Source organism: Sycon ciliatum, chromosome 3 (assembly GCF_964019385.1).
Source record: "Sycon ciliatum chromosome 3, ocSycCili1.1, whole genome shotgun sequence".
NCBI lineage: Eukaryota > Metazoa > Porifera > Calcarea > Leucosolenida > Sycettidae > Sycon > Sycon ciliatum.
In genome coordinates, this window is record NC_088645.1 from 12,710,956 (window position 1) to 12,833,154 (window position 122,199).

The 122,199-nt window shown below is 47.9% G+C and overlaps 3 protein-coding genes across 3 annotated transcripts; 2 read left to right on the forward strand and 1 right to left on the reverse strand.

Moving 5' to 3' along the window:
- The first annotated feature begins 28,685 nt into the window (after nucleotides 1-28,685).
- Nucleotides 28,686-41,379, forward strand: LOC135811475 (thiopurine S-methyltransferase-like). The gene is made up of 8 exons (XM_065324716.1): nucleotides 28,686-28,874; nucleotides 30,227-30,328; nucleotides 32,467-32,605; nucleotides 33,269-33,324; nucleotides 38,428-38,502; nucleotides 39,268-39,353; nucleotides 39,641-39,685; nucleotides 40,558-41,379. The coding sequence occupies exons 1-8, from the start codon at nucleotides 28,726-28,728 to the stop codon at nucleotides 40,677-40,679; spliced, it is 774 nt and encodes a 257-aa protein (XP_065180788.1). The 5' UTR covers nucleotides 28,686-28,725; the 3' UTR covers nucleotides 40,680-41,379.
- Nucleotides 41,380-46,149: 4,770 nt separating this feature from the next.
- LOC135811476 (thiopurine S-methyltransferase-like) lies at nucleotides 46,150-71,776 on the forward strand. Its single transcript, XM_065324717.1, has 8 exons — nucleotides 46,150-46,253; nucleotides 63,759-63,863; nucleotides 64,108-64,246; nucleotides 68,173-68,228; nucleotides 68,869-68,943; nucleotides 69,547-69,632; nucleotides 70,625-70,669; nucleotides 70,939-71,776. Exons 1-8 carry the CDS (start codon nucleotides 46,165-46,167, stop codon nucleotides 71,085-71,087), a joined length of 744 nt encoding a protein of 247 aa, XP_065180789.1. The 5' UTR covers nucleotides 46,150-46,164; the 3' UTR covers nucleotides 71,088-71,776.
- An 18,933-nt stretch (nucleotides 71,777-90,709) lies between these two features.
- Nucleotides 90,710-121,323, reverse strand: LOC135811478 (protein O-mannosyl-transferase 2-like). Its single transcript, XM_065324719.1, has 23 exons — nucleotides 121,194-121,323; nucleotides 119,662-119,867; nucleotides 116,939-117,023; nucleotides 115,683-115,787; nucleotides 114,856-114,964; nucleotides 113,511-113,625; nucleotides 113,114-113,179; nucleotides 112,310-112,403; nucleotides 111,582-111,688; nucleotides 110,980-111,062; nucleotides 110,531-110,640; nucleotides 101,740-101,815; nucleotides 100,942-100,999; nucleotides 100,512-100,590; nucleotides 99,433-99,611; nucleotides 98,523-98,614; nucleotides 97,039-97,115; nucleotides 95,910-95,981; nucleotides 95,006-95,065; nucleotides 94,326-94,431; nucleotides 93,029-93,169; nucleotides 91,993-92,119; nucleotides 90,710-91,438 (listed from the first exon to the last, which is right to left on the reverse strand). Exons 2-23 carry the CDS (start codon nucleotides 119,769-119,771, stop codon nucleotides 91,333-91,335), a joined length of 2,157 nt encoding a protein of 718 aa, XP_065180791.1. The 5' UTR covers nucleotides 119,772-119,867; nucleotides 121,194-121,323; the 3' UTR covers nucleotides 90,710-91,332.
- Between the last annotated feature and the right edge of the window lie 876 nt (nucleotides 121,324-122,199).

Genomic DNA, 122,199 nt, shown 5'->3' on the forward strand with positions numbered 1-122,199 from the left:
GTGCTTGGAAGTTCATGGAGAATACTTCAGTACAATCATACTAGTTAACACCTGTACATTTGGATATGTTGCACCTGCTGAAAATGTCTTGGTTCATGATCGCGAGGCATTCCCATCGCTATGGAGACAGGTTGCTTCTCAAGATAACCAACCACAAATAAATTTGACCGAGTCAAATACAGTCATGCACAGCAGAAGCAGCCATGAGTACTGTACCGGGTCAGTATGATTGTAGTCTTGCTATTACCAGTGGCGTGTCCAGGATTAGGCTGGGGGGGGGGGGGTTGCGGCCGGGATGGGGTGGGGGTAGATGACATCATGCTACTGTCCCAGGTCAGCCATTTTGAAAACCGCTGTCAAGGAGCTATAATAAAATAATGTAGTAGTGCAAAGTGCGCACTGGCACGTGATTGTACATGTAGCTGCTAGTTACCGTATGTTTTGTGGACTCACAGGCTTTGCCCGAGAGCTGTGATGAAGGAAGAAAAGTGCGTGCATGTGTGCATCATTGTGGTTGATATTCGGTGCACACTGACTGAGTCTAGCTTTCTTTTAAAAGCCTTGAAAAATGGTAAAGACACCCAAGGACGATGTATTCGATAATCATTGTGCCACACTGACAGTTAGGGTGCTAAAAGCTAATCACTCCAAGCCGCCACTATATGTTTGTCAGAGCTAGAGCAAAAAGGACGCTGAGGAGATCACTTACATGTCATGTACATTGTATATTTTAACTTAATAAATCCTTGAATCATTGGTACTACTTTCCTGCCATATAGTAAAGTGATATACTAGTACTTTGAAGTACATTTTATGAAGGCTGCAGATTTTGCCATTACTGGCATTAGAGGCTGCTAATCGCTCCAACTCCAAGCTGCCACTACCGTGCACTAGGCACTAGGCTGGTCTGAACTAGAGCAAAAGGACGCGGAGGTGTTACTTATGTTACTTTCCTGTCATTCATGAAGCCATTGAAGGCTGTGATAAAGCAGGCATGGCCAGGCAGACTTTGTCATTTTACATCGGCCCATGGCATTGAAGCACGTCCCAGTTGATCGCTCTATGTCCACCTGCATGCCCGTGGATCCTTTGCTTAGGCTAGCTATGGTCCTAGGCCTAGATGTTCATGGTAACTAATAACTGGTAACTCTCCCATTTCATAACACAACAGGCGTAGAGTACTGTACCCAGCCAGATTATGTAGTATTGTAGTATTCGGGAGTAACTCTTCGTGATGGCGTTACATGAATTGATGTATGGTAAATCCGGGTGGCTGATTGTATTCGACGACCTCACCCAAAGACTGTAGGTACATGTAAAAGCAGAGGACAATGGGTACTCGTAATAATCGCAGGCGAAGTACAAGTACATAGTGTGACATTCACAAACAACAGGGCGAAAGGCCTTGTACAAGTAGCTGTAACCAAGACTAGCAAGAGTCCATAAACATGTTTAATTATTTAATAATATTATTATTGTTTATGTGACATCAGTGATCGCGGACTAGCCGTGCAGCAGGACATAATAAAATTAATTTTAAAACCTTTTTTTACATTGTATCCAATACACCACACCACCACATTGCGCTCTTGGTGGATCGAGGAGCGAAACAGCTGTCTGGAGGGTCATTGTCAATATCAATCTACAGGGTATATACCGGAATTGTCCTCGCTGTGGTGATGGTGATGTGAATGCAGAGTTTGGATCGGCCAAGAGCGGAGTGTATTGGATTCCATAATGGCCGGGTCGTCGCTACTTCTTCTCAATGTCATTGTATTATTATACATCAAAGTAGCACTATAGTTTATGCAAGGCCAAGTAAGTTGGTGGTTGTGGCAAAACGTTCCCATTCATATCAAACGATGGGCCGATGCTGATGGGTGCAGGTGTCCATCTCTAGCATTGGTTTAATATCATTATACAAGTTAGTTTTCGTTTCTCCGGCGTTGTCCCGGTCTGCCAGGCGTTCTTCCATCCGCAGTTCCAGTTGCTTTGTGAGCTGGTCAAACTGTCTTTCCTGATTCATCTATTCAGCATCGGTGACATGGTTCTCTCAGCAACACTCAGCAATCACTTTAGTCGTTACTGCTCCTGCTGTTCCGGAAAGCACTGCGTGTACACGTACAATCTGCATGTGTGGACGACACGTGCGCATGAAGGTCTGAATATTTGACACCACCGTTTCAAAACACAGTGACACTATCCGATAATCTAATGGATTTCAGTTCCGGCCACTTCCTTCTATGAATAGCACGCGCTAGCATGATCTCAACGTTAATATTAGCTACTCGTGGCCAAGGTCCCATCCATTGCGGGTATGCACTCATTTATACGCAACAACAACAGTTGAGAGCTACAGTGCCCATTGGAATAGCACACTGAAATTAATCTCGTAGAGTCGAGACACGAGACTGTTTGGTTCACTGCTTGCGTCCTATTCTCCTGAATGTATAATAGTATGAGTGTAACGGATAGTTGTGGAGTTCTGCGAAGTGCTATGGATGTGCAATGCACATGTAAAATGTGATGGGGGTAACGTAGGAATGAGTCTTACTAGCCTTACATGTACATGTACATATATATCACACTCCTGGATATTTTGCAATACATGTACAAACAGTCAAATACGCCTGTTGTAAGTTTGCCACGGATACGGGCAGTACAGAGCATCATCGGCTGACTGACACTCCGTACTAGGCAATCGTTTCTGCTCCTCTCCACTCTCGTAATCCGTGTGATAGCCAGGCTGGAAACTCATTTTTGGGCATTTTGTACAGTATGACTTGGTGTTACTTCGAAGTACATGTAAATAAAAGGGCCTACGATACCCAATAGGCCTACCGTAGGAGGCGTGGTAACTGACAGCCGCTCGCGCTCTATTCGGTTCCTGCTCACGCTGACTTAGTCAAAGCGATCATTATACTTCAGTTAATTAACTTTATTAATTGGGTGATAAAATTATCCCAGGTGATAACTTAAAAAATGCCTCTCATGGTTCCGATCGCAAGCTCTGCCTCTGTGAACCCGCTCACCCAGTCATCCCCTTCGACAGTCAACAATTTAGGCTTTAATCATGGTTCATGACCTGGAAGCGCAGGGCTAGGGGTCCACAGCTACATTGTACACACATTTACATGACTGTACATAGTCATTGGACATGTAGAAACTTCCGAAGGCACATAATCATTGCACTACACGTCTGTTTCATGTGCAGGTGTGGCAAACCATAGCACAGTTTTCAAACTTAAAGGGGAAGTGCATCGATTTTTCAAGTAGGGCTCAGATGAAAGACAATTGGATATCGGTTCCGATGGTATATCTCTCGCTTGCGTACGGCAAGGGAAACTTGCCATATCGCCGATTTCCTGATCCCGTTTCCATGGCGACTACAGGTGATGACGCACATTCTGCTTAGCTCCGTGAGAGAGAAGGTCGATCACTGAAGAATTGTGTCATTTTCAGTTGTCTTCTTGTATTCACGAAGTGAAAGAAGTACTGTGTTCAAGGCTGTTAGTGCCGTGAACTGTTTATTAGTAGTCCTCTCCGTTGTGTACTGGGACGTGACACCGACAGGGGAAAGCTGGAGTGCGGAGACGTTAGCTGGCAAGCGAAAATCGTGACGAACCAAGCGCTGAAATCTTGGTTGGGACAAATCAAACGTTCAGTATTTACCTCAACCAAGGACTATGCCGTTTGCTCTTTCCACTTCCTGAAGATGGATGCGCTGCCTGCTGGAGACTCTCCTATCTCTCGTAACATCTTCTGAAGCCAGGTGAGACGACGAGTAGCGGAGATTAGCGAACGAAATAATGTCGTATGTTTTGAAATTTTTGCTGAACATATCTCAGGAGAGATGGCATGTATGAACTTAGTCCACGTGAACTCAATCAGCCCATGAACCGTAACCCATGAACAAATGCTTTCCTTGCAGACGTGCATGTGTCTATCCAATCTACACGTAGAGATCATTCCATGCCCTCAGTGAATGGCCTATTATTATTTGTCCATACACTTCATCTGCATGTTGTCTGTATGGAGAAGGGTATTGTTCATTTCAAATGAAGTTCGGGCAATAGATGCTTTCCTCTGGTACAATTATGTTGACCTGATGTTCTTTCTAGCTTCATGGGTAGCTTACGTGAGGTACCATCACCATCATGTTTACATGAGGGTCAAACACTGCACCGTTCTTTGTCGTGACATGACATAAGTTATTGTAAGTGCTCGCAGACTCCATACGTTCCAGCAACACCTAGCATGGTTTTCCGTGAACGTTGTGGGTGAACAAATTCCTGTCCAACATATTTATACAGACATGCCAGCACACAAAATGCACCATACACACACTTGCCCTGCCCTGTCGAGTCACTGCCACGTGGGCCCGGAGGGGCAGTGGAGAGAGAATGGGAGAACGCCGCCCCATGGCACCCGGGACACAAAAACAAGAGTTTGTCTACGTAGGGAGCAACACACATACATTATACATACACCACACACACACACACACACACACACACACACACACACACACACACACACACACACACACACACACACACACACAAAATGAGAGTTCGGGTCATCTGCCACGAGACTGACGTACGGCCGGGGAGAGCTTCAGCAGCGGTGTCTATTCCTGCCCTGGACCGAACGGAAGCAGCGGTCGCAGGACACACAGTATTCACCACAACACGGCTCCACTGTCGTTGGGGGCTGAGCCACACAATTGTGACGAGCAAGAACGCCACAGCTAAGAAAGCAACGGCCACAGCGATCACACTGGCATGCTCCCCGCTGCTCCTGCACACACACACACTCTCTCTCTCTCTCTCACACACACACACACACACACACACACACACGTGCGCACATACTGCAAGAAAGAAAGAGAGCATGAGTGTCAGATTCTTGCATAGGAAGTGATTATCAGCACACACTTATACATGCACATGCAGGCACTCAACGACCAACTATGCACCATGCCGTATGTTCGTCAAACATAAGATTGCAATACCAAAGAACAACATAAACAAGATCACTTACTTCGTTCTCCTCCAAGTGTGTCCTCCCCAGCCAGGCCATCTCCTGCATTTCCCTAGGCGGAATGTAGCCTACGAAATGGTTTCTCTAGACTTGGAGAAGATGCTTGGTATTCGTCATCTCTCCTGAGAAATATTCAGCAAAAATTTCAAAACATACGACATTATTTCGTTCGCTAATCTCCGCTACTCGTCGTCTCACCTGGCTTCAGAAGATGTTACGAGAGATAGGAGAGTCTCCAGCAGGCAGCGCATCCATCTTCAGGAAGTGGAAAGAGCAAACGGCATGGTCCTTGGTTGAGGTAAATGCTGAACGTTTGATTTGTCCCAACCAAGATTTCAGCACTTGGTTCGTCACGATTTTCGCTTGCCAGCTAACGTCTCCGCACTCCAGCTTTCCCCTGTCGGTGTCACGTCCCAGTACACAACGGAGAGGACTACTAATAAACAGTTCACGGCACTAACAGCCTTGAACACAGTACTTCTTTCACTTCGTGAATACAAGAAGACAACTGAAAATGACACAATTCTTCAGTGATCGACCTTCTCTCTCACGGAGCTAAGCAGAATGTGCGTCATCACCTGTAGTCGCCATGGAAACGGGATCAGGAAATCGGCGATATGGCAAGTTTCCCTTGCCGTACGCAAGCGAGAGATATACCATCGGAACCGATATCCAATTGTCTTTCATCTGAGCCCTACTTGAAAAATCGATGCACTTCCCCTTTAACTTGTACTAAAACTATGTTTTAGAACTGTTGCAACCAGCAGTTCCGTGACCCTGGCTGCTAATGCGGTCACTTGGCCCCCACCCCCAGTGCAGTACCATGAGTACGACTCGTACAGTACAACAGTACGTACAGCACTTTCCAGAGAGCTGTGTCTCGCTCTCAGCCCATCACAACGGCCAACGCATCGTCAGTGCTAGTGTGAACCTGTCTACGTGCAGCTAGTACATGTAATATGTACTGACCTATTTTGGGCACCTAAAGGTTTCCTCTCCGTATCGGTGCTTCGTGGTACATGCGTATCTGCATGATGTGCCCTGTGTTTCTACTTACAGCATAAAAATAATACTTGTGTTACTTGACAGTGTCCGTACACGCTACAGCTGTAATGCTGCTATTATGGTAGCACATACATCTAGGAAAATCAAGTGACTCTCTTTTCGCCAGTCACTATTTCTATTCGTGCCCCTGTTTGCCCGCTCTGGCTGAGTCTGAGCGTCAAGCGACATTGCGCAAACACGATGTATCTCCGCTCGTCCGCCGGAAAGCGAAGCACTTGGTAGGCCGGTCGGCAGAAGGTGCTGTCCTGCGGGCGAACAAAGCAGTCAACTTCCCGTGCCGGCGGCGCCCAGGTGTAGAATGTGTGTAAGGTGTGATGGTGTAACCAAGATAGTGACGACGGGACGAACTGCTGCACAACGTCCTAGTGAACCAGTCAGGAAGTAACTAGCCAGAAAACGTGGTATATCACCCGCAGTGGCTGCAGTGAGTAGGTGTAGACGACACGGTAACTACAGAAGACAGGAATTGTAGGTGGTGAACCTACTTAGTTGAACTGGAATCGCGAGAAGAAGAACGCGATAGCACCGTGCTTTCAGCGCTTACCGCTAGCCTACATGAAATCCAGCTGAGGCTGATATCAAGACGTTTAAGGTTTTACTTTAAACGACCGGGACATGATAGGTGAGATCAACTGGTCAGTTGGCAGTAACACCTCTTTCAGAGCCCAAGTGTGTCCAATTATTATTTTCCAAACAAGAACGGTCAAATGCAGCGACATGCGTACTACTGTCAAGCCTGCGTTCCAGAAGATTCCCTGCTGCTTGGCAACTAATTACTTATTCAGATACAGCACGGGTCTAATTATATGTACCTGCCTCATGTAAAACCATCGGCGAAACGATCATTCCATCTTCCCATTACTCCTAGCAACTACTATTACATCGTGCTGTGCAGCACAAAACTCGTCTTTAGTTGCCAGATGATTATTACAAGAGGATTATTATTCAGATAACTGAGAACCTTCCAAGTAAATTAGTTGCAAGGGTTGTGGGAGTGCGCGCCCAAGACGTGCTAGAGCTGATAGCCAGTTAGTTGTGGAACGTCAGTACTGTCGTCGGTCAGTTTTGTGCAATGTTATCGCATGAGCTGATTGTCAAGTAACTGGTGGTGTCAGTGGACATTATAGCGTAACTTGGGTTTTCCCTGGTCCTGTTTACGTGGTTTTCTACCTAGTCTGGACACAGGACAGGCCCTATCTTGAGATTATTATTCAATGTTGTTTTTAAATACATGTATATGTATACCACGATGGCGAGACACCAATACGGCAGATTGATAGTTATGATAGAGCTGATACTAGCCAGAAACAGCTAGATGGAAATTAACCCTGGGAGGCAATGAACAATGGAACACAATGTATGCAAAAAATACGCGGGGATAGTTAACACACGTTCGATATTATCAGGAACCGATGGGGTGCGCGGAGCAGGAACAGGCACTGTTCAAAAGAAGGCTGGATGCATTGTGTTGTAAAGAATTTCTACAACTACAAGGTTGGGCTGTGCTGTCGATAGGGAGTGGAGTTGTAACGGTTGAGGGCACTGTTGGTGGGAGAGTCTCGGTGCCTGTGTGCATGTGTGTGCGAGTCCGATGGAGTACTAGTAGGTCCGTGTCGTCGAGAGAGTGAAGTACAATGTAATGCATAACTGAGCTAGCACTAGCAGCAGGAGTTGCCGGGTGTCATGTACGTTGTAATTCAAAATACATGCACCATGCATTGTTTTGGAAGCACAAAATGAACACCGTGAAAACAGCTGAACACTGACTTTGAAGCCATTTTCAAGATATTGTTCGGCATCATTTGCGCTCATTTGTCGCTGTGTCTCAATTTTGACTCTGCGTTTCTTCCGCTCAGCTTGCTCCTTGTCGCCAATCACTGGCACTGTGCGTACATGCATGGTTATTGCGGGTTACTGAACGGAATGATGCCTGATGGTCAAGCATGATGGCCTAATGTCAGTGGAGTTATTGCCATGCACACGGAAGGAAGTTGACAGCACCATGTCAGCCATTGTGTTGTGTTTACTGCATTGCGTTTATTCACTTTATTGTGCTAGACACGCAGTGGGTAGTGTTTTGCTGGGGTGAAGTTCCGGCGAGCACTCCTGACCACAGCGTTCCACCGGAGTTCATTGTAGATCTACTAGGAGTTCATTGCATAACCATTGTGGTAGAATCGAAATCACCACATTGACTTCCTCGGGGCTCTTATTTTGCACTGCCAGGTACTGTAGTCTATGCAGCGACTATAATACTAGTGCAATCACTCTGATTCATCCAGCAGGAGCATTGTAAACTACTTCCACGACTGCACGTAGCCTCGAACAGAAAGAATCTGAAATGCACATGCCGCGACTGTAGTCCACCCGATTCATTCACTAGTACCTTCTCTGCAGCCCAAGGTGGAACGTGCTTCGATGCTTTTACCTTTTAGGAGTCGACTCGTTGCCACCCGGCTTGACGCAAAAGCGCTCGTGTCGCTAGCGGCATCTCACACACATGTACACGGAGACACGCTCAACATTCAATTAATTTTCGGTATGTTTATTGCATTATCTATTGATAACTTATCACAATGGGAAATGGATGGCAGCAACGCTGACAAGGGCAAGGGATTACTAGTCGCTCTACTATATTTTTGTGGGACTGCGTGGATAGCTGCCTGAACGGACTCTTTTGCAGTTTTGGCAGTTGAACCTTTGGCCGTTTTGCCATCTCAAACAGCGCGGATCAGTGACTCACACTCACAGATCGAGTTTGTGATTGCAGTGTTTTCTGTCACCGTAGGCGTAGGCTCTTCAAAGCTACCGTTACTGTACCACTGGCTACTACGAGTGCGTGTTCCAAAGTCCATAAGTCCGTATTTAAATAATTATTGTTTTTTATAGTTGAGAAGAAGTAGCGACGACCCGGCCATTATGGAATCCAATACACCACACCACCACATTGCGCTCTTGGCCGATCCAAACTCTGCACTCACATCACCATAACCACAGCGAGGACAATTCCGGTACAGATTGATATTGACAATGAACCTCTAGACAGCTGTTTCGCTCCTCCTGAGCTCATCGGTGGAGGCATAATTATGATGTTGAATGAAAGAATAATAAGAATAGACTGATCTTTATACATTTTGCCCGTACGACTCGTACACGGTACACGGTACTACTGTACTAGTACCCAACTCCCAACGCCAGTGTGCCACTAGTAGTGGCCCTTTGGATCGCAACGATAAGGAAAAAATTGCTGCCTGTGACTGAGAGAGTGTGACTGGTTCCTGCAGCCATCGCACCGAGGTGCAGCTTCAGAAAGTCAGATGTAGAGTGAGAGTGAGGTCAGCCATCAATGCCCCCAAGGACTGGCGTTCGCACTTATCAATAGCTAGACTGGGTAGTCCGTATCGCGACAAAGCTGGCAAGTAACACTTTAGTTAGCTGCTTGCCAGGCACACGAATGGCCAGGGGATGATCGCCGGGGTCCTTTCCAGCTTCAAGCACGCGAGTCATTGATAAGATTCGTTGCTGTTGGTCTGGAGTGACTTCATGAATGTAGATTGTAGGAAAGAGAACTAGAACTAGTAGAAGAACTAGAAAGGGAGCCTGAAAGCCTGAAGCCTGTCCATTTTCACTGGACCTCCTGTCCTGCGACGCTCGGATCAATGATCTGATCAGTGTGACTTGATTGAAGTGCGATGCGCGTGCGCAGGTCGGGATATTGACCTGTGCCGCGTGTGTGGCTGTGCGTGCATGCAGCGCAAGCGCTCTCTCGCGTACCGCGAGGTTTGCTCGCGAGTCTGGGCGTCTCGCCCGCTCACCGTCTTCCCAGCCAGACGGCATCTTGTAGACTAGGCTAGAGGCCAGAGCTAGAGCCGCGTGTTGAGTGGCTATCGGTTTACGTATCATCGCCCTGTTACAAATGTGTACCTCGATATCTGCAGTCTGCCATTACTGTCCCAGCCACAGTAGCTAGCTGGATGGAAAATTCCTCATCTAGCGGAGATTATACTATAGATGTTGACTTGGTTGCATCCTGGCTACAGAATCAACTAAACATCTTCTTCCCTTCCGTCTCTTAGCTGCAAGGCACAGCTTCCAGTATCCTCTCTGTTTAATCCTACACAGTAGATCTACGTAGCGAACAGCTAGCAGGAACTGACGCAGTGACGGACAAGACGTGTTGTTGTGGAGGCTCAAAAGTGTTCCTCGCCAGTTCGTGCACTGGTTTGCGGTGTTTGTGGTTGGAATGCACGCGCAAGTCTGTGGTACATGATACTGGAGAATACACTCCTTAGAAGCTGGACAAGCAGGCCACTGCCCTATCGTTGGGTGCGAACTGCCTGCAACTAGACAGATGAACCCTGCTGGTCTTACGAGAGCTCAGCGAAACAAGACAGTTCTGGCCCGATCAGTTGGACGTGCAAGTCCCTGGCTGGAACTGAAAGGGACCGCGTGTGCGCGTGCACTGCTGAACACCAACCTTGGCCCATGACAAGTATTGTTCAGCGTTTGTTGACGTGTTCTTCGACTTCAGGTTGAATAACTACTTGAAAGCTCCCAGATCACCGCTCACCGCAAACTCAACTCAGAACTGCTCGCGTGGGTGAGACACTGACAACTGATCAGATATCTACCTTCATTTCAGTGTCAGCGCGCGCACTGTCAGCTTCTGAATGAGCAGAGCTAGACCGGAGTGCTGACTGAGGTCCACATGCTCGATCGAGTCAAGATAACGCACTGCCAGCACGCGGACACTGGTGAGATATCGATGCACAACCCGGGATATATGACAAGGCTTGCTGTTCTGGAAAATCCCGCACTGTCATCCGTGTAGGGTAGAGACCGAGTGTTTATTTATTTCTGGCAAGGACAGTGCGAGCTGCAGTTACCGGAGAAGGAGTTCTTCGAGAATCGAGTATTGTTCGTTGCAAGTGGAGTGCTGGCGGCGGATTTTGACGTCGTGTTTCCTTGCCTTGCCTTTGGAAGATAGAGAGAGAGGAGAGGTTGCGAGAGACCGATTTGCTCCTGTACTGTGGCTGTAGTAGGCAAGCCCTTCTCTGCACTGCGGTACCGTCCCTTCAACGTGTGTGCTCCAAGAAGAAGTTACTTCTGTGTATTTCGAAGTATTTTCTATCCATTCGGAAGCTGCAAGGATGCCTGCAGTGAGCGAGCCAGAACCGTCTCCGGCCGCTGAAGCGGAGCCAGAATACGAGCCGACAGTCAATCCCGAGGCTGAGGCAGAGTACACATCGACACTGCTCGCGGAACCTGAAGCGGAGGCGGAGGCACCCAGCTGGAACGAAACGACAGTTGCCCGAGGCGCAGCTGAACCCGTTCCCGACTGGGACGCTGCCATTCCGGAGTGGGGCGCCGGCTGGCCGTTGCATATCTATGTGTTTGGTGCACTATTCGCGATTCTGGCCGTGGTGGCGCTGTGCCTACTCGTACAGGTAGCCAGGCGTAAGATCGCAGCCACTCGCATGGTGACGCCAGTGCTTGCACTAATGGTCGCGCTGGGCACATCGCGAGCTATATTCCTGTTTGGTGATGCGTACGGACACACGGGTGTGTACCCGACCGTATTCATGCAGCTCATGTTTGGCCTGACCATGCCATGCATCACATCAGCATACGGACTGCAGCTGTTCAGCATAGTACAGGCCTTCCATCCGCAGCAGCCCGGCTCCAGGGGGAGGTGGATGAAAGGACTGACCGTCGCTATCCTCGTGCACTTTGCGCTCAGCATCCTGTTCGACGTTCTGATCGGCGTGAACTGCACCGTTGCACGCGAGCTGTCCATCGTGTGCGTCGCCTTCTTCATCGCCTGGGGAATGGTGCTGTTCGTGGCATTTGCCTGCATCGGCGTGCGTGTGAACTCGACGATGAGGACCCGCAACAACCTGGCTGCCAAGACCAGCGGTGGCAGGAAGAAGACGCAGCACGCACGGTCACTGCTGTGTTCGTCGTACTCCCGTCCCCTAGTCATCGTTGGCCTGGCAACCAGCTGTGGCCTCTGTATAATGTGCGTGTACGTGTACGGACTGACGGCCGTGTACCACATGTACGAGCATGACGACATACACCCCCGGCCGTGGCCATGGTATACGTTTCAGACACTGGCCCGTGCTCTGGAGCTGTTCATGGCCGGTCTCATGATCTACGCCACCGCGCTGACCCGAGAGAATCAGGAGAAGCTCAAGGACACGCTGTTCATACAGCCCGCGCGCCACCTCAGCACCTCGGTCGGAAAAGCGCACAGCTCCTTCCGTCGCCTCGGCAGCAAGAGCAACAGCCTCACCAGCCCAAAGCACTTGTGGCTGAGTCAGCCGATCCGCGAGCAGGACATGACGATGAGCAGTGTGCGCGATGGACCGATATTCAGCAGCTCCAGCAGTGGTGGCGCTGGTGGTCCACTGGAGAGCAGTCAGGACACCGACAGAGAGGAAGACGAAACGATGCGCGTTACCATCCGTGCCACTGCTGCAGTGGAGACGAACAGTCCCGATTCGAGCGGCAAGTCCAGAGCCACCGTGTCGTCACCCTCCAGCCGAGACACTCATGTATCGGACTCGCTAATTGCAGACAAGCGGTCTGAAGGTGATGATCATGTATTTGTGCAGGACAGAAGCACCCAGCATAGTGATGCACCATCCTCAGCTCAGGCTGATCCATTGGCAATAGCATGCACTACCCAGGATGCTGGCCCTGGCGTCGTCTGCCCCACATCGCCGGCTGCTGCGAAACCTGCGCGCAGCTCCAAGCGGGACCATCGGCACAGCGTGGAATCACAAGATGTCTGATGCTGCAGGAGTGCAGGGCACATTGGAGTGCAAACTTAGTTACTATGCACTCAGTATACCAAAATATAGCTTACTTTGAATACTTGCCAGTGTGCGCTTGACTCTATAACACTTAGAGTGTGTATAGTTCAGTATTATGATTCTTTATTATCATTTTACCTTGAAACAAACGGATATGTTGCCAGCATCAACAACAACAACACTTCGAATAGACTGGCTTCTCTGATCTTGACTGTGTTTCGTACTTTTGAAGTAAGTTCTACCTTGATTGCAGCAAGAACGTTTTTAACTGACGTCCTCCAGATTTAGAGTGGTATACATGTGTCTATTTCTTTTTACTCTGCCGTTCTTCTCCCTTGAGCTTTGCCGATCAAATTAAACTTTCCGGAAAACAGAATCATTCTATTTTGAATAGTTGTTTATGTGACTACTCCATCATTTTGAGATGCTTTGCACTTAGTAGTGTGTGTGTGTGTGTGTGTGTGTGTGTGTGTGTGTGTGTGTGTGTGTGTGTGTGTGTGTGTGTGTGTGTGTGTGTGTATTCTAACTTGACATTGAGAATGTATTTGTAATGCTCTGTAGTCTATAGCTCTTCATTAATTTTGTTGTTGGTGATGGTTTCTGCACTGTGACTTCAATGCAACTACCATGCTTAGTAGAGCTTTTTATGAAGAGGCCATGTATTAAATATCACACTTTTAAAACATGATTATGTCCATCTGTGTGTGCTGCGTGCGCGCGCGCGCGCGCGCGTGTGTGTGTGTGTGTGCGTGAAAGAGAGAAAGAAAAAAGCAGGAAAGAGAGACAGAGAGAAAAGAAAGAGAGACAGAGACAGGGAGAAAGAGAGAGGCAACCAGATAGCTGGAGAATAATTAATGAATCGCTGTCTTTGCGTCCTCCATGGGTGAGTGATAGGAGAGTGACTGCACCCTGAATGTAGCCCGTCGTTTGGTTCCGGTGCCATCCTTATCCCATGCCACGAGATAACCATTGAAAGACCACTCTGCAAGCGCGCATTGTACTTCAGTACGACCAATCATGTCAAACCAACTGGATTTTGCAAATCCGCCACGTAGGGAAGTCAGCAATTGTGGTACAGAACGCATTGTGCACGTTTTTCAGGCAAAGTTAAAACTACTTAATCCCAGCGAAAAAGGGAGAGTAATTGCTCTCGGCTCAAAGCAAAGTGTCTGAGCCGAATATTCTGGTATCTATCGGAATTGTATGCAATTCTGCACCATGGTGCAGGGGTCGACGACTTTAGTTAGTTGTGTTCTACTTGCTCTTTTCTTTGCGTTGTTGTTTTCATCACTATTGATTTCACGATCTATTTATTTTTGCCCGTACAAGAGGCTTTAGTAGTTAGTTGGTGGCGGAGAGTCTCACTCCCTCCTGTATATCACTTCCGCAGTGAGCCAGGTTTGCAGACGGCTACGGCAGTACGGGTCAGACTGGTCCACACATTCCAGTTCCGGATGTCTATTTTTTGTTTGCTGGGCCACTGGCCCACTGCCCATACCAGTGCGATGTGCCAGTTGTAGCAGCTGAAATGCCGCAACAGAGGTGCAGCATCACACCTTGGATTCGCACGGCAGAGGTTGGACCTCCATGTCGGTCTTTGCTGGAGTCCAATGATAATTGCATGCCATTCCGTCGCTTCGTGTGGTTGCCAAGTTCACTGAAGACACCGTGTGGCAATGGGTTCTGTTATCGATCCTTGCGGGAGTACCATGCCAAGTCTCGAGGATAGATTTGATGATGCTTTCTTTAGAATAGTATGTCTAAAACAGAGGGGTTCCAGGCTCAATACGGAGAGGCAGAGCTGGTTCAAACAATAAGAGGACAGAGAAAGTGTTTAACTCCGAGTTTCATGCACTATTAAAGCGATCATTTCTGTTTTCTGATGATTAGGCCTTTGCGGATAATGCCGGCAGAAAAATTGGCGGAATTCGGTACTTTTCTAATAAGTTTCATGCATGTTTAGTATGTGGATAAAGAAATGGAGCAGAATTCGAGGAATTGCCCACCATAAGGTTTGTATGGTTCTGCCAATTTCACTGCTATTCGAGCAGAATCTGCCACCTTTTCGAGCATTATCCGCCAATGCCTACTGATGATCGCTTGAATAGTGCGTGAAACTCGAGTTTCACGCACTATTAGCTGCAACCACACTACTCACTAGGTACAAAACTGCGTAAACGCAACTTTTCTGCTTTCTTTCTCTCTCTCTATAGCCTAAGCGATCATCTGTTTTCTGATGATCGCTTTTAATAGTGCGTGAAACTCCGAGTTTCACGCACTAAAGCGATCATCTGTTTTCTGTTTTCTGATGATCGCTTAGTGCGTGAAACTCTAAACACTTTCTCTGTCCTCTTATTGTTTGAATAGTATGTCTATGTCCGTGGATAGTTTGAAGAGTCAGCGTGGAGAATGCAATTTTATAAATACAATAAAGAAAATAAGAGATGCAGACATGGCCAGACAACATCGAGTTTTAAAAGAATTTTAAAATCGATTTTCGCGTTCCGCTCGTCAGTGGATTGTATCGTAACTGAGGTAAGGTACATGTATACGAAAAGAACATTTTAACAGTAACTGCATAATTAAAAGTTTGAACAAAGGAAGTGCTAACGCATTACATACATGTATTAGCAGTCAGATATAGTGCTAAAAATATAATTATGTTTACTAACTGAGTGCAAACACAAAGCATTGGGTGATACAGGGCCAAATAACACTAAGTTCACATCTGATAACCAGCTACGAGAACAACTTGAACGCGGCGACTACATGCTTCTTTTGTTTACAAAGAACAGGAATATGCAAACGAACACAGACAGCTTCCACAACCTTCAACTGCTTAACATAACTTAATCGCGCGGCACGAAACAGAAAGTGAGAAAGTGAGAATCATCAAAGAAGCAACTCTCCACTATCATTCCGTAACATGTCAGTTTTGTACCCTGTTATCGCACTTTCCGGTTAAACCCTAGCGGTAGGTGCAGCGCCTAACGGTGGGGGTGAGGGGATACTAGTAAGTCTCAGAACCACTGGCACAAGTGCCGAGAAACCCCATTAGCTGCATCCATGTACCTCTTGTGCCTGACCACAAGTTCCCACTTGACTGTGGGAGTGTGGGTAGCAGCTCGGCTGGAAAAACCGTTCCCAGGCAGGACGTGAACGCGATAACAAGTGACAAAATACAACTGACGTGTTGATCACATCGGTCTCCTCCGCCGCATCCTGCTCCATCCATCTCCTCCGCCTCATCCTCGTCATCCGTTTCATCTTCATCCTCATCATCAGTCACGTCCACATCCGTCTGGTGCTGAGTCTCATTGCACTCCTCATCATCTTCCATCACGGTTCCATCCTCTCCGCCAGCACCACTTGTCGTCTCATCATTCATCAGCCTCATCATTGCTAGGTTCTCTGCTACTGCACATCCATTTACATTGTCCATTTTGTGTGGGCCAAGTCCATTCCGTGCATAAAAATATCAAGTGAGTAGTTGGATGAGTTCACAAAGAACGAAACAGCATGCTGTCCAAGTGAGTAGTCAGTAACTTTCTTGGAAACAGGAAGCTTATCAGGGAAAGAAAAACCACAAATCTCAAGAAATGCTTCTATTTCCCTTTTTCTTATCACCCCTTGCGCATAAATTCTTCGCTAACTGTAGTTGTCGTGGTTACCACCCTTGTGATGCTACTTATCGCTATGTTTCATTGGTTCTGTGTGCTTGTGTTTCATTTGAAGAGAATGCTCAAAAACTGGTTCATGAATTTCGGAGTCCTTATTGATGATATGAAGAAGAGGTTGGTGCGACTTCGGTGATACTTGGGGAATTGTGTGTTGCTCCCTACATGGAAGCTCGCGCTTCTCCTGCTGACTTGAATTCTCACTTGACCGACTCAAGACTGCCATCCAGAGCACACGAGAAGTCCGTCTAACCGTCCACTCGGCAAACCTGCAAGAAAGCACCATTCCCTGCTCAATACACCGTGTTTCGGGGAATTCACCTCTCGTCAGTTGAGCTTGAGTAGGCTGAGAAGGATTGTGCCTGAAGAGCAATACTTACATGTATATAGTGCTCTCCCGGCACAAACATCACCAGGGATACAAACTTACAGAGACGCTACGTTTCCAGCGCGACAAACACCTCGTGAACACCATAATAGCAGCGTGAGTCAGTGTCGCTCATGGAGGTGCTGAGCAAGTGCTGAGGACCGTTGGCCATTCACAATGTTGTTGCCTCCAAACCATCCAATTCGCAAGCCCGCGCTGGGGACAACAATGTGAAGAAGAGGTTGGTGCGACTTCGGCGATACTTGGGGAAATGTGTGTTGCTCCCCACATGGGAGCTCGCGGTTTTCCTGCCGACTTGAATTCTCACTTGACACACACACACAATTCCCCTTATTGCTGACCAGGGTGAAGAGTAGCTTGAGATTTGTAGTTTTTCTTTCCCTGATTAGTTAGCTGTGCTTCTTCTGGGTCTCTGGGTAAGGACATTGGTTCCATTTTGTTTACTACATGTATTTTGGTTTGCCGATGACCTCCCTCTCTTTCCAGATAGAGTCGGCATCGTGGATCCCAGCACCGGAGCACCACCGTCTCGGTAGTCACCAAAGGTAAGAAAGGAAGTGGCTCAGGTGGAGGCAAGGGCAGCTGCCGAGGTGAGGATTCAGTGTCTCTCGGTTGCCCCTCCTCCATTCCAGGCCGATGATGCAGTGTTAGGGTAGGCTCCTCTGCTGTTCGCCGTGAGTCAGGAAGTGGTGGCCAGGTCACGGATGGCAAACCCACCCCAGCCCCAGCCACGGATAGTTCTGCATAGTTCCATGCATTTCCCGTTTTCAATTTGTGTAACCATGGTGATGGTATGGGCGAGTTTACACCGATATTGGCATTCACATTATTTTAAAAGTGATTGAGGTACTAGACAGAGCAAATAATAGTAAAGTCAGAGACACGATGGAGAACACCTGTTGCTGTTGCACGTTCGTTGTTGCAGTTCGGACTGTTCCGTCCATCTAGCACAGCTGAAGAGGAAATGAAAATGCAGTGTAGCAACTGTGAGGCTAGGTAATAGTATTAGGGAGCCACCTGTCACTGTCACTGTCGTGTTGCTCCCGGCAGTCGAAGACTCGAAGGAGAGTGGTCCGCTATTTCCGTCCGCACCGCCAGCTGAAATGAAGCACGTACCTGTGCGTGCTATGCGTACCATGGACATGCAGCCTGGGTAATCTCAATGTTTTCGTGAGCGCGGGCCTTTGACTGACTAGTGCTGGCGAAGCTGTGTCCATGGACTGATGCTTGTCATTGTCATGATTCTGAAGGTGTGCATCAATGCCAATAGTATTAATAGGTCACCGACACACGACTACATGTACTATAATGTATATCAAGGCGACGTAAAGGCTGCCTCGCCCTTTGCCTCGTCCGGGCTGTGTGTCGTATGGGAGATAGCTAGAGATAAGAGACGTTAGAAGTGGAAGACTTGCTGTGAGTCAGTTGTGTAGCGTTACTCTTCCCTAAAGCCACAAACTAGTGGGACGATCTGTGCCGTCGTCACGGAAAGGTGTAGAAATGCCGGTTGTTGGTGACCCAGTGCCTGAGCCAGAGGGTGACCCGGAGCCTGCACCACCGCAGCCTTCATTCGGACGCCCGTCGCCTCTTGGTAGTAGTAACGCTAACTTGCCTTGGAACGACACAGCACTGCCTGAAAAGGACTCGAGCGCCTTTGTCGATACCGCAGCTGATGCCGTTGCTGAGCGGCAGCCCAACTGGGACGAGGCCATACCTCGCTGGGGCGTGGGATGGCCTATGCATATCTACTGCTTCGGAATCCTGTTTACTATGCTCGCTCTGGTAGCTCTCTTTCTGCTCATGCAGATTGCTAGAGGCAAGGTCCATAGAACTAGAGTGGTGACGCCAGTTCTTGTGCTAATGGCGCTGCTGGGGGCGTCTCGCGCCGTCTTCTTGTTCGGAGATGCGTACGGTCATGCCGGTGTCTACCCTGTGGTGTTCATGCAGGTCGTGGGTGGGCTGGCAATGCCTTGCATGACGTCCGCATACGGCCTACTCCTGCACAGCATTGTGGAGGCGTTCCGACCCTGGCACGGTGCTGGGGTTAGAGGTCAGCAGAGGCTGATCCTGTTGACCATTGTCATTCTCGTCCACTTCGCCCTCTCCATCGTAGCTGACACACTCATCGGCTTAAACCTTCCATTCGCCCGTCAGCTGGTCATAGTGTGCGTTAGCACGTTCATTGGATGGGGCATGCTCTTGTTCTGCTTCTTCGCATACATCGGAAGAGAGCTGTACCGGCAGATCGAGGCGCGACAAAAGCTTTCGATGGCGCCCAGTGGCAGTGACACGGAGCGGCGTCCGAAGTTTCTGTGCTCTCAGCACGCCCGTCCGATGATCATTATAACAGGCGTTACTCTATGTTTACTGGGTACAGTGGCTATCTACTTCTACGGACTAACAGCTGTGTATCAGATGCACAAAGATGATAATCTCTTCCCGCAAGCGTGGCCATGGTTCACGTACCAGACCCTGGCCAGATCCCTGGAGCTGATCATGGCTGCACTTATGCTGTACGCCACGGCTTTAACAAAGGAGAATCAAGACAAGTTGAAGCGTACCATTGCTGAACCAGTCCGCTATTTCAATGTGTCCGTAGGCAAAGCACACAGTTCGCTGCAACGAGTGCTCATCGCCAACAAGAGTAGAGGCGTGTCTGGATTGCCTTCTTCCGCTTGTATGCAGTCCGTTTGCGATCATCGTTCCTCAGAAAGCATTTCAACCATTGGCATTTAGCTGACTCAGAACTAAAGACACTACATGAAAATCTGCAAAGATGGTGGACGGCTCACTCATCAGGCAACTGACAGGTAACATGACGGATACAGCGCTCCCTCCAGATGACTGTGAGGCCCGGAAATGATTTCACAATTTTAGCAGAGTGCTTCGGAGGATAAGTGACGGTCACATGTACAGATGACTCCAAACGCGCCTCTACTCGGAGAGTGAGTATTCAGTACTATTCACAGTAGTACCCTGTCTTAGTGGCCTTACGAAAGCTGGTCGATCTCGTTACAAAGTTCCAGCACATTCTACAGGGAGCGGGAAGGGCTAGTTTACTGAGGACCCATTGAAGTGAGAAAATCTTCAGAGCACTTTCCAATGTGGAAAAGATGCAGTTCACACCTCGCATTTCTTTTGCTCCAAATTACACACTTCCCCACTGTGATTCCAGTATTATTACCGGTAGATGTACATGCATACACTCACACTTCACAGTGCCTTTGCCGAACTTGGGTGTCGTATAATACAAGCATTTTCTTCCCTCCCGCACACCTATCAATACTTTAAATACTTATCCTTCTTGTTTCAAATTCCATCTCCTGAAAGCCTTTACTATTAATTTACGGACACTTCTTATGAGCCATTGCTTTAGGACCTCCATCTGGGCCGTGATATCCTTGAGGGCGGAAGCATTTGTGCATTGAACACTCTACCTCGAGCTGCCTAGACCCGCCTTCTTTGGTTTCATGTGATGTACACGCACACACGCACCTAATATACACACATCGGATGGTCCATGCTCGCGCACATGCACACACAGAGCACAGAGGCCGGAATACGAGGTTATGCGTACATGTACAATGTACAATGGGAGGAAATAGTGGAGGACAATACTAACAGCATTCATCCATGGATAAGGTCAGATTCCCAAAGCAAGGGAGTTGATGTGCTAAAAGCAACGAGAATCTTGTGTTGGAACTCAGCCTCAGCCTTGGAAGTAGAGAACACTCTCCTCTAACCGGACGCCATTGGTGCAGCGGAACCTGTCCTAATATGGCAGGAGTCCGCTTGATCTACTGGGCCCATGGGGATGTTCGAGTCCACAGCATCTTTGGTGCATGGAAATGTGTCCTGTCAATACAGGGTTCCGCATGGCACAGGGCCTGGCAAACATAGATTGTACTATCCAGGCACAGTACCAGTACATGTACCGGTTTCGAGCAGAATCTGCCACCTTTCGAGCATTATCAGCCAATGCCTACTGCTAGCACACGCTATGGTTTCGGTACAATTCCTTACGTAGGCGCTGGCCGGTGGAATGCACTGCCACGGTGTGCCACCTGCTTACCGCCTTTCTAATTCACCTGCTGAATTTCGATCATCCATCAACACTTTCTTAGGGTTCCCTGTGAGAAGGCGATGACGACTGTTGGGAATTCCCTAATAAAATAGGAATAAAAAACTAAAATGTAGAAAAGAAAAAGGACATGAAAACATACATGTATGGAAACGAGTTAAGAGTAACTCTCCACCACTGTAACTAGCTACTATACAGTCAGAAAATGCAACAACTAGGCACAAAACTGACAGAGTACTGAGACATTCGACGTACTGACACCTAGCTTCAACACACCTTCGTAGCGCTAACCGACAGCCTTCCAACTCGGAAGGTTCAAGGTTATGGAGAGACCAAAGAGGGGAAGGTAAGCGCAGCGAAAATGAGCACAAGCTACAGTCCCAACGAACAAAGAATATCGATTGTCTCAACTCGTTTCCATATGTCCTTTTTCTTTTCTACATTTATTATTGGCTCAATACCCGAGTTTAAAATTAATAAATAAATGATTTTGCCCGGGGGGGGGGGCGCAGGGAAATGCCGCTTGACGAGTTTCAAGTAGACTGCCCTAACATTGGTCTTGACGTTTTTGCTGTAGGGCGGGTTGAACCACAAGATGTTTCTGGTTCTCCTCGTTCTTTTCTTCTCCTCGGCCTGTGCCATGTCTTCACCATCATCGGCGTGGTACTGCATGGCCGGCAGGAATCCACTCTTGGAAAGTGCGGACGCATATTATTGGTTTTGCCTCTTCAAATATTTCCTCACTGGCATGGCTGAGATTGATGCCAGGCGCTTGTTGCTGGACTTTGGTAGGTTTTTGATGATTGTCGGCGGGTGGTTGGAGGCCATGTTGAGATACAGGGGAGTGTCGCTGGGTTTCCTGTATGGCTTGTATGTTCCGGTCGTTAGATCTAGCGTTACGTCCAGGAAGTTTGTTGTCTTGATGTGAGTGTCAATTGTGATTCTCAGGATTTGAACACGCTGACAATGTTCTTCCTTGTGCGGTCTGCGACGCTGCCGGATGCACCTTTCAGTGTGGCGAGACCATCGTCTCTGTACAGGCCGATAGACGCTGGATCCACAAAAGCAGCAAGCTTCGCGAGGAGGAATGCACCCACGAGCTGGCAGGCCTCAGCTCCATCAAAGGATCCCATCGTTACATCAAAAGCCCCCCCGGGCTGCTTCTCTTCACGGCTACGTGTTCTGTCCGTCGAACAGTAGAGACCTTCGCGCGTGCAGTATCATATCGACTTCTTGCTGGCTGATGTTGGAATACTGCCGAGTTCGCGAATTCGATGGCACTTGTCAAGAGCTGCTCCGTGGTTGATGGGTAGTATTCTACTACATGTATGTCGTATGTCGAAAACCACGAACTGGGTTCTTTGGTCCTTCGACTCCAGAGCAGGGAACCAGTCTAGAACTGAGACAGTGTTTTTCCATACATGTAGGTTGATTCGCGTCGCAGACTGCACATCCTTGGTCACGCGCTCCAGAATTGCCTTGCTGACTCTTCCCATCTCGGGCTTGGCAGGGTTGATCAAGCGGCATGGAAGGTCGTTTGCAAATCTTTGCTTATGATCTTTTAGGGTGATGAGCGCTTCGGACTTTCAAAGCGGCCATGACTTCCATTCGGTCGTCGAGCGGCGGTTCCATGCTCTGCGCAAGCTGCTTTGCGTCTTTATTGATGTCTTGATTTACCCCATCCTCTGCGATTCTGTAAATCTTCGTAATGTTGTCCCGCAGGAGCTTCGCTGAGTACTGATCCTTCGTGAGAGCGTACATGTTCCTCAGAGTCGTTTTTATCAGCCTTCACAACAATGTTATCATTCCGAAGATGTCAAAGATTTTATGTCGTTGGATAACTTTTTCTGGAATGGCTCCTTGACCTTCCGGAATGTCACATTATCCACCAGACTGGTCTTGCTTATTATGAGCTACATTGACATGGCATGCATAAAATAATCGAGAGTAGATCTACGCCGAGAAGTAAGTTAGAACTAACTAACTTGGGCCCTGACCCCTCAGTTGATAATAGGCCTTATAGTCCATCAGCCAAGAACTCAGAAGTCGTCAAATTCAAGCACCCTGTTGCACTTAGAAATCGAATACTTGATTTTGGCCTCAATGGGGAGTTTAGGTACCCTGTACACCGAATCCGCAAATAAAAAGAGTAAACGACTTGCACGCTCTGCAGGGGGAAGCCGACAAAGTGACCATTTTTGGCATTTCATCGACAGCCATTGTTGTGACCTAAACCCAATCTCCAATCAGTGCCATGCGCGTTTCAGGAATGAACTTTCAGATTTTTGTGAATTACGGGAAAAACCTTGCAAATCGAGAAGATTTGCAGTGTAAACCATTGCAGTTTCCGTATTACACGTGTGCCTGGATTCAAATTACAATAAAATTGTTGTTCGCCTACTTGTAGAGTGTTGTTCCATTACATATCTCTTTCACTGTTCTATTTAATTGAGCATCCGAATACATACCTTCAGGAAGATTACAATGAGCTAGTATTGAACATCATCCACCTTCGGGTTTCCGAAGTATGCACCCCGAGTCATGTCAAGCAGGTTTGAAGCGTAGTTTTTACTGTTTGGCAAAAGTGATCTACGCTTCCACCCTGAATGGAATCGTCCCGGGAAGGTCCTGATCCCTGGAAAAATAAGGAACGTGGAGAGCTAAAAGTAAGGAATCTGCGGCGATGCATGTTGTACATCGAGTGAATGCCCTGCAGTTCTCTTCTCCATTACGACCAACTAGCAAACGCCATGGCTCTGGATGCTGACAGCAAACAGTCGAAATAAAGGCAAGGCTGCTTTGAACATGTTGCAACCAGGTAGTAGTACAGTTACAGTTGTACTACTTGGAAGTACTATCTACCACACTCGAGATCACCCAAAGAATAAAGCGATTGAATTCAAAATCAAAATAATTGTTGGGGATCGTCTGAAGCATATTCAAGCGAGGTACAGTCGGGCTTGATGACTGATCAAAGCCCTCGGGCTGGTCCCTTGGGCTTTGATCAGCCATCAATCCCTCTGTAACGTTACCTCGCTTGATTATCTACTTGATACCATTGTAGTTGCAAACAAGTAACTACAACAATTGCAGTACAATAGTCATGTAGTTTTTTGAATTAGTTATTTGAAAATGGTGAGCATCTTCATCTTCTTCCCGGTGCACATGTACACATATTTTTTGAATCTGTACGTGCTCCAAGCCAACTCACCTCTGCTCAAATCGACGGCGATTTATTTCGCGAGTTTAGGTCGATCGCCACGGAAAACCACACCAAACGTTGACAAAACTCCACGTTTTTCACTGAAGACGCATTGGATATCCTGATAAAACGGATGGAAAACCTCGTAATGGCTGATGAAGAAGAAGAAATTTGTCGAACTTCCAAGGCGCACTGCAAAAGGAGTGCAAGAGTTTCGCCAGGGAAAGAAGGCAGGTCGGATTCAGTGATGCTTTTGCTGTCGATTGATGTCAGTTCCAGGTGTTCGATTTGTAAGTGCAACAGGGGACTCACTTTGGCACCACTGGCTGATGGACTATTATGCACATTGTACAGATGCACGAAATCCCGTATAATCTTGTAGAATCCCGTAGACCCGGTTGGGTGTTGAATGTGCAGGACCGTATTGTGTTTACTGCTATTTCCACTATGAATGGGCCATGAAAGCATTTCATACGAAATCTTTTTCCGGCAGAGATCTAGTTAGTCGTTAGTTCAATCCCAAAGTGAAGAAGGCTTCAAAAGTGATCGTTTGCCATGAATTGTGAGGCTAAATGGGTCAAACGCGCATGTATAGCACACAATGAACACCCAACCGGGTATGTACACACCTACGGCCATAGTACAGAACTTTTGTTACTTCGTACATCTGTACAATGTGCATAAGGACTTAAAGGGGAAGTATACCCTAAAATCAAATTTTCACCAGTTGTAGTCTTCGGGGTGCTGAGTCGAATGGTCTTGGTCCGAGGAAGCTGAGACGCTCCCTTCCTACTTGAATCCCAATCGAACTCGCGCACTTCCACCGAAACTGGGTGACTGCGCCCTACTAGATGGGGAATTGTATGCAAAATGTCACTAAAAGCGCCATTTCGTTCTTATAAAAGCACGGATGACCGCGATTGGCCCTTATGTTGTAGTCTTTTGGACGCTGAGTCGACTGGTTTTGGTCCGAAAAGGCTGCGATGTAGCGTTCCTCCTTTATTCCCAATCGAACATGGTTGAACAAGCGGTCACGTGCTCCTGCGTACACCAGTCACCTGGTCACCGTGCCTGCAGGGTACAACTTACTAGCCTGTTTGACCTTTTTTGGGTGCACTCCTGTCACTCGAGTTGAACTCGAGTTGAACCTTGGTGTGAAATTTGTCGCCTGCTGGCGTGGTGACCAGGTGATTTGGGCACCCAGGAGCACGTGACCGCTTGTTCAACCATGTTCGATTGGGAATAAAGGAGGAACGCTGCATCGCAGCCTTTTCGGACCAAAACCAGTCGACTCAGCGTCCAAAAGAGTACAACATATGGGCCAATCGCGGTCATCCGTGCTTTTATAAGAACGAAATGGCGCTTTTAGTGACATTTTGCATACAATTCCCCATCTAGTAGGGCGCAGTCACCCAGTTTCGGTGGAAGTGCGCGAGTTCGATTGGGATTCAAGTAGGAAGGGAGCGTCGCAGCTTCCTCGGACCAAGACCATTCGACTCAGCACCCAGAAGACTATAACTGGTGAAAATTTGATTTTAGGGTATATAGTACGGGGGCCAGGCATCAAAAAAGTGGCTGAAAAAAACTTTCGTTTCCACTTCGTCCGCACAACAATTTGACTGCAGATAATGAAAGCAGTGGCCTTCCTGACACGGAATCCACAAAAAAATGCTTCAAAATGCGAATGGAAGGCCTCCATCGAGTAACTTTTCTCGCACCTGTTCAGCCATTGCCGCTTGTCTCTTGCGCTGAGTTTCTTCTCCGCGCGAGCAGTCAGGCAACGGTAAGTTTTCCTCACGGGACTGTCCCGTCCATTTTACGGCGAACTGAGCATAGTCTGCGCTGCGCGAAACACGCGTACAGAGTCTAGTCTCACACCTCACGTGCTCAGCGGTCCACGTGGAGTGTCAAGTTTCAAAACTCGGATGTTTCGATTCACGTACCACTACTACCAAGAGTACATAAGTCATAACCCATGTACTCTTGCTACTACTATATTTGTAGTATACTTGCGCTTCTTCTCCGTTTTTGCCTTTTTGCACTCTCACGCATACTAGTAAGTAGTTTGTTTTCGGGTGGTGAGGTTCTGGAAAGTCGATGTCACAGGCAGACTGTCCCCAGCGGACAACTCGGCAAAGTCTATCTGTACCAGTTGTAGAGCCAGGGCGAAAGGAGTGCATATTCTGTCAGATATTTCAGCTGGGAAAGAAGCACAAGTATCAGAAAACTTCGCAGTGCCAGTCACACAACGCTACCCAGAAAGTGCTAGACGCAGCTAAGTTGCGGAAAGACGAGGCTGTTGTAATAGCTATTGGTTCTCTGTCTTGCCTCATAGCACGTGAAGTTCACTACCATCGGCACTGCTTCCGAGAGTACACAAGACTATTGGAGGTCGAGGATCCTGGTGACGACCCTCAGGGAATTGGTGGACAGGCTCCTTCGGAGGAACAAGTAGTTGCCCAGTTTCTTGAGGTCGTGCGTCAAGAATTGTTTGACAATTCTGCACTCCTGACCTCTGCTGATCTCCAGTCCATCTTCCAGACCTGCTGTAACAAGGAAAGTGGCAACTTCTGCACTCAGGTCAGAAATCGAAAACTGAAGAGCATCATTTTGATAGAGTTTGATGGCGTTGTTAAGTTTGTCAGGCCAGCTCGCTGCAACGCCCCTGAATTGTTGTATGCTGTTAGCTCGACTGACAACTTGATCAGTTTGCACTGCTGAAGGAGGAAGTTGCAGAAGATGAACCCCTAGTGCCCGCCGATCCTTATTGCAGTGAGTCTGGGGAGGAGTCTGAGGATGATTCTGAGGATGAGTCTGCCAAAGTGGAGAGTAGCCTTGTCTGGACCAATGAGTGTGAGGAATGGAGAGTCTTATATCATGCAGCAAATATCCTCCGCCAATCCATCGAGCACCATGTCAAGTCCACGAAGCAAGACCTGAGCGGTGCACGGCTGTCTCCTGAGGATAGCGCGCGATTGATTCCTGACAAGCTCTTTAATTTTCTTGCATGGACCCTGGACAAGGATGCCGAATTCTCGACGTGCCGCTTGCCGTCTCTTGAGAGTGTTCTGCAACGCCGTATTCATGCCATCTGCCAGGATCTTATGTTTTGCGGCACTGGTTACCGAACTCCGAAACACATTGTGCTGGGCATGGCAATCCATCACCTGTGTCGCAGTAAGCAGATAGTTACCATGTTGAATCGTCTTGGCTACTGCTGTAGCTACAGCCAGGTACTGGAGCTGGAGACTTGCTTGGCAGAGTCTTTTACACGCCATCAGCACAATCAGTCTTTCTTGCCTGCCGCCATCGACACTCGCAAGCCGTACCATTTCGTGTGAGATAACAATGACCTTTGCGAGGAGACACTGAGCGGACTTGCGACTACGCACTGTACAAATGGTATCGTTGTACAGCCTTCTCTGCAGGATGAATCGGTAGCAAGTGAAGCGACTTCCATCTCTCTGCCTACACTGTCAACGTCGAAGCGAAAGCGCTCATTGACAATGGTCTCGGCGACTCAGCCTGTGTTTGCAATGCCTGCAAACCGCTCTGTGGTTCTCCGGAGTCGACTTGAAGTCAAACTTGATGACAGCATCTGTAATGTCCATGCTCTTGTACACATTATTATCAATGAAATATATAATTATGTCATGTTCTTGTGAGCCATCGAAACTGGCCTTCTGTCTACTTTTATGCGCATGACTGCTGGAATCGTAACCAATGTGCATGTACATGTTTTGTACATACTTATGACTGACTTCCCGTGCTGGAAGTCATGATTGTATAAGTACCCTGCGGAATAAAGTATGCTTTATCTCTGCGTGTGGTGAAATAGTCAGCTGCTTCCTTCATGCCAGTACACTGTGTTCTGATTTGATACATATAATGTACACAATGCTGTAGTACATGTACATGTACATGACTATTCGCATTGATACAATAGAGTGCACGATGTGCATGATACTCCATGTACATGTATGTTTTACTAGTAGCAGTGCCAGTTGACACGAATACATACATAGTATGTACCTCTCAACAAATTTGGAGCTTCTGTGGAAGAAAATAACATGAAAAACACGCTGTTGCCATACTGTTGCTATGCGGTTGCTATGGCAACCCATGGGAAACTTTCAAATGCCAATTTCACACCGTTCCATCCCGATTCCAGTGGTGAAAAATATATCAGGCGACTCTACACGACTAGGGCTACAAGATAAAGTACATCTTTTGTTGTGCGCTCTCAGTGGAAACGAAACTTCACATTTCTCAACCCTGGCCCCCGTACTAATACTTCCCCTTTAAGTGTATGTCAATATTGAGCATGAGTCAGTCACGTCATGACGTCACGTCAGCGCAAAACTGTCTTTGTTTCGAATAATTTATTTTTTGCAAGATACGAAATTTCAAACAAAGCAGAAAGCACATGATCGATCCTGAAAACATCTTGGATGGGATTTATTCAGCGAGCTTCAAGACAGCTGGCTCAGTTGTTCTGTAAGGAAAGACTAGTGATGTCTTCGTCGCAAAAGCCTGATCTAGACTGGGAGTCTCGTTGGAAAGACGGCCGGACGGGATGGCATCGCGATGAAGTCAACGAGTAAGCTACAAAAATATTTTTCTGGCATGGAATGTTTCTGAAAAAAATGTCTACTCGATCAATCAGTCTCGGGTGAAGTGAGAGATGCACCGGTGACGGAAAGCTGGTCAAAATATCACGGTGTCATCTCACGCAAACTAACTATGCGGAGAAGTCAGAGCGTGAACAACAAACATGCTACTTTGTGCCAGAAGTTGATCGCGCGGTGGGACTAGCACATGGGAAAGGTTAATGTTTTGAGGGGGCCAGCCGATTCCCATGGCACTGTCAACTCCAGTCCATGGGGTTCGTGATGGCAGACGTTCACATCACGTGACAAGCCCCTGTACACTGTCTGCATTCTGTGCGTGATCACTGCAGTGCTATGAGCAAACCCAGCCTTGGCTAAAGCTCCATTTTCCACCATTTGCCGGCGCAACCTGTTGAAGCATGTCATGTGATGTGAAACTCTGTTGTTGCATTACTAGATAGAGACAATATGGAGGTTTAGCAAGACGAGTTTTGCGTTCGTGTTCGCACTCCAATAAAAGTCAAACTCGAAAATTGCGCTATGATGAGGATGAGCAAACAGAATTTGCACTTGAATGACGTTGACAGGTCGTACATGTGCACCGACAGTACAAAGTTGTAAATTTATGACTATCCCGACACGAATCTGCGATTTGTGTTTCGACAGCTTTTCCGAACGAAAAGTGCGAAAGTTCGCAGTCCAGTTCGCCAACTGAAAAATGTTAACGAACTCAAACGCGAAATTCGTGATGCTAAATCTCCGTAGTACAGTGTATAGGCAAGTGCATATTGTTGGGCTATGGACACTTACTTGAATGCACACGGACTTGACTTACCCGGGTAGCAAGTGGTTTTGTGTTCCAAGTCATGCCCGTTGCGTGCTCTGCAGCGTTCACAGCCCCCGGAGGTGGTGTCGGTGTGCGGGGGCGATTGTTTCAATGACCGTTTGAGTCCCGTAATGGCACATTCAAAAATCAAGACAGTGTTTGTGGCCAGGCTGACAGGTCTGTTTCCATTTTTCCACTACAGTGGAGGTGGTCACCTGCTGATAGTGCTATGGTATCCGTTCATACAAAACCATCGTGTATACAATCGAAATCATAAGTTCATCTTGACACACGTTTTGCGTGTTGTCGTACATGTACGCTGAGGTGCATCAACCCCCTTACAGGGAATTCCATCACCCAAATACTCTCTCTCTCTCTCTCTCTCTCTCTCTCTCTCTCTCTCTCTCTCTCTCTCTCTCTCTCTCTCTCTCTCTCTCTCTCTCTCTCTCTCTCTCTCTCTCTCTCTCTCTCTCTCCCTCTCTCCCTTGTATTTTTTTGTATTTCCATTTCCTGCAGTCGCCTAGTCCAGTATCATGGTCGACTGCTGGAAGGTGCGAATGCCGAGAAGAAATTGAATGTGTTTGTACCTCTATGTGGAAAAACGGTTGACATGCTGTGGTGAGTACTTTACACATATCTGCCATGATTTGTTTTCTTTCTAGATTTTCCCCCGGGCTGACCGTCACAGTAGCAACAGATCATGCTCTAGGTGGACCAACACGGGACCTCTGTTGCTTCCTGTGTTTAACGTCGTAATTTCTGAAACTTGTGGATTCTTACTCACTAGTTTATTTATAGGGTGGATCACACTGACTGATCTATTGCGTCCAGCGTTTGTGTGCCGTATTTCCCAGATTATAAGTTGCACTCGATTCTAAGTCGCACCCCCACTTTCAGGTCTGAGCCGTATTGTTTCAGTATGTTCACATCAGTAGGATGTCACACTCGATTGCAAATCACACCTCCTTCTTTGCCCTTTAAGTTTAGAGCAAAAAGGTGCGACTTATATCCGGGGAAATACCGTAAGTCTGTTTTGCTGTCAACCCAGCGACATGCTGTCCATAAGTGTGTGTTTGATCGCCATTTCACTTGAACAACACTCTGCCCATTTCACAGGGTCACATGTTCGAAGTATGGTGTGTTTTAACTACATTTTCTCCCGTATATACAGGTAGACTCCCTCTAATTTGAATACGGTATAATTCGAACATTCCGCGTAATTCGAACTTTTTCGTCGTACCAATCTTCTGCAAGTCACTTCAAGTCAAAATCGAATGCATAATTCGAAGTACGAAAAGTGCGCCGGTTGGATAATTCGAACCCAGTCTTCGTACAGAAGAGCTGTTTACAGTACATTCGCTATGTCCTTTGAACGCTTATTTCGAAGTGAGATTGAGTTGCTATCCTTGTAATTCGAAGTTCATTCTTTTCTCCTTCTCTAGCCAAGAGTAGCTCAAAAATCGATCGATGGTCCGCTGCAGGATCAACTAATAGCGTTCAAGAAACCCACCTTCTCTCGAAATTTGATTCAAGCCCGTGCGAGGCAAATTGCAAAGGTTTGATTGAAGACGACTTCTTCCAGGTGGCTGACTCTCTTCGCGGATTTCAGTGGCCTTTCTTGCCGCGCCAGCTCGTGCGCGGAGATGTTGGCGCACAACAACACTATTGTCGTAAATATTGTCTATGCCTATGCTCCACTTCCGTTCTTCAGAACGACGTGCTGCTGTCCGACGGTCTTTCATGACGCGGATTAGGCAGCGCAGTTCTTTTCTGTTGAAGTGTTTCAGGAAAGCTGCAGTGACTGACAACTTCTTCACTAGAAGATGAAGATAATGTCAAATGATTTTGTGTCGATCCAGTGTTTTGATGATCCGTTGTACATGACCGGTACGACCACCTATGTTTCGTTGATGCAACTAAAAAAGTGCAAAAAATATTCAGCATGCGATTTCAAGCATTTTGACATACACATCAGTGCATGGGGCTGCATTTGGATAATTAGAAGTTCCGGATAATTCGAAGTTAGGGCCTGGCAATTTGAGGTTCGAATTAAAGGGAGTCTACCTGTAATGATACTGCATTGATGGAGTCTTCGCACAGTTCAATAGATACAGCTAGATGTACCGTATTTCCCCGGATATAAGTCGAACCTTTTTACACTAAACTTCAAGGGTAAAGAAGGGGATGCGACGTACAATCGAGTGTGACATCATACTTATATGCATGGATTGAAGCAATGTGGTTCAAACCTCAAAGTGGCGGTGCGACTTATAAGTTATAATCGAGTGCGCCTTACAATCGGGGAAATACGGTATGCCCTCTTAGCTGTCCGTTCCAACTCCTCTGATGACATGGATTGTGTTTTTGTGGCATAGTATGGAGAATGACTTGGCTCCAGTGTCTCCTCTGGCGTGGGTTCGAATCCCACCATGTTGGGCCTGCAAGCCACACAGGAGTCCACTGCGGGACAGGACAAGGACTGATTTATTAGCAGAGCATGTGCATTATAATACGAACGAGAGAGGGAGAGAGAGAGAGAGAGAGAGAGAGAGAGAGAGAGAGAGAGAGAGAGAGAGAGTGAGAGAGAGAGAGAGAGAGAGAGAGAGAGAGAGAGAGAGAGAGTACGGAGAGAGACAATGCTGCGATGAACACTATAAACTACAATGACCATTAGGCACTTCCAGGGTGTCGATGCTGTGTCAGCGAAGAGTTCTGATGATGTGGTTTGTTCGCCTTGTTGTCTTTTTTGTTTGCAGGCTAAATGAGCAAGGTCATCACATTTCCGGTGTTGATCTTGTGAGACAAGCACTGGATGACTTCGTTTCCGAAAACAAGCTGACCTCGACAGTATCTTCCGTGAAAAATGGTGACGGAGAGGAGGTAACCCTTATCAAGGTGGGTTGTGTGCTGTTTTAAGAACAGTAAGCCCATTTTCACAATAGCATTGCAATGACATTATCATGATTGATTCATTCATTACATTTGCGAACACATCATCCCGACTCCCGAGTGAATCATGCTCATTGACCATGTCTTGATGACGGGGGGGGGGGGGGGGGTAATGTTTTGTGGCCCCGTAGCTTGTTTGTTCCTTCCATCTGGCTGTGGAGCAGTCTCTTGGAGAGACGTCTTCACAGCCGTGGGCAGAAGTGATCACTATGTCACCAATGCCGCTGTTGTAGCTTGGTCACTCTTACTTAAGTTCACGATCAGACTCGTGCCGCACTGCAGTCTCAGAACTCTTAAAAGTGCCTGATCAGTGGCCACACGTGTACGTCAGGTTTCTAGCCAGCTTGGAATTGAAGAGGGGCAGCTAGGTTAGTGCAAGGTTAGTGCAAGGTCAGTGCTTGGTTAGTGCTGGGTTAGTTTGTGCAAATCTGCAGCGCTTCACACTTGAAGTACAATGTAAGAATGTGTGTGTGTGTGTGTGTGTGTGTGTGTGTGTGTGTGTGTGCGCATGCATGTGTGTGTGTGTGTGTGTGTGTGTGTGTGTGTGTGTGTGTGTGTGTGTGCGCGTGTGCATGGTCTGTTTTGCACACACCCTGCTTTGTTGCACAGGCTGGTGAAAACGACTGCTTTTCTTTGTTTCCGTCGGACTTGTTCAAAGTAGATTGGTAAGAACTGTGCCAGCAAGCAATACAGTATACCTAGAGTACCTTACCCCAGGGCAAGAGTACCTTACCCCAGGGCAAGAGTACCTTACCCCAGGGCAAGAGTACCTTACCCCAGGGCAAGAGTACCTTACCCCAGGGCAAGAGTACCTTACCCCAGGGCAAGAGTACCTTACCCCAGGGCAAGAGTACCTTACCCCAGGGCAAGAGTACATCAACCCAAGGCAAGAGTACATCAACCCAAGGCAAGAGTACATAGCTCAAGGACAAGAGTACGAAACTACCAAGAGTGTGAAACTCCACTATTAGTGCCGTCCCATCAGAATTTCAAGATTGAAATAGTTTTGAACTGTTAGAGAGAGTCTGTGGCCCAAAGCCACTGGCTTCGGCAAAGGCGGTAGTCCTCCAGTGCAAGGCTAGCTAATGTTGTTTTACTACCTTTGAGCCAGGCGGAATTGTGGACATTAAAGTCCCCTGCAATGACTACATGATCACCGAGTTGCTGTGCTGCAGGTACTGCGCTGTCTAGGTAGTCGATGACGGAGCAATCCGACGGGCTGCTTGAACCAGAACGATACACAGCACAGACTACAACCTTGCCATGACAGCATGGATCTACTAGGAGCCATAGTACTTTAGGGTTTTACGTCGGGCCCAAGACGACGGCTACTTTGGCCAACCGGACAACGAAGAAGTTGTGACCAAAGAGAATGATTTTTTTTCTTGCGCATGCGTTTGTAGAATGACGTAATACTCAGTGAGTCAGGTCGCTACAGTACTCCCCCGCCAGTGGTGAGGTCGGGAGGAGCGAAGCACGATAAACAAGAAACAAGAAAGAGAAAGGAAGCGCAGCATGTACAAGGCGGAAAGGCAAAAAAAAAAATATGATACATATGTACAAGCGAGAGCGCTGCGTGTGTGAAATTTGTTAAACAACGTGGCACAAATGCCGAAACAAAAATCAGAAAAGCAGGAAAGAGAGAGATGCATGACAGAGGCGGGTTAACGTGTCAGAGGTGTGTTAACGTGACAGAGGTGGAGAGCATGTCAGAGGCAGAAAGAAAGAAAAGAGGAAACGTACGCATGACAGAGGAGTGTTATCGTGTCAGAGGCGGAAAGAAAGGAAATGTACGCGTGACAGAGGAGTATTATCATGTCAGAGGCGGCTGCATGTTGCAGGCTTGGCGGGGTACCAGCAGGAGCGCTGCACTGGGGCGAGGCGTGCCGAGTGAGGCGGGGGTGGATGGAGGCGAGCGCAGCTCCAAGGCCTGTGACGAGTGGTGGTGAGGCTCAAGTTTTACGTCAACAGCCGGCGATTGACGGGATCCCGAGAGTTGAGGCGAGCAGGAAACTGTGGCGGGCCGAGCTCAGGGATGGCATGCTCAAAACTCCGAAGAGCGCAGCGTCGGGGGTCACCAATTTAGGGTTTTACGTTGGGCCCTAGACGACGGCTACTTTGGCCAACTGGACAACGAAGAAGTTGTGACCAAAGAGCTTGATTTTATTTCTTGCGTATGCGTTTGTAGAATGACGTACTACTTAGTGAGTCAGGTCGCTACAGTACCACGAAACCTTTACAGTCAATGGTGTCAAGGTGTCGAGCATGCCGGTTGGACTTCACCCAGACAGCTACACCCCCGCCTAAAGCAGTTCTGTCTTGGCGAATGGGTGCTGCATAGCCAGGAATAGTTGAGATGGCTAGTGGAACCTTGTCTGGCGTGAATTCTGTTTCTGTGACGATCGCTATATCAGGTTTAGTTAATTTCAGATTGTTTTGGAACTTGCCGAGGTTGGACAGCAGCCCAAAGGCGTTTGTGACAAGCAGCCGGAGACTTGCAGTAGTGATTCTGCCAAGTCGGACTGTTCCGTGTTAACTCCCGAGCTGCGAGGCAAGTCGCCACCACGATCAGGCTCAACTGCACGTTGCGTAAACTTCCACGCTCTTGCATAGAGTGGCCTTGGCCAGAAGTTTGGTGAGGTGATGAGTGCGAGGGCAGTGGCATCCACTGTAATCCTTGCAGATATCTTGCCATTTTCAGCCTTGTGGATGCTGCAGTTATGTACAGTAGCTGGAGTCCCGGCTGTGCCTGACCTTTTCATCGTGAAGGCTTTGATGTCGTCGTCAGTGCATGACTCACTCAGGTTGCCAACATACAGGACAGATTTCTTGGGTCTGGGTGGTTCTGATGGCACTAGCTGCCAGCTATCATCGGAAATGACGTCCAGAGTCTGGAACTCCTCGCCTACTCCACAAGTTCCATGCTCGCGCTGTCCTGTCCATCATGCTGCGTGTCTTCCTCACTCGGGGCCTCTGGGTCACTGCCTGTGTCACCCACGCTACGGGGCTCACCGGTACTAGCAGTGCCTGGCCTGCGCGGGTATGGGTGCGGTTTCTAGATGATTTCGTACGCGTACGCTGGCTCTCCTGAGCAGCTTGAATTTTTTTTGAAAGCGCGAAAGAGCAGCAGCTTTTGTTATAGTGAATGAAGAACGTAAAATGTTTGGCACCTATGAAATCAGGGGATGGCCCACGCCTGGTAAAAAAATGCAACGATATATCGTGGCAGATAGTAAAAGATGGTGAAAGGATCATAGAGATCAAAGAGAAAAGAAGAACTAATGGGATAGAATAGCAGCCTCGGCAACAGCAACCTCGGTGGAAGAAGTGGGGATGTACAAGAACACACGCCTAGCACCACGCAGACACATTTGGCTGGCCCGCAGCAGAGCGAAACACAGGCGGCAGCAGAGCATAGCGATGACTGGAGAATAGCGCTCACCCGACTTTTCTGACAGCAGCGAGGCGATGCGCTTGTACAGGGTACAGTTGGCACATTTTCCCATACCACCGGTCGTTGAGAGAACGACAGGGACAAATGTGGAGTGTTCAACCTCCCTGATACGCTGCTCATATGCACGCTTCTTGGCTTTCTCATGCTTGGTGTAGCAAGCAGCAAGTGAGGAGGAACGATTCGACGGCACGAAGGGGTTAAACACCCTGACATCGAGATAAGTGCGCTCGAAGCAGCTTGAAAATTCGGGGGAACACTTGCCTTGGTAATGGCGGCGTCCTTGAGTGAGACAACTTCCTCGGTCAGGCCTGACACCTGCCGCGACAGCTCATCAATTCTGTTGTTGAGGCGAGCCTCGCGATTGGCCGACTCGGATGCTAGGTTTGCCAGGGTCTTGATTACTTCAAGCACAGACGACTCGATACCCGGAAGGGAGCACAAAGGTTTCGTCTCTGCCTCTGAGAGTCCCTTGAGGGCGGTCTTTGTAGCTGGGGGCATGGTGGCCAGAGCTAGGGGTGGGTGAGCCCTAATACTACTCAATACTTAGTATTAGTCGTCTTGGACTTGCCGAAGGGCCGCCAGAGAAACTGGAAACTAAAAACTGCGGAGCTCAAAAATTTGCTTCCACTTTGAAACCGTGACTTCTCTGGTGTCTGATGTGCTTGAAAAACCTGTCCACATATGCTGCCAGGATGCGGCATCCACTCCAGATGGACCAGCAGCTCCTTGTGTGTGCAGGGCAGCTTTACGGATGGCATCTCGGTAGAGCGAATCTGCGTCTGCATGAGCAGGCTGCTCCACAGGGGGCTTGCACTTGAGCAGATCCCGACCAGTGTGTCCATTGACCATGCCATCGAGGTTCAGCACTCCTCCTAGTCCACCCACCGTCTGCCAGCATATGAATGACGCAGCTCATCTTCCCATTCATTGCCCGGTTTGCAAATGCTCTGGCATCGCCTGTGCTGGTGTCCGGGCTTTTACTCTCAGAAGATGCTGGGTGCTGCGGCATTCATAGCGCAGCTGATCCAGTTCCTCACAGTTCCATGGGTCGAGATACTGTTGGAGGCGTTTGATAAATGACTGTGTAGCTAGGGATGACTGATAGAGGTTAGGGAATCGGGGGGGGGGGGGGGGGGGGGGGGAGATATTACCACAAAGTACCACATCGAGAGAGAAACATAGAGGATGCGACAGGCACACTTGGCCATGGCGTTGCACAACTGCTCTGATGTGTTGGAAAAACCTATACACAGAGTAGCATAGGTAAGGCCCAGTAGCGCTGAATGGGTTAAAAATACAGTGAAGTCTGCCGAAGCTGACCGTTCTTGAGACCTTACAAATGTGGTCCCCGTGTACAGGTGGTCTGCTTGGCCAGGGTCATGTGACTGAAGATGACATCCCTTGGACCAGGGTGTAATGGTCCTCTATATCAGAGTGGTCGCCATGACAGATTTTACTGTATATTCGTAAGTTTTACAAGTACAGTAAAACCTGTCAAGGAGACCACCTGTCCTAGAAGACCACTGAAACCAGGATCAAGGGATGCTATTTCCAGTCAAATGACCCTGGATAAAGAGACCACCTGGTAACAGAGACCTCGTTTTGAAGGTACATTGAGTGGTCGTTTTAGACAAGTTTCACTGTAAATCCAAACGTTTGAGGGAGTTGAAACGGGAAACCGTTTTACTGGGTAGAGCTGTGTGGTCTGAGGATTGAATAGCGTGAAACTGGAGTAGCCAGCAAAACCCCGTCCCGCCTTCGGTGTAAGGAAGCTCTGCCCCTTTGCGGTATAGAGCATTGTGTGGTATTGAACACTGTGTGGTATTGAACACCGTGTGGTATAAGCCCATTGCGCATTGCCGAATATGGAAGGTATGAGTAATGCATGTGAGCACACTGGGATCAGCAATGAACTGTTCAACACCCCAGACAACCATGCCCAGGTGGCTGTCTGGGGTGCTCATGGTGCAAATTACGTCATTGCGCAATGGGCTTACTGAATACCGTGTGGTATCGAACACTGTGTGGTATATTGAAAAGCGTATGGTATTGAACAGCGTATGGTATTGAGGTATCGGTGTCTGTGCAGACAGGGCGATAACTTTACTGGGTTATCATAGGAAATTTCAAGTCCACTCAACTGCAGCATCATTTGTACTGCGTTATCGAAGGCAGCGTGCCACGCACAGCATGCATTGCTTTGATACGTTTGCCTGTGCTGCAGGCTCTTGTGGTTATATGTTCTTGCTTGAACGTGTCTGAATCTTTCTCCTGGAACTGCTTTGTCTTTTCTTTTCTTTCTCTCTGCGTACAGCACTGCTCTTGGTCAGGTTGATGCTGCCTGGGATAGAGGTTCCTATGTAGCACTGAGTCCAGAGATTCGTCCACGGTGAGTGGCAGACTGGAACTATGCGTATTGTTGGCCACTGCGGGTTTTGTTTGGTGATCAAATCCGTCTTTTCTGCAGGCTGGACATGTATTTGTTAGCATGAAAAGAGGTGTTTTGAGAACTCGGAAGTCAATGTATATTCTGGTGGTGACGGTGGCGGCGTTGGTGGTGGTAGTGCTGCTGCTGCTACTGGTGCTGGTGGTTGTGTTGGTGGTGCTGTTGTTGTTGTTACTGCTGCTGGTGTTGCTGGTGGTTGTGCTGGTGGTTGTGTTGGTGTTGCTGGTGGTTGTGGTGCTGCTGCTACTGCTGCTAATGCTGTTGCTGGCGACGGTGGTGGTGGTGGTGCTGTGCTTTCTGCTCCTGTTGCTGAGGTTGTTTTCCAATCTTTATTCTCACGATGACCTGTGGCCAATAAGAGATTGTTGTTGCTGTTGTTGTTGTTGTTGTTGTTGTTGTTGTTGTTGTTGTTGTTGTTGTTGTTGTTGTTGTTGTTGTTGTTGTTGTTGTTGCTGTTGCTGTTGCTGTTGCTGTTGCTGTTGCTGTTGCTGTTGCTGTTGTTGTTGTTGTTGTTGTTGTTGTTGTTTCAAATCTTTATTCTCACGATATTGTTGTTGTTGTTGTTGTTGTTGTTGTTGTTGTTGTTGTTGTTGTTGTTGTTGTTGTTGTTGTTGTTTCAAATCTTTATTCTCACGATATTGTTGTTGTTGTTGTTGTTGTTGTTGTTGTTGTTGTTGTTGTTGTCATCGTCGTTGTTGTTTGTAACAGTTATGCAGAGAACATGGCGGCTGTGATCAAGCCAGGCGGTCGTGTGCTGATGGAGGTCTATGACTATGTGCAATCTGAACATGCTGGTAAGTATCTAGTCTCTGCATGTCTGTGTGCATATGCGCGCACGCGCGCATGTGTGTGTGTGTGTGTCTGTCTGTCTGCATCTTGTCTATGTGTCTTTCTGTGTATGTGTGGAGAGAGTGTGAGAGAGATAGAGAAAGACAGACAGACAGACATACAGACAGACAGACAGACCGAGATAGATAGAGAGAAGTGATTATCGTGCATTCAGTGATATCAGCAATGGTCCGAATGACCTGTGAGCGTATCTAACTTACCATTGTTTTTCTACTCTATTCCTTGCATCCAGGACCACCATTCTCTACTCCCAATGATGAAATCACCAGCGCCTTTGGTATGTGTAGTTGTTCCTTAGACGTAGTGTGTGTGTATGTATGTATATATATATATATGTGTGTGTGTGTGTGTGTGTGTGTGTGTGTGTGTGTGTGTGTGTGTGTGTGTGTGTGTGTGTGTATGTGTGTGTGTGTGTGTGTGTGTGTGTGTGTGTTTGTTTGTGTGTGCCATATGGTGCAGTGGTATGTGCAGCGATTTCCAATCGATAGGTTGCGGGTTCGATTCCCGACGATTATGGTCACACACATCTTTCTTCTCTTTCTCAGACTCTTCCTGACTTTTCTTTCATTCTCCTGGGTGGTTACCAACAGCCAGTGCATCTCGGAGTATGTGGTGTGATGTGTGTGCGAAAAAAATGAAAAGACCAAAAATAGGGATTCACTGGCCAGAAAAAATCACTTCAAATAGCTGTATGATGTAGACCAGGCTGAATAGTGACGGTCAAATCTTCAGCCTTGCAAGCTGTTGAATGGCGCAATCCCAGCACAAGTTGCTATGGCTTCTGCCGTAGCATTGCTATCATCGCCTCCGGCGATGGGCGTCAAAAGGTCAAAAGGTGTGTGTTTGTGTGTGCATCTGTGCGTGTGTGCCTGGCATTTCTAGAGTTGTTAGTTTGGATCCACTTTTTAGTTCGTTCTGTATGATTCAGATCTTGTCTGTTCTCCGTTCTAGAATTGAATTTCAGCGTGTGCATTGGTTGTGTGTGTGTGCCTCTTGTGGCCACCTTACAATAGCATACTGCGTGCGCGCGCGTGTGTGTGTGTGTGTGTGTGTGTGTGTGTGTGTGTATGTGTACGTGTGTGTGTGTGTGTGTTTGTGCATGTCTATGTGTCTCTGTGTGTCTGTGTGTCTTTGTGTGTGCCTATGCAGGCAAGAACTTTACCATTGAGATTATGCAAACTGAGGATGCTCTCGAGTACATTAAACTACGTTTCCCGATCACCACACGCTTTGATCGCAGCATGGTCTTGTTGGTACGCAAAGCAAACTAGGCTGGGATGGATCTGCTGATGCCCCACAAGCTCTGTGTCACGTACAGCTGAGCAAAGACATGTACACACGGTGGGCTTGATCATATGATTGTGTGTGTACATGTATTGCTGTCGTCAAGGGACGCGGTGTGTGCAGTTGGATCGTGCAGCTGATGCCCTGGTGCTGTTTGCATCGTACACTCGCACGTTCACCGCGGTGTGCTGAGAATGCAGAGACTGAACCATTGGGCATGCTGCCAAGCCACACTGGAGTGATTTGAAGGTACAGTACCATTGAGTGCTTGCTCAATGTACTACCATTGAGTGCTTGCTCAATGTACTACCATTGAGTGCTTGCTCAATGTACTACCATTGAGTGCTTGCTCAATGTACTACCATTGAGTGCTTGCTCAATGTACTACCATGGCCTAGCATGTCTTATACCAATCTTCTCTCTTCTGCCTGTTGTAATTTATTACCGGGTTGTGCCATTGCTTACAATTCTGCATCACTTTTTTTCGCTCACTTCATTATTTCCTTCTATGATTAGTTAGTGGCAGTTTCGTTTTTGCCCTTTTCTTGCAAGTATGACATTGTTCTTTCAGGACACGGCCTTTATTATGATCATGATTATTCGTAGTATTCACTTACCTGTCCGTGTCAGCGGCGATGGTTAGCTTTTAGTGCACATGCACTAGTACTTTAAGTATTTTCTACCGAGCGTTCCTGTTTGTATGGCCGGCTCTGGTTGTGTTGTGGGCAGTCTACGAGTCGTAGTTATGTGGTGCACTGCTGCTGCTACTGGCAGTACTGCTGCTGCTCAGGAGTATGTGTGTTTGAGTATGTGTGTTTGAGTATGTGTATTGGTATGGTATGGTATTTTTAATTTTTATTCACCAATTATGTGCATGTGTAATGTGTGTGCACATGACCATGGCTGTGTGCATGTGTAATGTGTGCATGAGCATGTGTGCACGGCTGTGTGTGCACGACTGTGTGCGCATGAGCATGTGTGCACGGCTGTGTGTGCACAACCCTGTGTGCATGAGCATGTGTGCACGGCTGTGTGTGCACGGCTGTGTGGGCATGAGCATGTGTGCACGGCTGTGTGTGCACGGCTGTGTGGGCATGAGCATGTTTGCATGAGCATGTGTGCACGGCTGTGTGTGCACGGCTGTGTGCGCATGAGCATGTGTGCACGGCTGTGTGTGCACGGCTGTGTGCGCATGAGCATGTGTGCACGGCTGTGTGCGCATGAGCATGTGTGCTGGACGGCAGCAGTGGTGGTGGTGGTGTGCACGGCCGGGTCGGTACGAGTCAGCTCGGTGCGTCGAAACTCGAAAGTCAGCCGCCGCTTGCCGTCACAAACTTACTTGCACGTTTCTGTGCGAATATGCTTTTCTGCCATTGGCTCTGAATCATTGTGCCACTTGAGAGCTTGACTCACACGATCGGATTTCATTGAGTAGTTTCTTGTGATCACAGTGCTGCTCAATGAAATCCGATCGTGTGAGTCAAGTACGCATCCCGCATCGGGTACTGCACAGCACGACCCGCGGGATTTTCTTTTGTGCTGAGTGGCGCAACGCTGACTCACTCGGTTGGATTTCATTGAGCACTAAACTGCTTCCTTGCACAGAAATTCTCTTCACCTTATTGATTCTAATCACTGCTGGTCTTGCCCCTCCTGCCTGGAGTACCTAAATAGGCTAAAACTACCTTATCCGCACGGTATGACATTGTCGCATACCACATGACATGTACCGCGTACCGGTACGGTGCATCATTGTTTTGTTATGGGGGGGGGGGGGGGGCATGTACATGACACTTCGGGACACTTCAACGAACAAAGCGCGACGTTTACCTAGTGTACCTGCTCGTGAAGTGGCATGTTTGTGTCAACCTTTGTTCTCGACTAGTCGACTAGCGCTTTGTTCTCCACCTTTGACTTTGTCAAAATAAAACTCAACACGTTTCGTCCGCTTTTTAGATAGTCAGTCGTTGTGTGCGGTGCTACTACTACTAGTACTAGTACATGTAGATCTACTAGCAAGAGGGTTGGGTAGATCTACTCACTGTCATGCCGCGGGTAGCTAGATCATTCATGGGAAATTCTTGCCCTGAGCTGACAGCTCAGTGTAGCAGCTCGCTTCTTCGCGTCACAGAATCTTGCTGGTAAAAGATTTAAAGGGGCACTCCGGCTTCATTTTCGACGCCGAGTTTTCGATGCCAAGACGAAGGTAGGTGAAAGAGAAGACCCCTCGAACAAGAACGAGTCTCCAGAAGCGATCGAGTCGAGCAGGAAGACGACTTTTGAATTTCGGCCGAGCGAGCGCTGATGACGTAATGAGGGATTAGCTTGCCAGTGGAAATGCATCTGCGCACATACATTTCACACACTTTTTGGCCAATTTTCAATCGAAGAAGAGGTTATTTGCTATGTTCTCCCAACGCCGTGAGCGATCCCGTCTTCTATACCCTTCCAGGTACCCTGAAGGTCCTCCAGAGGAGAATTTATCTCCACCAAAGCGTTGTTGATCCGCTAAATTCGTCTCGAGACATATTCACCCAGTGCAGTGCTGATAAATGTAGAATGTTGAATCTGTGATAATTGTCGACGATGGAGAGAGAGGCTGATAGCCACTGTCGCAGGGAGAGTGAAGCTGCTGGAAGTAACAACGGGGAGCCCGTTTGTATCACCTGAACAACCAGACTTCAAAGCAGCTTGACCAAATCGGAGGGTGCCTCGTTGCTTATCGTGAATACTAAGTTACACCGACATGAATTACTACAAGTATACTGGTGAGTTTTTATCTTGTTTTGTTCGTATGCTAGTACCCTGGCCTGGAGTTCTCGTTAGCAAATTCCTATTCCCTGGCGTTTTCTAAACATTCCGTGTAGGATTGAATACGTGATCAAGTATTCCGATTTGGGTAGATGTGGAATTTGGACATGTATTTTATAAAAAAAATTCCTAATAGAGCGTTTGTAAAGAAATGGTTGCCCAAATACAACAAAATTTATTCTGCAGTTCTACAACTAACTTGTACTGAAATCCAGTCAAAGTAAAAATGATTCTTCATGACTGTTGGGGTCAATGAAATCTGATCCAGGCATAACGAATGTTGACGCCTGCCACCCCGGGAACGAATGCCCATTTGGTTGGGGATACCAAAGTACTCGAAAGTAGTGCGTGTTTCAATGTGGCATGGAAGTTTTATATGATCTCTGGTCAATGCAACATACGATAACCAACCTCCGACCAGAATTGGCAGTTTCCTAAGCTAGATGCTTTATAATTCCATGGCCCCAGCTGTAGTTATAGAGGGTTTTTTTGCACATTATTCTTATAGTCGATAGGTTTATACTGATGGCCACAAACAACGGCAGTTCAAACTTCACTGATGTGTTCATGAGCTTAGAGATTTCTCTCCACTATTTCTGTTGTGCAGACAGGTCTGTCCAATATGCATTGACCGTATTGGGTATGGTACCTGCTCTGAGAAGGGAATCGCTGGAGCCACAGTCCAACTATACAGGCTTTCAAGAAACAGAGAGGAGCCATCTTTGCAAGCTGATACCTGATGTGTACCGACAGAATTCTCACGAGATACCTTACAGACTACGCCTGGTGTATACTTCATAGTACTCCTTCGACTACTGTCTAGAATCAAGTCGACTGAAACAAGTTCAAACAACTCTGGCTTCAAACGAGCCGTCGATTAGACGAACAAAACATTCTCTCATATACTAGAGCACTCTGACAACTCACGACCTATTCCTAACGATTGCCACCGCTTATAAATTTGTAGAGTACTGATTGGAATGTGCTCGCAATCTCAACTATTCAGTGCTATAATTATTTGAACTATGTGTTCCTTCCATAAATGTTGTATCCACATATAATCCACAGTGCTGCAAAGTTTCAGAGTTCTCAGGGTATCAAACAAAATTATTTCAAATACAGTGAAATTGTTCGTGGACATTATAGCGTAACTTGTAGTTCCCTGGTCCTTTTCTTAGCTATAAATTAATCCTTTGCTCTCTAGCCGCCGGCGAGTCCAACAGTGAAATTGTTAGTTCATATTTATGTGGGTATGTGTGTGTGTGGGGGGGGGGGGTTGAACATATTTCTATATAAGGGACCTGCAACTGTAATACCACAGTACAGTAGATAGCAAATATGTAGAAAACAGAAATGCATGTTCCCATCATTGTACATGGACGGGCGCAGCAGGCCGAAGCTATCAGCCAGAACAGGATTTACAATCGCCTAGAGATACTTGAGCTATTCCAGTATTCTCCGTGAGCTGTCCCATTCCACAATGGTTCATGCCACCATTATTTCTGGTAGTATCTGTGCATAATTCCAAGACCATCTCGGATTCTTCAGCAATTAATTTTTTGTGCCACTGTAAAAGACAGCGCTTGACTCGGTCACTGGGGCTGTCAAACTTCGCATCACAAATGAACTTCAAATTCTCATCTGTTTCAAGTATATGTACTGCCATGACTTGACCATGCTTCATCCACAGCTGGGCGAAGATTGTGGCGTTGAATTCCATAGCGCACCTTCTTGCTGCCATGCAGGAGCATGTTGAGAGAAGTGAACACATTTTTACTAAAAAAACAACAGCCACTGAAGAGGATAGCATTAGCAATAGCTTTGGGTGAATTTCCTGCAGGTACACGTTGTTGGTAGGTCTACTGGTCGGTCTCCATATCGTCAAGTTCAGAAATCACCTGTACTACACATCTTGTAGAAGGGATCCTGATCGAAACATTTTCTGATCATAAAATTCACTAAACTGAGGGCGAGACAAATAGTCAGTACTCCCCGAGTCCGTCTAGCTGCTTTGATCAAGTGATGCTAACAAGCTCCCCGTTGTTACTTCCAGCAGCTTCACTTTCCCTGCGACAGCGGCTATCAACCTTTCCGTCCATCGTCGACAATTATCACAGATTCAACATTCTACATTTGTCAGCCCTGCACTGGGTGAATATGTCTCGAGACCAATTTAGCGGATCAACAACGCTTTGCTGGAGATAAATTCTCCTCTGGAGGACCTTCAGGGTACCTGGAAGGGTATAGAAGACGGGATCGCTCACGACGTTGAGAGAACATAGAAAACAACCTCCTCTTCGATTGAAAATTGGCCAAAAAGTATGTGAAATGTATGTGCGCAGATGCATTTCCACTGGCAAGCTAATCCCTCATTACGTCATCAGCGCTCGCTCGGCCGAAATTCAAAAGTCGTCTTCCTGCTCGACTCGATCGCTTCTGGAGACTCGTTCTTGTTCGAGGGGTCTTCTCTTTCACCAACCTTCGTCTTGGCATCGAAAACTCGGCGTCGAAAATGAAGCCGGAGTGCCCCTTTAAGTAGCGGCTACTACAGTATCAATCTATCAAGCTGGGGTTATTATTGTTTTGAGGGTATACCGCGAGCCCAGGGCAAGAGCCTGGCATAGACCTTTGAGGGCAGCGCACTGAGCGCAGGCGGTGATCATGTCTTCACCAAGAAAGCCTGATACGGACTGGAATGCTCGATGGCATGATGCGGAGCGAACAACCTGGCACTGTGCAGCTGTGAATGAGTAAGTGTGTGTTGTTCTAACACAAAAAACTGAAAAAAGCCTGAAGTGATGCGGCGCTTACATGCATTCCAGACAGTGGGTAATAAAGACCTGCCCCAATTCCAGAAAATACGGTAGCCTGATCTACCACATGCGGAATTATCAGAAAGTGTGCGTAGTATACAGTAGGTGCAGATTTCTGTAATCCACCCGTGGTCCGAATCATGTCCATGCTAAACAAGTGTACAGTCTTATCAGAGAACCGTTATTTTCCGCAGTATAACTATAAGCCGCACTGGAGTGAAAGCCGCACCCAGATTTTTTGTCAGGAAACACAGGCATCTACCTTGTATATAACGGTTCATTTGACCATTGCACCTTGATCCTTGAAGGGTGGTGGCATTCCTACGGATGCGGAAAACTCGGCCTCTAGCCGAGTCTGACGCGAACCGTGAAGTATTTGTGAGCATCATAGTAAAAGCTTTGTGTGGGGTGGATTACGAGTGTTCAGCTTATACTCCGGACAATGCGGTATAGTACTTACTGTAAAAGCCATATATATAACGAAGTGCTAGCTCTAACGAGCTAACGAGGAGAAATCTGTCGTTAAAATAGAAATCGTTATACAGAAATCGATACATAATAATTATACTGTCCTATTGAGCGTTGAGAATAAGTGAGAATCGTTACCTTTGGTACACGTAAACCAGTCGATTTTGGGATATCGTTATATTATATGTGTCACGATCGGACATAAACGAGGGAAAATAAGGGGGTCTAAAATACTATTACTACTGCACTCCAGGGCAGTTCAACGGTGGCTGTGATCACAGTCCCTCGTCTCCGTCGTGAGAACATCAAAAACTCATCATATCAAGTGCTATTATCGAAAACACTGTAACGAGAAGAAGGTCTAACCGGACACAACTTCCATACCAAAAACCAGAAAACTAGACCAAGAAGAAAAACTGTTCTCCGCTCTAAAAACACGGTAAACGATTATGACGTAAGGCGTCCAAAAGGAGCGAGAGTTTGAACTCCCGTTTGAACTTACAACAGATATGGCTGTAACTAAGTGTAAGAGATAGTAGGGGTCAAAGCATGCATACGCGAAATGTGTACAATAATGCACGACGTGGGAAATAGTAAGTTCATGACTGCGCAGTCATGACACTCCCGAGGAACAAAAGAAACAAACTATTTTACTGTGACATTGAATATTAAAAGACAATGGAATAGATACTGTCTACATACATACATACGTAGAAACAAAGGTGAAAGCTACAGACACCAGCTCAGCCTGCATTTGTGCATTGAGCCTTTCCTTTGCCTTCTGGGCGGCCATGCGCTGAGGCCTGCTGCTAGCAACATCAGTGCTGCCGTTGTCGATGACATCAGTGTTCTCCTTCTCCTCCGTTGCGGTCACTTCTAGCGGGTAGAGGTGGTTGATCGGTCGGTTCAGGATGGAGTTGGTCGTCTGTACTGTCGCCGAACGAGTCTTGCCGTCCTGCGCGCTGTCATGCAGTTCACTGATTTTTCCCATCTTCCACATTCCACGTGGTAGCTGGTCGTTCTTGATCATGACCATGTCGCCAATCTTGGGATCAGTGGTTCGGCTCCTCCTGAGACGATGGTTGATTGGCTGTCGGCTGCGAAGTGCAAGGATATAGTCATCTCTCCACAACTTCCAGAACGTGTCCAGTGCAGCTTGCTGCTTCTTCTGCAGCGACGTAATAGTAGCGACTGGATCTCGTTGGGGCATGTAGTCATCTGACTGGATATCGTCAGGAAGTCCCAGTGAGCGAGTTGGGGCAATGAAGTGGTTTGGCGTGATGATTCCATCTGTCGACTCTGACGGTACATACGTCAATGGGCGTGTGTTGAGCATTGCCTCAACTTCCGTTGTGATTGTGTTGAACTGCTCGTAGGTGAATCGACTGCGGCCAATGGCTTTGTGGAAAGCTCGCTTCACCAGACCAACTAGTCGCTCATAGAAACCGCCTTGCCACGGTGCAAACTCAGTGGTGAAAACCCAGGTTACCTTGTGTTCTGCAAGGTAGCAGGCCAGCTCAGGGCAGGTTAGGATCTTTTTCCACTTCTGATCGAGGTACGTCTGTGCCAACTTGAACTGTGGCGCATTGTCTGAGATGATCTTGTCAGGTCGTCCTCGCCTGGCAATGAATCGTTTCAAACAGTTGACGAACTGGGCCGTTGTTAATCCCATCACTACTTCCAAATGAACCGCACGGGTTGCCATACAGGTGAAGAGGCACACCCATACCTTCTGTGTTGTACTGCTGATGTTGACGCTGAATGGGCCGAGATAGTCGAGGCCGATGTACTGAAATGGATGAGACTGCTGTACTCGTTCTGCTGGTAGCTGTGGCATCTGGGGTAGACGGAACGGTTGCCCTTCGTGTTTCTGGCAAATGACACATTTACTCAGAACGGCTTTCACAGCTGCTCGCCCTTGTGGAAGCCAGTACTTCTGTCGAATCTGGGCAAGTGTGTGAGACACTCCGGCATGAATGAGACGCGCATGAACTTCCCGGATGATCAGAGTACTTAGCTTACTGTGTCGGGATATCAGCATAGGGCGAGTCGCATCTTCAGGTAGCTGAGCATTGTCTAGCCTTCCATGGCATCTTAGCAGTCCTTCAGCATCCAGGCGAAGTCCGAGCTGGTCTTGAAGGGGGTGACGAGTACCGCTGTCTATAGCTTTGAACGCATCTGTGAAGTTCTGTCGTTGGTGTTGTCTGATGATGATCTTCTCTGCGATGCTGAGATCACTGGCTGCTACGTACTTGGTGCGCGAAGCATCATCAAAGACCATTGCTGCGAGGGGAATCTTTGGCCGTAGCTTCTCTCGTGTGCTGCTACTGACCTTGCTCCAGATCTTCTTGCCAATGAAACGGAGGCAGATTGCTGTAGTCCTCAAGAGCGATCTGAGGGATGAAACACGTTGTTCTGCTGCCTGAAGCGAATACGTTTCTGTGCTGTCGTTGATGACGGCAGCTGTGTTCCCAATTGTAATGAGAGGGGTGTGGTGTACCCGTGTACATCGTACATATTTGCACTCTCATGTTTCTTATTGTGCTACTGCATCTCCTTGCATGGACGTGCGTACAACCTTACAGCATACTACTCATACTATGCATGCATGTGTGTACTCCGTGCCCATAATCGACAGTGCATGTCTCTTGTTGCTGGTCAGTCTTTCCTTGGTAGTTTCCTGACGAGTCGTCCTCTCTCAGTCCTTCGTTGCATTATTCTATTTCAATATAACTAATCATCACATAGACTTGATGATACCACATGGCGCAGTGAACTTGTTTTAGTAGCAGTTTCCATTAGTCTTTCTCAGTCCTGGGTCTTGCTAGTACCTCTGGCGTTTCGTCTCTCAAATATAGTGAAATAATTATTTGAAATTTCCGTTTCGGCATGGCGGAATCAGACACACCAGTACTCAGCCCTGACATTGCTGCCCTCACCCAGCTCATGAGACAGCAGATGGAGACCGCCGCCACCCGCGAGCACCACCTGACACAGCTCGTGGAGCGAACTTTGAGGAGCATTTCTCAACCTCCACCACCGCAACGTCCACCCCCAGCCCCACCGGCACGAGATCATGTACCTGCGGCGAGACCAGTTTCGGTCGATCGCCCTATGTTACTTGCCTCTGCCTCTCTCGCAGAGTTTGCCGCATGGGAAGGTCTTTGGCGGGACTACGCCCGGTGCCAGCACCTGGATTCCCAGGACAATGCCACCAGAGTGGCAACGGTTCGTCAGTGCCTGGACGAGGACCTCCGGAGATTTCTTCGTGAGGGCACAATTCCTCTGGCTGACAACCACGACGACGACGATCTCATCAAGGCTGTACAGGCATACATTCGCGGCCAGCGTAACCCTCTGCTGGACCGGATCGCCTTCTATGCCCGCCAACAGCAGCATGGAGAGTCCTTCGATCAGTACCTGACTACCCTCAGGGAGATCCACAATTGCTGCGATTTCAGCGAAGCTGCACTCTGCAATTTCTGTTCAAGCCGAGTATGCCGCCAATGCCAGCAGGGACAGCGTACCAGGTACGACGAGACCATGCGTGATCGCCTGGTTACTGGCATTCTCGACACGGAGACACGCCATAAGCTCCTTGCCACTACCGATCTAACGTTGGAGAAAGTCATTAAATTGTGTCGAGCGGAGGAGGCAGCCTCTCGGACGAGCAGCAGTATCCCCGGCACTAGCTCCGTCAATGCTGCTCGGAAAACAAATTATCAGCGGTCAAAACACGGCAATAACCCGCGACAGCAACAGGCGTCCGCCACGCCATCGCAATGTCCGAATTGTGGTCGCACTCCCCATGCCAGCAAGTCGCAGTGTCCTGCACATGGCAAAAAGTGTAGCGGCTGCAAGATTATTGGACATTTCCAAGCGGTGTGCAGAAAATCCCGCAAACCGGCTGACCAGTCCTCGCAGCGCACGCTGGGACGACTACAGCTCCGCCGCGCTCAGTGTGATGCATCTCCTACGGTGCCAGTCGACACGCAATTGTGCACTGAAGCTGACGCTACCTCCCTGGAATGGATCCCCGATACGGGAAGTGACATTGACGCTATTGGCGTCGATCAGTTAGCGCATCTTGGTGGTTTTGTGGAGAATCTGGCCACAGACCATGATAATGTGCATGCTGCCAATGGTGAACGTCTCGTTTCAGCTGGCAAGATCTCTGCCACCCTCACCATTGGCTCGCTCAAGCATGATAGCACCATCCATGTGTACCGTGGACTGCGTGAACCCCTGTTGTCACGCCAATCGCTATACGCCTTAGGCCTCTTACCAGACGGCTGGCCCAAGCAAGTTGCGCGTGTTTGTACCAGCAGCACACCACCTCCAACGGCTCCCGTTGTGACGACCGGTCTCGTGAACAGACCTGACCCTAGCAAGCTGGCGCAGATCCGTGCTGACCTACTGCGAGAGTTCGCAGACGTCTTCGACGACACGACATTGAAACCCATGTGTGGCAAGCCAATGGACATCATTCTCGAAGATGATGCGAAACCTCACCGAGTCTACACAGCTCGTCCTATCGCACATGCCTACCGTGAGCAGGTGAAAACCCAGCTCGACAATATGGTTGAGGAAGGCATCATCGAGACAGTGTCAGAGCCGTGCGACTGGTGCCACCCCATTGTTGTAGTCGACAAGAAGAATTCTAGTGAGAAACGTCTGACTGTGGACCTTCAGTCTCTCAACCGACAAGTGAAGCGTCCCACCCACCCCATGCAGAACGCACGTGATGCTCTCTCTGGCATCGGCACAGCCCGGTGGTTCACCAAGTTTGACGCCCGTCATGGCTATTGGCAGGTGCCCCTGTCTGAGTCTGCCAAGTCTCTCACTACGTTCATCACGCCGTGGGGTAGATACCGATTCTGCCGGAATCCACAAGGTCTTGTGTCCGCCGGCGATGAGTACAACCGCCGCACCGACGCAGCTTTCGACCGTTTGACCCATCTCATCAAGGTGGTGGACGACGGCCTCGTTCACGATGAGTCATTCTCGGACCATGTCGCTCACGTCCGTGCCGTTCTGACCCGTGCACGCGAACACGGAATTACTCTCAGTCAAAAGAAGTTTGTCTTCGCCGCTGCTGAAGTCGAATTCTGTGGGTTTCATGTGTCGTCCAACGGATACACCGTGCCAGCTGACAAGACATCCGCTCTTCAGCACTTCAACCTACCCACCAATCGTACCGACCTCCGTTCCTTCCTCGGTCTGGTGAATCAGTGTGGAGAATTCACCCCACGGATATCCGAGCTCGCAGCTCCGCTACGTCCGTTATTGAAGACCACGAATGAGTTCATGTGGGATGATGTCCACACCGCGGCTTTCAACGCCACAAAGTCTGAACTGATATCGCCGCCGACTCTCTCGTACTACCGTGCTGGTGACGACCTTCGGCTAGAGACCGACGCCTCTGCCCTGAACGGACTTGGGTTCGTGTTATGGCAACGCCAAGATATCCAGTGGCGCATGCTGCAGTGTGGCAGCCGCTTTCTCACCGACGCAGAGACACGTTATGCCGTCATAGAACTGGAGTTACTTGCTGTGGTTTGGGCTGTCCACAAGTGCTCCCTCTTTCTGTCCGGCAGCCGATTCGATTTGTTCACTGACCACCGTTCATTGGTCCCGATTCTGAACAAGTACACCCTGGATCAGATAGAAAATCCACGTCTGCTACGCCTCGCACTGAAACTCCGGTCGTTTCAACTCGTCGCGCACTGGCGCAAGGGCAAAGAGAATGCGTTTGCTGATGCACTGTCCCGTAACCCGGTCGACAAGCCGACCAGTGAGGAAGAATTCGGTGAAAGCTCAACGCTCTCAGCACCAGCCATCAGAGCATGTCTCCGCCAGGACGAGGATGGCCGAATTGCAGACCTCCGGCACTGCGAGCTCTTGGACGCTGCCCGTGCCGATGATGACTATCAGGCCCTTCTCCAAGCCGTTCGTGAAGGTTTCCCTGATGATCAGCGCGCCGTCCACTCAGCTGTGAAACCGTACTTCACTATCCGCGAGCATCTTTCAGTCGACGGTGATCTTGTCCTGAAAGGCCAACGTGTTGTGGTCCCGCGTACCCTCCGCCCACGTGTGCTCCAGGATCTTCATGCCTCCCACCAAGGCCTCAACCGCACACAGCGTCGAGCTCGACAAGTCGTATACTGGCCACATTTGTCTAATGACATCGCCCAAGTCGTTCGCAGTTGCGAACAGTGTCGCTTGCACGCTCCGTCTCAGTGTAAGGAACCGATGCGTGTCACCGCTGACCGCCGTCCCACCCTGCCATTCCAGTCAACCAGTGCCGACTTATTTTCCTGTCAAGGCTGGGAATACCTGGTTTACGTCGACCGTCACACTGGCTGGCCTTGCATTGCCAAGATCGGCCGCACTGCATCTTCTGCCGATGTGATCCGTGTGTTCCGTGGCTGGTTCGCCGACGTCGGTGTCCCCAGCATCCTCACCACTGATGGTGGTCCGCAATTTTCATCACGTCGCTTTGCTGAATTTTGCACCCGATGGCAAGTTCAGCACTCCACGTCTTCACCTCATTATCCTCAATCTAATGGCCATGCCGAAGCCGCCGTGAAAGCGATGAAATCACTTGTGTTGAAGACCACGTCCGACGGTAACTTGGACGTCGATGAGTTCAGACGCGCATTGTTAGAATGGCGCAACACCCCCCGAGAAAATGGTCAGAGCCCAGCCCAAGCACTGTTTGGTCGACCATTGTCCTCCTTTGTGACAGCTCATCATCTCAGCTTTGCTCCTGATTGGCAAGCCAAAGCCACCGATGTTGACAAGCGCTCTGCCGCTCAGTCTGCCACCCAAGAACAGCATTATGATGAGTCTGCCCGATCACTGTCCCCACTTCGCATTGGCATGCGGGTTGACATCCAAGATCCGCGCACCAAACTCTGGCGCACCACCGGCGTGGTCGTCGCCATTGGTCGCAACCGGGACTATATGGTGAAGTTACCCAGCGGCCGTGTTTACTGGCGCAACCGTCGTCTTCTCAAGCCTGCCCCTGCCGTAGCCCCTCCCGCTCCGCCTGCAGACACCTCCCCGGCTGAGCCCGCAGCACCGCAGCAGCCTTGTGTGCAGCAGCCTCGTCGTAGCCAACGGTCTCGCCAGGCACCAGAGCGTTTGAACATTTCGTCCACAGCATCTAAGTCCTATGCTTGACTCTACATACCTGTACCTCACACTCTTGCTACAAGTAGTTGGTATTGGTATCACGCTTCATTAGTGTTTACTTTCTTTTCTGTCACTTCTGTTTTTTCCTTCTCGTTTATGTGAGATAAACAGCTCCGATTTTCCGCTTGTTTATCTCAGAAGGGGCGTGTGGTGTACCCGTGTACATCGTACATATTTGCACTCTCATGTTTCTTATTGTGCTACTGCATCTCCTTGCATGGACGTGCGTACAACCTTACAGCATACTACTCATACTATGCATGCATGTGTGTACTCCGTGCCCATAATCGACAGTGCATGTCTCTTGTTGCTGGTCAGTCTTTCCTTGGTAGTTTCCTGACGAGTCGTCCTCTCTCAGTCCTTCGTTGCATTATTCTATTTCAATATAACTAATCATCACATAGACTTGATGATACCACAAGGGGAGCGTCTCTCTTTGTCTGCTTCTGCAATGTCTTCTTGCGTGACGATCAGTTTTCCTGTTGGCCAGTCCTCTTTGTCTCCTGCTAGCCATGCAGGACCCTGCCACCAGAGAGAAGACGCCTTCAACTCCTCTGGCTGAAGACCGCGTGTTGCTATGTCTGCAGGGTTGTCCTGGGACTGAACGTGACGAAACTGTAGCTGCTGATTGGATTTCACTTCCTTCACACGATTGGCAACAAATGTTGAGAGATGATGGGGCGTTGTGAGCCAGTGGAGAACACACTTGGCATCAGTCCAGAGGTATGTTGGGATGTTGTTCTGAAGTTGAAGCTGGGATTGGATGAACTTGACCATCCTGAATCCGGTGACCACGCCGAGCAGTTCCATACGAGGAATGGTGACTGATTGCTTCTTGGACGGTTTGTTGGCTGACGGGGTCAGTCGGGATCTGGAGAAGATGAGATTCACCGTGTACTTGTTGGAATCCGGAATCTGCACTTGGAGGTAAGCTGCTGCTGCATATGCATCCTTGGATGCATCTGTGAAGATATGTAGACTCATCGGTTGACTTGCACTCGCAGGACCAATGAACCTTGGAATGGTGACGGTCGTCGTCTGCCGGAGTGCTGATTGGATGTTGTCCCACTCCAGGAGCATTGGTGCGGACAATGGGGCATCCCACTCCAGACCTTCCTCCCATAGCCGACGAAGGTACCGCTTCCCTTGCAGTGTAGATGGTGTCATCAATCCGAGTGGGTCAAACACGCTTGCCACTTTGTTCAGCACGCTGCGCTTTGTGACTGGACCGACTGATTTCTCATTGATGCTGTTGGACACGGCGATGTTATCTGCTTTGCTATCCCACTTGAGCCCAAGGACTTTGGTAGATGCTGATGGCAATCGGTCGATTTCCTGAATCTTGTCCAACACTTTGTCGGAGTTGGAGGTCCAGTCCCGTAGGTTCATGGATGCATCTGAGAACAGCTGCTTGGCTTCCTTGTAGAGATGAATACCTTCTTCTGGGGAGTAGACCGTGGTTATTAGGTTGTCCACATACAGATCACGTGCAATAGCACCAGACACATCGGTCTGGGCCTGTGTGAGGTGCAGCTGAATGGTAGCAGCGAGCAGAAATGGGCTCGAGACTACACCGAACGGCACTCGACAGAAACGGTACGCTGTGACATTGCCGTTAACCTTCTCAGGTGTGGTACAGTCCTTGTACCAGATGAATCGGGTGACGTCCCTGTCACTTGGCTGAATAGAAATTTGAAGAAATGCTTTCTCTACGTCAGCGCTAATCACAATTGGCTTGAGACGGAAACGCATTAGCAGGCCGCAGAGGTCAGGGAGTAGCACTGGGCCACGGTAGAGGCAGTCGTTCAGGCTTGGAGATGTTGCACTCGCTTTGGCTGATGCATCATACACTATCCTGACCTTTGTTGACTTCGCTGGTGTCACAACGGGGTGGTGTGGCAAATAGTGTTGTTTACCACTGGTTCCGGAAAGTTGAACTTCTTCAATGATTCCCTTAGCTAGCTGCTGTCGGATCACCTTGTCATAACTCTCGAGCAGCTGTCCGTCTGTAGCGAGTCGTTTGGCCAGTGATTTCATTCGGCCAAGGGCTAAGCCGTAGTTGCTAGGAAGTTGATCTTTGGTGTCATCAGGCTTCCATGGCCATTGGATGGAATACCTGCCATCGGAATATTCCGTTGTCTTGCGAAATTGCGCCAGTGCGATTTCGTCATCATTCGCGTAGGGTGAATCCTTGATTCCGATATTCTCCAGTTGCCAGAATTGAGACAGTACACTGTCCTCTGTGTTACGGTTGGAGACGCTTGCAGCTCCTGAGAAAATCGAACCGCTGCTGGTAACCACCAGGGAGGTCGTGTCATCATTGCTGCATTCATCCGGTAGTGAACTGCAGCCGGTGAGCAGGTATCCAAATTCGGAGGAGACTAGCTTGAGTCCTGATGGCAGTGTGATAACATTATTGCCCACCAGTTGCCAAAAGTAGTCAGCACCAATTAGAAAGTCGAGGTTGACAGTTTCCATTGCGTGAGGCACAGAATCTGCTAGCGCTGTTGGAGACAGCTGTTCAAGAAATGCCAAGTCGGTCTGTTGCACAGCTTGTTTCACAATTGGGTTGGTTATGGTAGGCAGAGTATTCACCATTATCTGTGCCATGTTACCGTCTCGGAGGTTGACAGCGAGTTGGAACGATTGCGAATTGAAGCTCTTGGACTTAGTTGCTGCCATGGTGTTCAGGTAGAGCCTCTCTTCATTCTCGGCTGGTAGCTGGAGTCGTTTAGCTAGAGCTGCAGTGATGAACGATCGTTGGCTGCCACTGTCCAGTAGTGCGTTGACCATGACCTTCTTCCCACAATGGTCAGTCACGTTACACTTAGCGGTTTGCAGCATGGCTGATTGAATAACTGCTTTCAGTGTTGAGACGCTCGTGGTGGCTAGTTCCGTGGTTTCATCTGGAATTGCCGCCGGCTCTTGGCTTGGCATCTCTGCCGGTGACAAAGCTGCGATTGCTGCTGTCTGTGGACTGCCATTGGCCAGTGAATTTGTTTGCTGGTGTTTCGGAACTTCGACTGCTGGATTATATTGTTGACCCTTCTTGGGACAAATAGCACGACTGTGGCCTGTTCCGCTACAGTGGTAGCAATTTCTACTACGGTGTGCACAATTCCTTGCGATATGGCCTTCTTTGAGGCACACAAAGCACCTACGTAGGGACAACAGTTGATCCTTCCTGGAATCCAGTGTTGAGTAGTTGGTACACTCATCACTGAAATGGCTTGACCGACAGAAGACGCAGGACGGTTCTCTTCTGGGGCTTGCCTGGCTGGATACGAATCCCATTGTTGGTGGACGATGGTGTTGTTGCTGGTGTCCATGTATCTTAGGCTGAGGTGTCTGGCTGATGTTGTCGGTGAACTGACGAACTGTGTTCTGCATTGCTACATACTTCGCTAGCATCTCCCGTACTGTTTTGACCGTCCATGGCACAGTATGGTCGGATCTCTGCTCCTCCAGTTTGCTGACGAGCTGGAACGGGAACTTCGAGAAGAGTTGCTGAATGAGGACGCGCTGAGTATCAAGGTTCTCTCCCTGAGCTTCCAATTGACGAAGGAGTTTCTCCATTTGGTCAATGGTAGCCTTCACTTCAGTAAACCTGTTGTTACATTGTGGCAGCTGTGCCAGTTTACGATACAGTGTTGCCACTATCAGCTCAGGCTGTCCAAATTTGTCCTTCAGCATCGTAACTGCGATAGGATAGTTGGCTGCTGTTATTGGAATGCCTTCGATGGCTGCTGCGGCGACACCCGTCAGGACGCTTTTGAGGTACGTGAATTTTGATACGTCCGGCAACGATTGACGAAGACCAACAGAGGACTCAAATGTCTGCCAGAATTCTGGCCAGTCCATGATGTCTCCATTGAACTGAGACAGTTTCAGCTGAGGAAGTTTCACCACTGGACTGGAGCGTGCAGCTTGCATGGCTGCTACTGCTGCCTGTGCCGCCACCTCAATGGTGGACAGCGTTGTTGGTGTACTGTGTATGCTGACACTTGACGATGCTCGTCGGATGCCATCTACATTGATCATAGCTGGAGACTCGTTCTGGTCTCTAGGATCTTCTTCCAGCTGCACTGCTGTTTGTTGATGCGCCTCCTCATCAACTACTGGTATGTCCTCAGTGGCACTGGCACTACTGGTGGTGGCATCCACTGAAGTCACTGAGGCTTTCTGGTGCTGTTGCTGAGCAGCCAGAATGGCGGATTGGGACTGACGCTTCACTTTCTCCTCTTCAAATACGACTTGGTCGACAGCTATCTGGGCATCTTCAAAAATGCGCCAAGACACATTAAATTCACGCTCCCACTCCTCTTCTTCGTCGTGTACACTACATCTTTCTAAGTCGTCCAGAACATTGAAAATCTCATCCTGGGTGAGTAGTATTTCTCGTTTCAACTGTACAGCATCGTCAATCTGGGGCTGAGGCCTCTTTGGATCGATCCATACTTCCACATAGCTTTCTGTTGTTTTTTCCAAAATGTACGCAGTACATGCCCTGATGCGCTCGTATCTTCGCATGCACCGGCGTCGACGCTTCTGCGCGTCCTTGATGGCCTGCAGGCCTTTCTTCTGGGAGTCATCTTCCTGACATGTTGTGGCTGTAGCACAACCTTCAGTGGCTTCACTAGTACGATTAGAGTCTTCACTTGACATCATATCCTATCCTGGTCACAGCACCATGTCACGATCGGACATAAACGAGGGAAAATAAGGGGGTCTAAAATACTATTACTACTGCACTCCAGGGCAGTTCAACGGTGGCTGTGATCACAGTCCCTCGTCTCCGTCGTGAGAACATCAAAAACTCATCATATCAAGTGCTATTATCGAAAACACTGTAACGAGAAGAAGGTCTAACCGGACACAACTTCCATACCAAAAACCAGAAAACTAGACCAAGAAGAAAAACTGTTCTCCGCTCTAAAAACACGGTAAACGATTATGACGTAAGGCGTCCAAAAGGAGCGAGAGTTTGAACTCCCGTTTGAACTTACAACAGATATGGCTGTAACTAAGTGTAAGAGATAGTAGGGGTCAAAGCATGCATACGCGAAATGTGTACAATAATGCACGACGTGGGAAATAGTAAGTTCATGACTGCGCAGTCATGACAATATGCGCCTCGTTAGAATAATGGCTTTTACAGTACTAGGTGACGCTTGCACGGTATGTTCGATGAGTGCGTTCTTTGCAATGAATGGATGCTTCATACTAAAGTCCTGGTCAGAAAATTTCGACCTCATGAATAAAAATTGTGACGGGCGCTACACTGCCCTAGCACCACACACACTATTCATTGCACTTGAACGCGACGTGACGCTACACACTTTGTTTCGGGTGACCCGACCGACCGATGTTTTTAGCGCCGACCGATTTATTGTTCTATTTCACATGCATTCATGCATGTTATGCGCATCATACGCATGTACATTTGCACATGTATGTGCGCACACTTCGCAGAGTGCCAGGCCCAAGGCTCTTCCTTCCTGGCTCTGGCTAGACATTTCTGTCTTTTGTTTTGAGTTGACTCGATTGATTCTACACTGCCCCAGCACCACACACTATTCGTTGCACTTGAACGCGACACGGCACTACTCTACCGTCTACGTTATACATTTGGTCGAGTGTCACTGGCCAGAACTGTAGTTCATGTATCTGCTTGCACATCCTTGGTGGAGGCGTACGTTTCCTGTTGAATTCGGTGGGGTTGGCTTTCAGCACACAACAAAGAAACTTGAAGAATCCATCCAACTTCTTGGGACCGGCATAGGAATCGCAATCGAGCGCAACCGAGACATTCAGCTTCCTGGCGTCATGGCAATGCCTTGGCCTGGTGCCCAGTTGATCGGTGGCGATTACTTGTTTGACAGGCTATGGTAGCTGCAATTTGAACCCCGTCCGGAAGCCATCAGCGGCGTTAGGCACGCTACGGTACACTATGGTATTGGCAGTACCACGTTTTGGCCAAGCTAACCGGATAATTGATAAAAACAACCTCAACTACCCTCAATTAATGAATATTTAATGCAAACATTTTTGTACCAGGCCGCACCAAAAAAGTCCTTTGTTTCGGGTAACCCGACCGACCGATGTTTTAAGCGCCGACAGATTTATTATCCTATTTTACATGCATTCATGAATGTTATGCGCATCACACGCATGTACATTAAATTTTGTACATGTACGTGTGCACATTGGCTCCAAGCCACTCAGCAGAATCATCCAGTCTGCTAGGTGGAGAATGTTTGGCCACATGCTTCGACTAGACACCTCATCCCCGGTCCAGCAGGCTATGTCAGCATACTTTCAGCCAGGAAGCTCAGGGTTCCGAGGCCGCCCGAGAACAACACTCCCGCGATCCATCAACAACGACCTGAAAAATTCCAGATCCACAAACTCCCTCACATCACACGAGGATCTAGTTGCACTGAGGCAGCTCGCCCAGGATCGTCGAAAGTGGAAGGAACTAATGTGTGCTGTGTGTAATGGCTGAAGTTATACAATTACACTAGATACCCTTAACAATAATAACGGATACAATTACACTAGATACCCTTAACAATAATAACGGATACAATTACACTAGATACTCTAGATACTAGATACTCGGTACTCTACATACTAGATACTCTAACAATTTTATCAAACATTATGATAATTACCACATCAAATGCTGCGGAGACCTATCCAGAATCGGCAATATGCTGGCCCTGGCCTGGAGATCTGCAACTATAATCAGCTTCTACTTTGCAACACTAACGGATTAGTCCCCTTTGTCGATTGATGGATCAATCGGTAGATTCGGCTCTGTTTTTCTTTCCTTTCTTTCTTGTTTTGAATTGTACGTTGAACTCATTGGATTTCTTTGTATTCTGTATCTCGTTATCGTTATATTTCCCTCTAGCCCTCTCGCTTAGGATGAGCTTTCTTTTTTATGGCAGCTTAAGCGAAGGCTATATACCTGCTTTATGCAGGTTGATGCCAACGCGAACAAGCAAAATAATAAATAATAACGTGTGCACATTTTGCAGAGTGCCAGGCCCAAGGCTCTTCAATCCTGGCTCTGGCTAGACATTTCAGTCTTTTGTTTCGAGTTGACTCGATCGAGTCGGATTTGTTGCACGGTGGTTGTAGTTGCCAAGTGTAACGTTGTCGCCAGCAACATGTTTTAGTTTAGAACGAGGTCTGTTCCAGTGTCCAGGAGACGACCAATCAGCTACGTTCCCGCCAAGTGCCTTACCAGAGTTTGAAGCCCGCTCAATCGTAATTTTACTACTCTTTGATGACGCGTTCAGGGCCTTGGATTAGTTTAAAGCCCGCTGAATGTACTCTAAGCAGGTGCGTACAACTTCATGTATGCATCATTTTTAGTACGGTGCAGATAATGAACTCTGCTGAAAATGTATGGGGTACTATTAGACAAAACGATTGTGCCTGCAGTTTCCGACGGCCGGACTGTGGTTAACAGCTGTTGGAAACTCGTCAAAGCAGTGTTTGCTTCCTCCACCGAAACCGGGTCAAGCTGCAAAGGTGCTGACAAGAGTGAAAATGTTGGACTTCATTTGGAGTGCGTACGCCGATTCTTTTTCTTTACTTTGGAGCAACATGAAGCTGTAGTTCCTAGCCCGCGATGATCGTTGAACGATGCGTTTATGAACAACGACTCGGAGCTCTGCTCTGCTCTGTGTCTGAGTATGACCAGTTTGACTGTTCCTAGCGGTCTCAGTCTCTATCGGCCACACATGTTTTTGTGTCTGGGCGGTGTACTGTACACATGTGCATACCGGTCTGCCGTGCATAAAGAATATCAGCAAAAAAAAAAAAAGCCGGCCGACCGACCAGAATTTTTCTGGCCATGTTGCCCGAAACAAAAGGCTTTTTCGGCTCGGCTCAAGATATGATTTTGGTTCTACATTTTGAAATTTTTCCTCATGGGAAGTTCCCAGAAGAGTATTTGAGATGATTGACTGTCCCACCCTGAAATACCACCCAATGACCCTGACTGTGATTATGCTTAAAGGGGAAGTTAAGGCAAAAATCAAATTTTCACCAGTTGTAGTCTTCGGGGTGCTGAGTTGAATGGTCGTGGTCCGAGGAAGCTGAGACGCTCCCTTCCTACTTGAATCCCAATCGAACTCGCGCACTTCCACCGAAACTGGGTGACTGCGCCCTACTAGATGGGGATTTGTATGCAAAATGTCACTAAAAGCGCCATTTCGTTCTTATAAAAGCACGGATGACCGCGATTGGCCCATATGTTGTAGTCTTTTGGACGCTGAGTCGACTGGTTTTGGTCCGAAAAGGCTGCGATGCGGCGTTCCTCCTTTATTCCCAATCGAACATGGTTGAACAAGCGGTCACGTGCTCCTGCGTACACCAGTCACCTGGTCACCGTGCCTGCAGGGTACAACTTACTAGCCTGTTTGACCTTTTTTGGGTGCAGTCCTGTCACTCGAGTTGAACTCGAGTTGAACCTTGGTGTGAAAGTTGTCACCTGCTGGCGTGGTGACCAGGTGATTTGGGCACCCAGGACCACGTGACCGCTTCTTCAACCATGTTCGATTGGGAATAAAGGAGGAACGCTGCATCGCAGCCTTTTCGGACCAAAACCAGTCGACTCAGCGTCCAAAAGACTACAACATATGGGCCAATCGCGGTCATCCGTGCTTTTATAAGAACGAAATGGCGCTTTCAGTGACATTTTGCATACAAATCCCCATCTAGTAGGGCGCAGTCACCCAGTTTCGGTGGAAGTGCGCGAGTTCGATTGGGATTCAAGTAGGAAGGGAGCGTCTCAGCTTCCTCGGACCAAGACCATTCGACTCAGCACCCCGAAGACTACAACTGGTGAAATTTTGATTTTTGCCTTAACTTCCCCTTTAATCCGTTCTCTTGTAGATACTTGTCATGCAATCTGAATAGAATGGACGGCCTTCCTCCTCGAGTATGGTACTGTACGTGTTTATTTGCGTTCGCAAGTACACGCGGGCTACAAGCCAAATTCTGATAGAAGCGAATGTGAGAATGGGGTGGGATAAAGGGGACTAGGGGGGAGGATAATGGTCTAGGCTGTACATTGTGTCATCTATGACAAAGGATAATCTTGATTAGAATTTGCTGGCTGGTTTCGATCTCTATCTGGTCAGCTGCGGTTAAGTGGTGGTATATCACTGGTCAACTGCAAATGTCACACTGGGTTGAGTCAAGCCGATGATGACAGTTAATCATGTACATGTACATGCCTGCACTACAGCATGTACATATACAGCACTGCTCAATGAAACCCAGTCAGGTCACTCTCAAGTACGTGCCTGGCATTGCGCAGCCCTAGGCCTAGACCTGCAAACACTGGGCTGCGAGATGGTGCAAGGGGCAAATTTCTAGTGACGCGACTGGATTTCATCGAGCAGCACCGTAAATCTGCCACCAGCTGATGCTCACAGCTGCCACATTCGTCTACTGCTACCATTCTCAGATATACTGCATAAGTTAGTTCACACTACACGCGTTATGCATAACCGCTAGCAGTGCTGCATTCTCACGCTTCTTTTCATATTACTCTAGCTATATAACTGGTTGTTTTAGTGATTCTTACTATGTGACGATGTTCCACTGATGATAGTCACAAAAAAACGTTCTGGAATTGTTTCATTTTAATTGTTTATACATGGTTATGAGTGCACAATTGGTATTTTGTCATTGCTATTTTACAACTGATGACTATTCTATCCTGCTCCTCTGTTCCCCATTGGTTCTTGCCTGCAGACACCTGATCAAGTATTATGACCGACTTCTGGAGGGAGCTAATGCACACCGGAAACAGTTGAATGTGTTTGTACCTCTGTGTGGCAAGACTGTTGATATGATGTGGTGAGTGCAGACTGCTTGATGCAGGCTCCCCCCCCCCCCCCCCCTGCGTCTCTCTCTCTCTCTCTCTCCTGCTGCTGCTGCTGGTGTCCCATTAGACATTTAGATTACGCTGAGCTGAAAATCTGATTTCTCAAAATTGGCGCATAGCACGCTCTTCAACCGGTGACTGGGTAAGTGACATTTCACCGGATTTTCTTGTTCTTTTTCTCCACTTGCTTCTACTACTTGTCACCTGTCCCTGTAGGCTAAAGGAGCGTGGCCATCACATTCTTGGTGTTGAACTAGTGAGAAAGGCGTTGGACGACTTTGTATCTGAAAACAAGCTGCCCTCGACGGTATCTTCTGTGAAAAATGGTGATGGAGAGGAGCTTACTCTTATCAAGGTGGGTTTAAAAAATGATCTTCGATGTCGTTGCGAGGACTCGTCATATATTGTCAAATGTCCAGATACAACTTTTGACTGGCAGCTTGTTTGAATTCTTTTTTTGCCACGTGTGTGTGTGTGTGTGTGTGTGTGTGTGTGTGTGTGTGTGTGTGTGTGTGTGTGTGTGTGTGTTTTGTGCCATTTTTGAGCTCCGGTTTTTTTTAGAAGTTTTCTTCCACGGGCTGGTCTCCAGCTCCGGCTGGGGCCAGCCCAGGTGAGTTATAGACTCACAGTAAGTAGAGTAGCTGTGCTGAGCGAGGCAGCCGTCATCTTGCTGCCGCGGACGAGGACAATTCAGCATCGACAACATGGTCACCTCGGATATGACCACTCGCGCTGACCCTCGTCCGCCTGAGCGCGGAGGAGTTGCAAACCCCCGCTCAGAGCTTAGCTTGCAGCATGCACCAGCCGCTCGGAGGTTCGTGCTGTCTCTGGGAACCTGGAATGTGAGGACTCTTGTTGAGTCCGACGGCGACGTGAATACGGCTTCAAAATTTCAAAAAAAATCAAAACATTTGTTGCGGGAGGAGAAGAAATTGACCTGGTTTGTCGGCAGCTTGGACGTTTCGGAGTGGACATCGCAGGCCTGCAGGAGACCCTTTGGTTCGGCACGGCTCAGTACAGCGTTGGCGACTCTCTCGTGTTGGCGAGTGGACGCCCTACTCCAACGGCGGATGACTCTGGACGTCGTGGTGAAGGTGTGGCGATAGTGCTGCGCGGAAAGTGCAAAGACGCCTTTGTCAGCGGCGGTTCGGAATGGAAAGGACACAGCTCGCGACTTGTCTCCGCGAAGGTAAAGTTCGAATGTGGTCGTAATCGTTCAGTATCTTGCATTCATATCGCTGTTGCGTATGCACCAACATTCAGTAGATCACGTGAGGAGAAAGCTGCGTTCTATGAAAGTTTGCAGTCCTTCCTTGATAGTGTACCCAGGAGTGACCAGTATGTCATACTCGGCGATTTCAATGCTCGTGTTGGTGTTGGTACTGCTGGAGACGAGTGGAGCCGCGTAAGGGGTACACATGGACATGGCGTCATGAATTCTGCTGGAGAGGATTTACTAAACTTCCTGGCCAGAAACAGTGGGCTCATCTGCAACACCTGGTTCAAGAAGAAGGACATCCACAAGCACACGTGGCACCATCCCAGGTATAGGCAGCCTCATTGTATCGACTACTGCATTATTCCAGAGTCATGTCAGCGTCAATGTCTGGATTGTCAAGTTCTCCGCTCTGCGGAGTGTGACACCGACCATAAGTTCCTTGCCATGAGATACCGCTTGGCGGCGGTGCCCAGTTTCCGCAGGCAAAGTAAACCAGCCAACAAACCCATCGCTTCCGCAGTCCTAACGGCTCCCTCCAATGATGAAGTGCGAGCAAAATATTCCACTAGTCTTGATGCTGCCTTGGTTCAGAACTGGCCAGATGAGCTATCTGTGGACGGATGCTGGGCTGCGTTGAAAACTACGGTGGCGGACGTCGCTCAGAAATGCCTTGGCAGAGAGCGGCGCAAACAACCAGACTGGTTCCTGGACAATCGACCGAAGATTGAGGCTGCCCTCCGTGAGCGAGACGATTGCTACCGAGCCTGGATGTCGACCAACAGGGCAAGTGATCAGAAGCTGTATAAGAAGGCCCGAAGTTCAGCTCGCCGTATCGTTCGTCAAGCAAAGCAGGACTGGCTGAGAAAGCAGGCTCGGGACTGCGAACGCTTTAGTCTAACATCTAAGGGAGGCTGGGAGTGCATCAAGAGGATCCAGACTGCACTTGATGGATTGCAGCCCCGCAAGACAGCTGCTATCAAGAATGCGCAGGGTGTTGTGTGCGAGACACCAGAGGCAACAGGTACGCGATGGCGGGAGCATTTTGACGGTGTCCTAAACGTGATCAGTGATTTTGTCCCAGATGCCATTGATTCCATTGGGCAGCTACCGATTCGGCTTGACCTTGAGAACGCCCCAGCCTGCAGCGAGATACACCGTGCTATGCGAGCTCTTCAAAATGGCAAAGCATGTGGCCGATCAGAGATAACAGCGGAGATGCTCAAGTGCGGCTCTGAACTGGTGCCTAGGTTGGAGATGTTGTTGGCTGAAGTTTGGCGGACGGAAAGGGTTCCTCAGGATTGGGCAGACGCCATCTTAATCCCAATTCCCAAGAAAGGTGATCTTAGTGACTGTGGTAACTGGCGAGGCATCGCGCTTCTAGACGTGGTCGGCAAGCTGGTGGCAAGAATAATAGCGGATCGCCTGCAGCTGGTTGGAGAGGAATACCTGCCTGGCTCCCAGTGTGGTTTTCGCCGTGGTAGGGGATGCTCAGACATGGTGTTCTCAGTACGCCAGGTTGCCGAGAAATTGCATGAGCATTCATCAAAGGGCTTTGCGGTGTTCATTGACTTGCGCAAAGCATACGATTCAGTACCTAGAGCAGCCATGTGGAGGGTTCTCTCCAGGCTCGGCGTGCCGGATAAGCTGATCTCCATCATTCGGTCGTTCCATGAAGGCATGTCTGCATCCATTCGTCTCGGCGCAGATCTGCTCGACCCTTTCCCGGTGGGAAATGGCCTACGTCAGGGATGCACTATGGCCCCGATCCTGTTCAACTTATTCATGGGTGCGGTTGTGGAAAAGTGGCATGCTACCATCGCCAATGACGAGGATATCGGTATCCAGGTGTCGCAGTTTCGCAGAGACTACTTGTTCAATACGCGTCTCAGAGAGTGTCGCAGGGTGACTATCACGGAGTGTCAGTTTGCGGACGATTCGTCACTGTTCGCCAAAACCTACGGCGGTGCTGAAAGGGCCTTGGCCACGTTTCGACAGGTTGCAGCATCTTTTGGCCTGTCAGTCAATCTGGGCAAAACTAAGTTCATGCCTATGGGCGTTGGTGTGGTGGCGTCGGATATGTTGCCTTTGGGTGGAACCGTCGAATGCGTGGACAGCTTTCGCTATCTTGGCTGCCAGATCACTCCTGATGCTAGGAGTAGCTTTGATGTCTCTCGCAGGATCGCCGCAGCTTCGGGTGCATTTGGCGCATTGAAGAAAGCTGTGTTTGCGAACTCGGAGTTTCCTATCGGTCTCAAGCGTGTTGTGTACGGAGTCACTGTGTTGGCAGTACTCCTCTATGGTGCTGAGAACTGGACACCGAGGCAACGGGATCTCCAGCGTCTGGAGTCGTTTCACCTGCGATCTATACGCATGGTCCTGGGCATCAGTCGGGCGCGCCAGATGGACGAGCACGTGACAACCCTTCAGGTACGGCAGTGGTGGGGTGACATGGAGCAGGTCTCTGACAAGGTCCGGCGCCGTCGTCTCCAATGGCTGGGCCACCTGGCTCGCATGGATGACCGTATTCCCCGCCAATTGCTCTTTGGTGCCTTGCCGTCTAAACGACCTCCACATGGCCCCCGGAAGAGGTGGAAAGACCCAATCAAACATGACCTGACGGCGGTGTCCATTGGCATGAATGAGTGGCTTGAAACAGCAGATGATAGGTCTGAGTGGAGAACCAGGTGTCAGGATGGAGTCTACAGTGTGGTATGCTCCCGTGTACAACCTGCCGTGAAACCACTCCTGTGTATGGTCTGCACACGCCGTTTCAGCCGTCCTCAAGACATCGCTAGACATAGTTGCACCTCCCGTCGCTCCGCAAAGGCAAAAAACAAACAGTGAAACAGCCGTTCACGTCCCGCCGGACTCGCAGGGCCTCATGCCGCGTCCCGGAGACAGCACTCCTCCAAGTCGCCCCGTTTGGGGACACATAGCCAATCGTGGCAGTGGGCGAAGGAAGGAAGGAAGGTGTGTGTGTGTGTGTGTGCGTATGTGTGCATTGACAGTTGTGTCTGTTCACATCCTCTGCGTATCTCTCATTATGATTATGCACTGTTCAGGCCGGTGAGAAGAGCTCTATCTCCCTGTTCCCATCAGACTTGTTCAATGTAGACTGGTAAGTAAGACCGTGGTGCACGGTGGCTGTGTATCAAACACCTGTGTCCGCTCTACTGAACCATACATCAAGCTGATTGGTGTTACATGTACATGGTACAACAACCCTGATAAGACCTTCTTCCATGGGCAGCAGGGAGGTGTAGTTTGCTACTTGATCACCCTGATCTTGACCCCCGGGGTTGGCCTATTAGCTGGGACACATCCTATCTAGCTGGGACACATCCTATCTAGCTGGGACACATCCTATCTTGTAATCACAGATTGTAGCCCGTGCCACTTGCATACTCTATAGTATATTCTGAGCGCTCCGAAAATGAAAATTTATTCTAACGTGGGCTGATAGTGACTGATACCCGGTTGTAGGTTTGTGTCGCTGGATCCACTTGAGACAACCGTGTGCTTTCGATTTGTGGTCCCTGTGGCGCTTTGTCACAGTGTTTGCCGTGTCGTTAAGGCAGCCGCGGTGTATGTTACTTTTGAAACAATACTGAAGTCACTTCATTGCAAACTTGAGTTTTAGATAAGAGAATTTAATGTTGAGGGTTTCCTTTTGTTTGGTGATCTCTAGATGATGTCCGTAGTAATGGTTTACTGTATTACTGACATATTGATGTGTTCTTTATCTGTACTGCCTGCAGTGTTGCTCTTGGCCAGGTAGATGCGGTCTGGGACAGAGGTTCATATGTCGCACTGGAAGCAGAGTTTCGTCCCCGGTATGGAACGGATTATTCATTGTCTACACACCATGTTAGGGACCGTTTACCGCAGGCATACAAACGCCGCCCACACACAACCACATTCTTCACAGACCGGCACTGCACAGTCCTACCCTGCAGAGTTCTGCACTGCAAGACCCTGTGCAGCTTATACCCAGACACAGTCATGTGATGAGTATTATGTGACACATGTTTATTGTAGGGTAGACGTGGAGTTCTCTTTTTCATACAATGTTGTATGATGCGTGTTTCACAGCAGCTCTCCCATGCAATGCATGTGTTAGCCACGTGGACAGAACGGGTGCACTGCAGTGTTCAGTCGCATCCATATGCCCCCTCCCGCAATTTTTCTCATACAAATTTCTAAGAGATTGGATAACAAACGCCCGATTTCGGAAATTTATACACAAAGTGATTACAGATTTTATGTTGTGTAATTGCTGGCCTAACGGTTTTTTAAAACCAGAGGTCCGGGCTTTTGAAACACACTTGTTGCTATGGTCAGAATTGACAATGGGCTAGCATCTGCACCTTATCCATCAGTGTACTGCTGTGTTTGGTAATGGACCTGTGGTCTTTTCGTTTGTTCGGTATCCTAAGTTATGCAGATTACATGGCTTCAGTGGTCAAACCTGGAGGTCGTCTTTTGATGGAGACATATGACTATGTGCAGGCTGAACATCCTGGTACGTCCCCGATGTGTGTGTGTGTGTGTGTGTTTGGGGTGGGGGCTACCACTTAAGATCTGCATCTGCTCCTTTGATTCTAGAGGGTGCGAATGCGGAAAACTCGGCCTCTAGCCGAGTGTCACGCGAACCGTGATTTTGGGATGGGGAGGGGATGGTGGAGAGAAGAGATATCGTGCACATCCATGCATATGTTGCCCAATGTTAGAAAGGGGGCGCCTAAGGCCAACATTAGACTCCGGCAGAGTTAACCAGGTAAATATGCTGATGTCTTTACTACCAAACCGTGAGACCCTGACCTGCAGCAATTTTTTCTCAAACAATTTTTTATCAGGAAATACTGCATATGTGAAAGTATGATTTACATAAGCAAACCGTATGACACATCAAATGAAAAACTTAATAATAAAAAAGAAAAAAATCGTACCAGTACTGATGAGGCCTTTATGGCCGAAACACTTTGCTGACTGCAGCATTGGGTAATAAAAAAACCCTGTTTTCTTCTGGTTTTCTGGCAAACTGAGTAGTTTCAAATTTGGACTTCACGGAGAATTTCAAAGTATTAGGAAATTAGAGGCCACATGCCACGTGGCATGTGGCCTCTAATTTCCTAATACTGAGTAGTCTTAGAAGTATTCGGAATGGTGCGACTATAGTCTTGGCCACAGTCTAATTTGCCTTTTTAATCCCAGTCTAGGCATTTTGTGCAAGAAATATCTTGCGCATAATACAGTGCTGCTCAATAAAATCCAGTCGCGTCACTCAAGTACGCGCCTTGCGACATTTCTCAGCCCAGAGTTCGCAGGTGTAGGGCTGCAGAACGCCCGGCGCGTACTTGAGCAGCAGTGAGTACATTCTGTGTGCTAACACTCTGTGTTGCGTTCTTCTATCTAACGAGTCGAATAGTCTAGGCCAGCCCCATTGAACAGAAACGTCTCTTCGCTGAGGTATCTTAGCGTTCCAGGATTACTATACTGTCTTGTGTCTTGCAGGTCCACCGTTTTCTACTCCTAATGACGAAATCGTTGCTGCTTTTGGTACGTTGTTCGCCTCTTTGTCTTGGTTTTCTGTTTGGAGTTTTGCAACATGTTGACTTGTGCAAATCCAGTCGATTTATCTTTTTCACGCTTCATTCTCTCCCTTATTTGAAGAGGCTGCATGACTATATTCTTACCAGTACTGTGCGCAATGTCGCATGTGTCCATGCGTAGTCGCTTGCATACGTGTGTTCCTCTGTGTGTGTGTGTGTGTGTGTGTGTGTGTGTGTGTGTGTGTGTGTGTGTGTGTGTATGTGTTGTGCTCCTAGGAAGCAATTTCACCGTGGAGTTCTTGATGAAGGAGGATATTCTCAAACTCTTTCAGGAAACACTCGGATATAAACTGAGAACATTTTGCGATCGAGGCATGGCATTGCTAGTTCGGAATGGCCATGCTGTTGAAAGTGGCATGGAATGAATGCTCATGTTCTTCACCCACCCTTGAACTGGTCGAGAGTAGTGTTTCCCCGTAAGAACGAACACTTGCACTATCTTGAGTCGATGGTACGTGCCGGAAAGTCTTCACGGAGACGGAAGCAGAGTAAATTGAGAAACGTAGGATGTTTGCGATTCGTAAGAACAGCCAGTAAGATACTTGACTTAGTATTCCGATCAGAGTGCTACAATGTTTGCTGTATGAATGCCATGGATTTCCTAGCAATATTTAACCTATAGAGCCCCACATTCTCACACAGCTTTTCATACAGCGCTACAAGACCCACCCTCTCCTGGCATATATACCCGCATGGTCGGCACCCCATCCTCATGTTGCCTGATGATTGCGAGAGCATGACACTTGAAGTAGCAGCAAACAAGCCTTGATTGTCCTTGTTGTTCTGTAATGATATAATTCTGATTTACCGTGTGTCCATCCACGGTCCAATTTATTGCTACAGCTCAAACAGTGTGTTACTCGCTTTACGTTGACTGTCAGCTGCGATAGCCTATCTCTAGTGGATACTACTAGATGGCACATACACATACACGCGCATGCATCGGACCAGTGTGCGCGCGTGTACACACACACACACACGTGTGCAGTGTGCATGCTACCTTCCTGATCTTCTCCTCCACACTGCTACTTTCAGCTACTAGTAATTCATTCAATCGGTTTCTGCCGCGGGCTTGTTTATCTGTTGCCTTGCAGTTTGACTGTTTCAAAGACCAAGTGTTGGTCCTACAGTATCCGTTAGTTCAACCTAAAGTATCTCTTCCACATTAGCAAGGCGGACGGTATATACTGTATAATACACGTAGCACATAGTCTACATGACATAGCAGATCATAGTGTGTAATCAGTGCGGCAGATAACTAGCCATTTCGGTTGGACAGTGAGCTACCAATAGTATGTGGTCTCGTCCGTGCAACTGCAAGCCAGATTTACGGCAAATAATAAATGCGGGTGCATGCTGTGGTCTTGGTGACCATGGTGACAGTGGGATTATGTGTTCATGAATGTGAATGTTTCGTCATACAGTAGAAGCTGTGTTTGCCGGACCCTGTACCAAGCGGAATCCTGTATTGACCGGACAACTTTTACTGTTCACGCACCGACGTGCTGTGGATCGAACGTGCATCCCTGGATCAAGCGGAAACCTGTCGTATCAGGACATTTTCTGCTGCACCAAGGCCCGGGTGTCGTCCGGTTGTGGATGGTTTGCTGTACTCGTTTGGATCGAGTTCACATCTACACGACAGTGTACACGACATTGTACAAGGCAAGGACACGCAGTGGCAGCAGGTCATATCCAGAAAGCCATTCACATCATTTATATTAAAAGACTGTATGTGTATGGCTCCTTGGTTATGTAGCACACAAGAATACAAATTTATCACTCTTATGTTCTTCCTTTGTTTGATTACTGCTCTCTCGTTTGGTCCTCCGGTCTATCCTCCGCTCTTATGCATCGGTTAGAAGTCACCCACCGTAAATTACTTCGATTAATATTTCGCATGCCCCCTCTGACCTCCTCTCAGACGCTATACATTTTGGCTTCCTCTTCCCCTCTCTCAGAACGCTTTCCCCACTCGGCATGCAAATTCATTCACCGTATTAAGCTTCAACTTGCTCCTCCTCATGCACTTGCGCATTTAAGCTGGTTCAATAATAGCTCGCGTACTAGATGTTCTCTACATTTCCCACTTGCCAGGTCATCGATCCTTTTAAAATCCCCTCTGTTTAAGTCCTATTCTCATTGGTCTCGGCTTCCGCAGGAGGTAAAGTCTCGTGACACCTTCGCTGCATTTTGTTCCATTCTGCCCGCGCCTAAGTTGAATTGAATTGAATTCGTTGTTTTCCATTGCTAGCCTAATCTTCATACTGCTCTCTCCAGGTTCCTATAGTACTCCTTTTGTTTTGTTTTCTTTTCTCCTTTTCTTCTCCTTCTTTTTCTCAGTTGTCCCCACCATGGCTGGTTAAAATCGCCCGCATCACATGCTTATTGGCACTATGTCATCGTGATTGTGAAATAATAATAATAATAATAACTACCGTACGTGATTGTAGATCTACTGTACTTTCTCGGTAACTAATACTAATGTCATAAGTTATATCACGCATCACGACATGAAAGACTAGCTACAGGACTGTTACCAAGGCAAATATGGCGTCTGGGAAAACAAACAATGCTCCCGATCTTGAGGGAAGGGAATAATTATTTTCGAGTGCTAGTGATGCATTTTGCCACAAACATGCAGCGCTCATGTAGCTCACCATGCTAGGAATACGATCATGTAGCATGCTTGAAGTTAGTTGAAGCTCCTTCTCCATTCTGACTAACTTATTCTAGTTACAAATAGCTCAGATTTTAGATGGTGGTGGTAATTTCCGAACCACTCGCATAGATTCCCACCCAAGGTAAAACAGTGCTAACGGTTCGCTGCATGCTGCAAGCTCATCAGTGTCAATGGTCCGACTTGTAGCCCTTGGAATCACGGCCAGGACAAGTTCTTCATCATGTCAGCTCTGTGGCCAGACCTGACCGTATTGTCGAAATTGGACGTTGCACACGTCTTGCCGGCGTGCTCAAATAGTTGTCAGTAGCGGAACCAGCAGCAGTTATGGCCGGCTGTGAGTGCGAGCGGAGATTGATTGCACTACTGCATTGTAGGCGATTGTCCTCTAGCTGCCTGAGTATGGTTATCACAAGGCATGGAGGTGAGTTCTGAGCTCAATCGAAACGAGTTTACTATCGGTAATTTCACGGAGGATGACCGAATTTGCAAGATAGTAAACAAAAGGAACTGTGTTTGTTGCTGTGTTCAATATCAAAATTATTATTAATATATTTGGGTGTACCCATGGCGGCATTCTTGTAAGTCGACCATCTGTATCAGGAGACAACTACATTTACATTTTCAAAAATGTTATTTACAAAGAACACAAACCCGGCTCGAGACAAAAATTAGTAACTATAAAGATAACAAAATAGCAGAGAGGATGAAGATACGACCAACAAGTTGAGGGTCTACAGAACAAACAACTATTGAGTCGAGGCTGACTATCCACTAGTGCAGCTTTGTAGGTGGGGCGTTGTGAACTCCTCTGACCAAAGGTCTCGTATCCTTCCACACTACGTGCACCAGGGGAGGGGGGGGGGGGGGGGGGGTAAAAAGAAAGAAAGAGTCAGGCCATCAGCTAATATGCTAGTTTGTGGTGTACACGTCGACAGCGGTCCCACAAGTTTGCTCGAGGAGGTACTTGTACCCTGGCACCTTGTAGGACGAGTAGCAAACTATTTATTTCCAGTAAACCTTGAGTAATGATACCACCTGTATGCCGCATATAGGACCACGATTCAATTTCTGTGTGAGCGTCAGTGCCCTACAATGGTACTGTTATGTATTCAGGCTTGGATGGTTTACCGGATAACAAGTTTTCCGACCGCTAGACTTGTGGGGTATGAAACCGTTAATTTTCCGGTTCCAAACGGGTTTTCATACACCTGTATAATGTAGCAGTGCATGATGTGCTTCACCAGTCATTCCGTCACATGCAGCTTTCCAGGTTACTCACACCCGCAGGCATATCCTTGCAATAGAGAGGTTCCGCACTAGGTAAAGTTCAGCAACTTTCAGGGCTCACCACGACCATACAAAATTCAAAAAGCGTCGACCACCATTTTGAATGCCGCCAAAGCCAGAGTTTGTGCAGTCATAGCGGCTACGCACCCGAGTTCATGCTCATCGATGTACAGCGATGAACAGTCTAGTCGTAAAATACCGGTATTTTACGACTTCCCGGTATTTTACGACTTCCTGGTCTACTCTGTACAGCGAAGGGCCAGTGCCGAAGCGAATCTTGTTGTTTGATGTCGAGAAAGACACGCGGAGAAGACGTCCTTTCTCCAAGCAATCTTGGTCATTTTTCTCAATCCGCTGGTGGGTGTCGACCAAGATATGTCCGTGGGGTACTGGTGAACTTGAGTCCTGGCATCTACAAGAATTTGCCGCGCCTAGCTAACCAATGTTGTCAGTAGAACTCAGCGTTTCCTGATCGCGACTCGGCACACTCTTTTCTGTTTGGCCTCGCAGCTTTCACGCTGCGAGTGGGGAGTTTCCTTGTCACAAATGAATCCCTTAGTCATGACCATGATGAGAGGTGACTAGTATGATCCCTGACTGGCATGAGTCCTTAGCTTGAGTCAACACGAAGGTAAACTCTTCACTTGGAACGCTTGCTGTCTCCTCCGCCCTTTCTTGTTGCACTTGCAGATATGCGCACGGCTGCCAGTTTTTGTTGGTGCGCGCGGCGACGCACGGCCGACCTTGATGTCTTCAAAAAAGTAGAACAGCGGTTCTCCTTGGCCGATTCTCACCATCGATAGCTCATTTTCAAGGTCTTGGAATTCTCTATCGGTTTACCGTCCCCGATTTCTAATTTTCTCTTCATTCACTTGTTTGCACGCCTTCGCGTTTGAGTGATTTCACCATCCGATCTCAGCCAAACGAAGGCCAAATCGAAAAATTCGAGACGGTAACCCCCCAAAGACACACCTTCTGAACACGAATCCACAATGGCCTAATGTCTAAAACCAACGAATACAGCCAAGCTCCACTCAGAAAACACCCCACAATTGCAAGAAACAGCCCGTTTTGCTGTGCGCTGATTGGTCAAATCCAAATGACCGTTATTGACGCTTTGTATGGTCGTGGTGAGCCCTGACTTTACGTTAGTGGGTGGGAAAAACACGTGAATTCGCGAGTTTGCACTCCACTTACGGAAAGTTGTCTACGTAGAGTACGTAGATAGGGCTGTGATAACGTAGCTGGTCCGTAAGTGGATTGGGGTACGAAATTATGACTCTCTCCCCAGGTTGATCTGGTCGTACACTGCCGCGTTCGGAGTTGCCAAGGGCAGCTATGTGATTAAAAAACTCCGTATGGCGGAACACAGATCCGCACGCAGTTTCCGTAAGACTTTCCGTAGATCGACTACGTTTTTACTAACGTAATTACGCAATGCGGAACCTCTCTAATGTAAATAACATGTGCTTGCGCCACCTCCGCTGCTTCGACTGCCATCGCTATGAGCCTCCCTGTGCTGCTTTGCTGGCGTTTGCACCTTAATGGTTTGTGGCTGTCTTGTGAAAAAGAGTAATTTTTTTAACTCGTCGACAGAAGCTTTTGATTGAGGGTATGATAATATTGATGGCTACTTGTCAGAAGTTGATCCAGTGGGAAGGAATTCCTAGGATATGAGTCTCAGCACTGAAGACGAAACCGTCTCCCCCACCATAGTCCAGCTTAAAGCTGTAGACGGTGTAGAAGCCTTGTTTGATGTCAATGCAGAGGTCTCGCTTGTGTTTTAGGGATTATGGTGTGTCCTGCGGCAATGGGTCATGTTTGTGTACATGTGCTGGAAAAGATCTACCCTGAACTTCAAGAGCTGATTATAATCAGTCATCCGACCATTTATTTAGAGAATACCTGGCCATGAAAACGTTGTGACCGTCTATTGAGCCTTATGTATGGAACTGTATTGTGCAGTCAAGACATATAAGATATAGGTGAATGGATATAACATCAATGTCAAAAAAAAGGGTTTGCTCTCCTATTTCGTATCAATGTCTCATGTGATGGTATCAAATTTGGCCACGAAATGGAACATTCCCGTCCGACATCACGTGACCCACTTGTCTCACGATTGATTCTGAGAATTGGAATATAGATGGCCGTGGTCTGGATGTGCTACCTTGCAGTAAAGAGCTCTTAATCTAGCAGCTCCCATTTGTGCTGCAATAATTGGCGAAAGCGGCAGGTTCCCAGGTACAAAGCAAACATATCTTTCAAAGTGCACTAATGTTGTCATCGATGTGTCGGATATGGCGTGGAACAGGTCATGAGGTTACTCTGTTAGTCTATGCCACATGTTATGGCTTCCTCAAAAAATCTGCTAGATTCTGATATCTGCGTTACGGATCAATCACAATCTGGAGCAACATCCACCCAGGAGGATGTTAGGGTTATTGGCAATATAATTGCCGAATGTCGGGTGCATTCTAGAGGGGAAAATTCCTCGCTGGTAGAATACAGAAAAGGCAGATATCCAATAGAGTTTTCTAGCAGAGGATTGTCTTATGATTGTGTTTGCTGAGGCGGCTGGGAGTAGCTTGTATTGACCGTCGGAGTAGAGTATTTTGAAGCACAGCACCGTTACACCCAATCACGTGACAAAAGCACAAGGAAACTTACAGATTTGTTATACTTCCCAAGTTTCTTGAAACATTCCAACAGCATGTGACTTTCATCTCTTCCAGGGGAATCATGTTCTGAAACTGGGAAGCAAATCATTCATGTATTTTCAACTCCCTCAAATTATGCATTGCATAACGTTTCTTGTTTCCCTCTGTCTGCTTGCTGTTGTAGGAGTCACTGTATTCACCGTCAGTACCTGCGGACAGTTCAAGTAAGGCCATTATGACTCAGTTATCACATACCACCTGATGAAGCCATCGCATACCCAGCACCAGGTGCAATCCAGTGCGATCAGTGGGGATCAGATGAATGGCTGGTATTGTGCACATCACGATCTTGGCTGTGGCACGGTTCTGTCTACAGCATGTTGGTTCGTTTTACCTGGTGATCATGAACTGCTGCAAGAAGGTCTCTCAAGCATGTGTATCGATGATCGTTGGAAGAAGCGACCAGCGCAAACAGCTCAGTCAATCAGTCATGCCAGCAGCTCGGCCAACAATTATTTAGTGTATGCCAGCAGCCCAGCCTGTAAGCAATTCTGTGTCAGAAGACCAGTCAGCAAGCTTGGTGTGTGCCAGCAGTGGCCTAGCTAGCAAGTCAGTGTGTGCATGGGACCTGCCCAGTAGCTACTCAAGCAGCCAACTGGCCACTGGTTAGGGTGGCAGCCGGTGGACGAAAGAGAGCCGTGTGGTGTGGCGCCTTTGGGATGCTGAACAGAGACAGCACTTGAGCAGTAGACCAGTGGTTGAAAGTACCTTCCCAAGTCTCTGAACTAGTAAGTGACTGTGGCCCCTGTAGAGTCTGAACAATACCGGAGCCTGGCTAAGTACTACTTCGAGTATCAGAATAGATTCATTGTTCTTATTACCTGCATAAGCGAAGCTGTGGACGCAGCATACTGCTGCTACACTTCAATGCGGGAATGCGTATAATAATAATAATAATAATAATAATAATTCAAAGGATCAGTCGGGGAAGTGAACTGCCTGAAAAGAGAAAAAACGCCAGACCCACCAGGACTCGAACCTGGGACCCTGCTTGTCATGAGCAATGCTCTAACCACTGAGCTATGAGACCAGGCTGAACCTAGAAGGCGCTGACAAGTTTTTCACTCCAAAGGCAGCTCACAACACGTGCCACACATACTGATGGCACTTGGGTCTTTTTCCCTCCCCCAGGGGACCAACCACGGTCAGTATGTGTGGCACGTGTTGTGAGCTGCCTTTGGAGTGAAAAACTTGTCAGCGCCTTCTAGGTTCAGCCTGGTCTCATAGCTCAGTGGTTAGAGCATTGCTCATGACAAGCAGGGTCCCAGGTTCGAGTCCTGGTGGGTCTGGCGTTTTTTCTCTTTTGAGGCAGTTCACTTCCCCGACTGATCCTTTGAATTTGAAGTTCTCCCAATCCTTTCCAAATAATAATAATAATAGTAATAATAAACACACGGCGAGGAGACAATAATTTGATAACCGCAATCAATAAAACTAGCTGAACCGACATTTGTGTACTTTATTCATGCAATGTAAAAACGGTGGAGACGATGTGCAATAAAACGATGAAAATATGAAGAAATGGTGTAGGGAAAAAAATGGATTCAAACAAGTTTTCGTACAACACTCATCAGGAATCGTCGTTGTACTAAAGGACACTGAAACAAAAATTGAACTATTATAGAAAATCTAAGTTAGAGAAAGAACACTAAGAGCAACAACAGTGAAATTTACAAGTGTGAATTTTAACAATCAAAGCGAGAAATGAACAAAGGAGAAAGGAAGGAAAGACAACGTGATAACACATAACAGCAGTACATTACACCTAGAACATTAACGGCCAAGCTTGGCCGCACTAAACACGACACGTTACTTGAACAATTTCAACCCAATTATACTATCTTTCTGTACACACAAATTAGGCTTGTACAGACGCTGATAGATAGCTTCCAACACTTTTAACTGTAGTCCATAACCATGACGACCACGGCACAATACAGTGAACGAAGAGTCGGAATACGAATTGCAACAATCAGGACTAGCTAGCAGATGATTGTACACTGAAGACTTGCTACCACGAAACCTACGCACAACACTAACACTCTCACCGGCATTCTCACCATCACTCCCATCACTGCTCTCCGACTCACTGCTCCCTCCGCCGTCCGTTCCATCCTCCGCTTCCTCTGTACTCTCTCTGTCTCGTCCATCCCGCCTGACCGGGTCCATTGAACTCAACTCGGCCGTTACCCTGCTATCACGTCCCTCCTTTTGCCCTTGTCCGCTGAGTGCGTAGCTTCTGTTGTAGCTGGCTGTTGATCGTCTTGGTCTTTCAATTATGGGCTTGGATGGTGGATTAGTTGTGGTTGCTGTAGATTGCGTTGTTGGTGTTGGTGTGGGAGCTACTGATATGCAAGGTGGGTCTTTTTGAGTCGGCATTTGTAGTGTTAATGCAGCTGTCAGTGTTGCTCGCGGTCTCCCACTGGCAAGCTCCACCGCCGCAAGAACCGATGGCGGAGGATCAGGGGGAGGCAGTGGGACCGGGACCGCAAGCGGCACCGCCTCAGCCAAAGCCACCGCCTCATCAAATAAAAAGGAAGTTATCATGACCGAGTTTGAATTGTTTTATCGAAATTTATTAAGTTTTACGCCGACATCAGAGGCCCAACAATCAATATGCGCAGCAAAGATCCGAGCTGAGGCTGAGGAGCATGCGGACAAACTTCCAGATAAGCGATCATTTTCCTTAGGCCAGGAACACATGAAAGCCCTCCGTGACTTCCGCAAAAACACGGAAATTATCGTCACGCGCCCGGACAAAGGGCGGGCTACAGTTCTGATGCTCAGAACCGATTACATCGACAAGATGTCTGTCATCTTAAATGACACATCAAAGTTCCAGACCCTCGGCCCAGTTGAAAGTTTTGATCGAACAGAGAAAGTAGAAAAAGAACTAATAGCTTACCTAAAGAAACTGAAAGACGACGGTGAAATATCCTCAAATGATTTCGATCGCATTAAACCGACAGGCACCCTCCGGCCTAGGCTATATGGCTTACCAAAAGTACACAAGCCCACATGTCCAGTACGTCCCATCGTTTCCATGACGCCTTCACCCCAATATTCTATTTCCAAGTGGCTGTGTATTTACTTACAACCAGTGCAGGACCACTACTGCAAGCGCACTGTAAAAGACAGTTTTGATTTCGTCGAGAAGCTCCGCAACAAGCCTGTACCACCCAACGCACACATGTGTTCGTTTGACGTCGTCAGTTTATTTACTAATGTGCCGATTGAAGAAACTGTCGAAACTGCATGGATGTTTTGTACCGTAATGATGACGTTGACACTCCTTGGATATCTGAAAGTGCGTTTAGACGGTTGTTGTTGCTGGTCACAACTGGTGTTGAGTTTTCGTTCAACAATGTCATGTACAAACAAGTCGATGGTGTTGCGATGGGTTCGCCCCTTGGTCCGGTATTGGCAAACGTGTTTGTCGGTTACTGTGAGTCGAAAATTGATGATTCATTGTGGCCTGACCTTTATGTACGTTTCGTGGACAACTCATTCACATATTTTGATAATGAGGAGCGTAGTAACGAGTTTCTTGACGTGTTAAATAGTATTCACCCTGCCCTTCGTTTTACATGTGAGCATGAACAGTCCAACAAATTGTCATTTCTAGATGTGCTTGTGGAAAAAACGAGTAGTGACGTTCTGACCACCGTTTATCGAAAGCCGACGTTTACTGGTCAGTACATTGTATATGACTCTTATTGTTCGTCTCAATATAAAGTAAACTTAGTGCGTAACCTTGTAGATCGTGCGAAGGGTATTTGTTCGTCCTGCAAGCTGCAGGAAGAGCTTGATTTTCTCCGGTCAGTTTTTGTCAAGAACGGGTACCCTGAGTTTTTGTTGCAGAAGTTGTTGAAAGTCGAACAAACTACGAAGGCTCCTATGATTGGTCCTGCTCGTTGTCCCGTTTATTTATGCTTGCCGTGGAAAGGGCAGGAGTCGACTAAAGTTTGTAGTGCAGTCAAGTCTGTTGTTCGTCGAACATACTACACAGCACACTTCGTGCCAGTCTTTACGACGATGCGTGCGTTTACGGTGCGGAAGGATGTCCTACCAGCCCATCACCTAAGTCATCTTATTTACAACTTTGAATGCCGACAATGCGCTAGTCGGTATGTTGGTAGGACTGTTCAGCACCTGAACGCACGCATCAAACAACACACACCACGTCACATACTTCCACCTTGCGTACAACAACAAAGACCGAAGCGAGGGCGACCTAGAAAACAACCAATAACCACACAGCCGTTGCCTACACAACCCGCGGATCCTGGCTCACAGACTGTGCTTGCTCCGCCGTCGCTGGTGGCGGTGGTGGAGGAGAATGGGCGTGGTGGCTCATCGGGTCGGCTTGTGTCGCCGCCTTTGCTCCGGCCGTCGGTGGTTCCCTCGTCAGTGCCCCGGCGGCTTTGGCTGAGGCGGTGCCGCTTGCGGTCCCGGTCCCACTGCCTCCTCCTGATCCTCCGCCATCGGTTCTTGCGGCGGTGGAGCTTGCCAGTGGGAGACCGCGAGCAACACTGACAGCTGCATTAACACTACAAATGCCGACTCAAAAAGACCCACCTTGCATATCAGTAGCTCCCACACCAACACCAACAACGCAATCTACAGCAACCACAACTAATCCACCATCCAAGCCCATAATTGAAAGACCAAGACGATCAACAGCCAGCTACAACAGAAGCTACGCACTCAGCGGACAAGGGCAAAAGGAGGGACGTGATAGCAGGGTAACGGCCGAGTTGAGTTCAATGGACCCGGTCAGGCGGGATGGACGAGACAGAGAGAGTACAGAGGAAGCGGAGGATGGAACGGACGGCGGAGGGAGCAGTGAGTCGGAGAGCAGTGATGGGAGTGATGGTGAGAATGCCGGTGAGAGTGTTAGTGTTGTGCGTAGGTTTCGTGGTAGCAAGTCTTCTGTGTACAATCATCTGCTAGCTAGTCCTGATTGTTGCAATTCGTATTCCGACTCTTCGTTCACTGTATTGTGCCGTGGTCGTCATGGTTATGGACTACAGTGAAAAGTGTTGGAAGCTATCTATCAGCGTCTGTACAAGCCTAATTTGTGTGTACAGAAAGATAGTATAATTGGGTTGAAATTGTTCAAGTAACGTGTCGTGTTTAGTGCGGCCAAGCTTGGCCGTTAATGTTCTAGGTGTAATGTACTGCTGTTATGTGTTATCACGTTGTCTTTCCTTCCTTTCTCCTTTGTTCATTTCTCGCTTTGATTGTTAAAATTCACACTTGTAAATTTCACTGTTGTTGCTCTTAGTGTTATTTCTCTAATTTAGATTTTCTATAATAGTTCAATTTTTGTTTCAGTGTCCTTTAGTACAACGACGATTCCTGATGAGTGTTGTACGAAAACTTGTTTGAATCCATTTTTTCCCTACACCATTTCTTCATATTTTCATCGTTTTATTGCACATCGTCTCCACCGTCTTTACATTGCATGAATAAAGTACACAAATGTCGGTTCAGCTAGTTTTATTGATTGCGGTTATCAAATAATAATAATAATAATATGTGTGAGTTACGAAGTCTGAAGAAAACGTTGAACGGTCTCTGCTGGGATGACGACTACACCATAGCTCAGTGGTTAGAGCATCGCTGGCTACAAGCGAGGGTCCCTGGTTCGAGTCCTGGTGGTGACAGTCAATTTTTTCTTCAGACTTTTCCCGTTTGTCTCTTTCCCTCAAACCAGTTAATAATAATAATAATAATAATAATTTCAGAACTAAATATTGCGACAGAGCTTTCGGCCATATTTTCAATTCATTGCATCCCCAACTCATCACAACCACGCGCTCTTCAGCCGAACCATACAGACACCAGCAAGGACACTTCCGTTGAGAGATAATAATTATTGCTCCACGCCTCTAGACAGCTGTTTCGCTCCCTGTCGGAGCTCATCAGTAGAGGATGATAATGATGATAATGGAGGAATGATCATTCTTATACACAAGAAATGGCGCAAGTGCGCGCTTTCCACATATATCAATGGCATATGCAAGCTGCTAAAATGGTAAAGTGTGAGAACAGCGATAAATAATGATAGTACGCGCTCATTGGTGGAGAAACACACCACACAGGCGACGAAAATCTTACGCGGAATACTGATGCCAAAGGAAAGTACATGTATGTTGTTTATTATTATGATGTTGCAATGTCCATGTATGCAGACCAGGCGAGACTCACCGCCGGGATCCGCCAACGCGACAGGCTCGGTTGCCGTTCAGGATTCACACCGACCTGTCCGCCCGTCAACAGGATCGACAGCGGGAGGCCCCACTGATGCCGATGTCGATGCACACCAGGAAACTTGTAGTCGTGAGTGTGATACTAACACGTCCATCGGCAACCACTGACAAACGAGAGGCCAGCTGGGGCATTCACTCCAGTCAGGGATGCTTGGTCGACGCTTCGTATCAGCAGCTCAGCTCATTTTGATCAAACAAAGATGTTGCAGATGTGTCTTGCTTTTCTCCTTCCTTCTTCACCGACTCGTCTTGTCATCTCTCCTTCTTTCTTCACCGACTCTTCGTGTCCACTCTGCTCTGCCACTAACGGCGCATTAAAACTTCAGAACTAAATATTGCAACAGAGCTTTCGGCCATATTTTCAATTCATTGCATTGCAGTCGGTGAAGAAAGAAGGAGAGATGACAAGACGAGTCGGTGAAGAAGGAAGGAGAAAAGCAAGACACATCTGCAACATCTTTGTTTGATCAAAATGAGCTGAGCTGCTGATACGAAGCGTCGACCAAGCATCCCTGACTGGAGTGAATGCCCCAGCTGGCCTCTCGTTTGTCAGTGGTTGCCGATGGACGTGTTAGTATCACACTCACGACTACAAGTTTCCTGGTGTGCATCGACATCGGCATCAGTGGGGCCTCCCGCTGTCGATCCTGTTGACGGGCGGACAGGTCGGTGTGAATCCTGAACGGCAACCGAGCCTGTCGCGTTGGCGGATCCCGGCGGTGAGTCTCGCCTGGCCTGCATACATGGACATTGCAACATCATAATAATAAACAACATACATGTACTTTCCATTGGCATCAGTATTCCGCGTAAGATTTTCGTCGCCTGTGTGGTGTGTTTCTCCACCAATGAGCGCGTACTATGATTATTTATCGCTGTTCTCACACTTTACCATTTTAGCAGCTTGCATATGCCATTGATGTATGTGGAAAGCGCGCACTTGCGCCATTTCTTGTGTATAAGAATGATCATTCCTCCATTATCATCATTATCATCCTCTACTGATGAGCTCCGACAGGGAGCGAAACAGCTGTCTAGAGGCGTGGAGCAATAATTATTATCTCTCAACGGAAGTGTCCTTGCTGGTGTCTGTATGGTTCGGCTGAAGAGCGCGTGGTTGTGATGAGTTGGGAATGCAATGAATTGAAAATATGGCCGAAAGCTCTGTCCCAATATTTAGTTCTGAAGTTTTAATGCGCCGTTAGTGGCAGAGCAGAGTGGACACGAAGAGTCGGTGAAGAAAGAAGGAGAGATGACAAGACGAGTCGGTGAAGAAGGAAGGAGAAAAGCAAGACACATCTGCAACATCTTTGTTTGATCAAAATGAGCTGAGCTGCTGATACGAAGCGTCGACCAAGCATCCCTGACTGGAGTGAATGCCCCAGCTGGCCTCTCGTTTGTCAGTGGTTGCCGATGGACGTGTTAGTATCACACTCACGACTACAAGTTTCCTGGTGTGCATCGACATCGGCATCAGTGGGGCCTCCCGCTGTCGATCCTGTTGACGGGCGGACAGGTCGGTGTGAATCCTGAACGGCAACCGAGCCTGTCGCGTTGGCGGATCCCGGCGGTGAGTCTCGCCTGGCCTGCATACATGGACATTGCAACATCATAATAATAAACAACATACATGTACTTTCCTTTGGCATCAGTATTCCGCGTAAGTTTTTCGTCGCCTGTGTGGTGTGTTTCTCCACCAATGAGCGCGTACTATGATTATTTATCGCTGTTCTCACACTTTACCATTTTAGCAGCTTGCATATGCCATTGATATATGTGGAAAGCGCGCACTTGCGCCATTTCTTGTGTATAAGAATGATCATTCCTCCATTATCATCATTATCATCCTCTACTGATGAGCTCCGACAGGGAGCGAAACAGCTGTCTAGAGGCGTGGAGAAATAATTATTATCTCTCAACGGAAGTGTCCTTGCTGGTGTCTGTATGGTTCGGCTGAAGAGCGCGTGGTTGTGATGAGTTGGGAATGCAATGAATTGAAAATGTGGCCGAAAGCTCTGTCGCAATATTTAGTTCTGAAGTTTTAATGCGCCGTTAGTGGCAGAGCAGAGTGGACACGAAGAGTCGGTGAAGAAAGAAGGAGAGATGACAAGACGAGTCGGTGAAGAAGGAAGGAGAAAAGCAAGACACATCTGCAACATCTTTGTTTGATCAAAATGAGCTGAGCTGCTGATACGAAGCGTCGACCAAGCATCCCTGACTGGAGTGAATGCCCCAGCTGGCCTCTCGTTTTTCAGTGGTTGCCGATGGACGTGTTAGTATCACACTCACGACTACAAGTTTCCTGGTGTGCATCGACATCGGCATCAGTGGGGCCTCCCGCTGTCGATCCTGTTGACGGGCGGACAGGTCGGTGTGAATCCTGAACGGCAACCGAGCCTGTCGCGTTGGCGGATCCCGGCGGTGAGTCTCGCCTGGCCTGCATACATGGACATTGCAACATCATAATAATAAACAACATACATGTACTTTCCTTTGGCATCAGTATTCCGCGTAAGTTTTTCGTCGCCTGTGTGGTGTGTTTCTCCACCAATGAGCGCGTACTATCATTATTTATCGCTGTTCTCACACTTTACCATTTTAGCAGCTTGCATATGCCATTGATATATGTGGAAAGCGCGCACTTGCGCCATTTCTTGTGTATAAGAATGATCATTCCTCCATTATCATCATTATCATCCTCTACTGATGAGCTCCGACAGGGAGCGAAACAGCTGTCTAGAGGCGTGGAGCAATAATTATTATCTCTCAACGGAAGTGTCCTTGCTGGTGTCTGTATGGTTCGGCTGAAGAGCGCGTGGTTGTGATGAGTTGGGAATGCAATGAATAATAATAATAATAATAATAATACCTGATGATGGCCATGTGCCGAAACATTGTAAAGTAACGAAGCTGGTTGGGATGTGCAGCGCTATGGGAATGGGTGTGTCCACCCGAATTCCTTTCAGAAAATAGATATCCTGTAAAAAGATATGTATGCTTTCACCTGGTTGATAATTATGGTGGTAAAGACACACCTGGCAATATGGCGGTAAACACACGCCTGCCCACACACGCTCTCTAGCCTGCAAAGTTCTGGCACAGAGCTCTCCTTCTCACCACCACCACCATCAGTTCGCGCCTGGTGCCTGGTCGATGTATAGCTGGCGGTACCTGGGGTTGGGTTTTTGCAAGATGCCTCTGTATGTGTGCTTTGATCCTCGGATACGTACCTTTTTGCTCGATGAAGTCCGATCCCTTGAGTCAAGTTTTCGCCCTGCACCAGTTCACATCCCATCATTGCCAGGTCAAGGGCTGCATAGCACCTGGCATGTATACATGTACTTGACTCATGCAATCATATAAAAGAATTCATTGGGCACGGCTGCACATTCCTCTATCACGTTGAGTGAGTTGTTGCGGATAGGAAATGATGAACCTCATCTCGATACCCTTGCTCAGTGCTTTCAGGTTACTACTGTGTCTGATATCCGTTGCCATGGCATTTCCTTTCTGCATTCTTCATAAATTTTTGATTTATTTCCTGCTGCTTCTGCTGCTGCATGTGCGTGCGTGCGTAGTAGGACTGTGGGTTCCGACCACTCTTGCATGTGTCAGCCTTTTCGTAGCAACCACAACTTGGCCTTGCTAAGATCATGTTGGGGTCAAGAAAAGTGGTTGCCATGGAAAACAGTTTTTCGTCCCGGCATAATGTGTCGGTGGGGTCGGACTCTTTGCAGCTGCGGCGTTTTTTTTTTTTTTTTTTTTACTACAAAGCACTGGCCAGCAACATAAAAGGGGAGGTAGACAAAAGTGGACAAGCGAACTTTGACAACACAGAGGAGCGTGGCATGCGTGCCGATGAGGTAGGTCAACCTCCCCCGACCTAGTGGTCTCGGGTTCAACAGTTGGTCTACGCATCAGGAAGGGGAAATGGACAGAGAAAGGGAGAATGAGCATGAGGAGCTTCCCAGGAGAGGAAGAGTGAGAGAGTGAGAGAGAGAGAGAGAGAGAGAGAGAGAGAGAGAGAGAGAGAGAGAGAGAGAGAGAGAGAGAGAGAGAGAGAGAGAGAGAGACAGACAGAAAATGATAATAATAGAGACAACCGGTTATTCTCAGTGCTGGTGGACTTCAGTGGCCCATAGCCAATTGGTCTGGCGGAGGTGATGGTAGGCCTTGGTCTTGAATGTCGGCAATTTCTTGAGAGTTGGGCGTTCGGCGAGGATTGGGGCAGGCAGTGTGTTCCAGCTCTCCAGGACAAAGTATGGGAAGGAGCGGCGGATGAACTCTGGACTGGAGGCTGGCAGAGGAGTTGCGAGTTGGAAAGAGTGGCCACCGAGGGACTGGCGTTGCCGGCGCGTCCGGGGTGCAGCGTTAACTCTTGCTGGGGGAGGTACCATGTTGGTGAGCAGAGCTGGACCTGGTATGCATTGCAGCTTATACAGGTAGCACAGCCCGTAAACATGCCTTCGGATTGCCAGGCTGGGGAGCAATGAGGGGCCAATAACCTTCATGGCTCGACGCTGGACCAGGCGTACGCGATCATTCCCATGTTCTCTCTAGTGTCTTCATCATATCTTTTGTTTTTGTTTCAATGAACATTATTGCTGCGCAAGCTCTTGCCGTCAGCAGGATCTGAGAACATATCCACTGGCCTAAGAATTGCTATAAATCTAGTGGAGGGAAAAGGGTGGAAGGTGGGGTCCATGCAGTGAAAGTAGCTTGCGTAAGACATGGCTGCCTGAAGGGACAGGACCAGTGGATAGGCCACCATCACATGCAGAGACCCCCTCCACAAACACCCATCCCCCGCAGAGAGCCCCGCGCCCTCCTGCAGAAATCACACCACCATGCATTAGTGGATTGGCTGTAGTAATTGGCAAAAAAAAGAGAAGTGGTCCCACCATTCCAAACATATTCAGAAATTATCAAATACTTGCACACTTTCTTCCTGCTGAATCATCTCCTCCCCAAAGTGTTATAGTAGCTTAGCTTTTCTGCCATGCACACACACCCCTTGCTCTATCTTGCACACACCCCTTGCTTCTGCCATACACACACCCCTTGCTCTATCTGTCGCACTGAATAACCTTTCTCATTTTTTTCTTCAACCCACTGGGATTTGAACCTCCGTCTACCGAATCAAATTGCACCACCCCTAACCATTCCACCATTCTGCTGTTCTTGAAATACAAAAATCAAACATTACCTTTATACGTTACATGATGGAAGCACGGATGAAAGTATAGGCCAAGCAACCATGCCAGAATTCTGAAGAAAGCCCAAGTCCAAGCATGAAACGAGTCAACAGGTAAAGGATTATCGTCACGGGCAATCCTTCCCCTCTTTCGATGGCTTCAAAGGTCAGCGTGAATGCTAGGAACGAGAGTTTATTCTACAATAATCAGTAGTACTTGAAGTACTTCAGAAGTGAAGAAATGACGAGTACATGAAGTCAACTTGAAGGGGACCACCATTGTTGGCTGGATATGACTAAATCTGAAAAATCAAATTAAAAAAATTGAATAAAATTGCATATAGAGAAACAGGGCTTCTTCCAAGCGGATATACCATGATATACTCAATCTGCGGACAGCATGCTGATATACCCGGGTGGCAGAAGAAAACAAGGAAACTATGTCATCGAAACAAGCTGACTTACTCATGCACTCGTCGGTGACCTGATCACACTTCCTTGGAGCGTGCGTGCATTGCTTTCGAGCGGGTTCCGCACACTGAGAAACACTCCATTACGAGCAATCACTGACAATGCCCAGCTTTTCACCCCAAGATGACTAGATCACTAAACTGACCAATGATGGCACAGGTTTTCATGAACAATTACTAAGGTTTTAGTGCATTCTGACTGAAGTAAATAAAGAATAGCTAGCTAGCTAGCTGCCGTGAAAGGCAAATAAATAGAATGATAATAGCTGCATTGCAGGTGAACGCAGACTATGTTAACCCTTTATGGGTCTCACATAAGCGTAAGGGTCGTATGTGACCCTTACGGGCCTTAGGCCTTACAGTAAAATCGCATTTTCTGTGAGTTTTGTTGCTAGGACTCTAGGAGACAACTAAAATGGTGCTCCACGCGTAGCTGAGGTTCAAGGCTTTCCAACGGTGTAAAAAACAACCATACTTACCATACAAATTTTTGTAGTATCGATCGACTGAAGTCTGGTGAAATTGGAAAAGACGACCATCCGCCATGCGCGCATTTCGAGAATGGGAGTGCGTCTCGTAAGGCCGTGTCAGAAAAGATTTCTGAGGACACTGACGGAACCAGTCTAGGCTGGATGTCCCTGGAGGATTTCCAGTGCAATGTGGTGAGAAAGAGAGCTGCGCTGAGGGCTCCTAGCTCAAATAAATCGTCCCCGAATGAAGAAATCAAATTTACCAACCAGCGAGGAAGCACAGCAACAGCAACTCTTACAAGGACTTGTCAGGTGCGATCAGCTGATTCGCCTGGCCGTGAGAATCACGGCATGCGTGACATCGCGCCTGAGTACTCAGCTGGGCGAGAGTGAATCTGACGCGAGCGGCGCTGAGGTGAACGAACCAAAATTGTGATATTGTGGAACTGTTGCTGCTGGTGCATCGCCGATGGCGAGGTATTGGAGTTCAATGACGGAATTAGGAGCATAATTATATTCTTCACCGAGACGTAGCGCTTACCTGATTGTTTATCATAGGACTTCAGCTCCATCACGAACTTGGTATGCACTTCGTGCTGTGATTTTTGTGTTTTTTGTTCGCGATTGTATTTTCTCTCAACTTGAAGGGCTACCACGGGTCATACCCTTACCTGGACATAGTCATATTTGTGTTTTCTAGACTCGTCCAGGCATACAGATTTTGAAAATATTATAGTTTACCCATACCTACAACTTACAGAACTTGAGTTATGGCTGGTTGTTTGTACTCGTGTTTGCGTGACCACCCCTCACATACATTGAGTAAGACCCACAAAGGGTTAAACCTATAAGCGGCCGTGTTCTAGCCAGGTCAAAATAGTAGGGGGGCAGGCATGGGAAAAAGTTACCCCATGACCAATTTTTTCCATTGTCCAAAATTGTCGTGCCATGCAAAATGTAACATACGGGGTGAACCCCCAACTTCACCCCTCACAAATGTGCCTTTATGAACCCTCTAGTAGTGACTATCGACTGTATTTTCGTTGAATGGCGTGAAAAATCACAAAAATCGGAAAAAGAGTAGGGGGGGGGGGCGCTGCACCCCCTACCCACCTTTAGCTAGAACCCTGCTAAAGGACAGGGATGTCAGCACAGACACAGTGCTGTTTCTGCATGTTGGTTACGCGGCTCGTCTGAGCTTCAGGTTTTGACTTGACCGGTGGCAGTACTGTTCATCGTGTCCAGCCTGAGAGTTGTGGTGAACAATCTCACCACTGCTCCCTGGGTTCACTCTTGCATCTACAGGGCTACATGCTTCTACACGAAGCTCGCGTACGCGACAAGAGTCACGCGTTCACACAATGTTCACACAGCCTGCAGCAGATTATACATTGAGCAAGCCGGCCCATCTTTGTTCATGCCAGACCTGTACTGGTGACAAGGGGCCACCGAGGCCCAAGGTGTTTGTTCAGAACTCTGCTACGCGGCGTGGTGACTAGGCCGAATGCTGATCAGAACTCCCACGATGGTAGCCAGTGCAGGCCGTGCATCTGGCTACCGCTGTGCTGACTGCGTTCTCCGGTCATGCCGTACGACAGCGGATGAAATAGAGCGAAGCTGTGAGAGTACAGAACACGTCAGAGTACACACGCATGCCAAAATCCATACACCACATATACATACACGCACATACACATGCTTACTGGTGGTGTTAGGGGATTATATAGTGTAACTTGTAGCTCTTTGGTCCTCTTTTCTTCGTATAATTACACATGTTTCTTGGAATTTTTTCCCGTTCATTAGGTACATGTAGGTGAGGACAAAACATGTCATTTCAACATACAATAATAAGCTTGATCCAGGCTACTAAGCTGTGAACTCTCACTCTCTGCTGTGAAACTAAGAAAAACACCGAAGTTGCCTGACCAAACAGATGACTTCTGATTAAAGGTTTCGCGTGCGTGTAAAAGAGAGAGCGAGAGAGGGAGACAACGAGAGAGACAACGAGAGAGAAAAAGGGAGAGAGATAAATCGAGAGAGAGAGAGAGAGAGAGAGAAATAGTGTGAGAGAAAGAAAGATGAGAGAGAGTGAGAGTGAGCGAGAGAGAATGAGAGAGGAAGTGGTTGAGTGAGAGGGGGACAGACAGAAGGAATATACATGCAATGCGTACCTGGCCACAACTGCAGAGAGCACACCGGCATGGAGACATGTACAAAGTACAGTGTAGCTGAGCTGGGCAATGGAATTCGAGGCCAGAAGTTGAGAGGAATGACGCAGCGTAAAATCCAACATTGTACCTGCAGGGATAACAGCCATAGGCAACACCATTGAGAATGTCTTGGGACACCAATGCCCTTGGAAGACAAACCAACAACACCATGAAACCAGTCTCCGAATGGACTAACATATTGTCAATCGTAGAAACGAGAAAATGCCCTTGGGAAGCCCAATGATCCCAGGTTCAATGTCCCAAATTTGGAAATTGACCATGGGCCCCAGTCTTTTCATTTTCAGCAAAACATGGAGGCTGTGGTACAACACTCTTAGCTTACAACCACAACTAGCCCCCAGAGAGAAAGTCTAGAACGGATCCCAGGATACAGAGATGTGCAGTGCACGTCAGCAATATCAGCGTTTTCATCACACATTGCTACATCATTGCGAAATACACTAATACTTGTACTAAATAGTACTATGCATTTGGATCCTATTCCAACAATTTGTGCACGTTGCGAATGTACATTATAACAAACGGCTGAATGCTCCTGGTTATCGCACAGGGGTTCGGGCAAGAAACATTATTCTCCAAAGACAACAAATGGTCTGTTCATGACCCCCCGCGTGCAAGGTGAGTAGATCAGACCCATTACTGAAGTAGGTTTTAGAGCAGGGACACATTAAACATTGTTCCACTGGTGTACTGAGCACTAGGCTCTGGTTTCGCGGCATCCAACCGGCAAGTACTCACAGCACAGTGTGCGCACCCTACATGTACAGTGGCTAGACGAGCCCGGCGGAACCGGTCCGCTTGGTCAGGCCATGGCCGGACCAACGTTTTGGCCACCAACGTGTGTTTACTGCTGAGGAGGTCATGTGCAGCAACCTTATCATACACAAACTGTATGAAGGCTAGGGTATTGCTGGACCAATCAAAAGCTCCTTCCGCCGGTTCTGCTAGTGAAACACGAGATTTTCCTGCAACGTACCAGTGAGCATAGTGTTGAAGAGGAAAGCAGGGAAGTAGTGATGGAAGTAGAGTACACGTCCCATCACGTAGAACGGTATGTAGTGCAACAGCCAGCCTATCAGCATCCACGTACAGCAGCGCAATGAACGCCGACAGTCATCTTGAGCACAGAAGAAAGGAAACAAAAGGCAATGGCTTATGAATAATGCATGCGGTGAGTGCCGTACGCCTTGCAGTTCTACAACGGATCTAGCACATACATCAAGTCCATGTATGAAGACTGTATTGCTTTCACACAATTTGCCCCTCTGTGTCAAGTATAACACATCTGTTAGGTTTTGTGGATCTGGCCAGGACAAACGTGGCCCTGACTCACTTCGTACACCAATTGCTAGCCCACTGGCGCACTATTGGCACATGCCCAGCACTATGACACAATCTGCGCGGCGATACCCGGTGCTGAGGGCACATGCACAGCACTATGACACAACTTGGCGTGGCGGCACAGTGCTAATGCGCATGGCGCTAGTGTTTCTAGGAAGCACACACACACACACATGAACACACACACATGCACACACACACACATGCACACACACACACATGCACACACACACACACATGCACACACACACACATGCACACACACACACACATGCACACACACACACACATGCACACGCACACACACATGCACACACACACACACGCGCACGCACGCACGCACACCACACACACACACACACACACACACACACACACACACACACACACACACACACACACACACACACACACACACACACACACACACATATAATAACACACAAAGACCTACTCTATTATTTTTTTTAGTACTGTGCACCGTGTGGTAGTCAATACTCCAGTACTCGATGAGTAAGACATTGTCACACACAGTGCCCATACAGGCTGCTGCTACACATACCGGCACACACACAGACAGTATACACTGCTAAGAGTGCACAGGTAAGCACAACACCATGCACGGATAATGTACGGGCGTTACTCTCAGTGAGCCGATCAACATCCGGGAGCTTCGGAGATGAGATCGTGCGCAACTGCCCGTGTGTACTCAGACCATGAACTGTAGTGATGACTGGGCAAGAACCAATACCCACCCCCTCCATTTCTCTTTCCCGCCCTCCCCAGATCAAACCAAGTTACCGGTACCTCGAAAATTCACTTTCAGACAAACTTCAGCATAACATTATGGCTCGAAAGGGAGATAGTTACCACTTTCGCAACACATTTTCGGGACCAGAGCCCCCCCCCCCCCCCCCATCGTTCATGCTTACCAGCAAAGTCTTGCTCCAGCTTTACCCCTTTCGGCAGTACAACACAGGACATGATGGCCAGTACTACGTATACCACGATACAAACAGTGTTACTCCACCAGATGATCTGAATACACACACACACACACACACACACACACACACACACACACACACACACACACACACACACACACACACACACACGCGCGCACACACGCGCACACACACACACACACACGCACCCGCGCACACATCCACATGGACACACACGTATACACACACATGTCCGCGCACCCATGCACGACAATGTCATATTATTGCAAAGTCCAAAGAAAAGTTGAACAGCAAGCTAAGCATTAGGAGATACTGGTAGTTTTAGACGTGCTTAGGCTGGACGGAATAAGAACACTTCTCTCTGCACAGGATGGAGCTAATCCAATCCTCAAAACGACAGTGTCACGGAGGTGGTGTTTAGATATCAGTGCATGTGTATGGTTAGTGTGAAGGTAGCTAGTGTCAAGCTTGTTTGGCACACATGAACATCCAAACTGTAATATTTAAAGTGGTTAAAGGCAAATTCAAATTCAAATCAGATACATGCACATCAAGGCTTGCTGCAAGAAAGCAACATCAGTTGTGCAAGGAGTGAAACAGAATCATTGTGTTACCCTCAAAAGCAAACCTGAAGTTGGACCTACCGGATTTCCGAGCAGATAGACACGTATTGTGTTGTTAGCGCCGTTGCTAAATACCTGACCCTGGAACAGGAGATACAAACACAAACAACAGCACACACATACTCACATACACACGTACACACACACACACACACACACACACACACACACACACACACACACACACACACACACACATGCGCACATGCGCTTGAACACACACACACACACACACACACACACACACACACACACACACACACACACACACACACACATGCGCACATGCTCTTGAACACATACACATACCCACATGTCCACATCACATAGTCAGTACAGATTAGCACCTGTGTGACCCAGAAGCAGACCTGTGTTCACTGACATAGAAAATGTAGAGTACAAGCACACACACAATAACACTATACACCGGGCTCTGTTTTGGTGAATAGAGTGGTTGCTATACATGATGTTGAAAATACAATATGATTCCATAGTGAAACTATTTGCACAATTACCGTACTCGCGCGATTAGAGCGCTCTCTTGAATAGTACCTTATCTCGAAGAGTGCCGCAGTCCCTAAGAGCCAGTGAAAATATGGCTCTCTCTTGAATAGTGCCCCCCCCCCCCCGAGCTTGTAACCAGGCTCATGTGCGTGCAAGTTTGGTGTTCTTTTGCTAATATTCTTGTCCACGTCATTGCGCTGGTGGTTTCAGGATCAAAATCACAGTTCTTGTTGCCGTTTTTGTTTGAGTTTTGACAATAACCGTTGTTCTGCTTTGTTATATACTGGATGACGCAAATGTACCAGCATTGAAAAATAGTGCCCTCTCTTGAATAGTACCCCATCTGTGATGGACATTGAAAAGAATAGTGCCGGAGGGGCACTATTCTTGTGAGTACGGTAAGGCGCCAAGGCAGTCCTACCTGGTAGTTGATAGGCCACATCCATGGTCTTGAAGTCACTTCATTAGCTTTCGGCTTCAAGCCACTGCTTGTCTGTGCAACGGCAAGGGAAGAGAGAGAGAGTGAGAGAGAGAGAGAGTGAGAGTGAGAGAGAGAGAGAGAGAGAGAGAGAGAGAGAGAGAGTGTGTGTGTGTGTGTGTGTGTGTGTGTGTGTGTGTGTGTGTGTGTGTGTGTGTGTGTGTGTGTGTGAGAGCGTGTGCGTGTGTGTGTGTGATCAAGTGAGTGATGCAATTGAGTGAGGGAGAGAGAGAGAGAGAGGGAGAGATAGATTGATAGAGGGAGAGCAGGGGGAGGGAGGGAGAGGAAGACAAAATAGAATGGTCAAAGATGAGAAGAGTTTCAGCTTCTTGCTCAAAATCAACCGATTTCCACTAGGGCTCAAACAATTAGTCCGATTAACCGGTTGCAGACCGGTTACGAAGAATTAACGGTTACCCGATAAAGATAACGGTTACGCAGTAACTTTTCAGTCAATTTTTCAAGTATTAGGTCGTTGCAAAGTGTGCACTTTCGCGGGCTGTCGCACGCGTAGACCTACGCAATTTCTGGGCTGTCAACTCGGTCATATCTGGTCTCTTGGTGTGAGAGTATGTATGAATGAGCATGCAAGAGAATGTACAAGTGTGCGTTATACTGAATAGGGTACATTTTTTGAATGAGTATAGTCAAATATACGGTTAAAAAAGAGTCCGCAGGATTGCCGTGGCTTATAGGTTATAACCGGTTAACCGACCGTTAGCTTAGCAGTTAACCGTCAGGGGTAAAACCGTGACCGTTTGAGCCCTAATTTCCACTATTCAAACTGCACAGAAAACCTCAGATCCACGCACTTCTTCTGATGCTCATTACGCATGCCCTGTGCATCAGGAAAATCCCCTGGCACGCTAAAAAACTGCAGTCGTGACCAAAAAATTGTGAACATGCAGTGCCGTAATTTCTGTGTTCGACGGCGCTCGGTCTATCTTTGGCCAATCCCAAAGAACTGTCCACAGACCAATTCAGATAAGCATAGCCAGTAGCTGGCAATGCAGAGTTGTTCTGTGGTGTGCTCAATGTGTTGAGCACAAATACGCATCGTTTCCGGTCTTACCTGAGCCATAACAACATGTGATTCGTACATCTTGTCCAGCAAGCCTGCTCTAAGTGTCTCCAGGGTAGCATTGGGTACTGCAGTAGACCAGGCACATACAGGAATATACAGTTGGAGGAAACGAGCAATGGTGACTGCAAAGGAGACTCGAACGGTCTCCATTTCTTATGTAAAATATTGTACATATGCCCACTCGGATAATGAGCCAGTAATACATGTAAAATAGAAGAAGAAAACACAAGGAAGCAAGTTATGAAGCAACTATCCACGACTGTAACAAGATAACAAGCCGTCAGAGATTGCGATAACAGGGTGGACCCAGGTGCTCGAAGTTCGTACACTTTTACAGTGTGTGTTTGCCGAGCTGAAACTCACACTAGCAATGATCACTTGCCAGAATCCTGCTCGTGGATGGAAGGTATCTTGTCCAAGTTTGTTCTGAGGCCAGGCTCGATTGAACCGGGCCATCTTTCGATCCGATCTGTTTCTCTGGAGTTCGCTGATTTTTCATATCAAATTTTGGTGTCGCAGAGGGTGCTTTAAGTCCGTACTCATCAGAGGTGACTCGAAATACACACATATTTCTGCTAATTGCTAACTTGCAATCCCTCGGTTACGACGAAAGCACCGAAGGGATATGTTTGGCATGTGCCTCCACCAGTATTTCTTGCAAAAGCGTAGTTTGTTACCGAAATGCAAGCTGTTTTTAGTCGGCTCAGAGAAGAAGCAGCTGCGCTGTGAAAACCGTGGGAAAACAGTGGTGGAGATGCCAAGAGTTTCAACCTTTCTGCAAGGATTGGTGGTTCTCTGTAAATTCTTCTCCTCTGGCCATTCTCAGCTCTAAGCTGGCTCTTGATGATTGAGTGAAGGTCTGTTTGACGCCGTGTCCGTTCGAAATCGGTCTTGGCAAAGTTGATTTTTGCATGAAATGTAACCCAATTTGTATTTCGTATGGACACTCGAAAACCCACTCGCGTGGTATGGGACTTCTGCTTATCGTAGACCCCTGAAAATTGCTAAGAGGAGAACATACCACACTGTCCCCTCCATAAAATATTTGAGTTGAATACAAAAACAGAACATGAAATTATGGGCGTACGAACTTAGGATGCCATGTACGGACTTCGAGCACCTGGGTCTACCCACTTTAGCTTGTGAATAAAAAGTTACAACGTGTTTGCCTGTGGCAGCAGTACATGTACTTCTAGGGAAGGTTGGGGTCCTAGTGATGGTCAAACAGGCAGCAATGAACTGCAGCGTTTAGTCCAGGTAGAATCCATATCATTCTAATGCTTGGATTGAAACCAACTGATAATGTTGTGCTCAATTTCAGTTTGTCTGCCTCCGTAATACCAATGGGATAACATGCCTGAAACACTCCACTACTCCACACTGTGCGCTTGGCCCACATTCACAGTAAGAATTCATAGGAGTTGGTCGCAGCTTCTACGCAGGTTGACATCCCTCATGACTATGATACTCACAATGTTTGTTCTCATGTCCTTCGACAAGCCACATGTTGGCAATGTTGTTACGGAGCTTTGGATTACAAGACACTTCTTTCTGCTCCCATCCCCTGCATAACAATTCAGGCATGCATGCACACAGACGCACGCACGCAGACGTACACACACATACACACAAACAAACACACACATATGCACACACACACAGCACACATGCACACACATACAAACACACATACATACACACATACAGACACACACACACACACACACACACACACACACACACACACACACACACACACACACACACACACACACACACACACACACACACACACACACACACACACACACACACACACACACACACACACACACACACACACACACACACACACACACACACACACACACACACACACACACACACACACACACACACACACACACACACACACACACACACACACACACACACACACACACACACACACACACACACACACACACACACACACACACACACACACACACACACACACACACACACACACACACACACACACACACACACACACACACACACACACACACACACACACACACACACACACACACACACACACACACACACACACACACACACACACACACACACACACACACACACACACACACACACACACACACACACACACACACACACACACACACACACACACACACACACACACACACACACATGTTCCAACACGGTTAGGCACCGGATCTGCCACTGACTGTATTCCAGTGCTACATGTATTCCAGTGTTATTCCGGTGTTAGCGGCTTATGATTCAGACCGCACGGTCCGAAAAGACAAAGAAGAAACAGCTGCAATGGATTCAGAGCAACATAAGAAATACAAGAATGTGCCTTTCCCTTACCAGTTTGGTAGCTGTCTGGAAGAGGAATGCAGAGCACACTGGGATATATTGTGCACTAAGATGATTCGAGACTTGAGAACCTTGATGTGGCGACCCACATCTGGCGACACAAACGGCGAGCCGTTGCCAGAAGACCCCACCTGGACCTGCCATACATCGTTCATGTCACCCGTACCATTCTGAAACAGCAGCCACAAGCCAATAAGCCCAATGTACATGGCCAAAATATTGAAGGCATGAGTGATGCATGCGAGTATGCTGAGATCAGGAATGCACTGTTCAACACCCCACGCAACCATGCCCAGGTGGCTGTGTGGGGTATTTATGGTACAAATAATTACATCATTGTGCAATGTCATTGTTGTGCAATGGGTTTACGAGAATGAGACGTTGTCCAGGTATATGAAATCTCTTCAAAGTCCTATCCTCACACATCATACTGATAGTGTGGACTATGGGTCCAGCCAGGGCGATGGTAGGAATAGCCACTGTTTGCTCCGTCCCGTTCTCGTGATCAAGAGAAGCCAGCACAACTGCGGCCACAATACCGTGAGGTATTACACAAATTGCCCCCCCCCCCCCCCCCCCGTGTCCATGTAGCAGGATTATTGAACAGTGGACAGTGTGTTGCTTACAGCAGTGTGTGCATCGGCCAAACAGCATGTTTATGTACGTCAGACGTATACTATGGTCAGTTCACCACAGATAGAGAGTTAGATCAATATGGTGTACTATTAGAGAGATTGGGAGGCAACAACATAGATTTTATTAATTTGTTTGCTTTGGAAATTTCTCGTTAAGGCGTCCCAGAAGCTGTGTAACAGTTAGTCACGGCACTGTCAATGATGTTTGCAAGTGACAAAAGACAATGCAATGATTGTTAAAGATACTGTACGACCATACCACCACCATAACTCAACCGCCATACCGCTGTGACCTCCCTCCTCCCCCCCCCCCCCTAGCCTGCCCTACAGGAAGGTTCTCGAGATCAGCAAGGCCAAGGCATAATAGAGGGTGCCACCACTGATTACGTGCATTGGGCAAGTTTCCATGAGCAGAGGTGAAAAGATAACACTTACAAATCCATATCCGGTGACTTGGTAGTGTTTGGTGGAGAGAGGAGCCTTGTGGTGGTGAGAGTGGAGGAGACGACGCGTCCTGAAACCAAACACAAACAATAGGAAATCTTGACAGCTACCACAAACATGATGCGACAATTATAACTATCACATTTTAAGGTACATTAGTAGCATTGGAGGTTTTCTATGAGGGAGTCGTTTCGGGTACAGCTTGGAGTGGGATAGTGTCTCCACTGTACCACTTTTTCCAAGCCAAGACAATACAGCAGGGATAACACAGGACAATGATGGAGAATACATGCATGCCTGTACGCTATCACTGGGTTGAACTCAGATGGCGAGCGCAGGCTATATTTAGAGGGAAAAACGCATAACATTAGACCCCCCCCATGTTTCCTCATTTCACAAAATCTCTGTTAGAAGTACTCACAAAGCATGCTCCAGTCTAATAAAGTCGCCATGCGACACAAACTCAGGTGCTGATCCATCTACAAGAAGAGGATGTAGAATACACACAAAACACAGCACACAACACCCAGCACACAGCACACAACACACGCGGAACACACAACACAGAACCCAGCAAACACAGCAAAGCACACACAGGACACAGGACACAGGATACGCACACATCATGCTACTTTCTGCAGCATTGCGCTCCTCAGTGCCAGTGGAAAAAAAACTCCACCGGCAAACCCACAACTCACTCGCATGTCACCGGAATATGCGGGCATTATTCAGTCTCAAGACAAGAAGACACGTTACAAGACTAAAACAAAGACTGCCACAAATGATGTGCCTACATGCATGTAGTGGTTACACAGACAAAGTCTAGCCACTGGCCAAATTGCATGAGCCCATAGCATGCAGAGGGATCGCCGCACTGAAGGCCATTTCGTCACACATATATCCGACACAAACGGTGCTGGCAGCAGTATTACCAATGCAGATGAATTCATCACAGGCGAGTGGGAAATTGAGTACGAGACTCCTGTTCTTGCAAACCCAGGTTACCATTGTCTTCAGACAGCGCCCTACACCGCAGGCTAGAAATTTAGTGTAAAGATCTTCACCGCAAGGTAGATATTTGGACAAAGACAATACGACTGCTAAGATTAGAACGCATAGTTTTATAGCTCAGAGCCAAACGTTAGAAAGTCTGGTTCTTGCAAGCTCGTGGCAAGGGAAAACCCCCACGGGATAGATTGCTTAGCAATGCCACACCTACCAGTGTCTTGTGTGTGTGAGTGTGCTTTACGCACAACCCACTTGTTATTCTCATTGCGATGATGATACACAGTGATCTGCACAATACACAGTAAAAACAGTGCAAAAAAATTCATTAGCTGCTAAGCAGATAAACACTGAAGATTGCCCCCCCCCCCCACCTTCCAGTCGCACAGTTAAAGACCTCCACACACTAGCTTAAAAGGAGCATTATAACCCTGACAAAAACGTGGCCACGGACAGCTGAGCCTCGAGCGGTAGGAACTATGCGTCACTATGCGCCACTCTAGCCTTTGCGGAGACTATCTCATTATGCCGAATGAACAAATAGGACAAAATCTGTATTTCTCCCCGTTAGAATATTTCTACTTCCTTCGCGTCATCGAAATTGTCGCAGTTTGACTTTTGACATAAAACGGGGTATTTACTCACCAGCACTCGTAACACAGGCAAGGAATCGGACATAGGCGATAGTCATCAGTATAGGGTGACGGCAAAGTTCTATTTTCTGTTATTGGAAGCTGAAATATTTGAACTAAACGCAATTTCTTCGCTGATGTCGCTGCGATGGTAATTTCGACTTGCTGAGATCAGTCAGGCGTTGCAGCCTGCACATTTCTCGTGCTTATGGCCATTCACTCAAGCCTCATCACTGTTTTACCTTAGCTGGGGTGAGAATGACTTCGTGGAACAAGTGGCAGCGCTTGGAGAAACATCGAGGGGTCAACAAACTAAATGCATGCAACAGCAATAAAATTTGTCGCTCTGGCTGAGACTCTCCGTACATGATTGTACCTGCAAGAGCCGTGTAGACTCTGCACGTAGTGCTAGTGATGCACGCGCAGGTGCCGTACCAGTGATGCTGAAAAAGAGGGCGCGCTGGACGTGATAGTACACTTAACTGCATGAGCTGTGACCACACAGCTAAAATAAATGGGCATGCCACGGCTAAAAAAGGTCATTTCAAGATCGAGGTAATTCCGCCGACGGTAATCAACCGACCTCGCAACGATCGTGTATTCATAATTCGTTGATGGTGAAGTAGAAATCATCCAGAGCTAGCAGTCGACAAGCATAGCAGCTCTTGTCCTGTGGAGAAAGTCAAAGCGTTTGAGATGAGGCGCGACCAACTTCCAACCTTCATTGAAATATTTCGGAACGATATTTTTGCGTCCATTGACATCAGCGACGACGAGGACTTAATCTCTGCGTGAAAACTCTCAGTCCAACTGTCCTGGAACGTTACTCTAGTCTTCAGACTATCATACTGTGTAATACGTTTTGAATGGTTTAGCTTATGGACTTGTCAGTAACAAGTGACAAGTCACTAGTCAAACTGCGACAATTTCGATGACGTGGAGGAAGTAACTTCATACTGAAAGCCGATTCCAGAGTGGTTTCTTGTTCACTTCACTAGCAATATGGCAGCGTCAGCCACTCCTGGGAGACTTTATAGGGCAGGGTCAGCCACTCTTCGGAGACCTTAAAGGGGAAGTTAAGGCAAAAATTAAAATTTCACCAGTTGTAGTCTTCGGGGTGCTGAGTCGAATGGTCTTGGTCCGAGGAAGCTGAGACGCTCCCTTCCTACTTGAATCCCAATCGAACTCGCGCACTTCCACCGAAACTGGGTGACTGCGCCCTACTAGATGGGGATTTGTATGCAAAATGTCACTAAAAGCGCCATTTCGTTCTTATAAAAGCACGGATGACCGCGATTGGCCCATATGTTGTAGTCTTTTGGACGCTGAGTCGACTGGTTTTGGTCCGAAAAGGCTGCGATGCAGCGTTCCTCCTTTATTCCTGATACGTTACTATTTATTCGTGAAGACTTGGGAACGGAAACAAAACATGTCATGAGAAAGAACAACAGGAAAAAGAAGCACACTCAACTAATCCGTGTGTGTGCGTGCATGCAGTACAACTATGACGTAATGAATATAGATACACATCACGCCCCTTCGAGATGTTGCGAAACCTGTGACAGCAACATCTATCATAAATAAAACAAAATGAAGAATGAAAACAACAAAGCAGAGACAGCAGAAATTGACATTAGTGATCAAGAGTGTCAATCATAGGACTGTCCATGATGCGAACCAATGTTTAAACGCTGGGGTGGCTTGCCCTGACGTGCACTGCGGCGGGACGGCGGCGGCGGGGAAGAGGCGTCAGCAGCAGCCGGTTGGACAACAAGCGGTGCAGGCACAAGTGGGCGATACGGACGCAGGAATCTGCGGTTCCGCCAATAAATGCGACCACTCGGCAACTTCACTAGGTAGTCCCGATGATTACCGACAGCAACAATGACCCCACGAATAGACCACTGCTTGGTGCGCGGATGCTGAACATCCACGTGGGTGCCGAGGCGGAGCTGCGGCAACGAGCAACGAGTTGACGACTTGTCTGTGACGGCATCGTCGGATGGCATGGCAGTCTCATCACGTGTCGTCGCTTTGGAGAGCCAGGATGAATCAAACTCCTTCCAATGTGCAATGACGAATGACTGGAGAGAGCGGCCATATAGGAGCTCAGCGGGGCTCTGACCAGAGGAGCCAGGTGTGTTTCGCCATTCCAGTAGCCCTCGGCGGAAGTCATCTGTGTCAAGATTGCCATTCACGGTTGTCTTGGTGATAAGACGCTTCATGGCTTTGACAGCAGCTTCGGCGTGTCCATTACTCTGCGGGTAGTGAGGAGAGGACATGACATGGTTTACCTGCCAGCGCTTACAAAACTCAGCAAACTTATGCGAGGAGAACCGGGGACCACCATCTGTACACAGCACAGCAGGAACACCAACATCAGAGAACCAGCGACGGAATGCTAGTATCACGTCATGCGATGAGGTGGTGCGGCCAGTACGCGCGACACAGGGCCAACCGGTCAAACGATCTGCATACACAAGGAAGTCGTGACCTTGACAAGTGAACAAATCGGCAGATGCACATTCAAACGGTAGTGTCGGGGTGCGGTCGTTCAGCAGGGGCTCAGCTGGCTGGGACGACTGGTGTTCGCGGCAAGCAGGACAAGAACGAACGAGTGTATCAATGTCCTTGGTGATACCGGACCAGTATACAAGCTGACGCGCACGAGACTTAGTACGCACTAGGCCTTGGTGTGAAGCGTGGAGGTTGTGCAATACCTGAGCACGCAATGATTCAGGAACAACAATGCGGTTGCCCTTCAACACAATGCCATGGTCGACGGAGAGATGCTCACGTCCATTCCAGTACGCACGTAACGGAGCAGGCAACTTCTGCTGGCGATCAGGGAATCCAGTCAAGATACACTCAATCAATGACTGGTACGTGGCATCTGCAGCGGCAGCTTCCCGCAGCTCTGCAACCTTGAGATTCGCATTCGGCTCAGTGTCCGAGTGTACCATGCAGATCTGAATGCTGCGGCAATGAAGCGACGGGGCTTCACCAAGCTCATCAGTGGTGGAAGGAATGCGTTAGGCGAAATAGCACGTCATAGTACATTCGAGATCAGCGGGAAGAAGATGACGACGTCCACTAATTTAGTATCTGTGCACACGAATCTGCTGTGTGTGTTACTCTGTGTGTCAGCTATGGCATCATCGCCTGTGGTTCCATGCCTAGCATATACGTCTGAACCATCCTGCAAAGTTTGAATGACGTAGGTTGAGCGATCGCTCCGCGAAACATACTTTTTGAAATTCTCTTCATAGTATATCTTCCACCATTGAAATTTCGAATTTCTTCGAATTTTTTGCTGAGAGGGGTGGCTTGCAACCTCGATATGGCTTGTTCCAGGCATGCTCTGGAGCCATCGCCTGTTGAAACAGTGGTGGGAAGCTGCGCTGCAACTGTTCCAACAGGAAATTAATCGATCCGAGAAAGCGCGAGTCCGCGAATCTCGGTTGAATATTGAGTATTTCAAGCCTTTTCACGACGAAGATGGAGTTCTTTTTGGAGATGGACGTCGCGGCAAAGGACATGGTGTCCGACTTCTGGCGTCTGGTGAAGCCAGGGATCATTTGTCCAGTCAGGTCGGCAGCCTAACCGTCGGTAAGCTTGTGTTTGGATCCCGTTCTGGTCGATGTGGTAGATCACAAACAATTTGATATCGCACAAATTGATCTCAGCATCGTGCGTACGGTATTTTATATTCAGAAAATCCCAAAGTGTCTCTGTGTGGCCGTCCTATGCCACGAGAAACTCCAATCAGGCTCCTATGTCCTCTGCCTTCATGATTGAATGTCCACTTCGTTTGAACAACGACCACAACAATCGAGGACGGCTTTGCAATGAAAAATACAGCTATACTGTAGCTGAAAAAAAGAAGAAAAAAACGTGCTCAGGACTCATCGAGTACACGCATACTCTCCCAGCAGGTGAAATGCAAATTTTTGTGAAAAATGCGTGTCGCCGACTGACCAGTAATTTCGCCTGACGGCCAACAGGATTCCGGGACAGCGCATCGGCGAAGGCATTTTCAGAACCTTTTCGCCAAGATGCCTGCAGCTGATGGGCTTGGAGCTTGAGGCGTAATCGTAGAAGACGCGGGTTCTCGATCTGATCCAACGAATATGAGGTGATGATCGGAATCAGGGGCTTGTGGTCGGTGACGACTTCAAATGGCGCACCAGACAGGTAGATGCGGCATTTGCGCACGGCCCATACTACAGCGAGCATTTCCAACTCGATGACAGCATAACGTGTTTCAGCATCAGACAGGTAGCGGGATCCACACTGAATAATACGCCACTGATCATTCTGCTTTTGCCAAAGCACGAATCCGAGACCTCTTAGAGCGGATGCATCGGTTTCAAGCCGGAGGTCTTGACCAACTTGATAGAAAGCGAGAACCGGAGGAGACAAGAGAGCTTCCTGTGTCCGTTCAAACGCTGCAGTGTGGCTAGCGTCCCACATGAACTCACGGGAGGTCTTGAGCAGGCCACGCAGAGGATTGGTCAACTCGGCTAGATGTGGAGTGAACTCGCCACATTGGTTCACTAGACCGAGGAACGAACGGAGATCGGTTCTGTTGGCGGGTACTGGAAACTGGCGAATACCGGACGTCTTATCATCGTCGACGACCCAGCCATCAGGCGTGACGTTGTAGCCGCAGAAATGGTTACGTTGCGTACCGAACACAAACTTGGCGGGGCTGAACGTGATACCATGCTCCCTGGCGCAGAGCAGAATCTCGCGCAAGTGGCTGACATGCGACAGAAAGTCGTCGTCGTACGCTAGGCAATCGTCGACTACCTTGCCGAGACGCGGGATGGCAGAGAACGCAGCATCAGTGCGCCGGTTGAACTCATCCCCAGCAGATATTAGACCCTGCGGGTTCCGTAGATAACGATATCTGCCGTACGGGGTGATAAACGTGGTGAATTCCTGAGCAGTGTCACTGAGAGGAATCTGCCAGTAGCCGTGCCTTGCATCGAGCTTCGTAAAGAACTTAGCAGAGCCAACTCCAGAGACAACGTCACGTGCCGTATGTACGGGATGCGCGGGACGACGGACTTGGTCGTTCAGCCGCTTGAAGTCAACTGTGAGGCGCTTCTCAGTGCTGCCCTTCTTGTCTACTATGACAATCGGATGGCACCATTCACTGGGCTCCGTCACTGGTTCAATAATCCCGTCGCTGACCATGCCGTCGAGCTGAGTCTTGATCTGGTCACGGAATGCATACGGTATTGGTCGAGCAGTGTGCACACAGGAAGGCTTAGAATCATGCTGTAGCTCAATTTCCATTGGCGGACCTTCCATTGGCTTCAGACCGGAATCCGAGAAAACGTCAGCGAACTCTTGCAGGAGCTGCTCACGTGTCCGCGCTAACTCAGCATCACTAGGATGAGCGCATGACGAAACAGCTGCACAGATCTTGGGCGAAGATGCACCCTCGTGTTCAGCGGTGAATTGGACTGGCCAATCAGGTGGGAGAAACTTCAGCGCACGCAATGAGGTATGAGAGAGCAGGGCATCGTGTAGACCCTTGTACACATGGATGACGGTTTCATGCTGCGTCTCACCGACTCGTAGAGTCGCACGTATTTTGCCCAGGTTGCGTAGCGGCTCACCGGTCACAGCCTGCACACAGTCGTGGTCGTCATCTAAGTTCTCGACGAACCCACCGATCTGCGTGAGGTGCTCCTCGCCAATGGCATCAACGTCACTGCCTGTGTCTGGTGTCCAGGACAGTTGGGATGGCTGATCCTCTGTTTGCAGCATGGTCGAAACAGGTACTGTGCGACGGTCCACGCGAGACGCACGCTGTAGCTTCAGCTGTCCAAGCTTGGCAGCAGAGCTAGTCTTCGGCTGTTTCTGGCCCTTGCACATTCGCTGAAAATGCCCAATGCCGTGACAGGAGTTGCACTTCTTGCCCTTGGCAGGACATACAGATTTTGTGTGCTCAGAGCGACCACAATTCGGACAAGTGGACTTGGTCGCACTTGATGTCTCACTTGGCTTAGAGTCAGCTGGCTTGTGACGTTTCTGCTGCTTGTACGCCGACTGCTTGGCAGCACTTGCCTGGAGGCCAGGACTGGGCATGTGTGCCTTAGTGTGGTATGCTGCTTCCTCCGTCCGACAGAGGGTGACAGCCTGGTCGAGCGTGAGACCATGAGTTGCGAGCAACTTGTGTCGCGTCTCATCGTTCCGCACACCAATTACGACGCGGTCGCGCAGAGATTCCTCCTTGAGGGTACGGCCGAGGCCTTTGCACTGCGCACAGCAGCGAGCATCACACGTTCCACATAGGCTGTGTGACAAGAAGTCGCATGCACTTTGTAGTTCACACAGGGCTGTGTAAAACGCATCAAATGATTCTCCAGCTTGCTGGACACGCTGGTAAAACTCTATGCGGTCCAACAGTGGATTACGTTGCCGTCTGATATACGCCTGAATGCGCTCCAGCATCAGGTCGACGTCAGCTGAAGCTGGTATGCAAATAATATCCTCTCGGATAAAACGTCGCAGCTCCTCATCGAAACACTGACGGAGTGTTGCCACTCTGGCCTCACGAGCCTGGCTGGCCAAATGCTGGCAAACACTAAAATCTCTCCAGCTTTCAACGAAGGAGTGAAAATCAGCCAGCGTCGCAGACGACAATAAGTGTGGGCAGGAAACACTGTTCACTGGCCGTGGTGCTGAGGTCTGCGAGGTGGACTGAGCTGGTGCTGAGGGCTGCGGAGTGAACTGAGGCTGCGATGGTGATAGCGACCTGCTCTGAACATTCTTGAACAGATCTTGCATCGCCTTATCACGAGCCTCAGCTGCACGCATCTGCTGCTCCATAAATTTCATCAGGACACCCATTTGAGATTCCTGCTGTCGCTCGGTCGCGGAGGACAGGTCAAATCCGGTATCGTCCTGTGATTGTTCCATTACGATTAGTCACTCGTCCACGAGTACGAACAAATACACTACTAAAATAATTCAACTGAGACAGAGTTTCGATCGCGGAAACTACTACTTCACACGGAAAAAACAACTGGGCCCGTGCAAACACTACAAGGTGCGGACACAAGGCACGGACACAGGAAAGAACAAGTTCACTGCGCCATGATCCGTTACTATTTATTCGTGAAGACTTGGGAACGGAAACAAAACATGTCATGAGAAAGAACAACAGGAAAAAGAAGCACACTCAACTAATCCGTGTGTGTGCGTGCATGCAGTACAACTATGACGTAATGAATATAGATACACATCACGCCCATCCTGTTCACTGCGCCATGATACGTTACTATTTATTCGTGAAGACTTGGGAACGGAAACAAAACATGTCATGAGAAAGAACAACAGGAAAAAGAAGCACACTCAACTAATCCGTGTGTGTGCGTGCATGCAGTACAACTATGACGTAATGAATATAGATACACATCAATTCCCAATCGAACATGGTTGAACAAGTGGTCACGTGCTCCTGCGTACACCAGTCAGCTGGTCACCGTGCCTGCAGGGTACAACTTACTAGCCTGTTTGACCTTTTTTGGGTGCAGTCCTGTCACTCGAGTTGAACTCGAGTTGAACCTTGGTGTGAAAGTTGTCGCCTGCTGGCGTGGTGACCAGGTGATTTGGGCACCCAGGAGCACGTGACCACTTGTTCAACCATGTTCGATTGGGAATAAAGGAGGAACGCTGCATCGCAGCCTTTTCGGACCAAAACCAATCGACTCAGCGTCCAAAAGACTACAACATATGGGCCAATCGCGGTCATCCGTGCTTTTATAAGAACGAAATGGCGCTTTTAGTGACATTTTGCATACAAATCCCCATCTAGTAGGGCGCAGTCACCCAGTTTCGGTGGAAGTGCACGAGTTCGATTGGGATTCGAGTAGGAAGGGAGCGTCTCAGCTTTCTCAGACCAAGACCATTCGACTCAGCACCCCGAAGACTACAACTGGTGAAATTTTAATTTTTGCCTTAACTTCCCCTTTAAAAGGATGAAAGGGAGTTATGAACACACAAGAAGGTAAGCAGCAGCATACCTCTGTTGACAACATGGACAGTATGGACATATCAGACGATGAACAGCTAACATGAGGCAAGGGTTACGGCCGCAGTATTGAACCTAGCGTATTTTCGGAAACTAGTGCCGGTCTTTTACTACGGCCTGTCTGAAATAAGCGCAGCATCATTTCAGGGCTTTCGTCTGGATTATATTTAAATCGGGTGAAAGTTTACGAGCTCGCAGACTACTAAGCGCCTTGGCCATTTTTGCCAAAGTACGGTATGTGCAGCAGACACCACAGGCTACAGGTTATGAACATGTAAGATGTGCTGCTGCTGGTGTCGACCCAGTTTGGTAGATGAACCTACCTGCTGTTGTCTTGCGCCAATACCGTCCGGGTAGAGGTGTGCATGGGAGTGTAACAGACCACCCGCTATGCGAGCACTACGCAGTGTGATGACTGATCCATACGCAATTTCTGAGGCAAACAGTTAGAGAGAGAGAGAGAGAGAGAGAGAGAGAGAGAGAGAGAGAGAGAGAGAGAGAGAGAGAGAGAGAGAGAGTGAGAGAGAGAGACAGATAGAGCAACTCTCAAAGAGACGAACAAGAAGACTGGCAAGGGGACTCTCGACTACAAGATCGCGCATGCTCATATCACACATGCACGCGACTAGATGAAGACAGTTGGGGGAATATCATCACGGAGGAAAACAACACAATCACTATACAACAGGAGTGGCAGTGCAAAATTCCCAGGTCCTATCTCAGCCACATCCGAAAGCAGCAGAGCAAGTACACACACGATGGCAGCACCTACCGGGTGGGACTGTGCAGTTACTAATACTGTTACCATCCAGAGTAGCCTGAAACGCTGAGCTGAAGAACGCATCATCATTACCACTGCAAATTTAAACAAGATAAGAAAAGGAGAAAGGATAGGTGACAATGTCGCTAGCATTACAAGTCTATACCAGTGCATGTGAACCTCTTCAAAACTGCTGGAGAAGTATGGGTTTAGATCCAGATCACGCATAAAATGTATCGCTTTTTGGCAATTATCCGACAAGTGGTGAAATGGATGTATAGCTTTTTGCCAGCTAGCTGACCTCTGCGTACACTGCAGACACACCCACACACAACAGAAAGATTCAGATCACAGTGGTACTGAGGTCGTTCTTCACTCAACTACAACGAAAAGAGAAAGACCACGATGAAGAGAAAAGTTTGAGAACACTGACCAAAAAAACAGCTGACGCAATCCTGGTCCCGCAACTATAGTGAAAATGCTGGCAAAAAATACATTTTTCGTTTCATTCGCTACGCTCAGCCAACGAAAAATAACACGTTTTGTAATCAAGCTGTTCAGTTTCTCTCTCTGTCTCTCTGTCTCTCTGTCTCTCTCTCTTCTACGTGTCCTACCTCTTCTTCAAGACTTGGAAGTGGATAAGGAAGAAAAGGATATAGACACTGATTGGAATCGAGATCAGACAAACACACCGAGCCGCAAAGTGACCTAGGAGTACTCGCTGCAATGGAAAAACAAAAAGACAAGTATTCACTGGTTTGAGGGAAAGATAAAAAAGGGAAAACGGCGAATTTCAGTGGAAGTATTAGTACTCTGTCACTTTTTTGTGGAAATAGTGACGTTATATGCCATAATTATCTATGGCCTTTCCCCAGATTAAAACGTATGTGTTTGTGAGTTAAGGACATTTCTAAGTGACCGGCAGTGCTCAGTGAAGGGCCGCCTGGATAACAGAGGTATGACTGAATTACAGCATGTCACCTAAATGTAAGCCCGAGATCTGATACTCGGCTTCACTAACACCATTGACCAAAAAATGGTTAACACAGCCATACTCATATATCCCAGTGGTCAGTGGATAAGTACACTTCAAACTAGAAATTAGCATTGCCAGCATAGGTGGCAGACATTACAATACACCTTCAAGAAGTCAAGCCCGATGGTAAAAACCTACCACAATCTGGAATAATCGCTAACACGCTAAACTAGTTGGCACACCGACAATCCACACAAGCACTCACGCACGCACACACACGCACACACGTTAACACACACACACACGCACATATACACACTGTGGCACACACACACACACACACACACACACACATGCCAAACTAACCGCTCCATTCTTGACATCAAGCAGTACGTCCCAAAGCTCGGACACAGTTGACAAGCCCACAAGTAGGACAATGAAGAGGCCGACCCACTTGACACTGGGCACAGGAAATGATCAAAAGCAACATTGTCTCACTGAACAGCACAGCAGAGCACACGGCAACATTGCTGTTATGTCCCCTTGTACTAACATACAGACAGTTGGCTGCGCAGAAGAACTCATTTCGGTGTTAGGCACCTACTTCAAGTGTTCACAAACCATCACAGACTCATCAGTTCAAGTAGGTTCTTGGTTAAGTAAAACAATAACAATCAAATCTTAGCATGCACAATACATACTATGAAACGGTAGCTAACTGTGTAGCAGAAATATAACAACTTGCATGCACAAGAACAGCAGAAAGCAGACTGCACCATGGAAGTGAGAATCTGACAATACAAGAGTCAGAAACGTAGCAACCACTCTCCCTACCGATCAAGTGTCAGTTGGCGTTGTTGACCACCAGGCGGTTTCAAAGTCAAGCAGTCTATCTAGATATGGTATAGGTAGATCATTCATCTCAGTACGCTGCAGAGGATCAAGTGCCAGCCAGTTGGGGTTCTCGACCATCGGGTGGCTTCAAAGTCAAGCAACAGCATATCTGGATCCTGATTTCAGTACGCTGCGGAGGAACGGTTGGGCAAAACACCAACCTACCTACCAGAGTCACCACACGGACAATTACGTTCGATGGGAAGGAAAGGGCAAAGACCCAGTCTTCATCGCGAAGCCAGTGCATTCACAGGATGTGTTTCCGAAATAGCTAACCTTATAGCACATCCCAGTGATAAACCAGTCAAGGAAAGCCAACACCACCATCCCACCGTGAATGACCTAGACAGGAACAGAACACAGGGAGATTTGAATAGCAAACACTAGTCAGCATTACAGTGGACCAGGGCTTTTTACGTCAACTCTGGGCACCATGCGACAGGCTATTGTTGGATGACTGAACTGTGGTTGAACACTACGGGGAAGTGAAATGCTTTTTCCTGTGTATTGCCAATTGATGCCTCTTAGTCGTAGGTTTTTAACACTTTTACCCGTCTTTGCCTGGACTCTTCAGTGCTAACTCGGATTTTCGTAAGGTCCCTTTATTACTACTAGCCCTGAGATATGCAACAAAAGTGACCGTCCTGAAGCTGCAAAAGCGCATAGCCCTCACCTGTGCTGCAGATGGTAGGACTGTGTCTTTGCCATGCAGAGTACAGCAAACATGATGAACACCAGCAGCACTGGATCTAGAAGTATGTACTGTGATATAGTCAACAAACCAGTGTCTGCATAAACAAATCAAACAAGCAAACCGAATCTCAGAGGGCTTGGAAACACGGACACAGATGTTGCAGCTGTGACACATGAAAGACAAGCTGCGGTGCTTTTGACTACTGGAGTTTAAGCCGCAATTTGAACACTCAAAGTTTATCCCCCTCCCCCAAAGGCAGTGCAGCTTATAATAATGGTTGTGGACATGGAAATCCGGTCGCACTTCTAGCGGCCCCAGGGCGCTGGCCATGCAGCCGTGGGCAGCAGTACACACGTGCATGACTTTGTATTATATGCGCTGCAGCGCGCTGGCCTGATCGCGTCGGATCAAGCACTGTTCTGTATGCGCTGGGAGCATCGGCCCCGGTCAATCGACTGGATTTCCATGTCCACGGCAGTACGACTGTCAAAGAAACCATGAAATACAGGGTATATGCCAGTATTTTGCAACCAAATATCTGGGTGCCGCTTACGCTCCGGGAAATACGACACCAGTCAGATATGATCTGGCACTCATCTTAAGCCTGATTCATACTTCATTTTGCGTACGGGAAAGTTGACTTGAGCTCAACTATTTTGGCCCATCGAGCGACGATCGCGCGATGACTTTCAAGTTCGCGAAATGAAGTATGAACCGGCCTTTAGGGCATTGTAAAAGCATGTGAATAGGAACATACGACTTTTGATCCGAGTACGTCTTCCCACGCATGTATATATTCGCATTAGAGCTGAGGTAATACCCTTGAGATGAACAATTATTTTATGCCAGTAGAAAGCACGTGCATGTGTTGCACTACATGTTGTAGTAGCCTGTAGCCTCCGCACATCAGGGCTCGAGCGAACCTCATATCAACATTCAACACAGCACGCAACACGATTTCTGCATGGTGGACAGAATGGGGCACACATATCCGGCAGACTTAAAATCCAGGTATACTCACTGGGGATACGAGTCAATATTTTTACAATCTTGGCTGTAAAACTGATCCATCTTGGTTGTACTATTTCAAGCAGACATGCTTATCGTAGCAATAAAATCCTTCTGCTGGCATCTTCGAGAAATCCTTGTGCATATGGAAAAGCCACAATGGTAGGTCTCAGGTTTCTCTGCAAACATACGAGTAACCCTTGTCGCTATCGTGCCCTGTACCTCACTAATATGCAAGTTGGCTTTCCGCAGCAGCTTATTACCCATTGTAAGCGACTGCGTCCCTAATGACTCACTATAAACAAGGCACCCTCACCGAATATCATCCAGACAGCCGTGAGGAAGGAAGCACCTGTTGAGCCGCTCATTTCACCCACAGTCAGGTAAGCAAGAGGTATACACAGGGTGCCACAAGCGGCACAGAACTGCAGCATGGACCGCATACACAGAAACACAACACAACACAGGTACCATTAGAGCAACAGCAGAACTGCAGCATAAACACTAAAAAATGGCAATATTGGAGCAGGAGATTGCTACAATAGAGTTGAAGTATGCCAGTCTGAAAAAGATGTGGAAATAGATTCTTGACTTCCCCTACTCTTATGTTATTTCTATAACTTAGAACCTTCCAAGCTGGAAGGCTGTTGGAGTGCGCATCCAAGACGTGCTAGAGCTGATTGCTAGTTAGGTGTAGAACGTCAGTGCCGTTGGTCATTGTCGTGCAATGTTATCGCATGAGCTGATTGTCAAGAAACTGGTGGTGTTAGTGGATATTATAGCGTAACTTGTAGCTCTTCGGTCCTCTCTTATTCATATACAAAGACTCTGTTTGGATATCAGCTAGGCAGTAGGTCAGGGGCTAGTAGCAATGGTCCCTGGTTCGTATCCTATGGTGAGAGTCAACATTTCCTTTAGACTTTTCCCTTTTCATTTCCTCAAACTAATGAAGATAGAGGAATTTTGTCCATACTGTGATGATGTCACAAGTCCAGACCAGAGGTGAAAAGACTGTGCAATGACAGCTGGATAATGAGAATGGAAAATAATGTTTTCCTCTATTTGTCCGTTAAGAACAAGAGCACTGGAGAAATAGGGACGTTCAAATAGAAATCCTCAACATCCAGTGCACACCAAACTTACCAGTCTCATGCCATAATAGGACGTGTTGCCATAGGGATCCATCGGCTTGTCAAATGCGAACGTGCCATCATAACCAGATTGGTAACCAGCCAGTGCAATGGCCATCTGAACACACGCAGTAGAGCTACACATGTCAGTCTTAAAGAGGGGAAAACCCTATGGCTGCCCCACGCAGTCGGATGTCATTGAGCAGAACTATATTTAACGCGAAATTCAACATATCAATCACTCTGGATATCAAAGCTCTCAGCCTTCGGTAACCAATTTCAACAATCGACTCTCAGAGAAAGAAGGAGAGACTGGGAGAGAGAGAGAGAGAGAGAGAGAGAGAGAGAGAGAGAGAGAGGGGGGGGAGAGAGAGATAGAGAGAGAGAGAGAGAGAGATACAACAGGGAGGTTTTGCTCTACTTAATTACGTATAATAATCCGTATGTCGTATGAGCCGGGGAGCAAGGGCAACTTTCAGACGTAAATCTCTCTATGGATTTCCGCGGGAAAGCTCTTTTCCACGTTTGGTCCTCCGTAGCACCTTTCGAAACATTTGTTGCATTATCCGCATTTATCCATGGCAATGTTTAAGCCGTGAGAAACACATGGCACACAACATGTGGAAAACAAAGTGGAGGATGTGGTTTCGGTTTGTGGTGCATGTGGTGGGCGCAAACAACCGATGTGTCTCCAATGCAATATCACATGTTTAGCGGTCGTGAAGAAATCACGTAGAGCGAAACCCAACAGGGCTGATTTTGACGTATGAAATCACATGCAATTTCTACGTTATTTCCTTGCGTAATTATGTAGAACGAAACCTCCCCCTTGAGACAGAGAGACAGGGAGTGAGAGAACGGGAGAGAATGTGTCAGAACGACACACCCCCCCCCCCCCCCACACACACACAACTGTACGGATGCACAAACACAACTCATGTTTGACAAAAAGCCATTGTGTCAAATCATGGAACTAGAAGAAAACGGAACTAAGCACACTGAACTGGCTTGTTGTAGATCAATGTCCATTCCTAGGTTTAAAAAAAGCCATTATTCCAACGAGCCGCATATAATTATAACGATTTCCTAAAATTGACTGGATTACGTGTGCCAAAGGTAACGATACTCACTCACTCTCAACGCTCAATAGCAACAATATTACTGTGTTGACTTCTGTGTAACGTTTTCTATTTAAACGACAGATTTCTTCTCGTTAACTTGTTAGATTTAGCACTTCGTTATATATAGGGCTTTTACAGTAGATCATACCTTTCCAAGAGGCGGGTGCACATCGAGAAAGAATGTGCGGTTGATGTAGTAGCTAGCAAACTTGCCAAAGTGAGTCTCGTCCCACCTGTAAGTCGCATATTATTATATTATTAAGTGTAAGTCGCATAATCAACCATAAAAGGTACACAGCTCTAACAACAGCAAGTGATTGCAGTATCACAAATGCTGCATTAAGGCCACTTGATGATGAAGAACACAATATTTGCATGTACACCGAGGGAACACAGAACGCTGCAAAGTGTGTGCTGGCGTGGACTTGACTCTTGCGATCATACTTCATTGAGCAGCGCTGTGGCTGTCCAAGTGCGGGTACATGTAACTACAGTCGGCACCAGCGGATAATGCTCGAAAAGGTGGCAGATTCTGCTCGAAAAGCAGTGAAATTGGCAGAACCACACAAACCCTTTGGCGGGCAATTCCTCGAATTCTGCTCCACTTCTTTATCCACAACCAAACATGCATGAAACTTACCAGGAAAAGTACCAAATTCTGCCAATTTTTCTGCCGGCATTATCCGCCAGTGCCTAAACTACAGTACTGATCAGTGAATTACATTGTGATCATGTCAGTCAACTAGCCGCGTACTCTGTGTTGCTCCTTCTGACCTGTGGACACTGGACTATATACAGATCATGAGAACGGGACCAGATACAACTGAGCAGAAGTACAGAAGAACTACGAAGTCGAAACGCAGCTACTACCACATACTTTCCAGAAAGTGTAAGGAACGCAAGGACGTCGTTCAGCAATCTTGATGGACAAAGGGCATGGATCAGAGGTACACATTCTGTTGGGGATGCAGCCTTGGTGTTGAGCAAAACATTACTTTGTTGCCTACGCTGGCTCATGGCAACACAATAACATTCAATCCACATTCTTGTGTTACTTGACAAATGTCAATCTGACAATTGCGGTACAGTCAGACCTCGCTTATCCGGTCCTCGTTTATCCGGATCCCTCGCCATCTGGAAGAAAATCGTTGGTTACCGATTTAGAGCATATGCCTGTCCTGCATACATTCAGGACGTGTGCTCGATTATCCGGATCCCTCGCCTATCCGGATATTTTTTTGTGGAAAACGAATTTGTGCGGTAATGTGAGGTTTGACTTTCCAATGCCCCCCCCCCCCCCCCGACTCCACTTCCCTACCATTATCACACATAAACTGTAGTGTGCACTAGTACATGCACATCTATTTATTCCCGTAGCTATGCAAAAGACGTTACTTCAGTAACGTCTGGCGCTAGCCAGGGTCCACACAGCTTTAATTTGGTGTGGTGTTTGTTTGTGTGTTTGTGTCACGCCTGGCGCTATCCCGTATCTGTCCCGTACCGTACCGTACTATCAAACACAGCTGGCCACATACAGCTGGCCGCACTATTCAAATAGGGCTTTCAAACGCAAGATCATAACGTGAAGCAACTTGGAAGGATGAGTTTAAATGCGAAGTGTATGGGAGAATGCATGTAGGGCAATAGTGCGGGTTCAAACCCCAGGTAATGCCTAAAAAATAGGAAAATTGAAAAATTTATAACATCCCTATTCTTTTTTTGCCGTCATCAAGGCGGTAGATGGTGTCGTATTACCCTCGACCGTACCTGTCCCGTACCGGTCCCGTGCCTGTCCCGTACCTGTCCCGTACCTGTCCCGTGCCGTATCGTACCGTACCGTACAATGAAAGACGGCTGACCACAATGCATATTCAAATAGGGCTTCCAAATACAAGATCATAACGTGAAGCAACTTGGAAGAATTAATATGTATCCTAAGTGTAGGGGGATGCATGCAAGGCGATAGTGCGTGTTCGAATCCCAGGTTATGTCTAGAAACAAAAAGAAGAAATTTATAAGAATTTATAACATCCCTATCCTTTTTTTTGTCTAGGTCATCAAGACAAAAAAGCATAGCGTAGGGCCCTGAGCTTCCAAGCTCTCTCGTTTATTTATTTATTTCACCTTCCAATGGCCTGGCTGCCAATGCAGTGATAACCCGCCATGACATGTACCTTGTAGATGAATAATTTCAGATGGGCACTCCACCGCCAACGGTATATAGATGTATTGGGAAACTTCAAGCCCAAATATATTTCGAGGAAACTCCCAATTCCCAACAATATTCGAGCAATTCGGGTTAGGGGCCGTCCGTAAATATCGATGTTTTTTTAGAGACGATATTGGTGCTTCTCTCCCTTGACCCCCCCCCCTCCCCCCAGAAGACGCACATGTACATCTAGATCATGGAATCAATATTTTTGGATGCTCCTTTTTTTCTCCTTTTTTGTCAATAATATGAAGTGTTTGTTCGCACTGCCTCTACGTCTTGAAAAAGGTCTCCTGCAGGCATCGTTCGGCCGATTTCCACAATCAATAGCTCATTCTTTTGCTCTTGAAATTCGCCATGGGCGTACAGCTTCTAATTTTTGATTTTGTTCTTGTGTCGCGAGTTTTAGCTCCGTGAACGGAAGCTGGTTTCACATTTCTTGTATAGCCATTTAGACGTCCGCGTGCAGGGATCGGCGAAACTTCAGATATTTACATCGATATTTTTCTGATGCTCGAAAAGACGCACATGGCTCAAACCCCCTCCCCCCCCCCCCCCCCCCCAGACGCACCATACCAATATCGTCTCTAAAAAAACATCGATATTTACGGACGGCCCCTTACGACAAACAGCATCATGCGTGGCCCTGAACTGCTACTTACGCGATGTGAGGAGGCTCATCCAGCTTGTACAGGCGCGTAGCAGCCGCTAGCACTGACACGAGAAACAAACCTGCAAAGTGCGTTGTCCTGTTCGAATGCAACAACGCCATGGTGAACTAGGTGCGATGAGTACTTGCTCAGAAAGACAGAGAGGGAATTCCTACATTCAGCTGTTCCCATGCATGCCTTTTCTCTTCAAACAAATAATAGACCAATCCCGAAAAGATTGTCTGGGTTCGAAAGGGGGCATGTCACCTGAGAGTACACTGTACAACACATACATGGCACTACCTGATCAGCATGCGGCACAGGACGTGTTTGATAGTTCGCGTGTGAATGCGAGGGTAAGTACACGGTTTTCTCGTTAGTTGCATGCAAAAGAGACGATGCGACAGAAAACAAAGCCCTTCGTAGTTTTCTCTCTCGCACTGGTAATGGTCTGCTGTTGGAGTTGAAATGCTAAGACATAATCCTTGTTTCGCTCTTCTGGTTAGTGTGAAGAGGTCAACGAACATGTAGAGCTCACTTTGATGAAGTAGGCAAGGCTGTGAGCGCTGTGGCTCAAAGCGATAGGCCCTAAATCTTACGAGATATTTCGAGTGCTATTGTTTGTTGCGAGCGCTTCGTTTTCGCTGAGTCCTGCCTCTTTCCTGGCCGCTGCCCTCATAGGATCAACCACGAAGTGACTGTACTCATCTGCAGCCGATCAATGTTATATTGCACAAGAAGATATCGTTTTCGCCAAGCCAGTGCCCCACCAAAGACCATCGCTGTGTCACACCGTCGGAACGAGTTCATGATGAGAAACATCATTCGCGCGTGATGAAGAACTATTTCGAAAGACAACATAGTCTTTACCCCCGGGACGACAACTATGCGCACGTCCTGCAAGGGGAGAATGTCACCAGCGACATCAACGAAGACGACGGCAGTATTTCGGAAACCTGGAGTCAGCGGAGGTCGTCCAGCTCCTCCGCGACCCGGTACATGTACAGTATAGATGACATGTCGACACGAGCGTGCGGAAACACAGCATACGCTGTAGTAATGTTGCGAGAGTTTGCGGAAGGAGTCCAAGTCGGGAAATCCATCAGCTCCAAAAGCTACCTGTAGGTGGGCGATGAGACTCCAGCTTCAGACTACAACAGTCAGGACTTGTAAATAGTTGAACTATGTGAAGCAGCAGATCGAGAAGTTAGTTAGCTGAAATCGTAGCTGTTGCAGTATGTCGGCGCTATGGAGCTTGCATTTTTTACGGAGAGTCGATCGCCACGCGAATGTTTCTCTCCTCACCGAGAGCTAGCTGGCCTCCAAACTCCGTCAGGGTCTGCCTAAGGTACCGAAGGTCCTTTGACTAGCTGCTGGCAGGACTCCATCAAATCCTTTCGCTTCAGCTCGGCGAGCAAAAGTCTCTCTCTCCTCCGCCATGAGCTGACACACACAAACTGAATACAAAACGATGCACTTCACACATTCTGGCTTGCACGCGTGCCCCCTTTCACGAACCCAGACAATCTTTTCGGGATTGGTCTATTGGCTCAGGAGCAGTTCAATGGAGCAGGTGGTGTTTGAATGGAATGAAAATAGAGAGCAGTGCTTTCAAACATTCAGCGTGAAGTGACCATGGTGACACTGACAGTCGTATGATAGCGCTGGTATGGTGTTCGCACAGTAACGAATGCACCAGTGGACCGTATGCGTGTTTTAAAAAACAAAATGGCGTCACGATTTATTGAAAGTGGTTGGTGGTACGAGTGTTCAAACCCATTTGAACTTCATACTGTTCGTCTTCTTTTTGACATGCTCTCTTTCCATCGTCCTTAGCTATTGTTTGTTGAGAGCTGTTTTGGCTTTCTCCTATACCTCTGGGGGATGCCAAGTGATGGTTTTGAGAGGCTGGTGATGGCTGTGAGCGAGAGTTTGCCGATCGGCGTCGTCCTCGCTGTAGCGATGAAAATACTAGTTACTGCGCACCTGGCAGATATCACAACACGTCGGAGCGTCCAGGAGCAAAGGAATCTTGGGTTTTCACTGGAATCTAGTTCCTCCAGCATCGTGTAGCCCACCGTCGGTGAATGGCCGTCCAGAAAGGTCGAACCTGGTCTTCTGCAGCATCTCGCAGTCCTGCGAGGCACACTGAATACGCCTGTCATGTATTCTACAAATAAAAATCACGAAGTAGTGGACTTTATAGTGATGAGTCTATCCTGTATGCTGAAAAAGACGCAGGAAATGCCACTGGTGTCCGTACACTGGACGCCAATATCATCCAAGTCTTCTCCTGCAGGATCTGTTTGACATTGACATACCGGAATGCCATGGGTCGACATTGGCCTGGTTTGGCAGCTATCTGCCTGGGTGGATGTAGCAGGTTTGCATTGGCGCGTCGTCCAGTCCGACATTTTCTTGTAACTGTGGAGTACCGGCAGGGTTTGAGAGGTTGCTTGTGCTGTGAACACATCTCTACTGCCTGTCTCGTCCTAGAAGTGCCGTCTCGCCGCTTCCTTGCTCTACAGTCACGCCGTTATTTCGCTTTGC

Bases quoted from the DNA above. Each gene is read 5' to 3' on its own strand.
- LOC135811475 (XM_065324716.1), top strand. From the start codon at position 28,726: ATGGGATTTATTCAGCGAGCTTCAAGACAGCTGGCTCAGTTGTTCTGT. The intron at 32,606-33,268 runs GTGGGTTGTGTG...TTTGTTGCACAG, and splicing joins AGGAGGTAACCCTTATCAAG to GCTGGTGAAAACGACTGCTT. The intron at 39,686-40,557 runs GTATGTGTAGTT...GTGCCTATGCAG, and splicing joins TGAAATCACCAGCGCCTTTG to GCAAGAACTTTACCATTGAG.
- LOC135811476 (XM_065324717.1), top strand. From the start codon at position 46,165: ATGTCTTCACCAAGAAAGCCTGATACGGACTGGAATGCTCGATGGCAT. The intron at 68,944-69,546 runs GTATGGAACGGA...CGGTATCCTAAG, and splicing joins GAAGCAGAGTTTCGTCCCCG to TTATGCAGATTACATGGCTT. The intron at 70,670-70,938 runs GTACGTTGTTCG...TTGTGCTCCTAG, and splicing joins CGAAATCGTTGCTGCTTTTG to GAAGCAATTTCACCGTGGAG.
- LOC135811478 (XM_065324719.1), bottom strand. From the start codon at position 119,771: ATGGCGTTGTTGCATTCGAACAGGACAACGCACTTTGCAGGTTTGTTT. The intron at 114,965-115,682 runs GTAAGTTTGGTG...TCCATGCTGCAG, and splicing joins CCTATTATGGCATGAGACTG to TTCTGTGCCGCTTGTGGCAC. The intron at 113,180-113,510 runs GTGAGGGCTATG...GTTCCTGTCTAG, and splicing joins TCCTACCATCTGCAGCACAG to GTCATTCACGGTGGGATGGT.